This window comes from Marmota monax, unplaced genomic scaffold (genome assembly GCF_021218885.2).
Source record: "Marmota monax isolate L192 unplaced genomic scaffold, Marmota_monax_Labrador192_F-V1.1 WCK01_AAM20220418_F8-fsc00029, whole genome shotgun sequence".
In the NCBI taxonomy this organism is placed as follows: domain Eukaryota; kingdom Metazoa; phylum Chordata; class Mammalia; order Rodentia; family Sciuridae; genus Marmota; species Marmota monax.
In genome coordinates, this window is record NW_026693024.1 from 8235463 (window position 1) to 8379641 (window position 144179).

Below are 144179 nucleotides of genomic sequence, written 5' to 3' on the forward strand. Positions count from 1 at the left end.
TTCCTTTGCTCCCTAACACAGTAAAACCTCACTCTCCTACCTCTCAATTTTCTTCTCAGCCTACTCCAACTGAGCTTTTATTTTTAACCCTCCACTAAGACTTGCTACATCTAATGATCCTCATGTAAACCTTTCCTACCCCTGCCTCCTCTAACACCTGACTCTCTAGGCTCAACGACAGCTACCTTCAGTTGGTTTCCCTTCCATCTCAATGGGCCCACTCTGCCTGGCTGCTCAGGGTAGGCCTGCTAGAATGGATACACACGCAAAGCTGGAAAGCCCACCTGCATGTGTTCTGCTAAGTCCCTGAAGGACATTCCTTTACCAAAATGAGAAAGAATGCACTGGTGAGAGGGGCCAATGTGGTCCATGTGTTCCAGAGGCCAGACTAGATGCTGTTAGGAACTGGGCATGGAGGCCAGCTGAAAAGAAGTAGGTACAAGGGTCCCAGGAGGAGAAGAGGAAACATATTCCTAGGGAATGGTAGAGGTGTGTGTCACCCTCAAAAGGGGAGTGGTCTCCATTTCTTATAATTCCATGTCAAGTGTTCTTTTCCTATTCCATACTGTTTCCCACATACTATACTTTAGGGGAGAAAGTGCTAAGTGCCATTAGAAAGTTAAGACAAAAAATAAAAGAGAGATATTACTTTCAGACTTTTTTTTTAGTGCTACCTCCTTAGTACTTTTTAGTTTTAATTTTGAGACAGCGTCTAAGCTGCTGAGGGTCTTGCTAAATTGCCAAGATGGATTCAAACTTGTAATCCTCCTGCTTCAGTGTCCCAAATCCGTAGTATTAAAGGCAAATGCCATTATGTCCAGCTCAGATAATATTTAAACTAAGCCTTAAAGGATACAAATAGTTTTAAAATGAAGAACTAGGTGATGGAGGTGGAGAAGGACATTTAACAGGCAGGAAGGAAAAAAGAAAAAGGAAGCAAGTTGGGAAAAGGCACACAAGTCATTAGGAGCCAGAGCATGGAAGGCAATGAATGAATGATGGACTACAGAGCTCGGTGTGCATGATAATTTTTCCATGAATTATTATTCAGCCTTTAAGATAAAAGTTATAAAGACATCATGCTGAAATGGCAATGTTTTGGATATATTGCATTAAGTAAAACATATTATTAAAATTTTTTTAAAGGAAAAAAAAAGACAGATGTAACTCAGTTATAGGACAATGGTTATCATGAAGTACACTGAGCTTAGATAGCCTATTAAGACAATATGTCTGAGGGCTTTGTAAACTCTTTCAGTATAATGGGTAGCGAAAAGAGAAGATCCATGATCTCTGGAAGAATAGAAGTTTGCAAGAGGAATTTTTTTTAAAAAAGGTATTATGGTTTATTGTTAGAGTCTGTAAACAAGTCTGGATGGCGCCTAGCAAAATGCCAGAGGGAATGGTTTGTGAAGTAATGCCAGCGAGCCATTAAGTGTGAAAATTCCTTTTTGGTTGACTGATGTATCTAGTTTATGCTAATTAAGATAAGCTGTGTGGAATGTATAAATATCGCTCCGGTCCTACAATAAACGGCTTCCACTCCTGCTGTATCAATGCACACAAGTTGTTCGTCACCCCCCCCCCCCCCCGTTATTTTGCTGCAGCCGGACTGCGGCAGTTTATTATGTCCCCCCAAAGCTCATGTATTTAAAGCATGATCCCCAATGCAGGAAGGTTCAGAGGTGGGATGTTTGGGAAGTGATTGGATCACAAGGGCTCTGAGAAATGGGACCTAATTAGAGGAAGCAGGTCACAGGGGCCTAGTCTGGGGGTTTGTCTTCTTCTTGGCCCCTTTCTCCCTCTGTGCTTCCTGGCTGCATGAGCTAACAGCGTTCCTCCACCATGGCCTTCGGCGGGCATGATGTCTGTCTGTCCTCAGGCCCTGAGCAATGGAGTTGGCCAACCACAGACTAAATCTCTGGAACTGTAAGCCAAAATAAATCTTTCCTCAAGTTGTTTTTGTCAGGTATTTGGTCACAGTGATGGAAAGCTGACTAACGTATAAGATTTACAAAGTAAAGGTGCGAGAGGGTAAAACTGTTTCATGGAGCAAGTCATTATGGAGATGTGATGAGTCAGAATCAAGGGGACAAGAGACTAGACAGAAGGGCCAGAAAGCTGATAAGCACACTGGAACCTCAAGGGGAAAAGAAATCATGCCCTCCTGTAATCCACAGTGACAGCCAATGCTTTGCTCTGTGAAGGCAGAAACAGCATCCATTTCCAATCTCACCTCTCCTGTGAGCCTCCTTACTACAAAAGAAGGGAGTGAAGCTTTCAGCCATGGGCTCCTTCAACTTACCACAGCTCACAGTTACCCTGAACATGCCCATTCTGAGTCCTATCTTCCAACCTCAGAGATGTCCCTGTCCTTAGGCTTTGCTGTGGAACCTGGTCCCTGTTTCTTCTCTGAGACTTTAATTCATCCATCCCTGCTCTCTCCTTTACCTCAGTTTCATCCCCCACCATTGGAACCTTCTTAGAAAATATCTGCTTATTTAATACCTCCATATGAATGTTTGAAGCAACCTCGAACTCTTCAGACCTCTCCCTGCAAACCCGCTATCCCTTGTCTTTGCCCTTTAAAGTGGCTACCATCCACCCAGAACTCTGCTAGACTTCCTGGATCCTGATCGCCTTATTTCCATTGCTAACCAATCGCTAAATCCTTTTCATTTTACCTCTGAAATCACATTGTACCCGTATCTCCCTCTTTGTGTCCATGGCAGTGTTAATTCTTGGCTCAGTTTGTGCCTTGCCTGGATCACTATACCAGCAGCCTCACGGATGCTCCTGATCCCATATCTCCACCATCAACCTACCCCTTCATGTCATGTCACTGTGTTGGGGTGATCTTTTAAAAATGCATACCTGAGCACATCACTTCTCCACTTAAAATCTCTCAGTGCTTCTCATCAGGATCAAGTTTAGTTTCTTAGCTTGACATTTAATGATCTTCATGATCATCCTCATCTCTTGCCTATGAAGAACTTGGGTTTTAGACATGGTTCTAGAACTGTTCACTTATCTCCCCAATAGGTTAGATACTAAAGTATCTAAAGTAAAGTTCACATCATTTTTTGTCGTGTCCTTGGCAGCTGACATAGAGCCTGTGACATAGTTTTTGAAAGTCATTAAGCGTTTATTGAAAGACTGATGTAGACTTTGCATCCTTAAGCCATGCAAGGGAGGCTTGTTCATTTTGAAATAACCTGTAGGTAAGAGAACATAGATGTTTCATAATACCCATTAAATCAGTATTTGTTCACAGAGCCCTATTTGTAGACAATCTGGGTTACTGCTTTCTTTCCACCTATTTCATCCCATTTGTGTGCAGATTCCAGACTTAGCTATCCCCCTCCCCACCACAATACTGGGATATTCTACCACTGAGCAACATCCCGGCTGCTTAACTGTTTTATTTTATTTTATTTTTATGTGGGTACTGGGGATTTATCCCAGAAGCACTTTATCATTCAGCTACATCCCCAGCCCTTTTAACTGTTTAATTTGAGACAGAGTATTGCTAAGTTGCTTAGGGCCTCGCTAAATTGTGAAGGCTGCCTAGAACTTGCAATTCTCCTACCTCAGCCTCCCAAGTCGCTGAAATTAGACGAGTATGCCACTGTGCTCAACTAGACTTAGTTATCTTTATCTTAATAGTTGCCTTTCTCCTATCATATTTTAGTTTTCCCTACAGGATCCCATGAAACCCATGGATAATAAGAAATGTCTCTTTTTCACAGCTTGAATCACTTCAAAGTTTTCAATGCTTAATTTTCTGAAATTAAACAGTTACTGCTACAGATTGCTCAATTCATTGTATATTTCTCATGGTTTAATTTGTTACTAGTTATGTTCCAACTTTTTATGTGCTTTTTTTAAAAAAGTCAAATTTAATCAGTTTATGTTTTAACCATTAGGACACATATTTCATGGGCTGGGGATGTGGCTCAAGAGGTAGCACGCTCGCCTGGCATGCGCGGGGCGCTGGGTTCGATCCTCAGCACCACATAAAAATAAAATAAAGATGTTGTGTCCACCGAAAACTAAAAAATAAGACACATATTTCTTAAAGTAAATTAATTCAATTGCTGAATATGCCAATCCTAGTTGACCCAGCACTGCCTGGGCTTCCCCTCCTCTTTCACCTCAGAGCCCAGTGCCCTCCAAACCCTGGGTCAGTTCCACCCACCATGCAGGGCCATGTGACTGCAGGGGTCTGGGCTCCCATGTGAGGCCCTAGTAGGCCATCTCCCTACCCAAGTGTTCCAACTTTCTGAATTTGAGAAATTATCAAACGTTCTGTGTCCAAATTCATATAAGACCTATCTCATACAATTCCTTAACAAAAATAACAATAATAGCTTTTATTTATACAGCATTTCTATCAGAATTGGTTAAATACTCTACATATATTTTTCCTTTTGTACATAATGTAAGCATAACACTAACTTTTGTGAGATAAAATAATTTCTTCCTTTCCATTCAAGGTATATTTTGATTAATAGCCATACTTTCAGCCTGGTTCTGGGTTTTATCAAAAGGATAATACATGGTTTTTTTTTTTTTTTTTTTTTTTTAATTTCTGGTACATTTCACAAAATCAGTTGTCTCTGGCTCCTTTGTTGAAATTCAGAACCAATTCCTCAAAACTGTGTTAAGGTAGAAATTATAAAGGCTAGGCCTTAAGAACTAGTTTTCTTTTTATCTGAGACTTTATTCCAAATGATCTTAGAGTAGTGTCCTTTTAAATTGAGTTTGTGGTAGAAGAGCCTTCCAGCCTAGAGGGAGAGATGTCTTTAGCACAACAAACAGCTGACGTGAAATCTGTTAGTAAATCTTTGTGCATCACTAAGCCCCTGATAATATGGAAGGGTATTCTGTGAGAATATTTGGCAAAAGAGCCACTGCATTCATCTGTGTTGAAGTAGAATGTGTTTGATTGGTCACAAGAAGAAATTAGAAGAAAAGTAATCACATTTTTTTTGGAATGTAAAATTTCATTGTGTATACAGATTTTAGTACATCATATGTATGATTAGCTGGAGTAGTATACTTAGTAATAATTCTTCCTGGAGTAGCTGATGAAAATGACTAGTGCTTAATCTTCGGTCTTGTTTAAAATAAATCATTTCTATTTCCTTTAAAAATATTTGGCATCTAAAAGTGAAAAAGAAAAAATGTTTTATAAGCTTTGGGGAAAGGCATTTAGTGACAGGACTTCTGAACAGCAAATTCTTGGTTACCTAGGGGAGAGGGCTGTGAAGAAAGCCTACAGATGAACTCCACAAAAAGTACCCAAGCTATATTTTAATTAATACTTTTGGTTTTATTTCAATCCTTCTCCCACTGAGGAACACTATGAAAAACAAGGTGGGTGGAGTTTCATCTTTTTTGATTTGGTTGCCAGTGGCAGAGAATGTAGAAAAGGAACAGAAGCATTTGTCTGAATAACTGATGAAGTGACTTACAGCACAGTGCTGCAGAATTAATGGTATTTATTGGTGCCCTCATAATTCAACTATTAGAAAAGCTGTGTTGCAATGAGAGACGTGACCTATTGATCATTGCCCTCTTCCACAAAGCTATGTCACAAAGAGGCCACAGTATTCATGAAACATGCCCATGGCCTGGGGCAGGACAGGGGCAGCAGCGGAGTATTAGGCATGATTCTAGCAAGTGTAGCTTTGGTCTGGGTCCCAAATTTAATTCTCACTCACTCCTAGTTAGGTACCTACTAAGTGACAGGTGCTTGGGGAATACCGAAACAAATATGAGACAATTCCTGCACTAAAAAAGTTCTAGTCAAGTCAAGGGTCATGTAAGCAGAGAACAGTAATATTATGCTATAGGAGCTATTGTGCCAATAGGTATGGTGTGGGCACCTGGGAGGAAGCTAGCCAGTTCCATGTGGTAGGCAGAGAAGAAATGGCTTCTTAGAGAAGATGGAGTATGAGCTGGCAGATGCTCGTAAGGAGAGAACTGAAAAAAGCAGAAGAAAAGTAGCTGGAGAAGAACATACCAAGTGGGGGAAAGCAGCATGGTCAGTAACAGGAAGGCACAGAAATAACAGCATGTTTATAAAACTGCAGGTAGTTAGATATGCTGTATATAAATGATGAGGAGATATGCTGTATATAAATGATGAGGAGGAGAAAGCAATGCATGATAAAATTGGAGAGGAAGGTGAGAGCTAGGTTGCAGAGGACCTGAGATGTGCAATTGGAAACCATCCAAGGGCTTTAGGTAGGGGAGGGTCTTGATCATATTTTGGTTTTTTTTTTTTTTTTTTTTTTTTGTATGGGGGATGGAACTCAGGGACACTTGACCACTAAGCCACACCCTCATCTCTATTTTGTATTTTCTTTAGAGACAGGGTCTCACTGAGTTGCTTAGTTCCTCGCTTTTGCTGAGGCTGGCTTTGAACTCGGTATCCCCCAGCCTCAGCCTCCTGAGTTGCTAGGATTAGGTGTGCACCAACACACCTGGCCAAATGTAGTTTTTTTTATAATGACTATCAAGATGACCTACCAAGGTCATGGACTTCGGATGATTTTCTAATCTTGGTCTGTAGGAAAGAAAAGAAAAGAATGTAAAAAATGGGGAAGGACAAAAATAATGACATTTTTTCACTATGTTCACTATGTAGCATATTTTCTTACTCACTTGCAAGGAAAATATGCCATTTAGGACAGAACTATGAGACCCTAAAAGATTAAAATTTTTCAATATATATTGAATTGTCATAGATCATTCTTAATGAACTTGAATAGAAATATTAAATCAGAGTCTCAATTACATTTAACATTCCCATAGATTTATTTAGGAAAAGGTTTCTGGCCATGATTTGCAAACCTAATGAATTTCTTTGAAAGTGATGAACTAGAGGCAAAAATTAGACATTGAGACTATTAAAGTACCCCTTTTTTCATATCTTGATTTTCCACTATTCTCAGTACACTTAGCAAGAGTAGTATCATAATTTTGAGATGATGCAGAGAAAGTCTAAAGCTCGTTTGCATGCTGAGTGTACTGAGGTCAATCAGTCAATAAGAGCATATGGAAATGGTGATGGCTGAAGGCTGCCAAAATCTGAGGTTTTTTAAAACACATGGCCTGACCACTTAGAAAAGGCTAGAGAGCTCTTTTGCCCCATGTCACCCCCTTGATTCAAGGCCAGTTTATACCCATGCATATGGGCCTTCAATCCATTGTGAAAACAGACCATAAGTAAACAAATATATTTAAGAAATTTTTTTAAATAGATGAATGCAATACTTTTTTAAAAAAATTTATTTTTATGTGGTGCTGAGGATCAAATCCAGTGCCTCACATGCTAAGCAAGCGCTCTACCACTGAGCTACAACCCCAGCACATAAACAAATACCTTGACTGGTAAAAAATGTGAGTTTATATGCAAATTTTATTATTTTTAAAGTTTTAGAAAAAATTCCATAGTTTCTCTCTACAATTCATAGAAGACCCATATTCTGTTTAAATTAGCATTTACTAAGCATTTGTGATTTAGCATCAGATCACATTCTTTCATATTAGCCTGGGGGTGTAATTCAGTGGTAAGCACTTGTCTAGTATGCCCAAGGGCCAGGTTTGATTCCCAGCAATGCAGTGGGTAAAAAAAAAAAAATCATACTTAACTTAGCACTTTGCAAACAGCTAGTCTAAATCTGCTCAGAGGTTTTGATTTTTAGAACAGTTGTATTTACCCTTGGTATGCTGAGCAAACATGACTCAGGACATAATCAAAATACGACTTTAGTTATTATCCAAAAGACAAAAGACAACAAGTGCTGGTCAGAGAAAAGGGAACCCTTGCACACTGTTAGTGGAAAACAGTATGGAAGGTTCCTCAAAAAGTTAAAAGTGAACTACCATATGATCTAGCAATACCACCACTGGGTAAACATCCAGAGAAAATGCAAACAGTATGTCGAAGAGACATCTGCACACCCAAGTTCACTGCAGCGCTATTCACAACAATCAAGAAAAGAAGCTGGGAGCAGTAGCCCACTCCTATAATCCCAGGATTCGGGAGGCTGAGGCAGGAAGACTGAGAGTTCAAAGCCAGTCTCAGTAACTTAGCAAGGCAGTTAGCAACTCAGTTAGACCATATCTCTAATACAATACAAAAAAAAGGGGGGTAGGGATGTTTCTCAGTGGTTAAAGACCCCTGATTCAATCCCCAGTACCAAAAAAGAAAAAAGAAAGAAAACAATCTAAATGTCCCTCAACTGATGAATGGATAAAGAAAATGTGGTATACATACAACAGAATACCATTTGGCCAAATAAAAGAATAAAATCCTGTCATTTGTGACAACAGGGACGGAACTGGAGATCATTAGGTTACAAGTACTGCATGATCTCACTCACATGTGGAATCTAAAAAAGTTGATCTTATGGCAGTTGAGAGTAGAATGCGATTACCAGAGGCTAGGAGAAGTAAGTGGGAGAAGGCAATGGGAAAGGTTGATCAGTGGATACTAAATTATAGTTGGACAGGAGTAAGTAGCTGTGGTGTGCTAGTATTACATAGTAGGGTGACTACACACAACAACAAAGTACTATGTATTTCAGAAAGCTAGAATGAAGGATTTTGTTTAACACCAACTGTGATACTGCTAGATCATATAGGAGTTCACTATAAAGCAATGACAAATGTTTGAGGAGGTAGATAAGCTTACCCTGATTTAAAAATATTACATGACGTGCACATGTATCAATACATCTCATAGTACCCCATAAATATGTACAATTGTTAAGTTTGTATGAACCAGCTAAAAAATAAATTTAAATTTAAAAATTCTAATGCAACTTTAATTTTTGTCTCCTACTTCTACCTTAAGCTTTTTCACTCAGGGAAACGTCTCATTTATATGGAATGGATACACAGCAAGCCCAATGGGTTCTTCAAAATAATTTCCTTTGGAAACTCTGCACATGTGGAAAACCTACTCTGACTTTGGGAGTCTACAATTGTTTTATTAGCACCCAAGGAACTGGGCCAGGATTAGTCCATTTTTAACATCTCACTATGTTCTTAATAAACCCTGCATGGGTTTCTGCATATAACTTATAGCATCAGATTCTGAAACAAGTCTAAAATAACAGATTATAGCTGGGTGCAGTGTTGCATGCCTGTAATTCCAGCCATTCAGAAAGCTGAGGCAACAGGATTGCAAACTGGAGGCCAGTCTTGGCAATATTTAGTGAGATCCTATAGTGAAATAAAAAGGACTGGGGGATGTAGCTCAATGGTAAATCCCCTTGAAGTCCAAATAATAATAAAATAACAGATCATAAGATTTAATGTTAGTGTAAGAAAATATCTGGCCATAAAATATATAGCAAAATAAACAGGTTTTTTTTTTTTTTTTTTTTGGTACAAGGGATTGAACTCAGGGGCACTCCTCAACCACTGAGCCACATCCCCAGCCCTATCTTGTATGTTATTTAGAGACAGGATCTCACTGAGTTGCTTAGTACCTCGCTTTTGCTAAGGCTGGCTTTGAACTCAACATCCCCCTGCCTCAGCCTCTAGAGTTGCTGGGATTACAGGTGTATGCCACCACGCCTTGCTATAAGCAATTTTTTTTTTCAGGCAAAATCTTAGTACATTCATAAGAGGCAAACATATATTCCTGAGGGCAGGAAATCTCTTTCCAATTCAGGTTCTATAAAAAAATATTTATCATATAAAGAGCTCAAAAAGCTAAACACCAAAAAACAAATAACCCAATCAATAAGTTGTCCAAGGATCTGAATAGACACTTCTCAGAAGATGATATACAATCAATCAACAAATATATGAAAAAATGTTCATCATCGCTAGCAATTAGAGAAATGCAAATCAAAACTACTCTAAGATTTCATCTCAGTCCAGTCCGAATGGCAGCTATTATGAAGACAAACAACAATAAGTGTTGGCGAGAATATGGGGGAAAAGGTACATTCAAACACTGCAGATGGGACTGCAAATTGGTGTAGCCAATATGGAAAGCAGTATGAAGATTTCTTGGAAAATTGGGAATGGAACCACCATTTGACCCAGCTATCCCACTCCTTGGTCTATAGCTAAAGGACTTAAAAACAGAATACTACAGGGACACAGCCACATCAATGTTTATAGCAGCACAATTCACAATAGCTAAACTGTGGAATCAACCTAGATGCCCTTCAAAAAACTGTGGTATATATATATATATATATATATATATATATACACACAATGGAATATTACTCAGAAAAAAAAAAGAGAATAAAATCATGGCATTTGCAGGTAAATGGATGGAATTAGAGAAGATAATACTAAGAGAAGTTAGCCAATCCCAAAAAAACAAATGCTGAATGTTTCCTCTGATATAAGGAGGCTGATTCATAGTGGGGTAGGGGAGAGGGAGCATGGGAGGAATATACAAACTCTAGATAGAGCAGAGGGGTGTGAGGGGAAGGGAGGGGGCATGGGGTTAGAAGTGATGGTGGAATGTGATGGACATTATTATTCAAAGTACATGTATGAAGACATGAATTGGTGTGAATATACTTTGTATATAACCAGAGATATGAAAAATTGTGCTCTATATGTGTAATAAGAATTATAATGCATTCCACTGTCACATATAAATTAAAAAATGCTAAACAATTTATCAGGTGATTATTTTAAAATCATTGCAAAATATTAAGAATTTTCCTATAATTTATCTTAAATTGAGACATGGGAAAGTTTTTAGAAATGTATTATATACATGTGTATAAATACACACACACACACACACACACACTTTTTTAAAGCTAAAGACATTATTATTAGCTCGGTGTGGTAGTGCATGCCTGTAATCCCAGTGGCTCAAGGAGGATGAGGTGGGAGGATTGCAAGTTCAAAGTCAGTCTCAGCAAATTTTTTAGTGAGGCCCTAAGCAATTCAGTGAAACCCTGCCTCTAAATAAAATACAATAAAGGGCTGGGAATGAGGCTCAGTGGTTGAGTGCTCTAGAGTTCAATACCTGGTACCAAAGGGGGGGGGGGGCGCGGGAAACAAGACATTACTGTTGATTTTTAAAGAACGGAAAACTTACCTCAGTTTTCTGGCTCTCTCTCTGGGCCTTCTCATTAAATCTTCCAGATGTTTATTTCTCTCTTCTAAACTGAAAGAAGAAACAATTGAATTTTTTTTTTTAACTGAAGTGGACTCTTCTAGATAAATATTTTGTTAAGATTCACTGGAGGATTTGAGTAGATAAATTCAAATCGTAGTCTAGTTATCTACACATTATCTGTCCTTCTCACCATATAGGTACTTGGGGTTCTTTCCTAGCAACTTCAATTATGTAATCAATTTTTCCCTTTATAGGTTCTGGGGGTAAAGAAGAAAAGTAGATAGTAGCAAATATTTAAAGTGGCATTTAGGTATTCTGCTGTTTGTTTGCACAGTGGGTAGAGAACTGACCCCTCTGTATGTGTAAACCCACATGCTCCTAGGATTGCATGTTAAAAATAAAACCCCTGAGCTATGAACTGCTTTACCCTGGAAAAAAGTGTGATGATGTTCCAGGACAGTCGGCACTTGGCTGGGCTGCTAGAGAGTTATTTGTATTCTGTCTTTATGGTTTAGTGAGAGATGTAGCAATGGGCTCCCTTGTTGCTGGTAGGAGGGAAAATTCCGTTAAGACTGTCCCCTCCCTGAACCCACCTTAAGACATCTCCTCCCTGAACCCACCTTCCGGTCCAGAAGGATGTATAAGTTTCCTGACTGGTGCAACAGATAAACACAAACTGGGTGGCCGAAAGCAGCACTCAATTATTTTCTTATGGTTCTGGACGTCAGAGGTCCAAAATCAGTTTCACCCAGCTGAAATCCAGGTGTGGGCAGGGATATACTGCCTTGGAGGGGGTATGCTGCCTGTGGACAGGGATATGCTGCCTGTGCTTTGCCTTGCCTTGTGTAGCTAGGCAGGTGGTCCTCACTGCTCTTGGTTCCACTCATGTCACCTTTTCCCCTGCTTCCCTCATTACAAGGCCTCTTTTGTTATCAAATCTCTTTCAGCTTCCTCCTCTTAAGACATCTGTGATTACATTTAGGGCCCACCCAGATAATCTAAGACAAACTCCCCATCTCAAGATCCCAACATAATTACATCTACAAAGTCTCTTTTGCTATATAAGGTAACATTTGCTGGTTCTAGGGATTAGGATTTGGGTTTGTTTCAGGGCTATTCTTCAGCCTGCTGTAGAAGATGAACAGTCAACAGACTCTTGGAGGAGATGAAATTCTAATCTACAGGAGCACACTGTAAATTCAATAGCCTAAAGAAGGGTCAGGAAGAAAAAAAAAAGAAGGGTCAGGAAAGTATGTGAAATGAGTGTCTTTTCATCTCTTAACAGTGCCTTTTTGAAGAACAGTTTTGAATTGATAAAGTTGGATTTTCTTATGAATTATGCTTTTAGTGACATGTCTAAGCAGTTGTTATCACACCCAAGATTACGGAAAATTTCTATCTTTTTTATAGAAGTATTAAAGTTTTAGTGTTTATATTTAGGTCAATTATAAATTTTGAATTAATTTGTATGAGGTACAGGGTATAAATATAAAGTTGGGTTTTTTTGTGTGTGGGGGGAATAGTTAGTTATTTCCAGTTGCGAAAAGACTACCCTTTTTCCACTTCATTGCTTTTGTACCTTTTTCAAAAATCTCTTGTCCAGGGGCTGGGAATGTGGCTCAGTGGTAGAGCGCATGCACAGCATGAAAGACCCTGGGTTTGATCCCCAGCAACACAAACACCCACACTGCAAAAAACTAACAAAAACCATATCCCATGTTTATGTATGTGTGAGTTTATAACTTTATATCTGTTTTGTTGATCTTTTTCTATTATTTTTTTCTATTCTACGACACAACATTTTGATTATTGTACCTTTATAAAAAGTCTCAAAATCAAGTTTGCCTGCCCATTTTGTTCTGTTGTTGTTGTTGTTGTTGCAGTTGGACACAATACCTTTTTTTAATTATTATTAATTTATTTTTATGTGGTGCTGAGGATCGACCCCAGGGCCTCACACATGCCAGGCAAGTGCTGTACTGCTGAGCCACAACCCTAGCCCCTTGTTTTTCTTGATCAGAGTTCTTTTGCCTCTTCTATGTCTTTTGAATTAGCACATGAATTTAGAATCAGCTTGTCAACTTCTAAACAAGCAAACCAACCAACCTTCTGGTATTCTGATTAGGTCTGCACTGAATCTGTAGATTTACTTGGGGAGAATCTTAACAATATTGAGTCTTCAGATCCACAAAAAATCTATATGCCTCTCTATTTAAATCTTTATTTTCTCTCATCAGTGTTTTGTAACTCAAGTGTTTTTCACATATTTTTTCAAACTTATCCCCGTGCAGTTCATATTTTTGGTTTTAGAGAAATGTTTTTAAAGATTTGATTTGATTGTCCATTACTAGTATACAAAAATGCAATTGACTTTTGTCTCATACCTTGCAACCTTGCTAATCTCACCTAAACAATTTTAGTATTTTTTTTGTAGAATCAGATTTTCTAGATAGATTATTATGTTGCCTACAAATAAATTCATTTTTGCTTCTATTTTTTTTTATTTCGAATTTGGATGTGTTTTATTTCTTTTCCTTATTTGATTGCCCTGAGCAGAACTTCCAGGACAATATAGATAGAAATCTTTTTATTGACCTTGAGAAAATAGTCACTTGTTCTTTTTTTTAATATATTTTTACTTATAGATTTATTTTATTTGTTTATTATTTATGTGGTGCTAAAGATTGAACCCAGTGCCTCACACATGCTAGGCAATAGCTCCACCACTGAACCACAACCCCAGCCATTTTGTTCTCTTTTTTTTTTTTTTTTTTTTAATTTTTTTAGTTGTAGATGTTCATAATACCTTTGTTTTATTTATTTTTATGTGGTGCTGAGGATTGAACACAGTGCCTCACAAGTACAGTGCTAGGCAAGCACTGTACCACTGAGCTACACCCCAGCCCCCATTTGTTCTTTTTTTATATATATCTTTATTTATTTTTATGTGGTGCTGAGGATCGAACCCAGGGTCTCTCTCGTGCGAAGTGAGCACTCTACCACTGAGCCACAACCCCAACCCCCATTTGTTCTTTATTAAGTATGATGCAGTAGGCTGCTTTTTTTTTTCTTTCCCTCAGTGCTAGGGAAAGAAATTTAGTGCCTCAGACATGACAGACAGGTGCTCTACCACTGAGCTATACCCTCAGCCCAGAAAGAGGCTTTCAAGTAGGTGCTGTTTATCACTGCTGAAGAAGTTCCCTCCTGTGATTAATTTGTTTAGTTCCTCACCACCACCCAGCCCCGCTTTTTTTTTTTTTTTAATTAAGAATGGTGTTGAGTGGGCTGGGGTTGTGGCTCAGTGGTAAAGTACTTGCCTAGAATGCGTGAGGCCCTGGGTTCAATTCTCAGCATCACATATAAGCAAATAAATGAAATAAAGGTCCATTAACAACTAAACAAAATATTTTAATAAAGAAAAAAAAAGAATGATTTTGAAATCTGCCAAATGCTTTTTCTATGTCTATTTAGATTACCATAAGCTCTTTCCCTTTTAGTTTTCTAAATATATGGATACAGTTGTTATTAGAGATAAAGCTGAAGCTTTTCCCAAAAAAGTAGCATTCAGAGATTTCAGCGATTAGGATAGAAATCAGCCATTTACTTTTACCACCATTTTTTTTGCGGGGGGGTACCAGAGATTGAATCCAGGGTCACTTAACCTCTGAGACACATCCCCAGGCCTTTTAAAAATGTTTTATTTAGAGACAGGGTCTAAAGTTGCTTAGGACCTCATTAAGTTGCTGACCCTGGCTTTGAACTCGAAATCCTCCTGCCACAGCATCCTGAGCCTTTTTCTTATGTCAACACACTTTTTCATTAAAAATATAGAAAGAAGAAAAAAAAATCAAAGCAATAGAAGAGTATGGTGACTATAAATAGGGCAGTATTGGTGTTATTTTAATTTCCTATATAGTTAAATGTAGCTATTTTGTGGCATTTACAAGCTTTAGAATTAACAAATGTTCACCTTATTGTCTGTGACCAAGTTATACCATCACATGGCTTTTTAACAGCATGTTCAATCAATTAAAATATTTGATCACTTTAGACTATCAATAGAACATAGAAAGGTATAGATTTGTACTTTGAATTTTTCTATGATTTCTGATTTTATTTGTATGGAAAATAATTTATAGGCATTTCAGGCAGATAGAAGTCACAGTTGCTATGAAAAGGCAGGGAAGCCAGGTATAGGGGTGCACGCCTGTAATCCCAGCAACCTGGGAGACTGAGGCAGAAGGATCACAAATTTAAGGCCAGCCTCAACTATTTATGAGACCCTAAGCAATTTAACAAGACCGTGTCTCAAAATAAAACCTTAAAACGGATAGGGATGTAGCTCAGTGCTAAAGTGCCCCTGAGTTCAATCATCAATCCCCCCTTCCCCCGCCAACCACCCCCCCCCAAAAAAGGTGGGGAATTGTTATTGTGAATTTAGGTTATCTGTAGGAGATACAGCATTGGAGATATTCTTCTGGAACCTCGTTGGTATTCTTTGGATGGTGATTAGTAAATAAGAATTAGAGAAGTCTGATAAGAGTCTTCATAAACATAGACTGTAATCCCAGATCAAATGATAGATTGGCAATGAAATGTACGACCACCTTAAACAGTAAGGTAGTATGGCTGAATAAGGTGGGAGGCCAGGACAGGAAATGAGCTGGGACATTCTTTTTTTTTCTTTTTTAAGGATGTTTATTTTCAGAATAGTTTGATATAAAGATATAATGTGTGACCTTGAAAAATAATGAAGTTAATTGGTATTCACAATCATCAAAACCAGGGCACTGAAACCATGTTCTGCAGAGAAAATGGACCAAAGATTACTTAAATAGCGTTGTTAAATGTGTTGAGTTAGGTTTCAAGGCTGCTATATTTACATCACCAATTGTCTTTTTCTTCTTCTTTTTTTTTTTTTTTTTGAGAATGGGGATGGGGAGTCCTTGTAGGGGAATCAAAAGGTTCTGGGTCTTTTTCAAGGAGCAAAACCCATGGGTGTTTCCAGGATCCAGGAAATCGTCATACCAATCCTTCCACCCTCAAGCTACCAGGAATCAAGTCTGGAGATTTATTATAAAAAGGTCAACCTTGAGTTAGGGTTGAATCAAAGGCTGGATGTGATGATGTTGGCTATTATAAGGAACTATTCTTTCCACTTCTTCCTGTTTCCTGAATTAGGCTTATTAAAAAAAAATGTGTTCTATAGAACTATTACATCAATAGTTCTATAAACCTTTCCTATACAGAAGATTTTAAAAACAACTTCTAGCTGGGCGTGGTGGCACATGCCTGTAATCCCAGTGGTTTGGGAGGCTGAGGCAGGAGGATTTAGAGTTCAAAGCCAGCCTCAGCAAAAGCGAGTGGTTGAGTGCCCCTGAATTCAATCCCTGGTACCCCACCCCCTCCAAAAAAAAAAAAACCCAACTGCTAAACACAGGCATCAATAAAACAATTAATCCAAGGGGAGAATTGTTTTGGTGGTGACTATAAAGGCTACTGTGGGGGTAGGTAGAGAATACTACAGGAGAGGCACCCAGTCCAGTCCTGGAAGGTAAATGAAGGTGTCTGGTAGAAGTTATGTCTTTGCTGAAGCCTAAGAATAAATAGGAGTTAGGCTCAGAGGGGAGAGAGAGCACGTAGGAATGGAAAGTAGGAGTAAGGGAGGAAATAGGTAGGGGGTATCAGACAAAAGTGTGCTTGGCTGCAGGTGACAGTACACTGAGACAACATTGACATCTAACAATCCTGCACCCCACACCATCCCCTGCAGTAATAGATGGTTTCAGAATTAGTACAGTGTGGAAGACCCAGGTCTCTACCTTCCCGGGCTCCTCTGGCCTTGTGGAAGACAGTTGCCACAGCATTAATCATGTCTTCCTACAACCATCTTCAATGCAGTAAAACGATGTAGGCATCCTTTTTTTTTTTTTAAATCAAGGAGCATACTTTTCCCCAAAAGCTCCCCACAAAACTTATTCTTGAGTCTTGACCGACAGAAATGGGTCACATATCCATCCCAACACCAATGAGCAGCAAGTGGAATAGTGCTGCCACATGAGACATGGGCTAACTGTGGCTCACTCCCTGAGCTGGGGAGGGATCAGCTTCCCCAAGAGCCACCTACACAAAAGTAGGGAAGCCAAGAGGGAAAGATGGTGTGTGGATAGCCACAATGTCTGCCATACAGCAGATGTGATGAGAGACAAAGGTCATGAGAACTCTTGATTACCTGTGACCCAATGGGGACTTTATTCTGAAAGGGAAGAAAGTCTGGTAGTTTCCTCAAGAGTCTATTCAGGTTATGCAAGTTGGGTAGCAAGTTAATGTAAGCAATGTTTGTATCACCCACTGTACCACACCAGAGGACACTGGTGTCAATATGTACTCTCTTAAGCCAGGTGTAATGGCACACACCTGTAATCCCAGAAGCCCAGGAGGCTGAGGCAGGAGGATCACAAGTGCAAAGCCAACCTCAGCAACTTATTAAGGCCCTAAGCAACTTAGTGAGACCCTGTCTCTAAATAAAATATAAAAAGGGCTGGGAATACGACTCAGTGGTTAAGCACCTCTGGGTTTAATTCCTGGTACAAAAAAAAAGTGCTTTCTTTGTGGTATTAACTGATCAGTTACTTAAGGAACACACCTCACTTGAAGAACATTCTATAAAACAAATGACGTGAGATCTTTAAGACTGCCAATGCCAAGAAAAGAAACAAAAAGGCTAAGGAAATATTTCAGATCAGAGTTAGACATAACAACTAAATGCAACAAAGGATCTTGGATTTGCTCTAGGACTGAGAAAAAAACTGCTAGAAAGGAGATTATTGGAACAATGAGTGAAATTTGAATATAAACTTATAACCAACTTATAATTACATTTTATATAGTTGAGTTTTAACATATCAATTGTTATTCTTTTTTTTGAGAGAGAGAGAGAGAATTTTTTAATATTTATTTTTTAGTTTTCGGTGAACATAACAACTTTATTTTACTTTTATGTGGTACTAAGGATCCAACCCAGCGCCCCACGCATGCCAGGTGAGCACGCTACCACCTGAGCCACATCCCCAGCCCCTCAATTATTATTCTTATAGTAAATGATATCAAATGATTGTTAAATGATTTGCATTTAATCATTGCATTATGGTTGTGTGAGAAAAGGTCCTTGTTCTTCAGAGATACATTCTAAAGTACTGAGGAGTGAGGAATCATGCTGGAGCTGGGACATTTTTGTTAGAGGATCCACCTCTCACCAGGATGATAGTTGTAATGGGAAGTGAACAAGTCTCCAATTTCATAGGGAGAGTTTCTAGAAACATGAAGGTATGGAGCAGATTTCCACACGTGAAAGAGACCTGACCACAGGTGTTAACAGAGAAAGCATGGCCACTTGAACTTTAGTAGTATTGTGGAAAAACTACCTGACTCAGACTCACAACAGTGAATGCACCTCTAAGGAAATTATTTGAGCAGAGATCTGAAGGATAGCAGAGATAAAACTGAGGTGGTGAGCCTGACCACTTTAAGCAGAACAACACATGCTAACATCAGGAGGTACATTTAAGAAACTATAATATCTCCAGTGTGGTTAACAGTAAGCTAGGGGTTAGTGAGATGAGCCTGGAAAGGTAGGCAGGAGCCTGATAATGAAGGAACTTGTAGGCCATGTAAAGGATTTTTGTTTTCACCTAAAAATGATGGAAACTTACTGTCAACTCAAAGTGTTTTAAGATGTAAACTGGCAGGATCAGATTTAACATCAGAAAGATCAGTGTGGTTACATATACACTTTAGTGAACATCAGATCATCAGCTACTTACCAAGACCCTGTCTCAAAATAAAAACTGAAAAAATAAAAAGGACTAGGGATGTGATTCAGTAGTAAAGCACCCCTGGGTTCAATCCCTAATACAAAATAAATAAATAAACAAACAACTAAATAAATAAATAAACTTTACTCTGTGTGTGTGTGTGTGTGTGTGTATGTACATACACATACATAATATACATATATATTAGTCTTTTTTAAAAAATCAAATTTCAGGGTCTGGAGTTGTAGCTCAGTGGTAGAGCGCTTGCATGTGTGAGGCACTGGGTTTAATTCTCAGCACCACATATAAATAAATAAATAATAAAGGTCCATTGACAACTAAAAAAGAAAAATCAAATTTCAGTTGGGCACAGAGGTACACTCTTGTAATCCTAGCTGTTGGGTGTGTGGGAGACTTGCCTTTTGGTTTTATTTCCCCCATCGAAACTTAACTCCCCACTGAAATTAAGTTTCCATCTCTGGAGAAGAACATCATGTAATCCATTACCCCTCCCCCTCCTCTCCAAAGGGCGCCAAGCCGAAGGGCACCAAGCCAAAGGACACCAAAGTCAAAAGTTTTCTCGACCAATCCTCTCAGGACACAGTGTCCACTAGCCTGTTCCTGAGTCACCCTGCCAATCAGCACCCGCCACATCGCCAAAGCAACCATTCTTAAGCTGAAGCTTGCAGTCTCAAGCAAGCTTCTTCTCCTCTCCTTTCTTCCCCTTCAGGCAGCCCCCCAATAAAATCTCTTGGATGAATTTCTGTCTTGGGGGAGTCACTCGCCTTTCACCAGCTACTTGGGAGGTTGAGGTAGGAGGATCACAAGTTCAAGGCCAATCTGAGCAACTTAGCTACCTTGCTATTTAAAAAGGCCTGGGGATGATGGCTCAGTGGCAGAGTGCTCCTGGGTTCAATTCCTAGCACTGGAGGGAAAAAAATCAAATGCATTAGTGGATTTTGTAGGTAAACAGCCATATCTAAAATCCAAGGCATGTGAATTGAAAAATTACAGCATAGTCAATGAATGTATTTGGAGAATAATACCTCAAATACTGCTAAAGTTTAACAGAATTAACAAACTAAAGCCAAGTTAAAGAACACTGCTCTGATGATATATTTCATAATTTTTGAAGCAGAATATGCCTTTTAATGATACCAAAGCAAATTCACTATACTTAAACAAAATATATCATCATGGACATATTTGGTTTAAAAAATGTATTACAACAGTGATCATTTAAGCAAATTGACTCACATGATATCTGGCAGTAGTAATCAATCTGTCCAGACACTAGAATTATTTGGACAGCTTGTGAAATATACTAATGCCCAGGTTCCATCTAACATTTTAGTGCAATGGAGTTTTAGGATAGGGCCTAGTCACTGTTATTTTTTAAAATACATTCAAGAGGATCCTAATAAACAGTCATACTTGACCCTTCTTTTAATAAAGCTTGTAGAACTCAGATGCCACGTTTCTTCATCAACACAAACTGGGTTAATCACTCAACTGAAACATACATTTAATTTTTTTTATTTTAAAAATAACTAGGGTAGCTGGGCACAGTGGCACATGCTTGTAATCCCAGCACTTGGGAGGCTGAGGCAAGAGGATTACAAGTTCAAAGCCAGCCTTAGCAATTCAGTGAGACCTTAAGCAATTTAGCACGACCCTGTCTCAAAAAAAAAGCGGGGGCTGGGAATGTGTTTCTTAGAGGTTAAGAGCTCCTGAATTCAATCCCTGGTACCACCCCATAAAAAAACAAACAAACAAACAAACAAACAAACAAAAAACTGGGGAGTGGGTAAAGCAACATGGCCAAAATGATAGTTTGATACTGTTTGGTGGTTTGTTTTGTTTTGGTACCAGGTATTGAACCCAGGTACTGAGCCACATCCCTAGCCCTTTTTATTCTTTATTTTGAGACAAGGTCTCACTAAATTACTTAGGGCCTAGCTAAGTTGCTGAGGCTGATGTCTAATTTGCAATCCTCCTGCTGATTTAGCTTCTTGAATCACTGGGATTACGGGCATGCACTACCACGCCCAGTTTGATGCTGGTTTTTAAATCTTGTTTTTTATTTTGATATCTCATTATTGAACATTGGCTGAATTTTCTTGGTTATAAGCTGAGGAAGAGTTTAACTTTATTTCTTGAGTATAAAATATTCTTTCCATCCTTAAAACTTACCTGCATTAGTGTGGGAAAAAAAACGGGAAAATTGTTTACTATTCACTCTGCTAAGAAACAACAGTGAAAAACAAAAGCTAATTTTCCAAGTTACCAGTACCCACATTTTCTGTTATCTTATGGGGAAAACTCCAATAGGAAGCTCATAATTTGGAGGTAGGGAAAGTGCTTTCTATCTAAGAATAAACCTTTTGTTATGTCGAGATAAATGAAATTGGGGGAAGGACAGAGGGAGAAGCATATTAGAAGTAAGAATAATAAGTCAGTGGAAAGGGGCTGGGGATGTGGCTCAAGCGGTAGCGCGCTCAAAGATGTTGTGTCCGCCGATAACTAAAAAATAAATATTAAAATTTTCTCTCTCTCTCTCTCTCTCTTTAAAAAAAAATAAGTCAGTGGAAAGTTGCAAAATTTAAGAATATTAGTTTTGGAGACTTTTATGCTGAATTAATTCTGATGAGCTGATTTGGTACTTATATATATATAAGGTTTGCATTCAATATCTTTTTGTGAATAAATGCTAAGCATTGGAAGTTATTTTATTTGAATACTATGATAATATACTCTAAAATTGCTAGATGTTTCTCACTAATTCCCTTAAAACCAAAAGCAGTTCTAAGACAGGAAAATGAAAATCTGGCTATTCAACCTTGTTCAAATAGTCTGAATGTTAAAACCCATTTTGTCTCATTGTTTGATATACAGAGCATGTATAAAAACCTATAAAATTTTATGGGACACATATAAAATTGCTCAACTAAAATTTTATAGGTGTCCTATATATAGGATGATGGAACACAGGTTAAGCAGACTAGCTATATTAATGAAGAATGGTCTGATTTATAAAATTGCATGTTTCCTCTTTATAGTAGTCAAAGAAAATTAATTTAGAAGCTAGAGAGTAAAATAAAATATTAGTAAATATTCATAAAATTAAAAATTGAGTTTTATAAACTTACTGTGCTATTTGGAAGTGGGATATCTCAAGCCTTTGATCAGCACATTTGATAATTTCTTCATATGAAGTAACCTTGAAAAAATAAGGTAAGCAGTTATTCTTCGATAAATTCTGGTTTATTTAGTACCAGGGATTGAACAACTGAGATAGATGTCCACTCCTTTTATTTTTTTTAACAATTTTTTAAAAAACTTTATTAGTTTTTGGTGGATCTTTATTTATATGCGGTGCTGATAATCGAACCCAGTGTCTCACACGTGCTAGGCAAGCACTCTGCCACTGAGCCACAACTCTAGCCCTAGTTCTTTTATTTTTATAATTTTTTTTTTAATTTTGAGACAGGATCTCACTAAAAGTTGCTGACAATCTTGTTAGGTTGCCCAGGCTAGCCTCAAAAGTTGCCCCACCTTAGCCTCCCAAGTCACTGGGATTACAGGTATGCACCACTATGCCTAGTTTTAATTTTATTTACTCATTTTAAAATTTCTACCAGTTGAAGTTCAATTGTTGGATGAAAATTTTACAATAGACAAAACATCTCATATTTTGAGATCTATGAATAACAATGGAATTATAACACGCCTATTCATCATGCCAGAAAAGAGAAGTACCAAAATGTGGACAACTATAGTGAGCTGACTACGACCCACTTGTCTTCCACACAAGTTTCATACATGCCAGAATCACAGTCTATGTGGTTAAAGTTAATGCAGTTTTTAAAAAGTAAACTAGAACACTAAGTTGGCAAGATTCATAATTACTCTGAAAACAAAGTAGCAATACAAAAACTTTAACTTGCCAACAGCAGGATATACACATGCTAGATTCCTGCTGAAAGGCTAATGGCAGCATTTTATAATGCCATTATGAAGTAAACGGGATGAATATTATTGGGTTACCTCAAATATCAGGTCCTTTTTAGTTCCAAAATTCTATTATTTGAATATCTGTCATAATTGTTTGTTTATTTGTTTATTGTGGTCCTGGGGATCAAATTCAGGGCCTCATATAATTTTTTTTTAATAATAAAATTTTTATTTAAATGGAGTCAGGTTTGACAAACGCTGTTTTTTAAAAATTTTTATTATTGGTTGTTCAAAACGTTATATAGTTCTTTTTTTTTTAAAGAGAGAGAGAGAGAGAGAGAGAGAGAATTTTTTAATATTTATTTTCTAGTTTTCGGCGGACACAACATCTTTGTTTGTATGTGGTGCTGAGGATCGAACCCGGGCCGCACGCATGCCAGGCGAGCGCACTACCACTTGAGCCACATCTCCAGCCCCCATTACATAGTTCTTGACATATCATATTTCATACATTTGATTCAAGTGAGTTATGAACTCCCGCCTCATATAATTTTTAAAGGCAAATATTTCTGTAAGAAAATCTGTACCTTATTTATTAAGTTGCCTAAATATTTTTGATAATTATCATTCTCTTCAATGAGTCGGTTGCAGTGAACTTCTTTTGACTCCAGAAGACCTCCCAATTTTGTGATCTAAGAAAAAACATCAGTAAAAATACTAACTTGGAAACTACCATGAACGCTACATATGGGCGTAAGAACTAATGGGGACAGTGAGCTTTACTTTATTCCAATATTTTCTTAACTCAATAAATCCCATGGTCCTAGATGGGACATCTATAAAAACCTAAATTGTGCAACTAATGTACTACTTACCATAACTTTTAAAATAAATATTTTTAGAGTTTTATTTTTTGAGCAAAATAGCAGGGAAGTCATTAGAATGTTTAAAATATGTATATAAAGGATATATAAAGTCTAGATTACTATTTCTAACCTATTTTATGGCACCTGTGTCAATTTTGTTGAAATATTTGCAGAATTGAAAACTTGAGACTTAATGGGTTAAACCGAGTTATACCATGAAGTGAATCATGAATCAGATCCTGACTAGATTACACATAGAACAGATAAGCAGGAATTATAATGGGGTTTTATTTTTTCACTGATCTTACACCATGAAACAGCTTTGCAAGTAAAAACACCTTAGTACATACAAATATTTGTCAGCCCTAAGTCTTCCCTTCCTTTTCCATGTATAATCAATACACTGACATATTTGATTTCTGTATGAAGTAAGTTGTCCTTGATGATTCCATGTTCAGAAATATTCTCCCTTGTATAAATAACTGCAATTTTTAAAAAAGGTTTAGTTTAGCTAGGCACAGTGGTGCACACCTATAGTCCCAGCTACTTGGGAGGCAGAGGCAGGAGGATAGCAAGTTTGACGCCAGCCTGGACAACCTAGCAAGACCCTGTCTCAAAGTAAAATAGAAAAGACTGGGTTCAATCCCCATACTGAAAGAAAAAAAAAAGTTAATATATTTCATGTTCTGGCCTATGATTCTTTTTTTCTTTTCCCTAGCACTGAGGAGTGAATAAGAGCTTTGCACATGCAAGGCAAGTGCTCTACCACTCAGCTACACCTCCAGTGCCCAGTGCTTTCTGCAGTCCTCCTACCTCAGCCTCCAGAGTTGCTGGGATTACAGTTTTGTACCACCGTACCTGGTCCCAATAACACCTTAATCATCTAATACCCAGACTGAGTTCAATTTTATTTTCTGCTATTATCTTACAAATATCTTTATAGCTACTTTGTTGGGTTTCACACATTGCATTTGGGTGGATTTGTCCTTCAACTCTCTAGTCTCTTTTAGTTGGTAACTGTTATTCCCTTCCTCTTTTCTCATGCTAATTTTTATTTATTAAAATCCCTCACATTCTAGATTTGTCATCACAGTGTCATCTAATACCCAGTATAGTTCTAGATACCAAGGTCATATTTTCATTTTCTCCTAACATATTTCCCTGTTTTTTTTCCTTTTATTTTTTTCATGCAACCTGAAGTAAACTATGAAAATTGTTTCCTAATTATGATTAGTGTACACAGCTATTATGGTAGCATATATACCAACATAAATATGCCTCATCCATATATTTTTTGTTTTTTGCGTTTTATGTAAATCTGATAAGTCTAAACAGAAACCAAGTTGGACATTTAAAACTAGAACATAAAAATACATTAATTCTATGGGTGAATAATACTGTCACAGTGCCAGTACATGACCATTTTAACAAGCAAATTTTTGAAGGTTGATAATTTTTTAAACTTAGGAATAAAGCAGTGTTGGATATAAAAATGATAGCAAAGCAACAAAAGGTCTTTCTTACCAAGAAGTCAAGCTCCTCATTTAGACTGTGGTACTTATCCAGTTTGACTCCCAATAAGAGAGGTACATCTTGGATATTCTTGGCTTCATCAGAATCAAAATCTGTGACCTGGGATTTAATGAATTTGTGTTCATTTTCAAAACTTACACAATCCTTGGAACATTTAACAATATGTGCTTTAGTAATTTAAAATTCAAAAAAATGATTGATGAATGGCTGGAATCATAGAGCACAGAACTTAAAGCAAGAAGATTTCAATTCAACAAATTTACCAAGAGAACACAAATATCTGAAATTATACTTTTGTATGTTAAAGTAAATGCATAGTAAGTGTTAAACTCACCTCAATAAGGTGATCTTGAAATGCTTTTTCATTAGCAATTAACTCTCTAAAGGTTGTAATTCTGTCTTTATGTTTCAGTAGCTAAGAAAAAAAAAGCATTTTATATTTCAGAGGAGAGAAAACAAAACTGCATTCTATAGTATTTGTGATAAAATCATCAAACCTTGCACAGTTTAACTTTTGTTCTCGAAAAAATAAGCAGTTTTTACAGCTCTTCAGAGGAAAAGAGTTCACACTTAGGCCTAAAAACTGCTAGGCTTATGTAGGCCTGTCAGCACGGCATCTGGGATCTTGGAGTGTGGGAGATTCCACCATTTCCTGATGTGAATGGCTCACTGTGTCTAACCTATTTGTCCAAAGCATGTGGTTTAAACTGAATACTTGCTTTCTTGCTGGGAGCTGAAACTTTGGTATGTGCTAGGCAGAGGGTGCCCATGTGAACAGCTCCTACAAGAAAAAGAAAATAAACAACAACAATCCCAGGCCTGGCTCTTTATAATGAGCTTCTTTGGTAGATAACACTTTACATCTGTAGTCACAACTCATTGTTGGGACTTCCTGGTGACTCCTGAGGACTCTGGGAAGCTTTAGTCTATTCCCTACATTATGCTCCCCCATGGAGGGCTTTCTGTTAGCTGATTTTGCTTTGCAGCCTTCTGCCCTAATAAATCACAGCTGTGGGTATGACTGGACACTGTGTCCTAAGAGAACTTTGGCAAATCATTAAATCTAGGGGTGATCATGGAGGACTCATCCTAATATTCAATTGTTATTAACGTCTGGCCATTAAAAGACATTCATCCATTCATTCTTCTCTTTCCACATTTTTATTGGTGCATTATAGTTGTACAAAATGTTCCTGCACACAATATAACAATATAATTTAGCTATTATCAGTCCCCAACACATCCCCTCTCTCCCTCCCTCATTAAAATTTTTAAAGCAAAAAGAAGTGGGACTGAAGTGTAGCTTAGTGATACAACATCTGCTTAGCATGTGCAAGATTCTGGTTCAATCCCTGGTGCCTAAGAAAAAAATGAAAAGAAAAGAAAAGAAAAAAAAAACAGTTTTGTCTGGATTGTAATTGATGGTTATTAATTGTTCATTTGTTCCTTCAGTATAGCAATAATAAATCTTAATATTCAATATTCAAACTCTTCAAATATCAGTGAGGTAGAGCTGTCCAAAATTTCATTTTTTATTATTAAATATTTCCATTATTTACAACAAATAGAGAAAAAACTATAGTGAGCCCCTATGTAACTAACAATAGCCACTGGCTCTCTCCTCCAACCATTTAGGATGCCAAAAAAAGGTCAAGGGGAAGAAAATGGCCCCAACTCCTGATATCAGAAAAAAGCAGGGAACCAAGAAGGTGGTAAATCTTATTTGAGAAAAGTCCTAAAAACTTTGGCATTGGACAGACATCCAGCTCAAAAAGGATCTCACCCACTTTCCCACTTTGTCGAATGGCCCACTACATCCAGCTGTAACAGCAAAGGGTCCTCCTTTATGTGCAGCTCAAAGTGCCTCCTGCAATTAGCTAGCTCACCAGGCCTTGAACTGCCAACCTGCTGCACAGTTGCTTAGGCTGCCCACAAATGCAGACCAGACACAAAGCAAAAGAAGAAGCAGACTGTTGGCCTGGGCCGAGAAGAAAGCTCCTGGCAAAAGGGATGTTTCCACCAAAAAGACAACCTGTAGTCCTTCTAGCAGTGATTAATCCTTTCACCACAGCACTGGGGAAGAACAGGAAGGCTCAGCTGGTGGTGACTGCACATGGCCATGGATGCTGTCCAGCTGGTTTCTTCCTGTCTGCCCTGTGTTACAAATCAGGAGTTCCCTAACTGCATCAAGAGGAAGGCCAAGCTGGGACACGGAGCCCACAGGAAGATGGGCACCAACCACTGTTGCTTTCACACAGGTAAACAAAGAGCTCTGGCTAAGCTGGTGGAATTACAATAATATGTGATAAGATCTACCATCTCTGGAGAGGCAACATCCTGGATCCAAAATCTGCGGCTCACATTGCCAACTGGACAAGGCAGAAGCTAAAGAAACTATATTAAATGTAGACTGCTGAGTTTCTGTACCTAAAAATAATAAAAATTGTCCTTCAAAACCCAAAACAAACCAATCAATAGCTAATGGTCAATCATGCATCATTTTTATCCCCAGCCAGTCCTCTTTCTTTCTCCTTCCACCTTTGTCTGAATCAAACTATATAAATATAAGACATTATATCATGACACCTGTCAGTATTTCGGTAGTTACACAGAAATTCACCAAAAGAAAATAAATATCTGAGATTGTATTTTCATAACATCCTTAATTCAAAACTAAGGTTTTGAAGACCTGGTGTACAGAATTGGAGGCTAACATTTCCTCTGCAGGGCTGTGCTTATTCTTTGATCCTTTTTTTACAGATTAGCTAGAAGACAGAGATTCCACAGAATACCTATAGCATATTTTCTACCATATTAATTTAGAGAAGAAGTGCAAAACTTTGTTGCTAACCAAAATTCATATCTGAATGTTTTACTCCCTTAGCCAGATAAAATTGTCATTTCTTTATTCCTTTCAGATTAAAAATAGCACAATTTAACATCCTGTTATCATCTTCCCTATTTAACTCACTCTCTTATTCTTATCCCTCAATCATTGTACCATACCAAGAGAATTGAAGAAACTCCAAAACCTCTGCTCTTACTCTTTTTTTTTTTTTAAGATAGAGAGGAGAGAGCGATAGAGAGAGAATTTTAGTATTTATTTATTAGTTTTCGGCGGACACAACATCTTTGTTTGTATGTGGTGCTGAGGATCGAACCCGGGCCGCACGCATGCCAGGCGAGCGCGCTACCGCTTGAGCCACATCCCCAGCCCTCTGCTCTTACTCTTATTCCCATCTGAGAAATAAAATTATTTCTTTTTAATGTTTCCACTACTCCAAGTGATTAAGTTTAAAACCACAACCATATCAAAATAAACTATTTTTCAGTAATTAATAGTACCATGTAAAACTGAAAAAATAATCATACCAAATTTTTTGTAGATGAATATTTTCTAATAAAAACTAAATTTAAGAAACAAGTCAAATATTGAACATTTTATCTACTTAATTAATTTGTAAAGCTAATTTTATCTCCCCAAACAATTCTTAAATGAATTTTAGGAGTGACTTCTCTGTGACCCTCATTTTTTCCCATTAATTAATACAATATTAGAATGAAGAATAAATATAATACCTCTTTATCTAAATCTATCTTCCTAAGATGAAGGCTCTTCAATTTTTGCAGCATTATGTCATTAACTTTCTCACTTTCTTTGCAATGGTCTGCATCAGGATTGGTGATGTCCTAAGGGTAGTAGAGTTTGAGAAACAGATTAAAGTATTTTTTATCAACTTAAAAGGAGGAAAAAAATAAAGCAAATGAAACAACTCTCCCTTCCAAAATAAGTGGCCAAACCAAAGGAGATAAAATCATTTTGAACTCCATTCTTCAAATACTCTTCACAAGATCTCATACAGAGTTAATATGGAAGGATCTATATTGATTCAATATATATATTCAATAAATATAATTATCTCCAATGACATGTCAGGAAGTTAGTAAATACTTGTTGAGAGTCCATTAGGAGCTAAACATTTATTTTATTGACTCTCTTTGTATAGTCCAACCCCAATACTTTTTTCCAACTAAGAATCTGATTTTTAAAATTACCTGACATGTGAGAAGTCCTACCATCAAAGTCAGAAGACTATGAATTTTGGAGGTCAGCTGAGGAGTTTTCAGATCTGTAGTATTCAAGCCCTCTTCTTCATAAGGTGAGCAATTCAGTAACAAATTACAAGGTACCATCTCAGCATCCTACATGTACACAATTCAGATATGTCACAAGAAAGACAAAGAATCTGAATTACCTTTTAAGTAAAATTTAAAAAAATATATTTTTGTTTTTAGTTTTAGGTGAATACAGTATCTTTATTTTTATGTGATGCTTAGGATCAAACCTAGTGTCTCACACATGCTAGGCAAGCACTCTACTACTGAGCCACAACCCCAGCCCCAGTAAAATGCTAAATAAAATAGCACTCTTAAAAACTTTGAGAGATGTTCTTAAACTCTTTTTCCTTGGGGCTTTTGTGTACTCTTAAAAATTATTGAGGACCCCCAAAACCTTTTGATCATGTAGTTTCTAGCTATCAATATTTAGTGTAGGGGCTAGGGATGTGGCTCAAGCGGTAACGCGCTCGCCTGGCATGCGCGGGGCACTGGGTTCGATCCTCAGCACCACATAAAAATAAAATAAAGATGTTGTGTCTGCTGAAAACTGAAAAATAAATATTGAAAATTCTCTCTCTCTCTCTCTCTTTAAAAAAATATTTAGTGTATTAGAAATTATAACTAAGAATATTTTAGAATATTTGTTTGGTGATTTAACTAATAACACTTCATGTGTACCAACATAAATATTTAATTAAAATTATATTTTCAAAATTAAAAACAAATACTGAAAAGAATGGCATTATTTTACATTTTTGCCAATTTTCTCTGTGTGAGTGTGGTCCTTGGGATGGAACCCAGGGCTTTGAACATGCTAAGCAAGCTCTTTACCACTGAGCTACAACCTTAGCCCATTCTGCAAGTATATGTGTGTATATATATATATATATATATATATATATATATATATATATATATAAATGTTATATTAATAAGACAGCAGGATTCCCATATTTGCTTCACATACCCAATCAGCCCTGAGAACAAATACAATATCATGTCACATAGCTTCTGGAAAAACCTATACTGAAAAAGTGAATGAAAAAGGCAATAATGTCTTAATATTATTAACAAAATATTTTTGCTTTCACAGATGATCCTGAACTATACTTTGAAAAAATGAACCTAGTGTTAGTGAGAAGCAAAACTGAAAGCCCAGTATGAAATTTCGGATATTAAATAAATTCACTAGTGAAGATAACACAAGGAACTTGATTTTTTTTTTTAGAGGATGCTTAAGAAAAAATTGTATACAATGTTAAACCTCTATATAGTTAAACTAATTCAGAGTTTATCAATCCAAAAGGTATCATGATTTGGTTAGGAGCTAAAGTTAAGGTCATCTTCTTACGTCAGTGGTTCTCCAAATGGGATCCCTGGATAGCAGCATTAAGACTTGGGATCTTGCTGGAAGTGCACATTCTCAAGCCCCATCCCAGGCCTTCTGAATCAGAAACTCTTGTGGCAAGGACCAGCAGTCTGTTAATAAGTCTTCCAGGATATGTATTCAAGTTTGGAACCACTGATTTAGATAATCTTAGAATTTTTAAAACACAAGAATCCTTAAAAATAGAATTATTTGGGACTGGGTAGTAGCTCAGTAGTAAAGTACTTGCTTCATGAATGTGAGGCCCTTGGTTCAATCTCCACTACCATTAAAAAAAAAATTGTTTACTTGCAAACACTTAGACTGATTACAGATTCATAAGAGAAAGTGAGCTGAGGACATCTTCAAGGCAACATATCAGCTCAGCTCAGTTATATTTGTTATAACAAATTTTTAAAAATACATTTCCCTAGTTTAATTAGCTTTTTAAGAAGTCAGAATTACTAAGATTTTACTACACTTAGTAAAGATTCGTATACTTTAAGGTAGGCCTATGATTTGCTCCAGTTGGTGAAAATTATCTTTTCCTTGGATGTGCTTTCAGGTTCTTGGCTATTAAAAAAGTCTTTTGAACTGCAGATATTAAAAAAAACTACATCTCTACGCATATTAAAATGAGGTTCTGATGGTATTTTTAAATGCCTTATAATTTAAAAAAATAAATATGTGATGTTTTAATTAGAACATTTGTTTTACCTTGTACCAAATATGCAATTATTTCATTTTATAGCTGTTTAGGATGGAGAGCAATATTTAGAAAATCCTTTCTCAAAGGTAACTTCTGAGAGATGCTTCAGGTGATTGGTTACAAAATTCCCAGGATGTCACCTCTACCAAAATACTCAGAAGAAGACAAGAATGGCTACTCTTTAAGGTGAGTACCTATAAGCCAAAAAAACCTTCTTCAAACCTGTGGTGCATTTTCCTGTTTCTCTTTTTTGTTAATAACTGTTTCTGCAAACAAATACTACATATAAATAATACCATGTCTACATGTACATCAATCAATATACCACTAGAAACTTTTGGAATTCTATGTTAGGAGATTCTGAATCTGCATCAGTACCTTGGTAACAACTGGCTCCATTATTTCCTCTAATGACTCCATTAGCTGAGCTCTCTCAAATTTAGGGACACTCTTTGAAACCTGCAGCTGAAGTTTTGCATTTTCATTTTTTACTCCACTGATCTGCTGCTGGAGTTGTGAATTCTTGGCCTTTTCTTTTTCACATGTGAATAGCAAATTTTTAACTTGAGGAATCAATTTCTCAATTCTCAATTTCAATTTCTGTTTTTCTTTCAGGTTTTCCTTTTCATGTTTCTGGAATTCCTCCTGTAAAGACAAGAACTGTTGTTCTCGGGTCTCTTTTTCCCTTTTCAACAAGTCCAAAGCAGAAGTGGTAGCTTTCTCCATTTCTCCTTTAAGTTGCTGCAGCCTTCTTATTTCCTCTTCTTTCTTGCTTAACGTTTTGTCCATCTCTATACACTGATTTACAGATCTATTTTTCTGTTGCATTTCAGTAATGCACCTTTCCTGCAAACGAATATAACCGACCTTGACTTTTTTAACTTCTAGCTGTAAGATTTCCTTCTCTTTCCTGGATTCCTGAAGTCGTTTTTTGGTGTTAGCTAAAATCTCTTGCAAATTCTGTAATTTCTTCTTAATATCATTCCTTTCTAGGATTATGTTGTATTTGTCTTCAATTAATTCTTCGATGTTTTCCTTTAGCTTATTTATGATGTCAATGAACACCTGCTGTTTGGTAATCTTCATCTCTAGTTCTTTAACTTTCTTCTCTAAATGCAGGTTCTTACACTGGAAGTCCTGGATCTGCACCTGCTGTGTTTTGTTTGTGTATTTCAATTTCCGTAAGGCTTCGTTTAAAGCCATGTCCTCTTCTAAAGGCTGTAAGCCTTCCAAGCTTTGCTCTGTGTCAGGTGTCAGGCAGTTCTCCCAAGAATTTCCCCCACTCTTGGAGATGCCTGGAGACCAACTTAAGACAATCTCTGGGCTTTCCGCATTTCCTGCTATGGCTTCTTCCTGCTGACTGACTGACATCTCAGGAATCTCCTCAGGATTTTGTATTTCTTTTGAAGAAACTTCAGTCTGTAAATTACAGTAAATAAAATAAATATGAAAAAGTACAAGTATCCCAATAAATCACCTTTTAAGCATGAGTTTGACAAGAGAAGCTATGGCTATTTTATTTCATTTAGAAGTATGAGAGGGTTTTGTTGTTGTTGTTGATTTATTCGGAAGTAGATGGCATCATTTGAAAAAGAACTTTATTGGGTTAGGGATATAGTTCAGTGGTAGAGCATTTGCTTGAGGCCCTGGATTGATACCCAGGACTGGGAGAAGTGGGGGGAAATCTTATTTTCCCATGTTGATTTCTGGAAAACAGCATTTTAAAAATTTATTCAATTAGTGTTAGAGTTTCTCAAGATTGAGTGTTCCTCTTTCCATTGCATTCAGTCATTTTATCAGCCAGCCAAAGCAGGCCTTGAATTCTTTTTTTTTTTTTTTGAGAGAGAGAGGGGTGGGAATTTTTTTAATATTTATTTTTTAGTTTTCAGTGAACACAACATCTTTATTTTTATGTGGTGCTGAGATTGAACCCATCGTCCCACGCATGCCAGGTGAGCATGCTACTGCTTGAGCCACATCCCCAGCCCAGGCCTTGAATTCTTAATGACTAGTTTGGTTCCTCAACTATAAAATAACAATAATAATACCTACTTCCAATAATATCTACTTAACAAAGTTAACTCCTAAATATGAATTGCTGAATGTATGTATATCACCTAAAGCACAACAGAACACAAGCAGTAATTGTATGGTACAGGTATATATTGTGTTTATTTTGACAAAACAAAAAATTATACTTTTATACTTTCACCATTTTCCATCATGCAAACTTCTCTTAACACATATAATATGCTTTGACTTTAAATGAATAAAACAAAGAAATGTATCAATTTCCCTAAAGAACACAAGGTCCTTTTTGAATAGATTTTAAAATTCCTCATATAGACCATTACACCTCACTGTGCTACAACTCTGTGACCATGAGAATGGTAGGCAAACAAACCTCATGATTGACTTTATGGCCACAACCTAGGTTTTAGGGAAGAGGTTAATAGTCAGTAAATTGTGGTTAAAAAAAACACTAAAATGAATATGACATTAAAAACTCAGTAAGATACCTGTCAAGTGGTATTAGACCAACTCGACCCCTGACTTAATGAATTTTCATTACTTGGGATAAAGACAAGTAACTTTTTGAGACCTAAATGACCTGGACACCTGACCTGCCACTCCTCCGTCCGTATCCACCACACCCTTCCTGCCCTTGCAACCCTGGGTTTCCTGGACTGGGCTTCCTTCAAGTCCTAGCAAGTACCCGGCTCCCTGCAGCCACAGGGGTTCTGTAGATGTTGTTACCTGAACATGGACTGTTTCTCCACCCATGGTAGGCTAATGGATCCCTCCACTCACTCTTTAGAGCTTAATGACCACACCTTTTGGACTCCCTGACCACGTCAGTGTCCTACTGATCTACTTCAATACAGCTCTTTATCATTGATAAAAAAATACCTTTATTTGTGTGATTATTTGCTTAATGACCATCTCTTCTACTAAGATGTTTTTTCTTATACCTTTATTTTATTGATTTATAAGTAGTGCTGAGGATCGAACCCAGGGCCCCGCACATGCTAGGTAAGCACTCTACTGCTGAGCCACAATCCCAGCCCTTACTAAGACATTATTTTCATGAGGACAAGAACCAAATATATTTCTTGTTTGTTTGTAACCAGGACATAACTAGGATATAGGCCAGGGCCTGGTACAAAAAAGATGCCCGAGTATCTGTTGAATGGTTGAGAAATGACAATGCAACAGAAAGAGGAAGGAGCAATTTTGAAAAACCCTAATTAAGCAGACTTTTTAAATGTTATTTTCCAGAAATCAATATGGGAAAATTTTGGGAAGGCTGGGGATCAAGCTTGCTAGACAAGTACTCTACCACTGAGCTACAACCCCCAACCCAGGAAAGTCCTTTTTCAAATGTAGCCATCTACTTCCAAATAAATGAAAAACAAAACACTGTTCATACTTAATAAATGAAATAACAGTCACAGCTTTTCTTATCAAACTCATACCGAAAGGGGGGTTATTAATACTATGTATTAATATTATGCTTGGATTCTATTTACCCACACAAGTTCTTACAACTCATTTTTTTCTTCAGACAGTATGTAGAAATTATACTCTTGGTATCTTCAGTGCTTTGGGGATACTACATGTGTGACAAAGATAATGTTTTCACTCTGGTAAAAGTTAGTATTCTTTGCTTGTCCACAGAAGTTCAACATATAGAAAAATCTTAAGCTTTTCTTGTCAAATAATTTAGTCAATACTTCTGCATGCCTGCCTTTTCTCAACTTTTCCCTCATTGCAAACTATGAGTTTCAACTAGTTTGTTTCAAATGATATAAAAATATATTACATTCAATGTCCTATGAGATGCTATAGGCTGTATGTAATTCTTTGATTTAATATTTAATGCTACTTGGACAAGCCTAAATTATATGTTTTTAAAAACAGACCAAAACCTGAACATCCTTGAATGTTCCACAGTCTTTACTATCTTTAATAATCTTACCTCTTCTGTTTTATAATTAACTCTCTGATCAAGCAGCCTAAAGCTATTCTCCTTAAAAAATGGGTTTTCATAATTTCTGAGGACACCTTCTTTATACAAAAAGCTCTGAGGTTGACTAGGGTTGAAGGCAGATTCCATAGCTGTGCTTTTAGCCAGTGACTTTTCCACAAACTGCAGTGTCTCTCCATTGCATTGGAGTAGATGTGGACTTTGAGGAGACTGTCTGACACACTCTTGAGCAAGCTGGTCTTTATTTGCAGAAATGCTAGTTTCCATTGGATTTTCTTCCTTACATAAATCTTGCTTTATATTGGTATCTTTTGCATAATTATACACATGGCTTTGCAATTCTGGCTTCTCCATGTAAGAAAAGCCTTCTGTTAGATTTTGAAATGTTGTCATTTCATCATTAAATGCTTCTAGCTGATGAAATTTGCAAATGGGTTCAAATTGTCTCAACGAAGAAATGCAGGTGTTAATAGGCTCAATTTGAATCTTCTGTGAGTAACTTCCAATGTTGATATCTCATTAGAAAGAAAGAATGATTGACCATCAGTTCATGTGATAAATGTTATACTTAACAAATAAATTGTTGAAGCCTTTTAGAAATAACATATCTTTCAACCTTATTCATTGCATGGATTTCAAGCATGACTGTGCTAGCAAACTAAACACAGCAACTTTTTACATGGAGGAAAGAAGTCCTTAAATGCCACAGAAAAAGCATGATTTTTATTTTTTATCATTTTGGTCAAATACCATTACAAAAAATTCCAAGATATCTTCAAAATTCTGTTATAATTTTAAAATATTTTAATTACAGAATGATTCAAAAGGATGCAAAATCACATGGAGTAGCAATAACAGCAAACATTTAAAAAAACTTGTTTGATCTTATTTGTAACTCAATCTTTTTTAAAAATATTTATTCTTAAGTTTTAGGTGGACATAACATCTTTATTTTACATTTACGGGTTACTGAGGATCAAACCCAGTGCCTCATGCATGCTAGGCGAGCACTCTACCACTAAGCCACAACCCCAGCCCAGAAACTCAAATCTTATTTGTAAATAAGATCAAACAATAATAAGAAACGGAGATGCAAGAGACATTGTCACTTCCCTAAGGTCACAGAGCTCAGATTCTAGAGTACTACTTCTAAATGAAATGCTATACTGTTTTTCAGTGGGGCATACTGCCAATTTTTAATACATGTCTAAAAAAATTAGAAAGAAGCTGAGTGTGGTGGCACACACCTGTAATTCCAGCAAGGCAGGAGGCTTTAGAAGGAGGATTGCAAGTTCAAGGCTAGCCTCAGCAACTTAGGGAAATTTTTGACTCAAAATAAAATTTTAAAAAGGGCTGGGAGCCAGGCACAGTGGTGCATGCCTATAATTCCAGCAGCTCAGGAGGCTGAGGCAGGAGGATCTCAAGTTCAAGGCTACCTTCAGCAATTTAGCAAGGCCCTAAATAACCAGTGAGACCCTGTCTCTAAATAAAATACAAACAAGGGCTGGGGATGTGGCTCAGTGAAAAAGTGCCCCTGAATTCAATCCCCAGAACCAAAAAAAAAAAAAGGCTGGGAATATATAGTTTAGTGGTACAGTACCTAGCATGTGCAAAGCTGTGGGTTTGATCCCCAGTACCACAAAAACAATAGCAATAAATAAGAAAGAAATATTTTCCTTTCTTATTGTCATAATGGCATTTTCTAAATTTTTTTAAGATGTTAGAACTTTTTAGTTCACATGTAGGTCTTTATCTATGTGGAATTTATTTTTGTATTTGGTGTGAGTTAAGGTTCTAATCATTTCCTACATTCTTTAAAGTGTCAACTGTTTGAGGAGAACTGAATTATCTAATCCATTGATGATCTAATCCATTCTTTCTCTGATTTATAATAATACCTCTATCAGATACCAAGTGTCCATTTTTCATAAGCGGATCTATTTTTGGACTTTTTATTATTTCACTGTTGTGTTGCCTGTCTGCCTATAATTGTTAATTTACTAAAACTTCTATAATAAATCTTGTTATATGGCAGGACAAGTCTCCTACATCTTCTTTTCCAAAATTGCAATTATTTTTGGTTTTTAGGTTTTTAAAAACTTTTTTCACTCCTAAATGGGAGTTAGGACCAACTTAGAAAAAATGAAATGGCATTAATTCATATATTTGAGGAAAATGTAAAATTTTATCTTCATAATACTGAACATGAAACATTTATATTTTGTCTTCCAGGAAAGTTTTATAACTTCTAGAGAAATCTTTATACATTTTTTTAGATTTATTCTTAGGTACCTCAGTTTGAGCTGCTACTAGAAAGTTTTTTAAAAAATATTTTTTAAATAAGTTGATGCTGGTACATTGTATTGCTTATTGTTTTACATTTATTCTTTTACATCAATTTTTCTAAACTTTTGTATTGATTCCAATATTCATAGATTCTTATTAATTTTCTCTGTAGAAAAATCACGTTTACAAAAAATTTCTTTTCCTTCCTAATTCTTATTCTTACAACTGCACATACTGAATTCTATAATTTCAATAATGCAAAATTATTAAAAATAAAGAGACAAATCAAATCTTTTTAGTATTAGTCATAATTATTAAAAATAAAAAGACCTTTCTATACAGCATTTGGATTTGCTTTACTAAATATGATCTATGTTTCTCATTATATGATTAACTCTGTAGCTTTCATCTATCAACTTAAGGCTAGAATAGGAGATTTTTAGTTATATCAACATATATCTTTTAAGATACTTGTACAGTCTATAATTCTAGTGTCAGAATAGACTTGAATCATAGCTTAATTGAAGATACATGACCGTAGGCAAGTTACTGAATCTTACTCTCTTTCTCTGTAAAATGGAGATAAAACAGCCCTTGTTTGAATTTTTTAAAATTCCTATTTCATAGGTTTGTAAATTAAATGTAATAAATGTATATAAAGTGAATAAATGTATATAGACTGCTTAGCATAGTACATATTATTATTATCATCACAGGTACAAAAATTGTTTTTGTTTTGTATGTTGCCAACAAAGAGATACTTACCACCTGAACTGTCTCGAGTGCTATAAATATCTTCAGAAAGTATGGGTTTAGACTCATTTTCCCTCTTTGCATTTTTTGTTTCATTCTGCATTAATAAAGTAAAGGGCATTAATATTAACACTTCAAACATTGTAAACTTCTAAAGATATACATTCATTGCTACATAATTTTCTTATTATATGAGCTTTTTTTTTGCACAGGTGAATTTTTTTTGCACTAGTATCTTTCCTGAGTCACAACACTGACAAATAGCCTACGATTTCAATATTTTGGTGTTTTTGTAAGTCAGATCATGTAACTATAAACATAAGAATACTTGAGAGTACATATATATGCATATTACTGATAATTCTTTGATGTTAAATCTTGTCTAAATAGCATTAGAGTAGTTGTTAGTCTAGTTTTTTAACATTAAAGATATATAAATCAGAGCTCTAGTAATGAGCTGACATCTGATTCCATTAAATGGTAATTTTTGAAATTCATAGGATTATTCAGTTATTTCAATATTATCTAAGAAAGGGTTTAGTAATTAATATAAATAAAATAAAAAGAAACTATTTTAAATTTTTGAGGAAAATATTGGTTTAATCATAGTGTATCAAATGGTAGGCATGATGGCTTATAATTCCAGTGACATGACAGGCTGAGGCAAGATGATCCCAAGTTCAAGGCCAGATTCAGCAACCTAGCAAGATCCTATCTCAAAATAAAACAAAAACAAAAACAAAAAAAAACTGGGGATGTAGCTTAGTGGTAGAGCACCTCTGTTCAGTCTCCAAGACCAAAATAAATAAATAGTATATCAAGTGTGTGGATATAAACTGTACCCTAAAAAACATCCACTTATCTTTTACTAAAGTGTTAGCTAGCTGGGTGTGGTGGTGCGTGCCTATTAACCCAGTGACTCAGGAGGCCAAGGCAGCAGGGTCCCAAGTTAGAAACCAGCCTCAAATTGCAAGGCTCTAAGCAACTTAGCAAGACCCTGTCTCAAAAAGAACTGGAGATGTAACTTAGTGGTAGAGTACCAAGCACTACCAAAAACAAGTCAGTTGACTATAAACTTCTATTCAGTAATACTTTTTTCTTATATTTATTATTAAGTTTTAGGTGGACACAATATCTTTATTTTACATTTATGTGATGCTGAGGATCGAACCCAGTGCCTTGTGTGTGCTAGGTGAGCACTCTACCACTGAGTCACCCCCCCAGCCCCTTCAGTAATACTTTTTAAGAATTGTCCCATGTGTTGAATGTACTTGGAAGTACAATAAAAACAGATACAGCTTATTAAAATCTGTTTTTTAGACTTGTTACTAATTTAGACCATTCCTCCTAATTACATTTTAAAAGTATTAAGAATATATTTAAAAAATAAGCATGATTCACTTGCGTTTATATTTCACAAATCTTCTTATGATTCTACTTCTCATAGAATTTCAGACAACTTTCAACCCCAGTCATCTCTGATAGTACTATTTTTAACTAAAATGTGCCTTTTTTAATACATATAAGAGGATGTGAGGGGAAGGGGAAAAAAAGAGAGAGAGAGAAATGAGTTACGGTTGATGGAGTAGAGAGAGGTGAGGGGAGGGGAGGTGAGGGGAGCGGGGATAGGAAGAGGATAGGAAGGGCAGCAGAATACAACAGACACTAGTATGGCAGTATGTATAAACGTGGCTGTATAACCAATGTGATCCTGCAGTCTGTACACGTGGGAATAAGAATTTATACCCCATTTGAATCAAATGTATGATATATGATATGTCAAGATCAATGTAATATTTTGAGCAACTAATAAATTTCTGATAAAAAAAGAAATACAGGGAGAGGTGGGGAGGGGGGAGGGTGGAGGATGGGAAAGGCAGCGGAGCACAACAGACACTAGTATGGCAATATGTAAATCAAGGGATGTGTAACTGATGTGATTCTGCAATCTGTGTATGGGGTGAAGGTGGGAGTTCATAACCCACTTGAATCAAAGTGTGGAATATGATATGTCAAGAAATTTGTAATGTTTTGAACAACCCACAATAAAAAATTTAAAAAAAAAATAAATAAATAAAAAAAGAAATACAATTGACAAACATATGAAAAAAATGTTTTAATCTCTCTGGAAATTAGAGAAATGCAAACTAAGATTTCATCTCATTCTAGTCAGAATGGCAATTATCAAGAATATAAGCAATAACAGGTTTTGGCGAGAATGTGGGGGAAAAGGTAGAATCATACTTTGCTGATGGGACTGTAAATTGGTGCAACCACTCTGGAAAGCAGTATGGAGATTCTTCAGAAAACATGGAATGGAACCACTATTTGATCCAGGTATAAACATTAAAATGTCCAGTTAACTGAAAAAAAATGTGCCTTTTGTGTATAAATTTATTATAAGGAATAAAACGTCCAGTGAAATCCAAGGAGGATCTCCTTATGTAATTTAAGATATCTGTTTTTCCAAATGTAGAATATAGTATCTTAGACCTTGATCAACACTAAAATACTATGATCTATTTTTTCAAAATGAGAAAGTTTTTAATAATTATTTTAAAAATGCTGGTCACTGAAGACACAAAGTATTCAAAAGCTCACCATAATACATAAAGCTACGGGTCAACTTTACATCTGTCCTGATAATTTAACTAGCCCCCATTGATGAAAATTTAGTTTCCAATGTTTAACTACTACAGATAATTATATAAACATCTGAATATTTTCTAGAGAGAATTTTAATTTTTGTAGCAGGATCGAACCCAGAGGAGCTTAAACAGAGCCACATCCCCAGACATTTTTATATTTACAGACAGGGTCCCAGTAAGCTAATTAGGGCCTTGCTAAATTGCTGAGACTGGCTTTGAACATTTGATCGTACTGCCTCAGTCTCCTGAGCTGCTGGGATTACAGGTGTGAGCCATGGTGCCTGGAATTGTAGACAGAATTTTAAAATGCGGTTGAACTCTTAACTTCATATCTCTAAATATCCCTTTAGAAAGGCTTTGCCAATTTATAAACTGAATCACATGAAATTTTCAATATTTGTTCATTTTTGAACTACAAAAGGCAATTTTATATGGCCTAACTTAATACATTCCTATTATTTCCCTATACTCATGTTAGCAACTATCAAACCCTTAGAACAACACTTCTGAAGATCTTGGGATATTTTATGAGAAAGGGCGCTAGGAATTTTCATGAAGATAAAGGATGGGAGCCATGTACATGGAGGGTACTGTCAATGTCATTACGAATGACAACTAAATCTGCATACTGACACAGTGGGAGACACATGCCCTGCCTCTGTGACTGAATTGTGGCTTTGTCCCCTAACTGCACTTTTGGGCCTTCATGAGCAGGATAGAAAGTATCAGTTCTGACACTTTTATCTGTAAAATTTTCTCTTCAAACACTAAAGGGAGTAAGAAAACCAGGCTGCATTCCCCTCCTTTGTGCGTCCACCAGAAATTCTCCTATTCTTCTTCATATTTTTGAAGATATTTCATCTGGATGACAGTGCGAATGCTGAACAAAGCTGAACCTCCAGAACCTATAAGCAATGCACACCTGAGGCAAGTCTGAAGCACTGAGGCTTGTTTCCATACAGCAGGGAAAATCTGAGTGAGTTAAATCTTCAGAAAGACCACTGAAATTCAAGGCATCCGATTCTGACATGCTTTCTAATTTTTCATGAGGTGTCTCCACTCCAAAATGTACAGGATCTGGTGGTAATGACCAAAACTTGTTTTTTTGTAATGCCAGGGATGATGTCCAAAAATTTTCAGAGTCCTTGTTCCTTTGTGCTGAATGATGGAAAGCCTCCTCAAAAAACAAAAGCAAACAAATAAAAAACATGAACACATATAATTTTAGTATCTATTAATATATGCAAATAAAAATGGGTTTCCCCTACCCTTCCTCATACTTGCAGCAAAGTTCACTGCCCTAAATGTTATAAAAGTGCCATTTAAGTTATTAGAAAATTTAAAAATTTAGTCTTAAGTATACCATGATAACTTGGTATGCTACTATCCCATAATTCCCTAAAGGCTATGACCTAGAAAGTGAAGGGATCTCTGTTACTTAATTAAAGGACCAACACTAAGCCCTCCTCACTTCCTTATGTCACATGGATTCTCTCAGGCACCGGTGATTGAAGATTTGGAGGCATCTTGGCATCCACCTCATTATCCACAGCTGAACCATTACCAAGTCCTGTCTGATTTTGCTTTAAAACTGTTTTTCCATCACCCATGTTTTCATTCCATCCCCTATGCTATCACTCTGATCCATATCCTGACATACTCATCTGCCAGAAGATGGGAGGAGGAAAGATATTCAGTCACTGAGTCCAAATTCTTCTACTTGACTTTCATGTACCGACATCACCTACCCAATATTCCCTCCAACTTTAGTCAGATCAGGCTCATTTTCCTGCAAATAGATAATGCTTTCTACTACTTTGGCAACTGGACCTGGCCTTCACTTCTCTTAAAACCTTCATCTGTTTTTAAAAATCTTTGCTATGTTTTAAGTCTGTAACTCTCTCACAATTCATCCTACTGCCTTAGTCTTCACCATTGTTCCAAGGGTGTTAGTGTTTTTTATTTATAGATTACAATTGCCTTTTGGGAAGTCAACTTATGCCTTTATGTACAACCTACTATAGGCAGACCACTGTTTTCTGCACAGTAAATATTGATTGAATAAACCCTGCATTCCAGTGCCTTATTTCTACTAAATCCTCTCAATGTGCAGTCACTACTTATTTGCCTGGATGAATTGGTGAATTAATGATCAACTTAATGAAGATTCTGTTCAAACTTATGCTATCACTTAGTAAAATATAAAAACAGTAAGCCAGGAAGGTCACATAGGACTTGTGAAAGGTCCAACTTTATCCTCACTTCTTCTAAGGTCTTCCAAACAAATAGATTCCGCCTGCGATATGGTGAGGGGGATCTGAAAAAACTATCTTGCTGTTTTCCAAATTCCAAAACCCATAAAGGCCTCTCTTCTTTTCTTGGTGAGTCGGTAACTTTCAAATACATAACTTTGTTCATGCCCGCTAGGTCGCTGCACAATCTGCCAGTTTCTTTTTTTTTTTTTTAAGTCAGGCCTACTTTTTTCATCTTCCACATCTGTCTTTAGCATATTTTTATTAGATTTTTAAAATACTTACTCAACTGTTTGGAGAGCTATTTCGCAGACACGCTAAAGCAGTTTAAAAGTAGATGATATGTCAAGAAACTCTTATTATAAAACTCTTTTTAATATTTTTCAGTCGTGTGACAAACCTAAACTTTTTAAAAGCACGTATTTCATTTTCACCTCAAAACAATGCACCAAACTTTGTGAGACACGTAAGTGTGCTCAACTCCATGATCCAGAGAATTTCTGGAACCCACGCTAAGAACTGCGATCTTCCTACCCCCACACTGGCCCTGAGGGAGGAAGAACCCCTGTCCACCTTTTCCCACCGAGGGCTTCTGCAAACAGGCAGCGGGCTCCAGGCGCGCTGGAACGTCCCTGTGTGACGTCCGCCCGCGCCAGCCACTCTCGGAGCGGAAGGGCACCGGCGCGCTGGACGCCTTCGGCGCGGGGTAGACCCCACTCAGTTCCAGAATGAGCGTGGACTACCACGGAAACAGCCTGTGAGCTAACTGGAGCGTCCTTCTACGAAAATAACCACAAAGTATCGGGAAGAAACGAAAAGCCCCAGGCTGAAAGCCGCAAAGCGGAATCAACCCCCTCCCCCGACAATGCAGTTTGTCCCTCTAGCGCACCGTCCCTAGCGAGCTCCCGGATCTCCGTACGGCACAGGGGCGGGACTTCCTGTGAGATCGGACTTCCGCCGGGGGCGGGGTTTCCCGGTCGGCTTCTGGCCCAGGGTGCCAGAGCTCTGGGTCCTCGTGGTCGGAGCCGAGTGTGTGCGAGGGCTTCTGAACCGTTTGCGAGACGGGGTTCGCGGAGAGGCCGTTGGATTCGCCGCAGGTAAAACCGTCTCTGTGCCGTTCCCTCCCCGGCGCAGAGCGGAAGGCCTCCGGGGGTGTCGAGGGCTCGGTGCCTCCATCATGGACTACCGGCGGCTCCTGATGAGCCGGGTGGTCCCCGGGCAGTTCGACGACGCCGATTCCTCCGACAGGTGAGCGGCGGTAGAATACTCCCACTCTGTTCAGATTCTGCTCTCTCCTTGCTTGTAGTTCATAGGGTGTTTCAGCCGGCTTCTTCTGCATCCCGCTGAGTCTTCCTTATTTTAGGGCAGAGTTCAGTGAGTCATTTGTCAAAGACTGCGTCCCCTGGACGGTCAGCATAGCCGAAAAACAGAATGGGGGATAGCAACTGGCAGACGTAGGTGTTTGTACTGTAACTACATCCTCAGGTATTTATTGAGCACTTCCTGTGGGCCAGGTTTTTATCCTTGGCTGGAAATTGTCATGAACAAGACAAACCCAGGTCCACTGTGATGGAACTTGACGTGGAGAGGAGAACAGACCATTTGTAAACAATAAGATGATGATATGTATCATACAAGTTATAGGTTAATACACTAATTAATGGTCAGGGAACGGTTACAGTCCACATTTAAATGACAAGGGGATATCATTCCAGGCAGAGAGAACAAGTGCATAGGTCTCACGGGTGGAATCCCTCTTGGTTGTGAAAGGCAGTGGAAGTGGTTGAGATAGAGAAACGGGAAGGGACCAGATCATGTAGAGCCTTACAAGTGATGGCAAGGAGTTAAGATATCTTTGAAACTCTTCTAAAAAGGCCAGAGGAGGGATTTTTGCAGGGGAATGATGTAATTTGATTTATGATTTGAAGGAAGTCATTTTGCGTGTAGAATATGGTCATGGGGAATAAGAATGGAACAGAGACCAGTTTGAAAAATCAGGTTCAAATAAGATGGGCACCAGAGCTAGAGTTTTAGAGATATGATTTGGAGATAGAAATGACAGGTTTATTGATAAATTGGATGTGGGTTCTAGGGAAGGAGCAGTGAAGAATCACTCCTACTCAGAAGGAAAATGAAACTGTTATTTTGAAATTCAAGAAAAGGATTCCTTTTTTTATGATAAGGATTTGTTACAATGTAGGTTTTAATTATTAGTTGGGACATTAAAAAATTTTTTTTTAGTTGTAGATGGACACAATATCTTTATTTATTTTCATGTGGTGCTAGGATTGAATTTTCGAGGCAAGCGCTCTGCTACTGAGCCACGATCCCACCCCAATTGAGGCATTTTTCAATAAATAAACTTATACTATTTTCTGTGTGTCACATCTAGTGTTATGTTAGGTGATAGGGGTGTGTTGGTAAACACTATTCTAATTGATGTAGACCTTGTATTCTGGCAAGGAAAACTGGTATTAAATAATTAGACAAATTATTTATATTAGAATTGATTTACTAGTATGGAGGAAAAATGGATGAACGATAAGGAAGACTTCTTTGAGCAAGTGATAGATAGCAAGCTGATATGGGAAGGATGAATAAAAAAAATGAGAAGGGCTTTTCAGTCTTATGATTACAGATCAACATACAGAAGACTTTTTGGAAGAATTTAAGTGGGAAGAAGAAGCAAAGCAGCTTGCTGGTGAATAGATGATAGTAATGAGAATGCACTAGTTTATCGACCAAACCAGCTTATAATCCCAGCTACTCAGGAAGCTGAGGCAGGAGGATCACAAGTTCAAGGCCATCCTCAGCAACTCAGCAAGATTCTGTCTCAGAAAATAAAAAGGACAGCTGTATGCTTCTGTATGCGCCTGTAATTTTAGCAATTTGGGAGATGGAGGCAGGATAATGGCAAGTTCAAGGCCAGACTCAGCAGATTAGTGAGTCCCTCAGCAATTTAGTGAGACTTTGCCTCAAAAAAATAAAAACAAACACAAAAACCCTGGGGATGTAGGTCAAGTGGTAAAGTGTCTGTGGCTTCAGTCCCCTTTATCAGAATTAATAAATAAGGCTGAGAATGTAGCTCAGTGGTTGAGCAGCTTTGGGTTCAATCCCCAGTACCATTTAAAAAAAATAAAAATTACCACCCACATGGGGTATTGTGAGGATAAAACCAGGAGTTCTTTTACTGGGGATGATTTTGCTACTCCCAGGGGACTTTTGGCAATCTCTAGAGAAATTTTTGTCTGTCAAGGATGGGTGGGGGTGGGGGTATGCATTAATAGCAAGTGGTACATAGAGGACATTGATGCTGCTAAATATCCTGCCATGTACAAGACAGTCTGTCATGGCAAAGAATTACTTGACTGAGGTTGAGAGGCCCTGGAGCAAAGTTTAACTTTGACATGCTTCTTTAGGTTATTGATAACTGAAGGATTAATTTATAGATTAGTAGATTATATTTATGAAGTTCTACTAAATTATAGGTGTTGAAGGATTCTGTTCCTACCCAAGCCCATGGGTATTTGGATCTGTCAGAGCCATAGCTACTTAATAAATTGGGATTGGTATCTGCATTTACTTAAATTCATGTGTCACTATTTTAAAGTAGTGCATATTACTAGTTTGTCCATATGATTTCTGTCCGTATTCTCTACATGAAAGGTCAAAACTGGCAATACCTGTATTGAATTTCAGGCCTATAGACATGTTTTGTTTGGTATGCATTTTATTTTATAAAAATTGAATGTGACATGAAAGATTTTACAGAAACATCTATATTTCTGGCTTCTCTTGAAAAACCAAAACAATCTAATAACACAGGTTCTGAATTCTCACATGGCTAAAGATGACCCTATTAGTTGTGCTGCTTTTACCCCTAGACTCTCTCTTTTGGCAGTCCCTACTTCTATTGTCTTATATTCAGCCAACTTGACTCACATGTAGTCCCCATTCTTTCCCTTCATAAACAAGAGTGATTTGAAGTTCTTTGTGTCTCACTAGTCTTAATATAATATAGCTCCTTGTGTTGCAAAGTGGTATTGAGTTCAAAGTAAGACTGCTTTAGACTTATTCCCAAATTTTGCTAGAAAGATTTTTTTTCTAATCTTGGAGCAGCTCCATGAATGATTTTATAGTCAGGTCTGGTGCACTGATCAGAGTAAGTTAATTTAAAAGAGAAGGTAATGTAAATTCTAATCTCACTAAGGCAGGAGCAAGTTTATCACATGCTATACTCCTTCCCTAGTGGGACTTGGGTGTGGAGAATAAGCAATTGCAAAGAACTGAGACACAGGAGAAGTCAGTTTTGGGAAGATGGAACTTATTGGAGATATGTTGTGAGGAATGTTTCAGATTTATCAGCATTATTTAGTCTGTTATTTATTTATTTTTTTTTAAAGAAAGAGAGAGATATTTTTTTTAATATTTATTTTTTAGTTTTCGGCGGACACAACATCTTTGTTTGTATGTGGTGCTGAGGATCGAACCCGGGCCGCACGCATGCCAGGCGAGTGCGCTACGGCTTGAGCCACATCCCCAGCCCCATTTAGTCTGTTATAAATAAATACATACGTGAATCCAGGTAGAGGATTTGTAAACATGCTAAAACATTGTTATTTCTAGTGAAAATGTAAATTTGAAGATAATCAAAGCGGAAGATGGCATTCTGTTTGAAGACTTTCAAAACAATGTGACTAAGAAGAGTGAAAGTGAGATAAAAGTTGAAGAGGAAGAAGAGGAGGACTATGATGATGACAGTGATTGGGATTGGGATGATGGAGTTGGAAAACTCACCAAGGGTTATGTCTGGAATGGAGGGAGTAACCCACAGGTATTTAAATGATTCTGTATAACTTTGTTTTTTTTTTTTTTTTTTTTTTAAATTGGGGCAGATAACTAGGAAGTGAACCCAGAGATGCTTAAAAACTGAGACATATTCCCAGCCCTTCTTATTTTTATTTTGAGACAGAGTCTCACTAAGTTGCTTAGGGCCTCACTACCTTATTGAGGCTGGCTTTGAATTTAAGATCCTCCTGCTGCAGTCTTCCAAGTCACTGGGATTACAGGCATGGGATACCATGCCTGGCTTCTGTTTGTCGTGTGTGTGTGTGTGTGTGTTTTGCTTGGGATTGAATTCAGGGCCTTATGCATACGAGGCAAGCACTTTACCAACTGAGCTATATCCCCAGCCTGTTTGTATTTTTTTAAAAGACTTTTTGTGGTTCTGGAATTGAATAACTGAAGGAGTTTTTTCAAGTTATATTGTCCTGTAGCCCCAGCCTTGATTGATTCTCATTCTGTATCTTTTCATATTTCTCATAGTTTCCTGAGTTTGGATTATTTCCATAATCAGAAAATGTTAAATTATTAAAGTGTCATAAGAGCTGGGTGATTTTTAAGTTCCAGATCAGGGCAACTTGCCCCAAAATAAAAAATAAAAAGTGTTGGGATATAGCTCAATGTAAAGCATTTGCAGCATGTGTGAGTCCCTGGGCTCTATCTCCAGTACTTAAATAAGTAAATAAATAAATATGTAGTATCATAAGATTGTAAACTTAAAAATGTGCATAAAAAAGCACATGAATAGGCAGTAATTATTAAGCAATAATGTTCAAACTTCTTAGTAAATTAAGAAATGTGGATTAAATATGTAGAGATACCAACTTCTCACCTATGAAACTGACAAAGACACAAAATACATAATCGATGGTCAGTTAATAGGTATAATTAACTAGTATATGATAAAAACTTTAAAAGTGTACAAATGTTTTGAGCAGCAGTTCTTCTAGGGGTGTGCCCAAACTTATTTAGAAGTCAGAGTCTCCAAGGTTACTTGTGGGACAGGAACATTAGAAACAACCTCGATTAAGTTTACTCTGGGATACTATGCAGCCATAACATATATTGCAATGGAAGATTATATTAATGAGGTTGAAATATATTCATGATCTACATGTGCAAAAAACAAGTTACTAAGGCATGTAGAGCTGACTTCTCAACTTTAAAGTACTAAATGAATATGTTAGGAGTTTTCAGATCCATAGATTAAAATGGTGTATTAAGGTTACTGAAAGAGATGAAGGGGAAAAGACTCAACATTATTCCTTTGGCTGTTAAAATAGTTCATATATCAGATTGCATTCATTTTTAAAATAACTGAAGAAATTTTGTACTTACTGTGTTCTTGGCTTGGTAATCTTCTATTGATTCATTGATGAGTCTTTAAGCAGTTTGAACATTGACTGTGATGCCTTTTTTTTTTTTTTTTATAACGAACGATCTTTTTCAAGAAAGCTAAAAAAGCAGTCTATACCCAAAGGACTTAAAAACAGCATACTACAGGGACACAGCCACATCAATGTTTATAGCAGCACAATTCACAATAGCTAAACTGTGGTACCAACCTAGATGCCCTTCAGTAGATGAATGGATAAAAAAAAAATGTGGTATATATACACAATGGAATACTACTCAGCAATAAAAGAGAATAAAATCATGGCAGTTGCAGGTAAACGGATGGAGTTAGAGAAGATAATGCTAAATGAAGTTAGCCAATCCCAGAAAACCAAATGTCGAATGTTTTCTTTGATATAAGGAGGCTGGTTCATAGTGGGATAGGGAGTGGGAGCATGGGAGGAATAGACAACTCTAGATAGGGCAGGGGGGTGGGAGGGGAAGGGGGGGGCATGGGTTAATTAATGATGGTGGAATGTGATGATCATTACAATGTATACAACCAGATATGAAAAATTGTGCTCTATATGTAATCTAATAAGAATTGTAATACATTCTGCTGTCATATATAAATTAAAAATTACATTAATAAATAAGTTAAAAAAAGAAAGCTAAAAAAAAGATTTGAAGTGTAAATGCTTAAATGTAAACGGTTGTCTTTATTTGCTGGGATTATAGCAATTAGAATTGTATCTATTTTTCCTAGGGGTGTCACTCAGTGTAGTGCCTAATATGCATGAGGCCCCTCAGTTCAATCCCTAGCACTGCAAAAATAAATAGTTTTACTTATGTTTTCTGCCATGTATTACGGTGTTATCATGTATCTACATGTATTATTTTAATTAAAATTTATTTTTAGCTGGGTGTGGTGGGGCACACCTGTAATCTCAGTGAGGAGATTGGAGGCTGATTCAAGAGAATCGCAAGTTCAAGGCTAGCCTTAGCAATTTAGCAAGGCCCTAAGCATCTTAGTCTCAAAAACAGATAGATGGATAGATTAAAAAAATAAAAGGATTGGGGGTGCAAGTCAATGATAAATTGTCCTTGGACTGAATATCCAGTATCAAAAAATATATTTTTAAAGTTTAATAGAAAATTGTTTTTTTAAGTTTTAATCAAGCTAGAAACGACCCAGTCTCCCATTTCGTCTAACATTATTGAATCAGTAATTATTAGGCCCTTTTTATCTTTGCTACATTCTCTTATTTATGAGTTTTAGGTGTTGTCTCTACCTCTCTCTTTGTCATTAGTGAAGTTTATGTGCAGCACCAGTCAAGCCAAGCCTTGTTATTGGTTTTTCCCCTCTCTTAATATATTGGGCCTAGGGCTGCGTGTGGCGGCACACTCCTATAATCCCAGGGACTCCGGAGGCTTAAGCAGGAGGATCACAAGTTTGAGGCCAGCCTCAGCAATTTAGCAAGATCCTGTTTAAAATAAAACATAATTAAAAAAAATAAAAAGAGATATCAGGCCCAAAATGAAATTCTTAGAAACAGTTTGTGGATAAATGTACATTCTCAAGTTTTAAACCTGCAAACCAACCGGTCAAGTTAGAAACATTCATTTTAATTAACTATTTATAATCATGAAGAATACATTATAGTGATATAAATAACAAGATTATGTGGACTTTGTTCTAGGCAGTAACTTGACCTATTTCAAATGTCTTTTTTTTTTTTTTTTTAAATAGTTTTAAACTGATCTTAGGGGCACTTGCTCATAATCCCAGTGGTTCAGGAGGCTGAAGCAGGATTACAGATTCAAGGCCAGCCTGGACAACTTAGTGAGATCGTGTCTCACAATTAAATTCAGATTTTGTGTGTGTGTGTGTGCGCGCTGGGGATTAAACCCAGGGCCTTGTGAATGTGAGGCAGGCCCTCTACCAATTGAGCTATATTCCCAGCCCCACGATTAAATTCAAAAAGAGTTGGGGATGTACTCAGTGGTAGAGCTATTCTGGATTCAATCTCCAGTATTGAAAAAAAGTCTTGAGCAGATTTGATTGATATTTTTTTAAATTTTTAATTCTTTTTAAAATTATTTCCTCCCTATAATTATGTACTTTATTTTTTATTAGTGCATTATAATTAAATATAGTAGTAGGATGTGTTGTTACATATTTGGACAAGCACACAATATAACAGTCTAATTTGGTCAGTTTCTTCACAGTACTTCCTTTTTCCCTCCCCTCTCCCTCTTTTTCTAGTCTACTGGTCTCCCTTTATTTTCGGGAGAAACTCCCACCTTCCCCTCATTCACTTTTTTCTGTCTTCACATATAAGCCAAAGTGTATGGTCCTTGGCTTTATGTGTTTGGCTTATTTCAGTTAGCATGATATTCTCCATTTTCTTTGGCTTTCTGTGGGGAGTGTTGCTAGGAGATGCTTCTGTAGCAGGTAAATTAGTCCTGAGATTTCCCCAAGCCAAGACATAATATTGTTGTAAACCCTGTTGCATCACTAAGTTTTATGGAGCACTCATGGGGCCATTGGGTCCTGCTCCACATTAATCTGTGGTGGCCCCAAGGGTTATATTTTCTTTTCCTAAATGTATTTCCTTATTAATGGTCTAATAGCCAACTATGAACAAAGGAAAAAAGCATGTGTTGATGAATCTTAGGTTTGTATTTTCAACTTGTGTCCTAGACTCTACATTTCTTTATTATAGGCAAATCGACAGATTTCCAACTACAGTTCAGCCAGAATGTCTACTCCAGCTGACAAAGTCTTACGGAAATTTGAAAATAAAATTAATCTAGGTGAGTTAATAAAATACCTTACCTTACTGGACTGTGAGGAAATTCATAAAGTATTATGCAGTCTTATTGAAATGAACATATTCAAGTGTTGCTAATTCAATAACACTACTTAAAATCAAAACATGTTAGTGATTTGAAGTCATGACTTTCTACTTTTTTAGTTTCGTTGTGGGAATATGAAGTTCTTGTGTGTTCTGTGTTAGACTTTGTAGTACGATCATCTCATAGTAGCATATTGAAAATACCATTTTGTTTTACTACAGTTTTTATGAAAGAGTTAATTATTAAGTTGGTGAATGCAAGGAACCAATGCTGATTTGAACTACCACTTCTTTGTGTGCTCAGGGGATTGGTTGCTGGGGATTAAACCCAGGGTTGCCCTACCTCTGAGCTACATCCCCGGCTATTTTTTATTTTATTTTTGAGACAGAGTCTCAGTAAGTTGTTTAGTCTGGCCTCAAACTTTCGAACCTCTTGTCTTACCTGCTGAATGGCTGGGATTACGGACATGCGCCACCAAACCCAGCATCTTTCTCCTCTTGTAGATCCTTGACTCTTTAAAAACATATAACATGGTATCTCTCCTATAAATTCAATAAATGCTGAATCAATGAATATGAATATTAAAGGATCCTCATCACCATCAAGAACCTATAACTTTCTGGGGCGTAGTTTTGCATGCCTGTAATCCCAGAGGCTCGGGAGGCTGAGGCAGGAGAAAAAGTTTTTTAGAATTAAACTTGGAATTGTGGCAGTTATATTATCTATAATGTGCAAAAATATTAATAAATGTCTGGAATTTAATATGCAAATACAGTATTTTTGAAGTATTTCTATATTTAGAATTTTATAGAATTCTGTCTCAAAAACTAGCTATTGTGATAAAAGTGACAATGCTTATTATACAAGAAATAGTTTACTTTTGAAGACATTATATATTCTCGAAGTCTTTAAAATTTTAACATTAAATGTAATGTTGTTTAAAGACATTACATTTTTTTTTCATTGTGTAGATCTAAGATCCTAACTATAATAAAATATTTAGAAAACAGAAGAGAAGGAAAAGAAATCTCTTATTCAGAGATTCTCTGATTAATGTCTTTTCCTCTTACATATTGTTTACATTATGGCTTTTTTGTATTTTTAGATAAGCTAAATGTTACTGATTCTGTCATAAATAAAGTCACCGAAAAATCTAGACAAAAGGAAGCAGATATGTAAGTAGTATTTTAATTATAAAATACGGGTGATAGGGAGAGATTCCAGATTAAGTAAAATAATTATTTTGCAAAGGATATTAAATTATATCCTTTTTTATCTCTGGCATAAATAAGGGTAGCCTATACCTTTGTAAATTGAAAATATCAAATGAGTCTTAAGAAATACATGGTAAATCTGTAATCTTGTGAAATTCACAAATGTACTCTCTTGAGGATAACAGTTTGAGAATAAATGTGTAAAAATGTTCCCTTTTTAGAATTTATTGAAAATTGTTTCCTTCCATGAAGTAATTTTAAAAATCCAAGGGAAGATTAAAAACAAAATCATGATATAATTGAGAACTATTATGGTTTGCACTTTTGTTCTCAAAGTCAATTAATTGTTTAAGCTCTATCTCTAATACAATCACTGATATGGGAAATAACTGATCTGTTACAACTAGCAATGTTAGAACTGAACTTAAAACCCCATTTTCCTGTGATATATTGCTTTAACCAAAAGGTGTCAGCTTTTTTGAGAGCCACTGTAGTTTTAACCTATTATTTCACCATCATGACTCTATTTGAATCTTTATTAGTGTGGATTAGTGTTCTTGGCTGAGTTATTTAATATATGAGTTGAAACAAAATCAGGCTGCATTTGAAGACTATCTTGAAATGGAAAGATCTTGTGGCTTTGTAAAAAGATGTCTCTAAAGAGAAAACCTTATAAATAAAAGACTTAATTCTGTACTGTTCTAATTCAGAATTTGAAAGATAGTGTACTCTGTGTTTTGTCACTTTATATCTTAATCCAACTGCTCTTTTATTTCATGCTTCTGTATCACGGGGATTCTTTTTCATACTGCATATGTACTGCCCTTGCGTATTGAATCCCACATTTAGGAAAATAAAGGAAGTTTCTCTGAGTGAAGAATCTGCAATGAAATTTACCTAAAATCTCTTATGAGAAAAACTTAAGAATTTTCACAAAATGATGCACATACATTTAAAATCTTTATTTTGGCTTCTTTCACAGAATTTTGAGTGTATCAACTGTTCTTTTTTTGTTTTCCATAGGTATCGCATCAAAGATAAAGCAGACAGAGCAACTGTAGAACAGGTATAATTTAAATGTGTTGCAAGCTCTTTTTTAAAAAACCTTTCTTTCCTCTTTGAATTATAGTTTGCTTTCATCCTTCTTGCTTAATACTAATGTTACCTAAAATTACTCTCTTTATAGTTTTGAGATTGACATTTCGCTTTACAATAGGACCATTAGAGTCATCCTGCTGTGGCCTTGTGAAGCCACCATGTGATATTTTCCCCTTCTTAGAAATGAATTATCAGACTCTAGTTATCTATGTATAGGAATTTTATGAACTTTTCCTAGCAAATAGGTTGATTATCTGCCACAGAGCTAGGGGCATATGTGTGTGTGTGAGTGCAACTGTGCTTGTGTGGAGAAAGAAAGAGAGGTAATGCTTTCAAATTCTCATTAAAAATCTTTTTCTTTGATTAGAAATTATGTGTGTGTTATTCTTTCTTTGCAAGAAGGGAGGAAAATTAACCTCTAGCTTTCCCATATGCAGAGGGATATGATTGCATGTTAGTATTGGCCTATGCTTTCAATAAGAAATAAGTGATAAAAAGGACCAAAACGGGCTGGGGATGTGGCTCAAGCGGTAGTGCGCTCACCTGGCATGTGTGCGGCTCGGGTTCAATCCTCAGCACCACATACAAACAAAGATGTTGTGTCCGCCGAGAACTAAAAAATAAATATTAAAATTCTCTCTCTCTCTCTTTAAAAAAAAAACAAAACAAAAAGGACCAAAACATTGCTATTATTACCACCTTCCCGCCCCTCTCCATCCATACACAAATAGATTTTAGAATGGAAGTCTCTTTGCCCTCCAGGCTTGGTTTAAGACATATGCACCCCCTCCCATCATGCACATCAACCCCCAGGAGAGTAGCACCTCTCCTGTTGATTCTGAGATCCAGAACCATTTGTGCAATCAAATAATTCCACCATTGGGAGGGAACAGGGTCTGGGTCTCTGTCTTCATTGACCTCTGGTTTATTATGTGTGATTTGTATTTGTATTTAAAAACAAAGTATGGTCCAGCTCAGAGAGGTAAGGCAGGCTTAATTTTCAAAGACTGTAAAATAACTTAGAAAATCTTTTGCTTTTTTTCTTTCAAAATTAATTTTGAATGGTGGAGTATATAGCTTGAGTCTTAATTTGTCTTTTTTCTTATTTATTTATTTTTTTTGTTTCATGAGCCATTTGGTGTGTTGCTCCTTCCTTCCTGTGTCCCTTGTCTACCTACTAATTTTGCAGGTCTCATTTAGATTCCTATATACAGCCAGTTTTTCCCTTTTCGTCTTTACCTGTGCAATAGAGAAAGAATGGAAATTAGTGCTCTTCACTTCTTCCCTGTCACTCTTCTGTCGGTTATAATGGTTGCATTTAGTCCTATGGTCTTCCAAGGTTGTGTTTTTTATATTAACCTTAAGTTTCTGGTGTGACCCCAGTCGCCTCATTAAAGTTTTGACCCTTAGACGTAGTTAGTGACGTTTGGCCAGTTTATACTCTCTCTCTGGCACTGAAAGGTCTGTTTGAGCCATAAGGACCCCTTGCTGGTGTCCCTTGACACTGTATAAACATATTGGGCTGCATCAGTGTCATAGATGGACAAAAACAGGCTGTAAATTCCTTACCGTCTGTTTGTTTAAGAGGACTTTAAAATTCGTTTTCAACAAGACTGACTGTTCTGAGTCTGAAGGAGACCTTTACCCTGATTTACACAGTCTGCAGGGGTCTTCAGACTCTTAAAGGGCCAGTAAATACTGTAGGTAGCGCAGGTCACTTATAGTATATATTGAATTGCCTTTAAAAGCAGCGCTTAAAAATGTAAAGACCATTTTTAGCTTTCAGGCTGTAGAAAAACAAGCTTTAGACAAGATTTGGCCCATAGGGCCTAGGATGCTGACCCCTGGTTTAGTATATGTGCTATGAAGTGAGCACTCCCCCTGGTTTAAAGTTGTCTTCCAATGTATACTGGATTTTGAAGTCTTATTGTAAGAAAAAGAATATTAAATATCTTAATGACTTTTTATATTGATTACATATTTAAATGGTAGTGTTTTAGATAATATTGGGTTAAATAAGATGTATTAAAATAATTTCACCTTTTTACTTTTAGTGTGTAGTGACTAGAAAATTTTAAATTAGGTGATTTGCATTGCATTTCTCTTAGCTAATGTTGGTCTAGAGTCCATATTTTTTCCTCTCAGACTTGTTGGCTTTGGTTTCCATGACTTGATGGACTTCTTGGTTAGCTGCCTCTGGTTTGTTTTGCTGTCACCTCACTTTTCATATATAAATGACTAAAAATCAAAGTGAATTAAAATCCCATGATAGTGATTCTCCTTCACTTAGTCAGTCAGGATAACCTGGCTCTTCTGTTTATTCTCACATGTGTTAATGAGGAAGATTTGGAACCATCTTTCTAGATTTTGTGTTTTTTTGCATTTCTTTTTAGGTTTTGGATCCCAGAACAAGAATGATTTTATTCAAGATGTTGACTAGAGGAATCATATCAGAGATAAATGGCTGCATTAGCACAGGAAAAGAAGTGAGCTTTTCTTTGGATCACTGAATATTTTCATGTTAGTTTTCTTATTTCAAATAACAATGAAACTTTGGCACTTAATATGTGAATTGTGCCTTTAAAAAGAAAGGAAAAGGGGGCTGGAGGTGTAACTCAGTGGTAGAGTGCATGCCTAGCTTGTAGAAGGCCCTGGATTTGAACACAAAACACTGGTGGGGAAAAAGAAAGAAAAAAGGGTTAGGATAGTTTAATATAAATGTTTCTGAAACTGGCTTTATTAGTAGTTATGGCTAAAAAGGAAATTGTATATGAAACTCTTTTCTCACTATAATTGCTATATTTTATCTTTCAATCTAGTTGTGCCCAGCAGTTTAGATGATCATATTATTGTGATATCCTGAGTATTAATTTAAAAATTGCTAATAGGAACTGGGTGTGGTGGTACATGCCTGTAATCCTAGGTGCTTGAGAAGGGGAGGCTGGAGGATTACAAGTTCAAAGCCAGCCTCAGCCACTTGGCTAGGCACTAAGCAACTTAGTAAGAACCTACCTCAAAATAAAAAATAAAAAAGGCTGGGGATGTGGTTTAGTGATTAAATGCCTCTGGGTTCAATCCTGGTTACCTACCCAGCCCCAATAAATTGCTAATAGAGATAGGGGCTTATAGTCTCATTTCAATGAGTTACTCGTTCTCATTATTTTCTTTATATATGTACATCAAAAAAGATAAACATGGTGTTTTTCAATTAGCAACTCATTGTGTGGGAATTACTAGTTGCAAGAATATCTCTTAATATTTTTCACATACTTGAGACTTAAAATTGTGAAATAATTTCTCACATATATTTAAATTGGATTTTACTGTGTACATAGTTATTAGCCACTTAACAGTGGGATATATTCTGAGAAATGTGGTGGTGCGAGAACTTTGTAGAGTGTACGGTATAAAACTAAGACAGCCATGACATCAGTAGGTAACAATCCATTTTGGGACCACTGAGGCATATGCAGCCTGGTGTTGACTAAATTTTTAATGTGGTATGTCACTGTATCTAGGAGATTTATGATGTTTCATGTTTTAATTCACATCTTTCTTGTGCATGTTATTTCACTTGACTTTTGAGGTTAGAGTCAAATAGATTGGAAAAGTAAAACACAGTAGTTATTTAACACTTTTTTGTTTTTGTTTTTGACTTTAAATAGGCCAATGTATACCATGCTAGCACAATAAATGGGGAAAGCAGAGCAATCAAGATTTATAAAACTTCTATCTTGGTGTTTAAAGATCGGGATAAGTATGTAAGCGGGGAATTCAGGTGAGCTTAAATTTATTTTCCCCAGTTTCTTTAATTTCTGGTTTTTAAAATATTGAAACAGAATAATGGAATGATTGAAATAACCAATAGTTTTTTTCCTCAAGATTTCGTCGTGGCTATTGTAAAGGAAACCCTAGGAAAATGGTGAAAACATGGGCAGAAAAAGAAATGAGGAACTTAATCAGGTAACTGGGATGTGTGTGTCAGCCTTTCTGCCAGCAGGTCTCAGTGTGGTTCTCCCCAAAGCAAAAGAAACAGATTTCTGGACAAATAGCAATTACCTGTTGTGTATTCTAAGAATGGGTTGAAGAAGCATTCTGCCACAGTTCATATTCATTTATCAAAGCTAATCATTTGAAGAGCCTTGAGATCCTTCTGCCTCAGCCTCCTGAGCCACTGGGATTACAGGCATGCGCCACCACACCCTGCTTGAAGAGCCTTGTAAGCTATATGAAAGCAATTAGAATTTGTACAAAGGAAGACAAAAGAGTTGTTACAGGATTTTAAACAGGGAAGTGACATAGTTGGTGATGATAATGTGTTCTCCTTAATAAGTTATTGATGTTTTAACAAATCTTGTGAAGTTCTCAACTATGTATCTGTTTCCTTTTTTGATTTTGTTCCAATTTTGGACACATTAACATAGTCTTTATTTTTTTGGTTTGTTTTTGAGACAAGTTCTCACTATTTAGCCCAAGGTGATCTGTCTCCTAGTTAAAGTAGTCCTATTCCTCAGTTTCCAGGTAGCTGGGATATAGGTATGTGCTATCTTGCCCAGCTTTTATATTCTTTGTTTGCATTAATGAAGATAAAGAAATAGCACATAACTGAAATCACTAGGTAACAATCCATTTTGGGACCACTGAGGCAAATTTTGAAAAATTTCCCCCCTCTTTCTTTTCCAATGTCTTTTAACTTTTTATATGCTATATAAAGGTATTATACATTGGAAAATTTAAACATGTACTATTTGTTTTTGAAAGTCCTGTAATCTTCTTGTGTTCAACTAGCTCTTAGGTGAGAATCTAATGATTTATATTAAAGATTTTTAAACATTTTTTAAATATTTAATTTTTAGTTGTAGGTGGACACAATGTCTTTATTTCATTTTTTTTTTTTAAATGTGCTGAGATTTGAACCCAGTGTCTCACCTGTGCTAGGCTAGTACTCTCTCACTGAGCCACAACCCCAGCCCTGTATTAAACATTTTTAGGCTGATCAGTTAAAAAGACAAATATAGATTTCTCTAATATATTTCATCAATTCTAAGTCTATAGGATATAACCGTTTAGTTGTCAGAGTTTTGTTGTTCTTGGTGGTACATAATGGTGCTACTTAAAATCATTGCTGTCTTAGAGTTTATGAAATACAGTTCTGAGGTCTGGATGTTATTTCCCAGCAGCAGTATTGATATTGTAGACTATAGCTGTTGTAGTTTGTTTAGATGCCTTTTCAGTTTTTCAGTTTACATTTTTCTTGTTACAATGTCACAGGTTAAACACAGCAGAGATACCATGTCCAGAACCAATAATGCTAAGAAGTCATGTTCTTGTTATGGGTTTCATTGGTAAAGACGATATGTAAGTATACAGAAGGCCTTAGAATTTTATACCCAGAACTGTATTTTTTAAAATGCTTTAAATCATACAGAATATGAATATTTTCCATTTGAATAGTTCTTTCCTGAATCCTTTTCACTGTGTTAGGCATATGTGTTACCAGCTTACCTTTTGAAGTCTGAAGATGCTTCAGAAGAACAACGTTAACTTGTTTTTGAGGGATGTTTTATTCAGTGCATGGGAAAAATATCTTTGGAGTGGAATATTTGTAGTGAGACTAACTGTCCCATGTACAATTCACATGATGAGTTGTAGAGAAGTATCAGTGTAATGTGAAGCAGGATATCTTAGTCTTGGTCATTTATCTTTGTTCATTTTATTTTTATCTGAGGCCTGCACCACTCTTGAAAAATGTCCAGTTATCAGAATCTAAGGCTCGGGAGTTGTATCTGCAGGTTATTCAATACATGAGAAGAATGTATCAGGATGCCAGACTTGTCCATGCAGATCTCAGTGAATTTAACATGCTGTGAGTATGTTTTGTCTCTTAGGACAACCCCCCACCCCCACCCCCGCCAAAGTCATTTCATGTTCTTTGAAACAATAGACAAAGCCCAATCCCAGAAGTCATACTGAATTATAAAGTTGTAAAGTTGGCTTTCACGTGGTAACAGTTACCATGTTGTCCTGCCTTCAGTGGCCTTAGTCACAGAACCAGATCATTTTAGAGTTAATGGGCTTTGGAAATTTTCTGTTTTTCTCTCTCGTTACTCAAGCCCCTTCTTATCTATCTTGATTATTTTATGAATGATTTCCCTTACTCTTAAGAACAGAATTTTTTAAAAAATATTTTTTAGTTGCTGATAGATCTTTATTTTTTAATACGTGGTGCTGAGAATTGAACCCAGTGCCTCACACATATCAGGCACGTGCTCTACCACTGAGCCCCAGCCCCAGCCCCAAGAACAGAATTATTAAAACAGAAAATAGTTAAGTAGTAGTACCCCAGAGCTGCTGTATCTCTGGCCCACAAGGTACCATGGTGGAGATGTGTACATCATTGATGTTTCTCAGTCTGTGGAGCATGACCACCCACATGCCTTGGAGTTCTTGAGGAAAGACTGTGCCAATGTCAATGGTGAGTAGAAAGGGTAATTTGTGTGTGTGTGTGTATGTTTTGTACTTGAACTGGTGGCATAAAATCTTGTTCATTGCAGTGATATGTAAACCATTTGCTGAGAGACAGTAGATTTTTTTTATCCTTGTTTCTCTATACAGTAGTTGGGTTTGATAACTTCCCTTATATGTCTATCATTAACATTTTTCCTTCCAACAGATTTCTTTTTGAAGCATGCCGTTGCTATCATGACTGTGCGGGAGCTCTTTGAATTTATCACAGACCCTTCCATTACACCTGAGAATATGGATGATTATCTCTCAAAGGTAAACTGGGGTGAGAAGGGGGAAAAGTTGAAAATAGCAGTAGTAATTTACATTTGTATGACACTTCTGAGGAACTTGGATTACTAAGTATAATTTATTCATTTTGACGGCCTCCTGACTTCCCAGATTGGGAATTAAAAACATAGCAAAACACCCAATGGTAAATTCAAGTTTCTTGACTCTAATTGTTTGACAGGATTACATAGATTATCAGCCTTCTTGAGTAGTTAGTAAGAAACCTGTTAGGTTTTTTGTCATTGATACTTTTCCATTATTTCTGAAAGACCTTTCTGAATCTTAGAATTATTTAAAATTATAATAAGGTACACATAAAGTTTACTATTTTAGCCACTTTTAAGTGTAGATTTCAGTGGCATTAACTGCATACATATATATCATTGTGCAGATGTTGCCATCCATCTTCAGAACTTTTTTATCCACAAACAATTCTCCTGCTTCTAGCAGCCACCATTCTGCTTCTTGTCTTGTGACTTTTGGCTGCTTTTGTAAAATCATAAGATGCTTGTCTTCCTGTGACTAGTTTATTTAACTTAGCATAGTGTCCTTCAGATTCATCCATGTTGTAGCATATGACAGGATTTCTTTCCCTGTGAAGGTACATCAAATTTTTTATATCTATTCATCTGTCTTGAGTTGCTTCCACCTTTTGGCTATTTGTGAATATTGCTGCTGTGAACATGAGTATACAAATATGTCTTCAAGACCCTGCTTTTTCCCAGGTCTGGTGACTCATGCCTGTAATGCCAGGGGCTGAGAAGGCTGAAGCAGGAGGATTGTGAGTTCAAAGCTAGCCTCAGCAAAAGCAAGGCACTAAGCAACTCAGTGAGACCCTGTTTCTAAATAAAATACAAAGTAGGGCTGGGGATGTGGCTCAGTGGTCAAGTGCCCCTGAGTTCAGTCCCTGGAAGACACACACACAAAAGACTGTGCTTTTCATTCTTGTGTACGCATAGCCACAAGTAGAATTTCTAGATTTTATGATAATTTTATTTTTAAGTTTTCAGGGAACAGCCATACTTTTTTACTGTAGCAACGGTACTTGTTTTGCCTTTCCACCAAGAGTGTACAGGTCCCAGTTTCTCTACATCCTCACCAACACTTATTATTTTTTTACTCTTTTGGTAGTAGCTATCCAAATGGATGTGAAATGGCATCTCAGGATTGTTTTGGATTACATTTCCCTAATGATTAGTGATGTTGCACATCTTTTCATATGTTTGTTGCCCATTTGTTTATCTTCTTTGGAAAAATGTCTATTCAAGTTCTTTGCCCACTTTTTGCTGGTGAGTTGTAAAGGTGGTGTTTTACATTCTGGTTTTTGCAGATATTTTTCCCATTCCATGGGTTGCCTTTTCACTTAATTGCATCCTTCGATACACAGGAGTTTTTAATTTTGATGTGATCCAGTTGGTTTTTATTTTTGTTACGTTAAATCACAGGATTTTGAATACATGGCACATATATCCCTACACAGGTTTTCAGGTTTGATCCTACTTTCTCACATCCTCCTCTTCCCCAGGGTGCCTTCTCATTGTTCCCTTTGCTCACCTTGTTCTGCCTAGTTCAGGATGCTTTCTGGTGCAGAAATTCAGTAGAAATCATTGTTTTCATAGGTATATTTTCATATTATGTGACTGTAATAGAAGTAGTCACTGCTTTACTTCTTCCTATACTATTTTTTTTCTTTTTAATTCTTTCACCCTCTACGAGATTATAAACTCTTAAGGTACAGGAGTTTTATTTGTATATTTCCAGCACCAGATGGGTACATGACACACAGTAGGTGACCACATATGTTAATTGAATAAATAACTTATCACATTTTTATTCTTAAATTCTTTAATTCAATACTGATTTTAGTGTCTGTACTTTAAAAAAAAAAAAAAAAGAAAGAAAAGAAAATCATACTGCCATGGTGAGAATCTGAGAATAGATCTTTAGTTTTATAAGCCAAGAACCTTATAGCATCTTTATCACCTTAGTTTCAGCAGTTGTTTGCTCAAAGAGCTTTCTTTGGTGGCTATACTACAGCATCATGTTTAGCCATATTGCAGCTTTCTTGTATGACAGACTTCTCCAGAACTAAGGAATGATTCCTTTTTTTTTTCTTTTCTTTTTTTTTTGGGGGGGGGGTGGCTGTGTTACCCATTCTGGCCTTGCTACTGGACTCAAGATACTCTCCTGCCTTGCCTCCTGAGTAGCCTGCCACCGTACCCAGCTGGTTCTTTCATTCTTTAGGTTTCAGTTTTCCTGTAGTAAATATTTTTGCTACTCAAAAATTATTACAAGTAGTAGTCCTTTTGCTTTTGTTTTTTTGCAGTGCTGGGGATGTAGCCTGAGGCTTCATGCATGCTAAACTAGTACACTACACCCAAGCTACAACCCCACCCCCCATTAGTATTACTTTTGAAGAAGAGGATTTAGGGATTCTCTAAAGCTAGGAGAGTATATTCTGTTTCTTTGAGGGTTGATGACAACTTTTTTAGTGTCTGTGGTAGAGAGAGAGCCTGCACCATTAGGTCACTAAGCACTTTGATAACTGTGGACAGGTAACACCTATAAAGATCAGAACAAGTTTTTACTAAATCAGAAATAGCCAAACTTGGTAGTGCACAGCTGTAATGCCAGTGACTTGAGAGGCTAAAGCAGAAGGATGACAAGTTTGAAGGCAGCCTTGGTAATTTATTGAGACCCTAGCTCTAAAAACTTTTTAAGAAGAGCTGGGAATGTGGCTCCCAACTCTGAGCACCCCTGAGTTTAATCTTCAACACCACCAAACACAAAAACAAATCCCCCATAGAAATGGATGCATTGTCTCTAGGTTGAACGTAAAGAAAAATTATTTTTGTTTTCTTTCAAAGGCCATGGAAGTAGCGTCTCAAAGGACCAAGGAAGAAAGGTCTAACCAAGATCATGTGGATGAAGAGGTAGGACTTATTATATGTTAATAGCATTAGGAAATTCTTGTATTTTGAGGGTTTTTTGTTTGTTTGTTTGTTTTTGTAGGAGGCATGTATTTTGTTTTGTTTTTTAATCAACTTGATTTTTTCTTTTTCTTTTCTTTTTGTGGCAATAGGAAATTAAACACAGGGGTGCTCTACCATTGAGCTATATCCCCAGTCTTTTTGATTTTTTTATTCATTTTGAGACAGATTCTCACTAAATTGAGGACTTGTGATCACAACTTGGACTTGTGATCCTCCTGCCTCATCCTCTCAACTCTCTGAGATTAAAGCCTGGCCAATCATGAACTTGATTTTAGTGTCCACTCTTTTGTTGTTGTTCTGGGTATTGAACCCAGGAATGAACATGGTTTTAATAGATACATGGCACATAATTCAGCTGAACTGAGTCTTATAATTTATATTGCATTATATTGTTCCACTTGACAACCTATGTTATTAGCTCGTTGTCTTAGGTGGAGAAAACTTTTTGAAGTAAAAGTCTGTTTTTAGTTTGCAAATATAAATTTTTAAGTGACTTAAATATTAATTTCATAAATACTATAAATTTTAAATATTTATGATAAAAATTATTTTAGTCTAGGAAGTCAGGATATTTTTTCTTTTGTTATACTTCTCTATTTGTTAATGAAAATCACTTCACCAACACCCATTAAAAATAGGCTCCCCCCCCCCAAAAAAAAAAGCAAATGTTTTTTCAAGGAGGATACATAGGTGGCAAACAAAACAATACATGCCCAATATAATGAGATATCAGAAACATGCAATTAAAACTACAGTACAGTATTTCTGATTTCTAAACCAATTATGGTTCACTGCTGGCTCCAGTCATGATTGGTGTCAGGGCACATGGCTTTTTGTAAAGCCCTGTGAACATTTTCTACTCTGCATGCTGGGTATTATAAAGTGACATCCTCTGGGAACAATAGAGCAGATTTTAATTCCATTCACCCAATCATAGAAACTTGTCCTAACAGCTGGCCTCTCCTCAGGATGACTTAAAGTCTCATAGAAAAGTGTGAGTATCCAAGCCACAAATCAAGGCAGAATCCCTGCATTGTTTTTCGTGTTGTCTTGGACAGCAATAAAAATCAGATCAGAATTGAAATGAGAACTCATTTTACTGTCCTTGAAGAGGCACACAAAGTTGGTACACCCATGAAAGCTATCCATCCTTTCAGATAAATAGTGTTTTCTGGCCTCCCCACATAGTAAGCTAAACCTGAAGATTAAAGGTAGCTTTAACAATAAGGTATGTATTAGCACACAATCAAGAACAATTCGAGGCAGGCAGTTACCAGTTGGTGTTCAGAAGGCTGGAAAAATTAACCCAACTGTCATGTGAGACTGATGAGACAACTTCTCCATGAAGAAAGTAAGTCATTCCTGGAAGCCTCCAGCAGACTGCAGAGTAGGTTATATGAATGCTTTAATTAGTCAGAAAAGGAAAAGAATTCTCTTTGAAAGGCCAGATTATTTGACTTCCTCCAGGGAGTAAGCATTGTGCATGGTGGTAGAGGAAGATCTCTTCTACCAGAGAAACCAGACCCCAGTCAGTCTTGAGTGTGCATGGCAGCTCCTGTAAAGCCTCACCCATGTCTGAACACATGGCATCTCACCATCTCGCCAGTGGGTGTTAGGAAGTATGATGTTTAACTGTAGGCAGATGGTTCCTTCACAAAGCCTCTCTGAAAAAGAGGGCATTCCGTACAGGTCGAAGGCCTTTATCAAGTGTGGACTTTCAGGAGTTGTTGAACCTTGAGCTGAAGACTTCTCTATATTTATTGCTTTCATGAGGCCCCTTCATGACATTTTTGGTGGTGAATGAGGCTGGAGCATTGGCTAAAGGAATTCCCACTTGTGTCACATCCTGAGGCCTAATTCTTGCGGGTCTTAATGTGATAGTTGAATATGAGGTACCCTCTCTTCAGCAGTTCTAAACCTGTTTTCACTGTAGAAGCTGGGTAGGTGATCTTCCATGTAAGAACATGTTCCTTTGTAAGGCACAGCCAGGTAGTGCTTCTAACTGTAGTTCATCCCTTTCCTTCCTACTCAGAAGAGCTGTTTGGGATGCAACAAGAGAAATGTTATTTGAAGGATAACCTTGAATCAGCTATAATTCTTCCTTAAGATAAATCATGCAAACAGTAGTGTTTTTTCATTAGTAACAAATTTTGGCACATCACATGGCAGATGCAACACCAGTGTTTTTTTTAAAGAGAGAGAGAGAATTTTAATATTTATTTTTTTATTTTTTGACGGACACAACATCTTTGTATGTGGTGCTGAAGATCGAACCCAGGCCGCACGCATGCCAGGCGAGTGCTCTACCGCTTGAGCCACATCCCCAGCCCAACACCAGTGTTTTTAGACAGCATGTCTGAGAATAGATTCCTCCATGACTTGATGGTGATAAGGATGCTGAGTGAATGTGAAAAGTATATGAATAATAGTTTCTATTTTGCTTATCTCCTCTCTTAGGTGTTCAAGCGAGCATATATTCCTAGAACCTTGAATGAAGTAAAAAATTATGAGAGGGATATGGATATAATGATGAAGCTGAAGGAAGAGGACATGGCCATGAACGCTCAACAGGACAATGTGAGCAGTGTGGTTTGTGTATAGCAAGTAGGTCTAAAGCAGGTCTAAAGAAGAAGGGGACTATCCCAAATAGATTGAGTTCCTCTAATCTTGAATGTTTTTGAACATGTCTTCTCTACATATTGGATATAAAGGGAATTTGATTGATATTTGAGAGGGAGTGACACTTTTGAATGAGTCCAACAGATTATAATTAGAAAAAAAAGAATCATATAGAAGTCTAGGCTATGAAAGGTTATTAGATCATTAACATATATATTTCCTTAACATATTTTAGAAAAATTTTTTTACTGAAGAATCAAAATAGTAAATATTTTAAGTTTTGCCAGCTAAGAAGCAAAATATATGTAGGTCTTTTTATAACAAGGGAAAATAAATGGTCCCCGGATTTTTATTTGTGATATTAAAAACACTTTAATAAGAATTAAATCCAGCTTTTTTTAACTATAGATCTACTAATGAAAGAAGAATGGAATTGAGGGGAAAAGATAACATTTCACTTAATGGGGTTCAAATCAAAGTTAGTATTTGCTGTTGTCAGGTTGATTGCAAATATTTATCTCTCACAACTACCAGATAACTGGTTGGATTTGACCTCTGGGCTTGAGATACCTGGTGGATAAGAATATTACCCATGTTACTCATGTAATAAACTTTCTGTGTTGCTATGAGGTAAATTTTAAGTACTTTTTTATTATCACAAAAGATACCATTTAGTCCATGGTGTTTAGTAGGGCAATATGTGTGTGTGTGTGTATATATATATATATATATATATATCACTGTCTAGTTTTATGTTGATTCCTTTTTTTTATTCCTTTTGGTTGTAAGATTCTATATCAAACTGTCACTGGATTGAAGAAAGATTTGTCAGGAGTTCAGAAGGTATGGAGAACATATGTTACTGTTTGTTTTTGTGAAAAATCTTTTAAAGGATATAAAACTTAAAGTAATATAAAAACTTTTAAAATGGCCTATTTAATGAAATAATTTTCGTCTGTAGACATTTTCAGAAATGATTTTTTTTTGTGATATTTATAACCGTAATACTAAAATTTGGATATTTTAAATATTTTCATTCTCTCCTTAAATTGTTTTGTTGTTCTAGGAGAAGCATTTATCTTTTTTTTGTATCCTGTTCTTCATTTGTGAGGTTATTAATGATAGCCAAATGCTTCTGGATATTTTTTACAGTAACTTAAAAAACTGTGGAAAGTGTTTATAAGTATGTAATTTGCTGAAGAGCAGTCTCATGAGTTCAGCAGGCTTATTGTGCTGGATTCCTGTAGTGCTCTTTTTATTTTGCATTTTCGAAGGGTAGGGATTAAGTAATACTAATTTAGAGAGTAATAAAGGCAGGGATTTGTTTGTTTTCTAATATTGGGGATTGAGCCCATGGGTGCTTAAGCACTGAGCTGCATTCTGAGGCCTTTTGGTGTTTTTATTTTTAGACAGGGTCTCATTGAGTTGCTCAGACTGGTCTTGACTCTGTCCCCTCCGCCCCCCCATTTCCTTACATAAAGACTTCAGTGGAAGGATCATAGTGCACTTTTTGAAAATTGATTGTCCTGTGAGAAGAATCGAATTGGAGGAATTCCAGTATTTTCTGTTTCCGAGATAAATGTACCAGATGCTATGGGAAAGTTGTATTTTAAATTCCAAAGCATGAAGATTTTGCTTGATAAAACTTGCTAAAAAATCTTTTTGTATGATTACCTTTTGATAAAGGAAACCTTGCTCTTTTGGGAGCGGGTGGTAATGGGATTAAGCCCAGGATACTCTACCACTGAGCTACATCCCCAGCCCTTATTATTTGTTTTAATTTTTGAGATAGGGTCTCACTAAGTTGCTTAGGACCTCGCTAAATTGCTGAAGCTGGCCTTGAATTTTGAATTCTCCTGCCCCAGCCTCCAAATTGCTGGGATTGTGTCAGGATACTTGGCAAAAAACCTCACTCTTAAAAATTGCTCCCTATTAGAGAAAGAGAAAAAAAAACAAAATAATAAAACTAGAGTTGATAAAGGAGAAATAACCACAGACATCACAGAAATCCAGCAGATCATTAGGTACTATTTTTGAAAACTCATACTCTAATTAATTGGAAAACGATACATTTCCAGATAAATACAGTCTGCCAAAACTGAATCGAGAGGACATAGAAAACCTGAATAACCCAGTAACTTGTAATGAGATAGGAGCAGTAATTAAAAACCTTCCAACAAAGAAAATCCCAGAACCAGATGGATTCTCAGCTGAATTCTACCAAACCTTTAAAGAAGAATTAATGCCAGTATGCCTCAGATTATTCCGTGAAACATTAGGGAATGGAACACTTTCAAATTCATTTTATGAAGGCACTATCACACTCATACCAAAACCATATAAAGATACATCAAGGAAAAAAAAAATCTATAGACCGATAACTTAATCAGATATTACCAAATCTCATTCAACAGCATATTAAAAAGATTGTACACCATGACCAAGTTGGTTTTACTCTAGAGATAGAAGGATGGTTTAATATACACAAATCAATAAACGTAATTCATCACATAACTAATTCTTAGTTATCTCAATAGATGCAGAGGCCTTTGACAAAATTCAGCATCCATTCATGATAAAAACATTGAAAAAATCAGGGATAGAACCTACCTAAACATCATAAAGGCTATATATGGAAAAACTCAAAGGCCAGCCTCATAGTAAGTAGGAAAAAACTGAAAACATTTTCTTTAAAATCTGCGACAATACAAGGATGTCTACTCTTACCAGTTCTATTTAATATGGTGCTGGAAATTCTAGCCAGAGCAATTAGGCAAAAGAAGAACATAAAAGTAATAAAGATAGGAAAGGATGAAGTCAAATTATCACTGTTGGCAGATAATATGTTATTCTATACCTAGAAGATTCAGAAAATTTTGATGTAGTTAATAAACAAATTTGGCAAAGTAGGAGGTTAGAAAATCAACATATAAAAATCAATAGATTTCTTATTAAAACAAATCTGTTGAGAAAGAAGTCAGGAAAAAAATCCATTCACAATAGCCTCAAAAAGAAAAGGGGGGGGGGATAAATTTAGGCAAGGGGGTGAAAGTCCTCTACAATGAAAACTATAGAACATTGAAGGAGGAAATTCAGGACCTCAGAAGATGGAAGGACCTCCCATGTTCATGAGTAGGCAGAGTTAATACTGTTAAAAAAACAAAAGCAGTATACAGATTCAATGCAAGCCCCATCAAAATACCAATATCATTCTTCATAGAAGTAGGGAAAAACAGTCTTAAAATTTATTTGGAAGAATAAAAGACCCAGAATAGCCAAAGCAATTCTTTTTTTTTTAAATATTATTTTTAGTTGTAAATGGACACAATACCCTTATTTTATTTATTTATTTTTATGTGGTGCCGGGGATCCAACCCAGTGCCTCACACATGGTAGGCAAGCACTCTCCCACTGAGCCACAACCCCCGCCCTAGCCAAAGCAGTTCTAAGCCAAAAAAGCAGTGCTGGAGGGGTCACAATGTCTGGCTTCTAGTTACACTACAGAGCTAGAGTAACAAAAACTGAATGGTATTGGCAAAAAAACTGACACATAGAACAGTGGTTATAGAAGACACAGACAAACATTGGAATAAAGACAGCCTTTTTAACAAGTGGTGGTGGGACAACTGGTTATCCATATGTAGAAGAATGAAATTTCACTCTGTGCAAAAACCACTTAAAATGGATCAAAGACCTTAGAATTAAACCAGAAACTATTCAACTCCTAGAAAAAAAATGTAGGGTCAACACTCCAACATATAGGCACAGACAGTTACTTAATAGGACCCCTAAAGCTCAGGAAATAATGCCACAATAGTTAATATATGAGATGGCATCAGAGTAAAAAGCTTGTGTACAGCAAAGAAAACAATTAGGAATGTAAAGAGAAAAGCTGTAGAATGGGAGAAAATCTTTGCCAGCTACTGTTCTGACTAGATTAGTATCTAGAATATATAAAGAACTCAAAAACTTCACACCAAAAGAACAAATAACCCAATTAATAAATGGCCAAATGAATTAAACACATGCTTCTCAAAAGAAGAAATACAGATGGCTAACAAATATATGAAAAAATTTTCAATATTATTGGCAATTAGGAAATGCGAATCAAAACTAGACCAAGACTTCATCTCATCAGACTGAATGACAGTCATCAAGAATACAAATAACAATAAATGTTGAAGAGGATGTGGAGGAAAAGGAACACTTTTACACAGTTGGTGGAATTGTAAATTAGTACATCCACTATGGAAATCAGTCAGAGGTTTCTCAAAAGACTTGGCTTATGACCCAGCTATACCACTTAGTATTTATCCTAAAGAATTAAAGTCATCCTACTACAGTGATACCATCCTACTACAGTGATACATGCATACCCAAGTTTATAAGAGCACAATTCACAATAGCCAGAAGAAAATGTGGTATATGTACACAATGGAGTTTTATTCATCCATAAAGAAAAATGAAATTATGTCATTTGCAGGAAAATGGATGGAACTAGATATCATATTAAATACAATAAGTCAAACTCAGAAGGTCAAGGGTTGAGGAGGCTAGAAAGGAAAAAGGAAAAGAAAAATGGGAGTGGATCTCCTGAAAATCAAGGGGAGATCAGGAGAGGAAAAGGGACCACGGAGTGGGAGATGGTGAGGGAATAGGGAAGTGCTGAGGAGGTATGTTGGTCAAATTATATTGTTACATTGTATGTATGAATGAATATGTAACAGCAGATCCCATCTTTATGTGCAACTATAATGCACCAATAAAAAATTGTGGGGGGAAACTCCCCTGCTCCCTGCTGCTTTAAAAATCTGCTAAGCTTGACATGGTGTCACATACCTTATTTCCTAGCTACTTGGGAGGCTGAGGCAGTCACTTGAACCCAGGAGTTGGGGGACCAGTCTAGACAAAGAAGATTGTCTCAAAATCTCAAAAAAAAAATGAAAACTGAAAATAAATAAGTGTGCTAAATTTCAAGGAAAATGAAATTTTCTCTCAGTTTAAAATGTCATTCATATTTTTTAATTTATTGTTAGAAATGTGTTTCATAGAAAAGAAACTGAAGTTATCCAAATAAATCTTTATTTTTGACCCCTGTTCCACATCCTTCCAGATCTCAGCTCAGTGCTGGGGAGGTATGTTGGTCAAATTACATTGTTACGTTGATTTGCTGGAAGCAGCACAGTTCTGCTGTTGATCTAGGTCATCCAGTAAAGCCGTACTGCTTTCACTTGGGTCTTTTCTTGAGCCCAACTGGAATGTCTTCTTCTCTTCTTTCTCCTTCATGTTGATTCTGTGATTTTGATGTTTTAGTACAAGATATTATTTTTTATAATCTATTTGCAAAGCTGAAATCCAAATTCTAACATTAGCAAATTTAATAATAATAATAATAATAAATAAATAAATAAATAAATAATTCTGGTATTAGCATGTTAATTGGCTTTGAATTACATCAATCTGTATTAATTTCAAGGTTCCAGCACTCCTAGAAAATAAAGTTAAAGAGAAGACTTGTTCTGATTCAGAAGATACTGGAAGCTCTGAATGCTCTGATGCAGACTCTGAAGAGGAGGGAGACCGTGCTCACTGCAAAAAGCACCCCACTGACCCCGACATTGATAAGAAGGTTGGCCAAGAACTTTAATTCCCCTTTTCTTCAGTGTGTTAGCACAGCTGCTCTTATTTCTCTTTGTTAAGGATATAGCTAGATTATGATGACTGAAAATATTGATAGTAACTCTAATGATACTTTTCAATAGCTAAGTGTGAACTTTGCTTTTGAGGGTTAGAGAGACCAGGATGCTATGACTGCCTTGCATAGAAAGAAGACATATCTCTTTCCAGCGTTTATTTCCATTAAAATATGGAGCTTGAAAAGAAAAGTCCTTGTAAACTTTTAGTAACAGCCACAGAGATATTTGTTAGGTTGTCTTAAATTTCTATTAAAGCTCAAAGACAATTTTTACCCAAAGTTCCACCACCAACCTATAATCATTTTCATTTTTTAAGCTATACTCACTTTTATCCTTTCACATGAGTTTTCATTTAGTTGTAATAATAATATGCATACTCCAAATGAATGAAGTTTATTTTTGTTTGTTTGTTACAGGAAAGAAAAAAGATGGTAAAGGAAGCCCAGAGAGAGAAAAGGAAAAACAAAATCCCTAAACATGTGAAAAAAAGAAAGGAGAAGACAGCCAAAACCAAAAAAGGCAAATAGAGTGAGAGCTCTATCATGTAGTCATTTTCCTTCAGCTGCTTTCTCACCTGAACTCGGAGCTGCAGCTGGAAGATGGCTTCTTGATTTTAACCGAGCAGTTATTATGGCACCATTTGTGAAGACTGATTCGAATGTTTTTCCTGTAATTATGTAAAAAGCCCTAAGTTCTCATGTCCAGATCCAGTCACTGACACTGTCTGGTATTGACAGAGGATTTGTCTAAGCTACTATTTTAATGAAGAACTTGGTACATTTTTATTTTTATATTTTTTTCTCTTGCAAATCTGTTTTTAGAAGTATCATAAAATATTTAAATATTCCATGACCTTTATGTCAGTATAAAGGCACTTTAGACAAACTTGGGAAAATCATTTTTGCTTTCTTTATACTTGCCAAAAACATCTGAAATCATTTGGTTATAAGGCCATAGTTTATATAAAAGGGAGCTTTGCTCATAAGAAAATTCAGTTGACCGCTGATGTAATCATTCACTGCAACTCTGTTCTTGGAGAGGAGAGAGAAAGCCTGTGGAGGTGTGAGGGTTTGCAATTCAAAATAGGTTTCTTGGGTCATGCGTGGTGGTGCATACCTGTAATCCCAGAAGTTTGGGAGACTGAGGAAGGAGGATCACAAATTCAAAGCCAGCCTTGACAACATAGTAACCCTGTTTCAAAATAAAAAGGGCTGGGGATATAGCCCAATGGTAAAGTGCCCCTGGATTCATTGTCTAGTACCACATGGAAAGGGAGGGGGGTGACTTTGGGGCTGGGGTGTGTAGCTCAGAGGTAGAGCTCGTCTAGTATGTGTGAGTCCTTGAGTTTTATTCCTAGCACTAACAGAAGTGGGGACGGGTGATTTCTTAGGCCATATTATTGAGAGGTGATATTTGAACAAGTACTTAAAAGAATCTGAATCAGGTGCATGTCAGGAGAGAAAAGCATTCCAGACAAAGTGAAGATACAGGGAGAAAGTAGTAGATGAGTTCAGGTAGTGTAAGGCTATAGGAGAGTTTTGAGCAGAGGAATGGTATGATCTGACTTCTGTCTTAAAAGGATCACTCTGGCCTCTTGAAGCCAGATCAGGAAGCAAGGGTGGGAGGTGGTTGGGTATGTTTGTTGTGGTAACCCAGGTAAGAGATGCTGATGGCTTGGTCTAGGATGGTAGCAGTGGATATGGAGAGAAGGAGTTGGATATGCTAAGGGAATAGTTGAGGAGTAGGAGAGAAAGAGTGAAGGGTGACTTTGGGGTTTATGACCTAAGAAGCCACTGAGCTAATTGTAGTTGCTACTTAATTGATGGGAAGAAATGTAGGTGGAGCAAGCTTGGGATAGGAGAGAGAAAGAAAAAATCTTATATCTCAACACTGTGCAAATATTGAAATTATCAGGTTCAAAAAATTTATTTTTCCATACTTCATGTTTAAATTAAAAAGGGCTATTTTAAACATTGCTTTCAGAAACTTTCTATATAAAAGTTAGTTTCCCTTAAATCTGTACCTGTTTGTTTGATGGTGGATTATTGAGGGGAATCAATGGAGCTCTGAAAATTGAAGTCCAATTTTATTATATTCAAAATAATCCTCCCTCCCTGACCTTAAAGTTCAAAATATGAAACACAATTTCAGTGAAACAAAAAAGTAGTCCCTTTAAAATAGTCCACAGTGAACATAACAAGAAAATCCAAGAACAGTGTGAGCAACCCTGTATACATTTGGGAAGTTCATCTACATGATCTTACAGTTCTTATGATTCCAACATGGTTGTTCACATCAAGTGGGTGATTTCTTAGGCTGCCTTTTGCTCAATCTAATGTGCTTTCTCAGTGGAATTAATTCCACTTGACCAAAAGTTAATAGGATTGAGGGAGCAATTCATTGTCTTACATTGCTTTTGGGAGGAAATGGCTTATAAAACATCAAGATTTGGAAGCGCAGGGACGTTCCAACCTGAGAGCCATTTTTCTGATAACCTGTCACTGCGATGGCTGTTTCCGTTTGTGTTCTGAGCCAGAAGACTATGACTGAGTGATAAGCAGTGATACTAGTGTTGCCAAACTTGTCTGAAGATAAATTTCCCTTGTTTGTGCTCATCAGAAGGCTTGGGTATAGGAACCTAATTTGTAGGCAGACAAAACTACTGATACAGCCTACTTGTTGACTTTGATTACTATTGAATTTTGATTGCTTGGCCATTGGGTTTTGGTGTTAATGGATTGTTGGCTATACAGTAACTGTCCATTTGGAAGGATGAGGTTTGGGTCTTTGGGTGCAATGTTAAGGACATAATTTTGCCAATTGCAGATGTATCTGATTTTTTCTATCATATTTTACTAATTTCTCATTCCTCCAAATAATGCAGATGTTTTTAAAAGTTCCTACGAGAAATCTGGTTAATTTCTTTGAAGCATGAAGTCACACCACTTTCCTATGCTGCTGTCATTCTCAGTCTTCCACCAACAAAGCAGTTTGGGGACAGAACTTTGCTCAGTCTGGAGGTTCCGTCCTCTGAGTATGATCTTTGAGTGAAGGGGGATGGGGAGGAAATAGAGCAGCTTTTTGCTGAAGTCTGGTCAAGTATGATTCTGTGGTTCTTGGCTCACATCAAATTTTCTTCAGCTTTATGACTTAATGAAGATGGACTCAAGATGTTGAAAACTTTATAGTGTGGTACAAAGAGTTCTTTGAGAACTTCTCTCCTTCCATGAGTACTCTGTTTAATTCTGTACTAGGGAGATTGTTCCTTGGCCTATCCTATTTTATGGTTGTGATCTCATTAAACTTTTGGCTCAGAAAATGAAGAGATGAAATAAGAGATGCAAAACCTTGACAGGTTTTCTAATTTTCAGTTGTCTATGCACATTAATAAAGATCTTGAACAGAAGAACTTGCTTTGATTTCTGAGGTTGACGATGGAAGAGTTGTAAGGATCAGCAACAAGAGCAGGTTCTACTTGAGTGTAGCTACCTGTGAAGACTTTTTGTGGCCACATAGAAGGGATAAGTTTTCACCTATGGGGCTCATAAGCCAGAGCACTTAACTTATTCTATCCCTCAAATTGATTGGGTTATTATATTCCTGACATTTCGGCTGGAGTTTTTAATTTTTGTACTTTTTGAGTTTGTATTTCCTTGAATATGAAGGCTTCTAGAAGTGATCCAGGGGAAACTACAATGTTGGATATGAGACATTTAAGCTGGTTTCCTAAGGAAGAGATTGTTGTTAAATCTGTGCCTACAGAGATTTTAATCCCAGTTGGTGGGATTGTGGAAGGCCCTGGATTAGAATTTGGAAACCCGGGACTGCATTTGTGGATTTATTGACTTTGGTTTCCAGCTTGCTTTAATTTTCTGTGCCACTCCAAATCTTTGTGCTTTGGTTGCTGATTGGTCATGGTCATGAGACAGCCCTGTGCAAGTGAGACTAGCCACACTGCCACATAGTCCTTTTTTTTCCCTTTTTTTTTTCAGGAGGGCAAGGGGGTCTTCTGACATGAGCAGAGCTATTTCCAATTCTCTGAGATAGAGTTTCCATGTCTTTAGTGCTGCTTAAACACTGATCAGCTTTTATCTTCAGATGAACCTTTAGCCCGTGCACATTCTGCAGAGTCATCTTGGAGCCCTATAATTCAGCAGTGAAAAGTGATGGCAGGTCCTCTGGGGCCAAAACATTGTTGGAGTCTGATTGCTACAGTGCTAAGCTGGAGAAGCAAGATTGCCAGTGTTAAGCCAGAGAAGCAGGAGGTCAGAATAGGGGTTTAAGGTTGCTGTACAAAGAGAGGGTCGCCCTTGCTGGGAGTGGTCAGGAACAAGTGACTGAGGTGGAATAACAGATAAGCGCATTGAAGGCAAGAGAATCAGACACCTGGCCTGGGGTTGGAAAGGGCATCTGTGTTCTCATAGGCATGATGTGAGAGTCACTGAAAGACCCTGGGAGTCAGAGGAAGTAGGCGGGGGAGGGGCAGCATGGAAGCCTGCATTGCAGAAGGGGAGTGGCCCCTGAGGACATGACACAGGGTACTTGCTAGAGAGCCAGGGGAAAGGGAACTATCAGAAAATGCAGGGATAAAAAGCTTTTTGTTAGTGTCTGACCATGAGTTGGAAGAGGACTGTGGGGTAGTTTCAGGGATTAGAAGAATAGGAAAGGAAGTCTGTTTTTTACTTAACTTGAATTGCAGATCCTCTTAGGAGGGGTTGGGTGTATCAATTTCTCAGATCCTAATGCCATTCAGGATGCTGTAACCACTGTGGAGATAGGGGTACCTCTGTACTTAGATGTAATCAGTGGTTTGTAGGACACAGGAACAGGGTACATGTTACTAGGAGGATACAGTCAACCAAATTCAGAATAAGGGAAAGACCATAAGAAAGGTCGGTGTGTGGGCTCATGCCTGTGATTCCCAGCAACTCCGAAAACTGAGGCATGAGGATCTCAAGTTCAAGGCCAGCCTTAGCAACTTAGTGAGATCCTAAGCAACTTAGTAAAACCTTGTCTCAAAATTTTAAAAATGAGACTGATGATGTAGCTTGGTAGTATAAAGAACCCCTGGGTACAATGTCCAGTACCAAAAGAAAAAGAGGAACTATTATTTTAAAAGCTGCAGAAGGCTAAGGCACATGTATCCAAATACTATAAACTTTATTTTGATCCTGGCCAAATTATGAAAAATTGGGATGGTTTTTTAATACAAGAAGGAAAATTGAAAATGAAATAGGTATTATGACAGTAGGGAATTGTTTGTTTTGTATAATACATGATACTGTAGTTAGATTTTTTTCAATTGTCTTATTTTTTTAAATTGTGAATATCTGGAATTACTTTAAAATACTTCATCCCTCTTTCTAAAACAAAGTGGTGATAGATAACAAAATTGGTAGATCATTAACTGCTAAAGCTAAGTATGGAAGTCATTATACTATTTTCATGATTTTTGTGTATAAGAGTTCCTGTAAGAAAAAATTAATTTTAAAGAGATAAAGCATATTGAGCACTTAACAGGGATTTTGTAAGTAGTACTACATTACACAGTGTCTGTGTATTTGTTATTTCACTTTTTAACTAAACTTCTTTTGCTCTGGTATCAAGATTTAACCCCATGGGCTAGCAAGGTAGGTCAGCAGAATGGTAATGCCTTCTGGTGCTGGCCTAGCTCAATGTTAACGGTTTGTATCTTAAATGTCTCCCAAAGGCCATGTGTTGAAGGTTTGGTCCCCAGCTGATGGAGCTGTGGGGGCTGGCGCAATGCATAATGGGAGGAAGCAGGTCATTGAGGGCATGCCCTTGAAGGGGATATTGGGACCCTGGCTCCTTCCTCTGTTTCTTTGCTTCCTGGCAACCATAAGGTGAATGACTTGGCCTTGCCATGTGCTCCCCACAGACCCCAAAATAACAGAGCCAATCGACCCTGGACTGAACCTCTGAAACTGAACCAAAGTAAACATTTCCTTGCCTCCAGTACTAAGGATTAACCCAAGCAGGTAGGCAGGCGCTCAACCAGTGAGCTACACCCCAGCCCTAACATTGCCTCTTTTTAAGTTTTTTTATCTCAAGCGTCTTGTCACAGGGACAAGAAGCTTACTAATAATGCCCTTTGGGTTCAAAAATTCAAATCACACAGTGGATGAAGTTGAACAAATGCTGATAGATGCCAAATCTGATCTTCATTTTAAAATACAATGTTACCTTCTTGGTGAGACTTATTCTACCCATTCCATTTGAAATTGCAGTCTGCTCACTTCCAGAGGGCCCCCATTTACTTATTTATTTTTTGGTAGCAGGAATTGAACTCAGGCGTGCTTTACCATTAAGCCACATCCCCAACCCTTTTTTTATACTTTGAGACAGAGTCTTACTGAGTTGCCAAAGCTGGCTTTGAATTCTCCATCCTCCTGCCTCAGCCTCCAGGCTACTGGGAATACAGGCGTGCTTCACTGCACCTGTCCCCACTTGGCTTATTATACTTTCACTACATTACTTTTCTGTAGCTCTAACAGAAATTTAACATTGAATTTACTTATGTATATTGTATATCTTCCGTCCGCTTCTAACCTCTGACCAGAATGTAAGCTCCGTAGGGCAGGGATTGTTGTCTTTGGCCTGATTTGTATCCCAGCACCAAGATTGGTGCCTGAAACATAATAAACTCTCAGAGATATTTAAGTGAATAATACGTGTGTGTTTCCTGAGTAAACACGAGTCTTGAGTCAATTGAATGCACCACTGTTGTTCATCAAAATGAAAACTAGGTGATATGGGTTGGTTTGCACCCTTTAGCCTACCCCATGACCAGTGGTGCATGTTTTCAGATGCCCAGCTTGAGTTGGTGGGGTCACCGAGCCTGCCGCGCATTAGAACCCTTGGCATGGATGGAATCAAAGCCAATGAAACTGATGTATCTTCAACAGTTGGAAGTAACAATCATTTCCATTTTGACTTTGTAAAACCATTTGAATATCATCCAAACAATCAGAAAAATGAGCTTACTAATGAATTATTCAATCCCGAAGTACCACAATGAAGAGAAAATGAGAAAGTTTTAAAAAAATATTTGCACATTTTGCTCTTACCAATGTTAGACTTTGGTTGTTTGGGACAGGGTCTTGAACTCCTGGGCTCAAGTGATCTCTTGGATTTAGCCTCTCAAATAGCTGGGACTTTGGGCTTGTGCCACTGCAACTGGCTAGAGTAACAATTTTAAAAATGTGTGATTTCGAGAGATGTTCCTGAGTTTAAGCAAGACCTCTGCTTACCTTAAAAGCTGACAAACTCTTACAGTGACACCTGTGATGCTCCTTTTCTTCAACAGGGTATAGAACAGTAGCCCATGCCCAGGGGGTTGGTGTGGCAGGTATTTAGAGCAGCCCAACCCAGCTTTTCCTTAAGTGATAACAGTACTTGGCAGTAATGTTGGCTGGCTGTCTCAGGCCACTTCAGCATGTAAACATTGTCCAGGCTTACTGAGGGCAACTTGTCCAAGTCCTTCTCAGCTGTTGCTGGTAAACTGCTGGGAGCCTGGGTAAGCCATTTTATTCCTCTGTAAATTGAAGGAATTGGTCCAATGTCTTCTTTAATATTCTCTTATTTAGAACTGGGGAATACAACTCAGTAGTAGAGCACTTGCCTAGCATGCACAGGCCTTGGGGTCAATCCACTACCACAATCAATTAATCAGTAGATATAAGATTCATACTTAAAAAAAAGACCTTTATTATTACCTTTTTTTTTTTTTTTTTTTTTTGAGTGTCTCACTAAGTCTCCTAGAAAAGTCTGGAACTCATAATCTATCTTTCCTCAGCCTCCTGAATTACAGGAGGCTCCTCTTGGATTACAGGCATGTGCCACTCTGCCTGGCTGGGGATTGAACCCAGGAGCTAGGCAAGCAGTCTGCCACTGATCTACAACCTCATCCTCCCCTACTTTAAGTGAACCCAGGGGCTCTTTATGTCCTCAACCCTTTTTATTTTTCATTTTGAGACAGGGTCTCTCTAAATTGCCCGGGCTGGCAAACCTCCTGCCCCAGCCTTCCTCTCAAGTAGCTGGGATTTATGGTATGCACCACCATGCCCAGCCAGATTATATCTTTTAAAAGAGATTGTTTATTAAAAGTAAAATAAAGGGCTGGAGATGTAGCTCAGTTGGTAGAGTGTTTGCCTTGTATGCACAAGGCCCTGGGTTCAATCCCTAGCATCACAATCAATCAATCAATCAATAAATAAAATGGCTGGGTGTGGTGTTACATGTCTATAATCCCAGCTACTTGGGAGACTGAGGCAGGAGGATCACAAGTTCAAGACCAGCCTCAGCAATTTAGCAAGGCACTAAAATAAAAATTTTAAAAGGGCTAGGGTGTAGTTCAGTGGTAAAGCACTTGCTCAGCATGTGCAAGTCCCTGGCATCAGTATCTAGTACCAAAATGAATAAATTAAGTAGGTTTAAGGTGCCAGTTATCACAGAAGTCAGGTTTGCTTTTTATATGAATCATAATCTCATCAGGCAAAATTTACTGTGTCCTGTTTTAATTTGGGGCTAGGAATACCTGTCACTGTCCAATAACTTTTGCTCCTCTAGAGGGAGATATGCCACTGAGTTCTGATTATTGACAAGCCTTCCAGGAGCCTGCCTGGCAGGACTCCTCTGGTTAGAAAGGGGACCCTGATGACAGTGGGCACTTGTTTGATTGTTGGTTTTTAGATTAATCCTCACCAGAGAGCTCTTTAAGGAAGCAACTTCTCAACATACATTTTCCAGAAGTTGTACCTCATTTAAGCAAGAGGTGTTTAAAATAATACATACACTTTTACTAAAGTAAAACACTACACTAAAAGTAAGCTTTGCAAGGGACATAGACTAAGTGTCTGGCATGCTCTAAACTTGCAGAGATTCACTTCATCTTTCTGAGTCTCGGTTTCTTCATCTATAAGTGAAGATGTTGAACTAATGTATAAAGTCTCTGATAGTCCAGAGCAGCACTCTTCAGGGTAGTGGCTACTAGCCACGTCACTTTATTTTAGCTTACAAAAAAAAAAAAAAAAAGAAGAAAAAGGAAAAATTTCACTTCATTTTAAATAAGTTCCTGTTTTTTTGTTTGTTTGTTTTTTTGTTTTGAGCTCTGGGGTTTGATCAGAGGTGTGATTTACCACTGAGCTACATTCCTAAGCCCTTTTTATTTTGAGATAGGGTCTCACTGAGTTGTCCAGGCTGGCCTCAAACTTTTGATCCTCCTGCCTCAGTCTCTCAAGTAGATGGGATTACCAGTGTACACCATGGCTAGATTTGAGTTAGGAAAACCTGAATTCTTGTCTAGGATCTGCTATTCCTGTTTATTTTTTTATAATGTATAACCTGCCTTTTTAGAATTTTTAAATGGTTTTCATTAAGCAACATATTCAAAGCTACCAATAAAAAGATCAAAGCTGTTTAGAGGACGGGAGGAATTACTATATAGCAAAACCCTTGGAGGCTGGTACATTAGTTGCCTGGCTTGGTTTCCTGAGCTGGTAGGCAGAGGGCCGGTGAGCTGGGGAAGTCGTTTGACACTGCCTACCTAGCCTTTGCTCACCTTCATAATGAGGAGGTTTGGCCAGGTGATTGGTAAGGCCTCCTCCAGTATTGACTAGTTGGATGAGCATTGGCCAACTGAACCCACTGAACTTACTCTTTTATCTGGAATGAGGAGCAAATGTCAAATGTGATGTCAGAGAAAGTTCAAAGCTCAGCACATATAAAGTACTTAATTTGGACAGCACAGGGGCACACGTCTGGAATTCCAGGGACTCCAGAGGCCAAGGCAGAAGTATCACAAGTTCGAGGCCAGCCTCAGCAATTTAGTGAGACCCTAAACAACTTAGCAAGACCCTGCCTCAAAAATGAAAAATAATAACAATAACGAAAATTTTTAAAAAGTGCTGGAGATGTAGCTTAGTGAGTGATAAAGTGTCACTAGGTTCAGTACCAAAAAAAATTATGTTAGCTTTTCCAAATAATTCTAGGACTCTAATACAATTTCATTTGCTATGTCACTTTATTGCTGTTACCCTCTTCCAAAATGAGTGTTCCTTAATTAACGAGATTTGGAATTTGAAAACAGCACCCCTGATCAACTTGGTTTTGTTTGTTTTTTGGCAAGTGCTGGGGTTTGAACTCGGGGTGTTGTACATGCAAGGTAAGCACTCTACCAACTGATCTATATCCCCAGCACCCCCAACATGCTATTAAGTGTGGGAGACCAACCTCGCACGCACTAAGTTAACTCCCCTGCTGGGCCATGTGGCATCAGGCACCCATGCTGCTAGCCTGCCCCGCTCTTCTAGCACCCAGGCTTCTCTTCCTTACAGCCCATGGGTGGAGTTATGCTCACCTGTTCCTTTGTAGTATAACCCCTTGCCCTGTTTAGGATAGAATCTTCCATGGAAGTGCCTTGTGTCTGTCCCCTTCTCTTACTGTGCCCTTGGGTGTGGCCTACCCAGATGTCAGTCAACCTGCTGACAGTGGACATCATGAAGACAGACTCAGCCCCCTGAAACCTGACCCCTTGCCTCATTTGAATAGCTTCTCCTCAATAAAAGCTCGTGCTCTCTCTGTCTTCCTGCGGACCCTTAAGATCAGAGGAGCCGTCACAGCGACCCCAAAGAAAAAGGTACTTGTGTCTCTTGTGTGGTTATTTTGCGCAGCCCAGTCAGCCCAGTTCAACTGGAGTGACCCCTGAGCCCTTTAGTCTGGAGAACAGAGATCCTGCAATTAAGTCTCCAAGCACGGTGCTTGGAGAAAGAAGAGACAGAAATGACCTTTACTTCAACACTCTGCTGATGGGAAGAGTTGTCAAGAACAAGTGAAGGCCTTCATTTCAATTGGAGATAAATTCACACTAAATTGTCAATGGCTCATTTCTGTTGATCAGATCTTGACCTGGGCCGGGCAGCTGGGAGCCCGGAAGGGTGCGGTGGGAAGTGAGGAGAGAAGCTTGGAGAGGGGAGGGTGGGGAGGTCCACAGCCAAACTTACTGACTGCTCGGTTTTCTTTGGGACCAGCCCAGCCCTGGGCTGGCCCATGACAGCAGGAGGAGCTGGCTGGTGTTCAGAGCCATCTTCTTAGGAAGCCACTCCCTGTTTTGGGCACAGGTCTACCACATTGCTGCTTGCAGGCTCTGGTGGATCTGGAACGGGGAGCTCGAGGCCCAGTTTACCAATTAGGTGATGGGTGCACGCTCATCCAGAGGGCGTGACCACGGGGCAGAACCTGTGACGTCAGTCAAGCGTTTGACTCCTCCCCACCTTGAGACCCCAGTGTTCCTCTGCTATGGAAGCCAAGTCGTAGGATTCTAAAGGAGAGCCAGAGATTTGTGTTGTTGTTGTTATTACTTTTCTTGAATATTTATATTTGGTTCTGTTTGGTTTGGGTTTGTGGCAGCCTTTTGGAGCATCTAGTTACCTGCCTTTGTGTAAAGTAAAATAGGAGCTCCTCCTTCTGTTGGAAAACCCAGGGTGTAGCAGCCCACATCCACAATCTCAGACACTCAGGAGGCTGAGGCATGAGGATCGTGACTTTGAGGCCAACCTGGGCAACTTAGTGAGACATTGTCCACCCCTGCCCCCGCCCCCCCCCCAAAAAAAGACCAGGATATCAGTGGTAGAGCACCCCCATGTTCAATCCCCAGTACTGGAAACGCAAAAGCCCAGCTCTGGTTAGGGGTCCCCCTTTCCTACTGCAGTAGCTTTATTGCTGTGTTTTCACTTCATGAACCATAGTCTACCTTTGGTATCCAAAGAGGATTGTTCCAGAAACCCCCACAGATGCCAAAATCCACAGATGCTCAAGTCCTTTCTCTGAGGGTATTTGCACATAAATTACACACATTCTCCTGCATGCTTTAAATTATCTCTAGATTACTTATGTAAATTGTTGTTTCACTCTTGTATTTAGGGAATAATGACAAAAGAAAAAGTGTACCTGTGTTCAGCACAGCTCAGTGCAGACCCAGCCACCCCATTGTAGGGTAACCATGTAGTACAGGACAGTCACACCTAAGTGCTGAAGAGACGGCATGGATTCAGCATCGTGCTCAGTCCAGCAAATTAAAGTTTTGCCTTCTGGAACTTTCTGGAACTTTCTTTCTGAATATTTTCAATCTGAACCCATTGGTAGTTGCAGAATCTGTGACTATGGAGGGCCAATTGTATGGCTTATCTTGCTGCTTTTAACCTTTGTCCTCCAGGGAAGAAAGTGTTCTTCACCAAAGAACCCATGAGTCCACCAGGGACATTGACCTCCCATCATTTCTCCAAAAATGCCTTCGAGCCCAATGTAGTGGCACACACCTGTAATCCTGGCAATTTGGGAGGCTGAGGCAGAAGGATTGCAAGTTCTAGACAAGCCCCAGCAAGGCCTTAGGAAATTAGCAAGACCCTGTCTCAAAATAAAAAATAAAAGACTGGGGATGTGACTCAGTGGTAAAGTGCCCCTGGGTTCAATCCCCAATACCAAAACCACAACACAACACAAAACAAAAATCCCTTTGACTTTGAGGATCAGTTCTGAGTTCCTGGTTGGAGGAGGCTGAAATGCTCCGGCCTCTGGAAGCTGGGGGTGGGGAACCAACAGTAGAATCTCTGGGGACAGCTGTCTGGACTGAGAGGTGAAGTTTCTAAAGGTGTCACAAAGACAAACTCCAGTTCTCTGACTGCATAGGTTTGGTGCAGACAAGATGGTCCTGGGCGGGGGTGGGTGGGGTGGGGGGAATCCTTCAAAAATCTTAATGATGGGAAAACATTTGTAATAAAGAACAAGCCCTTTTGAGAAGGCAAGTCCAGGAAAGATGGCTGCAGGATTGTGTGGTGGGGGAGGTGTTCAGCTCAGTTGTTTTCATCTTGTCTATCCTCAGCAGGCTCTCTCTGGTCCTATTATCTCCTTGGGCCTTCACCCTTTAGGTGGGCTTTGGATCAGCCACTATCAACATCCTGGTGAGCACAGGAGTTTGTTTTCCAGAACCACGTGTTTTGCGGGGAGAAAAAATCAGCACACTAGGAGGGGCTTTGGGTACTGCAGGTGGAGACCAGTCGTGGGTGGGGCTGGCTGGGCTGCCAGAGGCCCGGTGCTGCTGGCTAGAGCTGTGCTCACCTGGAAACCGTGCATGGAAAACTACCTGCCTGCGAAGGTTGAGGCATGAAGAAGGCCACCCAGCTCGGGAATGGGGAGGTGCAGGATCCTCTGAACCACCTCCTAGGAGGCATTCTTTGTCCTCTTTTTAATAGGTGTTGGGGTTCAACTCAGGGCCTCGTGCATGCTAGGAAGGAGCTCGACCACTGAGTCACACGCCCAGCTCTCCACGAGGAATCTTAAGAAGACTTTCACCTCGTGGAACCTGGGGGAACAGAGGTTGGGGCCAATTGCAAACCTTAGATTCCATCCCTCCACCAAAAATAAAGACAAGCTCCCCCCCCAACACCTGCAAGTGAAAAGTGGTGAAAATCCGCAGAAGCCAGACAGTTCATTAACTCTCTCTTTCTTAATTGAATATCATTCTAAGCCCATCAATGATGTGCTACTGGGAGATATACAAGGTTAGATGTTGGCTCTTGTCCTTGATGTTGTTGGTGCTTTCTGATGAAGTTTGGATCTTGAATGTCCCTAAAGGCTCATATGTTAAAGTCCTCGTCACCAGCCTAGGGCACTATTTGAAGGAGTGGAACATTTAGGAGGTGGGGCCTAGTAAAATAAAATTAGAACATGCGGGTGGGGGTGAACTTGAAGGGGATAGTTGACCACAGCCCCTTCCTCTTTATCTTCTCTTCCTAGGCTCCCCAACCAAGAAGTCCCACCATGATGTACTGTGCTGCCATACGCCCAAAGGAACAGGACCAAGCCACCATGGACTGAAACTTTGAAATTATAAGCCAAGATAAACCTTTTCTCTTGTTAATGTGATTATATCAGGTATTTTGTTACAGTGATAGAAAATAAACCCCCATTTATTTACTTGTTTCACTAGAAGTTTTGCCTCACCCACTGCTGCCAGTCATTTGGAGCTCGAAGAGGGGACTTGGTTAGAATCCTTTCTGATAAATGTGTTTGACCTAGAGTCGGTGTGAGTTTCCAACTTCATTGATGGTGGGTAATCAATGCTAAACATAACCGTCACTGCTTCTATCTGAAACTGTGCTGTCCGCACTGCACATATTTATGTGGGGATGGATGTGCAGCTTTGCCCTCTGAAGATGCTCCTGTTCCAAGCCAGGCAGTACCTGGAGATGTGGGATCTGGCCCTGAGGATCTACCCAGTGCATGTGAGGGAGATATAGAGGGGCTTAGGCAGTCGGGGCAAGATGGCCAGTGAGGAGGTTGGGGCAGAGCCAGAACAAAAGAGCAGGAAGAGGGTCTTCTGATGAGGTCAACTTCCTGCTTGACGAAAGTGTTTGTGAGCACAAGAGGGGAACTCAATCAGACAGACACTTCTGTACTCGTGCTCCTAAGCAGGGGATCTAATAGAAAAAAAAAAAAAACAGATACATGGACAGAATAGTGAGGAGCTCATGGACAGAAGAGAAGATAAGGGAAGGAGGAAATTCCATAGACCATAAAAAGAACAGGCCAAACTCCCCCACTGGATTCCAAGCTCTGGGGCCTCTTCTCTTCACAGAAGTCTATCTCTGTATCTCTGTCTGTCTGTCTGTCTCTCTCTCTTTTTTTTTTTTGGTACTAGGGATTGAAATCAGGGGCCCTTGACCACTGAGCCACATCCCCAGCCCTATTTCGTATTTTATTTAGAGACAGAGTCTCACTGAGTCTCACTGAGTTGCTTAGTGCCTCACTTTTGCTGAAGCTGGCTTTGAACTCAAATCCTCCTGCCTCAGCCTCCCGAGCTGCTGGGATTACAGGTGTGGGCTACTGTACCTACCCGGCTGTCTGTCTCTTCAGTAAACCTACTTCTTGCTTAGTACCTTTGTGTCCCGTTCTTCAATTCTTTGCTGAACAGCGACAACCACCTATCATCCCGAGATGGTAACAATTGGGGGGCTCGTCCGGGACTGAAACTATCGACTCAAAGGTTCATAACCGTCATGTTAAACAGCTGATGAGACCTGGGAAGAGACTATTGATCGACTGGCACTTCCTTGGCTCTCTGAGGCCAGGAAGCTCCCAACCAGGACTAGCACAGCTGAATTCCCAGACTGAATGTTTTCTTCTCTTTTTCTCCTCTCGGCAACAACACGAGTCATAGGACCCATAGTCTGTGACAGAATCAGCAACGTTTCTTTTCCTTCTTCTGGGAACACAGTGTGTTGGTTAAGACTAGGTCGCTCCTTATTCATCTTTACCTTATGCAGAAACCTTGTCTTTTTGGTCAGGATAGTTGTCCCTGATCAAAAGACCCCATGATAGAGGGACTCCTTGTCCTTTGTGAGACATTTTAGAAATACCCCCCCCTTCCTTGTGGCTCTAAGGACCCTCCAAAAGGAAGAGAAAGAAAAAGGGGGATATTATTATGACCACCACAGGATGTCTCCTAGGGTTGATTTATAGCAGCACAGAAGAAAAAAAAAAAGACCCATAAATGTGGGCTGAGAGGCCATGTTACTGGGTCAGGGGATTCTCCTTATCTCAGAGACTTCAGCCTAGATCTTTTTACAGGCAGATGCCTCCTCTCCAGATTCTTGTTGTCCTGAGAATTCTGAATCCCTCTTCGGCAGGAATAAGGTGGGAATGACATGCTTTCTGGGAAAGAAAGCCTCAGAGACATCTGGGTCACAAAATGAAATACCAGGGACGTGGACCAGAGGCCATGGGTAAGCTTGGCTAGTCCCTACCTGGACACGGTCCCCCTCCGATAGATTCTGGGCTAACACAGTCTACCCAATTGACAGGCCAGAGCAGCCCCTCCGGATTTGTAAAAGAGTGAGATGGGGATTGGGCGACCCCCATCAAGACCTCTCTCCTTTCTTTTTGTTCCCATTAGGAATCCAATTCTTCCAAGATCCCAAGAGGCTCACCCCTCTCCTATCTGCTCAAAAACTGGGATAACCTGGATCCCCAATTAAAGAAAAAACCTTTGATCTTGTTTTGCACTGAGGCCTGGCCTCAGTACCCGTTAGGAGATGGAGAAAAGTGGCCAACCCGAGGCCACTTTTATAGTACTATTCAGCAATTAATTAGACCTTTTCTGCCAATGGGAGAGCAAATGGAGTGAAGTTCCTTATGTAGAATTGTTCTTTTATTGAAGGGATCATCCTGAACCAGCAAAGGATTGCAAGCTTGACACTCGGACCCTAGCAGCAGTCTGCTGCTCTAAGCCAGACACCAAGTCCCCGGAACAGAAAAACTTATTGTCAGAGGAAAAAGAGACCTTTACCAGTTAAACAGGAAATTCCCTCAGCCCCAAATGAAGGAAAAATAGGTCCTAAGATTGCTTCCCCTTTATGTTCAGGTTTAAAAGGATTGCAGCCCAGTTCTCCTGATCCAGGGACGAATTTTACCTATGATCCCAGAGTTGCTAGGAAACCTGCTACGAAGGGCATATTTCCTCTCAGAGCAATGAGGGTGTGTGTGTGTGGGGGGTTTGCACCTGAGATGGTACATGTCCCTTTTACACTGACTGCATTAAAGGACATAAAGATAGACCTAGGGAACTACACTGAAAACCGAGATCAACACCTTCAAACCTTCCAGCAGTTATCAAATCTTTATGACTTAGCAGGAAAGGATGTTATGTTGCTTTTGAGTCAAACTTTAACTTCCTTGGGAAAACAAAGGGTATTAGAGAGGCTATTGAAACAGGAGCAGTGGGAGGGAAAGTAACCCCTGGCTGGCAAGAGTGGGGATGTCCCCAGGGGAGTCAGTCACTGAGCCAAACTGGGATGCGGACAAGATAAAGATGAAGGGACAGACATCACTTTATGTATTGGGTGTTAGAAGGACTGAGGACCACCCAAGTTAAGCCTTTCAATTATGCCCAACTGGCCACTGTAATTCAAGGGGGAAAGGAGCCCTCAGTAACCTTTCTACAGAGGCTCCCGGAGGCCCTTACCAAACACAGGGATATTGAGCCCGGGTCACAGATGGAGGAGACCATTCTTAAAGATAAATTCTTGACCCAATCTGCTCCAAAATACGGAGGAAGCTTCAAAAACTAGCTGCAGAACAAAACTTTGGACCAATTAGTCCAGAGTGCTACAATAGCCTTTTATAACAGACACCCCGAAAAGCAGAAAAAGGACAAAGGACATGGAGAATTGATGGCAGCCATAGAAGCAGGTGCCCAGGGGTCCTCCTCCACCTCCTGTTTCTCTCATGGGAAAGAAGGCCACTTCAAAAAGGATTGTCCCCAGAGGTGTTGACCACCTGTTAGACTGCCTCCCACACCTTGTCCTCTGGGTCAGGGGAAGCCCTGGAAGGCTGGATGTCCTGGGAACCTGAGGGAATCAAGGCCATTGCCTACCAGTTCCCAATGACGGCTCCTGGGCCTTCCTTCCTCTGTGGCTCCCGTGACTGAGGTCCAACTTGAGGAGCCCCAGGTAACCTTCCTGCTGGACAAACACCAGAAGAACTTCCTCTGGACACGGGAGCACAATTCTCAGTCCTGTCCTTCTCTTCTGGACCTGGGTCCCACGATCCAGTAACCACTCAGGGCATATGGGGCCGGCCCCGTGAGTGATACTTCACTGCACTTCTTGCTTGCTCCTGGGGGGATGTCCACCTGAGTCACTCCTTTCTCATTGTTCCAGAGACCCCAGCCCCTATCTTAGGAAGAGACCTATAACTCAACTAAGGGTCACATTGTTGTTGCCACGTGGGGAATGTAGCTGTCTGCCCTTAATAGAGACAGAGGTGGACCCCGCAGTCGGTCAGACGACAATACAGTGGGAAGGGCCTGAACTACAACCCTGTTGAAATTCACCTTAAAGATCCTTCCGACTTCCCTCACCAAAAGTAGTATCCCTAAAAACCTGAAGCTAGGAAGGGTCTAATACCTATTATACTGAGTTCGAAACAGGGACTTTTGGTAGAGTGCGCTAGCCCTTATAGTCCTCCTATATTGGGGGTTCCAAAGAGCCCCAGTAAATGGAGATTAGTTCAAGACCTCTATGTACAATGAAGCAGTGGTCCCTTTACATCCAGTTGTTCCAAACCCATATACTCTCCTTACCCAAATCCCCAAGGGAACTACTTACTATACTGTCCTAGATTTAAAGGATGCCTTTTTCTGCATCCTTTAGATCCCCAAACCTCTATTTGCCTTTGAGGATCCTACCCATAAGGATGGACAAGTTAATTGGACATTCCTTCCCCAGGGGTTTAGAGACCATCCCCATCTGTTTGGGGAGGCACTGGAACAAGACCTCATGGATGGTCAGACCCTGATACAGTGTTCCTTCAGTATATACATGACCTTCTTCTGGGTGGACCTTCAGAAAACACAATGCCTGATTGCACTGTCTCTCGTCTCATTTTCCTGGCCACTGGGGGATATAAAGTTCTCCCAAGAGAAGGCTCAGTTGTGCCTACCCCAGGTTACTTACTTGAGCATGAGACTGGAAGAAGAAACTCAAAAACTTGGCCCAGAAAGAATCCAATCCACACTCTGATATCCCCTTCCTCAGAGAGTAAAACAACTGAGGGCCTTTCTGGGAACAACTGGATGTTGTAGAATGTGGGTCCCTGGATATGCTGAGAAGGCAAGACCCTGCTATGAGGACCTTAAGGAAGCACAGGGGCTTCATGGGCAATTATTAATCGGACTGCAGAGGCGAGGAAAGCCTTCAATATGTTTAAAACACCTCTTAGGCTGCCCACTCAGTCAACTTTTCAATTATAGGTTACAGAAAGGAATGGAATGGCACTAGGCATGAATATTCAATCATTAGAGGCCACCCCACAGCTGGTGGGATACCTAAGTAAGGAGTTAGACAAAGTGGCCAGTGGGTGACCTGGAAGTCCCAGAGCTGTGGCTGCAGTGGGACTATTGGTCCCTGAGGCAAATAAACTTACTCTGGGAAGGTCCCTAACTGTACTTACCTCCCATGTCATGGGAGGAACCCTAAATTCTAAGCATAGTCTCTGGTTAACACCCAGCCATATATTCAAATATCAGGCCTCCTTTTTGGAAGGACCTGAAATTACCTTAAAGGCTTGTCACGACCCCAATCCAACCACTTACCTGAGAGAGAGGAAAAACCTCTCCAGTCCCGTGAGAAAGTTTTAATGGAAACTTACCCTGCAGGACCAGATTTATCTGATCATCCTATAGATAATCCCAGTCTCACTCTATACACTGGTGGGAATTCATTGGTAATTGATGGAACTTGGAGATCTGGATATGCAGTAGTGACAGATTTTGAGGTTCTTGAATCGGGGCCATTTCCTACTAATACCAGTGCTCAGCTAGCAGAATTAGGTGCCCTCATCCAGGCATTAGAGCTTTCTAAAGATTCAGAGAGTCAAAGGGCTGGGGATGTGGCTCAAGCGGTAGTGCGCTCGCCTGGCATGCGTGCGGCCCGGGTTCGATCCTCAGCACCACATACAAACAAAGATGTTGTGTCCGCCGAAAACTAAAAAATAAATATTAAAATAATTCTCTCTCTCTCTCTCTCTCCTTTAAAAAAAAAGATTCGGAGAGTCAATAAATACACTGATTCTAAATATGCGTTTGTCATACCTCATGCTCATGCAACTATCTGGAAAGAGAGAGGATTGCTTACTACTACAGCACTTCTGTTAAACATACCAACAAGATTCTTCACTTCCTAGAGGTGATATTCCTGCTACCTCTCAGGTAGCAGTTATTCATTTTCCTGGACATTAGAAGGGAAAGGACACAGTAGCCTGCAGATGTAGCAGCCAAGGCAGCTGCTTTACAGGGTCCCCACTCCTATGGGGACCTCTGAATGTCTGTCCTCTGAACATCCCCAGTACTCAATGGAAGAGGCTCAACAGACTGTAACCTCAAGGGCACCATCGTGATCATAGAGGATAAAGATGGCGGGTTTCTCCTGAGGACATCCTACTACTTCCCCAAGCATCCCAATGGAAGGTTTTAAAGTCTTTCCACCAACTCTTCCCTTTGGGAAGAGATCATTCTCTAATACAGAAAACATTGTCAGGAAAAGGCCTGAAGGACACAGTCCAACAGTTTATCCAAAGTTGTGAAATCTGCCTTATGGTTTTAACCTCTCCTTGGGCCTCTGGCAGACTTGGTGCTTATTCTTATTTTTGGTCCTTGCATTATTGATTTGCTTTTTTGCTTTGTTTCCTCTTATATAGAGACCACAAAACTTCAGATGGTGTTACAAATGGAGCCCCCAATGGACAGCCCTCCAGACTTCTACCATGGACCCCTTGACAGACCCCCTGATGTATGTCATCAGTGTTGGCCTCTAGACCAACCTACTGCTTCCCGCCTGCCATAGACCTTCCTCGGAAGGGTATCCCAGTTAGTCCAATGATGCCCCTTGTCAGCCTGAAGTAGCTAGAGTGGTCGTTGCCCCCACTCCCAACAGTAGTTGGGGTATCCTCTGAGAAGACGTATTGAGGGAGAAATAGAAGGGCTTAGGCACTCAGGGCAAGATGGCGGGTGAGGAGGTTGGGGGAAGGGCCAGAACAAAGGACCAAAGAGAGGGTCTTCTGATGAGGTCAGCTTCCTGCTTGACAAAAGTGTTCGGGTACATAAGCAGGGGACCCAATTAGACAGACACTTCTGTATTCAGGTTCTTAAGTGGGGGATCCAACAGAGACACTAAAACAGACTTAAGGACAGAGGGAGCACCAGTCAATAATAGTGAGGAACATGTGGTCTGGCGAGGAGATGAGGAGAGGAGGAAATTCCAGAGCCCATAAAAAGAACCAACTGGAACTCTCCACTCAATTCTCAGCTCTGGGGCCCCTTCTCTTTGAAGAAGACCAACTCTCTCTATCTCTGTCTCTTTTTAGTGACCCAACTTCTTTTTTTATTTTTCATTTTTAAAATTTTAATTTGTTACATATGACAGCAGAATGCATTACAATTCACATTACACATATAGAGCACAATTTTTCATGTCTCTGATTGTACACAAAGTAGAGTCACATCATTCATGTCTTCATACATGTACTTAGGGCAATGATGTCCATCTCATTCCACCATCTTTCCTACCCCCACTCCCCCTCCCTTCTCCTCCCTCCCCCTTTCCCCTTTGCCCTATTGTCGAATCCTTCCATACTCTCCCCATTACATTATGAATCAGCATCCTTAAATCAGAGAAAACATTCGGTATTTCGTTTTTTGGGACTGGTTAACTTCACTTAGCATTATATTCTCCAACTCCATCCTGCAAATGCCATGATTTTATTGTCTTTTATTGTTGAGTAGTATTCCATTGTGTATATATACCACATTTTTTTTATCCATTCATCTACTGAAGGGCATCAAGGTTGGTTCCACAGTTTAGCTATTGTGAATTGTGCTGCTATAAGCATTGCTGTGTCCCTGCCTTATGCTGTTTTTAAGTCCTTTGGATATAGACGGAGGAGTGGGATAGTTGGTCAAAGGTGGTTCCATTCCCAGTTTTCCAAGGAATCTCCATTCCGATTTCCATATTGGCTGCACAAATTTGCAGTCCCACCAGCAATGGATGAGTGTGCCGTTATCCCCATATCCTTGCCAACACTTATTGTTGTTTGTCTTCATAATAGCTGCCATTCTGACTGGAGTGAGATGAAATCTTAGAGTAGTTCTGATTTGCTACTTGCTAGAGATGTTGAACAGTTTTTCATATATTTGTTGATTAATTGTGTATCTTCTTCTGAGAAGTGTCTGTTCAGTTCCTTGGCCCATCTATTGATTGGGTTATTTATTTATTTATTTTTAAATATTTTATTAGTTGTTGATGGATAGTTATTTATTTATTTTTATGTGGTGCTGAGAATTGAACCCAGTTCCTTACACATGCCAGGCAAGTGCTCTACCACTGAGCCACAATCCCAGCCCTGGGTTATTTGTTTTTTTTGGTGTTAAGATTTTTGAGTTCTTTATATATCCTAGAGATTTGTGCTCTATCTGATGTGCATGTGGTAAAAATTTGTTCCCAAATTATAGGCTCTCTGTTCACCTCACTGATTGCTTCTTTTGCTGAGAAGAAGCTTTTTTAGTTTGAATCCGTATCATTTATTGATTCTTGACATTAATCCTTGCGCTACAGGAGTCTTAGTAAGGAAGTTGGGGTGTAGCCCAACAAGATGGAGATTTGGGCCTACTTTTTCTTCTAACAGACGCGGTGTCTCTGAATAACCCCACTTCTTGCCTGCTGTCTCTCTGTCCTGTTCTTCAATCCTTTGCTGAATGGAGACAACAAACCCAGCACCCCTAGACAGTAACACCTAGATGGGGCTCCGGGATGCATGCAACCTTCATGGGGTGCCTCTGAGTTTGCACTGTTCATCTCAGTGGGATTCTCAGATGGAAAGTTTTGTTGTTTTCGTTATTACTTCAGTTTTGGGATAAAATTGTTTTTGTCAAACACACTTTGCTTGGAACTCTTTTTTGGGGTAATGATGTCCATCATTACAGAAACAGTGATTCGGTCACTTGGGGGAACCTTGGGTAGCACTATGGTTTGAATATGTCCCCCATGGACCACGTGTCAGAAATGACCCCTAAGGCGACAGTGCAGGGAGGTGGGCCCCTCAAGAGGTGGTGTTAAACACTTCTCCCCTTTTTGCCATGTTCCAATGCAGCTAAAAGGCCCTTCTAGATGCAGAAACCTTGACCTAGGGCTTCCCAGCCTCTAGAACCATCAGGCTGTAAATTTTTCTTCTTCATGAATTTCTCAGTCTTCCCAGATATTCTGTTGCAGACCAGGACAGGCAGCCTTTAAATACACTTGGCTGGGCATTGCTGAGAACCCCCACACCGAAGCAAGTTAGTTCTGCCAAGCCAGGGATCCCACATCTTCCCTCCTCCACTTCTAGGAGGTGCTTCGTTTTGGCTGAGTCAGTGATTAACCCGAGCCAAACACTGCAGAAGCCAGCAGGCTCAGGGGCCTGACTCGGCCTTGCCCCTTGCCTACCCCATCTCTGCCAGTGCTGAAGTGGTGCATTTCCAAGGCCCAAGGGTGTTTCCACCTGCTTTTAACAGTCTCCTGTGCCTTCTACCTTATCTCAGTCGGCTTCCAAATGCAAATTTCCCCTTTTCCTAATTAAACAGTACACTTGGTCACTTTTCCTGCACTGTGTCCTTCATTTCCTCAATCTTTTCAACAGTAAAGAAGTGCAGTTCTTTGGTGGCTCTCTTCTGCCTCTTGTGTGTATTCCCTTTTTAAAATGTTTTTATTTTTATTGTGGGTACTGCTCATTGAACCCAGGGGTGATTTACTACTGAGCTATATCTCCAGCCCATTTTATTTTTATTCTGAGACAGGGTCTCACTGTTGCTTAGGGCCTCACTAAGTTGCGGAGGCTGGCCTCCAACTTTCGATCTTCCTGCCTCAGCCTCCTTAGCTGCTGGGATTACAGAGGTGCGTCACCATGTCCAGTTCTCAGGGGCATTCTTTTTTGGGGGGGAGGGGAACTGGGGGATTGAACCCAGGGGGGCTTAACCACTAAGCCACGTCCCTGGACCTTTTTATGTTTTATAAAGACAGCGTCTCACTAAGTTGCTTAGGCCTTCATTAAGTTGATAAGGCTGGTTTTGAACTTGTGATCCTCCTTCTTCAGCCTCCCAAGCTGCTGGGATTACAGGGGTGTGCCACCGTGCCCGCCTCATGGGCATTCTTTTACCCTTACGTAGGCATATAGGGAAAGCAGATCTTATCATCCAATGATGAAATTTCCAGAAACAACAAGCCCTACTTAGCCCTTGGACTCCCGTACTGAATGCGAACATTTCAGAGATTCCAGTTGCCTTGTGAATTTGTGCAGGGGGCATTAAGTTGGAAGAGATTGGAGAATTATCAGATTTGGATGTGGGGAACCAGGTGGGCCCCAGAACAGGTGTTGTGTTCTTATAGTTCCAGAGGCAGCTTTGGGTTTCTGGGAGAAGGAGGAGAATAGTCCCCCATAGTTTCTGGGTCCTGTGCCAGGAGCTGCATGTCTGAGAGGCAGCCTGAAGTCCCGGGTAAGCATCTGTGGGCTGTGGAAGTGAGAGCAGCCTGCAGGGAAATGAGGGAGGCCGTGCAGATGGAGGTGACGCATGTAAGAAACAGCAGAAGAACGTGGCAGAGGGAGGGGAGATCCAGTCGCTAAGCTAAGAGGAGTGATGGGGAGCAAGAAGCCCCAAAGCTCAGCTTAACACGTGAGAAGAGAAAAATTCTGAGATGTTCAATATTAAATTATGAGTGCCAGAGGAGGGAGGGAGGAGGTACTAAGTCAACAGCCAGAGGTCAAACTCAACAAGACTCTCAACAGTCCTGAGTGCATGTTAAAACCTTAACTCGGAGGGCATCCTGCTGCCTAGGAGCCACCACCACCAGCTTACAATCCCAACCGATCCAGAAGCATGATTTCTTCTCCTTAGGGGCGAGCTTTCTATTGCAGAGCTTTCTGTTGCCCCTGTTATCTGCAGCCCATGTAGGTTCCACAGAAATAACTTATGCTTTCCTTCCCCATATTTTGGCAAGAAAAATACTCATGGCTCCAGGTCTAGTGGACCTATTTCCAAATTGAGAACTTGTCTCTGGACCTCATCCTTTTTCTGGCTAGTATCTATAATGGTTCAATAAATCCTTTGATTTCAGAGATCCTAAGTGTTTTTTTGCCTTAGGTGGGCGTGGTGGCGCACACCTGTAATCTCAGCTTCTCAGGAGGCTGAGGCAGGAGGATTGAAAGTTTGAGGCCAGGCTTAGCAATTGAGCGAGACCCTGTCTCAAAATAAAAAGTAAAAAGGGCTAGAAATACAGCTCAATTGATAGAGCACCCCTGTGGATTCAATTTTCCATACCCCAAACCCCAAATCAATCAATCAAACAAACAAACAAACAAACAAAAAACCCCAACAAAACAAAAACAAACAAACAAACAAAACCCCAAGGCTCTGATTTCCTATGTGGTATAGCATGGCTGGAAAATTTGCTGTGAGTTTCTGCAAGTCCAGAACTTGGCTGGGAGACTTTGATGAGTCAGGAAGTCTGGCTCTTCTGTGAGAAACAGAAAGTCTGGAGGTCTGTTTTCAGAATACAGGATCTAGCTTTAAATGACAAACTGGGGTGAAAGAAAGGCAACTGGATAGAGGGCAGAGAAAGTCACCAGCAGTTGACAGCAGAGTGTCAAGACTCACAGCCCCTGGACAAACAGGAGGTGAGGGTGAAGGGCTTGACCAACAGAGTGACCTGGGAGGGATCACTCAATCCCAGAAAGGCTTTCCCACCATAGGAGAACAAAGGGAGGTGGGAACAACCAGAGGTATATTTCTTTAAATAACCCATAGGAGGAAAGTAAAGCCTACAGTACTCAGCTAGTGAGGAACCAGAGGGTTAAACCAGAACCTGTGCTCTCGGGGATAAAATGCTGTTGTATTTTACCCCTGGGTGCACAGGTGCCTGCTCATCCCGGACATCTGATCTGCAAGACAGTACGTAAAGCCTCACTTTTTGCTAAACCTGTGTCTCTAGTCCATTTGGGGGGTTGAAAAGGAGAGTGTGCTTCTCACCCTTCTAATGCTCTGATCCTGAAAATTCATTTTTAACTTGATTAGGACAAGATTTGAGGGGAAGTTTTCTTACAAAGTCAAAAATCTTCTGAGGACCACTTTAATTGTATATGCATACTGGGAAACTAGGCCTTTATTTCTTTATATGTGGTGCTGAGAATCGAACCCAGTGCCTCATACATTCAAGGCAAGCGCTCTACCACTGAGCCACAGCCCGAGCTCTTAGAAGCTGGCCTTTAGAAAGATGTTTTTCAGCTCTGCAACAAGCATTGTAAGTATGCTTCCTTTCTATATGACTTACATTGTGCATATTTCATGTAAGTATTATTTTTTTCAAAATGTGTCATGAGCTGGGTGCAGTGGTATATATACCTCAAATCCCAGCTACTCAGGAGGCTGAGGCAGGAGGAGCAAAAGTTCAAGACCAGGGCTGGAGTTGTAGCTCAGTGGTATAGTGCGATCCTTAGCACCACGTAAAAATAAATAAGTAAAATAAAGGTATGTCCATCTACAACTAAAAAAAAAAAAAGTTCAAGACCAGCCCAGATAACTTAGCCAGATTCTGTCTGAAAAGAAAATAAAAAGTGCTGGGATATAGCTCAGTGGTAAAGCCCTGGCCTACATATGGGAGGCTGCAATAGAGTAAAGGAGTCTGAACTTTATGTTAATACATTTCTTTAGTTTAGAATAACCATTTTTTTCTCTTGCAAATGAACCCCATATTTCTTTGCTTTACTCTTTTGTCAAATGTATGTGTGTACGCATTTACCTCTAAAACTCAATTAAATCATCAAGTTACAAAAAAATCCCTAGTAGTCTCAGTGATTTGGGAGGTTGAGGCAAGAGCCTCATAAATTTGAGGCCAAACTTAGCAACTTAGTAATGAGGCAGGAGAAAGAGTTAAAATAGGCAGAAAGGAAACGTGGGCCCCTTGAAGGTCAGTTTTCTGTGCCGCTGGGCTGTTTACAGACACAAGAAGCCGGGACTCATCAAAGTCAGGATGATTCCTGTGTAAGCAGAAAAACTAACTGACCGTGAGCCCTCTGCTGTCTAGTGCCCAGACCCCTTATTGGACCAAAGGGCACATGGGGAGCTGTGTGGTTGCAGAGTGCCTTACCCAGGACTGGGCCAGGGGGCTAACTTCCTTAACCCTGAAGACTCATATAAACCCCTAGACAATAGACACCCATTGGCAACCTGCTCTTGAGACCCCTCTCTTTTGGGAACTCTGCTTTCTTTCTGTTTGTTACTCTATTAAATCCTGTAACTTTGCCCTCACCTTGTGTCTGTGGATTTCATTCTTCAAATTTGTGAGTAAAAGAACCCACCCAGCTCCACTCAGTGCTACAGTAAGATCCTTAGCAATTTAGAGAGATCCTGTCTCAAAAAAAAAAAAAAGAGGAAAAAGTACAGGAGTGTAGATTAGTGATAAAGCACCCCTGAGTTCAATTCCCCAGCACCCCAAAAATAAGTACCCTAGAAACTGGGCTCTGTGGCTCACACTCTTAATCCCAGCTACTGGAGAGGCCGAAGCTGGAGAATGGCAAGTTTGAGGCCATAGACCAGCCTGGACAGTTTAGCAAGACTCTGTTTCAGATGAAAATATAAAGAGCTGCACATGAGGCTCCGTGGTGGAGTGCTTGCTTGGCCCATGCTAGGACCTTGGGTTCAATCACTGGGACTAAAGGGGGAAAAAAGCCCTAGGCCACTTTGCTGCACCCATTCCCCCAGTTTCTCCTTTGCTAGTGTCATTTGTGTTCTTTTGGCTGATTCTCTGGGCATTTACCTTGATAGCTGTTTTTCTGTGTGTGTGATGTGGGGTATCGAGCACAGGGCCTTACTCATCCAGGGCAAGGACTCTACCTCCGAGCTATACCCCCAGCCACATTTTAAACTCTAATATACAGGCTTGTATTGCTGTTGCTTTATTTTTCAGTTTAAGGCATTAGTTATTTTCTTTCTTCTATGAAAGTTGAGAATTTAGCTCTCGTTCACATATTTGAGCTTCCATCTTCTCCTCCATCCTCTGTAAAGTTACAGTTTATATCTCTTTTACAGCCATTAGTTTTAGCTTAAATTAAAATGAACTGTGTGTGTGTGTGTGTGTGTGTGCGCGCGCACGTGCGCACACACACTCTCTGCTTGTATTTGTGTGTGTGTTACTGGGGGTGGAGCCATAGGCCTGCCGGGTAAGCACTCCACTACTGATCTGCACCCCCAGGCCCCTAACTCACTTACTTTTCAGTGTGGCTGTGACTGCCGCAGTCCGGCTGCAGCAGAATAACCGGGGGGTGATGAAAAACTTGTGTACGTTGATACAGCAGGAGTGGGAGCCGTTTATTGCAGGACAGGAGCAGTATTTATACATTCCACACAGCTTATCTAATTAGCATAAACTAGATACAGCAGTCAACCAATAAGGAATCTCCACACTTAATGGCTCGCTGGAGTTACTTCTCAAACCACTCCCTCTGGCATTTTGCCAGGCACCATCCAGACTTGTTTACGAACTCTAACATTCCCCTGGCTAAATGCCAGGTGTTATTTTGACTTGTTTACAGACTCTAACATATGACAAATTCAATTCCAAACTCTCTGTTCCCTTCCCAACCTGCTCATTTTCATCAAATATCCTACCTCTTTCATCTTCATGCAAACTCTCTGGACTGGTTGTTCCAACGCAGGGGCAGGGCCGTCATCTGGGGTCTCCCTTCACCTCTCTCTGAGGTTGGTCCTGACTTGTTTTCCATCTTTTAAAATCTTTTTTTACTTATTCTTTTTAGGTGTATATGACAGTAGAGTGTATTTTGACGTGTTATACATGCATGGAATAGAACTCATTCATATTAGGACCCCATTCTTGTGGTTATATATGATGTGGAGTTTCACTGTTGGTGGATTCAGGTATGAGCATAGGAAAGTCACATCTGGTTCTTTCTACAATCCCCCATCCCTTCGCTTCATTCCCCTTTTGCCTAATTCATCAAACTTCTGTTCTTCTCTCCCTCCTCTTGTTGTATGTTAGCATTTGCATATCAGAGAGAACATTTGGCCTTTGGGTTTGGGGAATTGGCTTATTTAACTTAGCATGATAATCTCCAGTTACATCCATTTACTGGCAGTAGACAAAATCATTCTTTTTTATGACTTAGGAATATTCCATACATATAATATTCCATATGTATATATATATAATATTCCATATGTATATATATAAAATATTCCATATGTGTATATATATATATATAATATTCCATATATATATATATATACACACACACATATATATCTCATTTTCTTTAATTTCCAGTAACTCTTTTTCTGTTCTCTGAATGCTACTTTTCATTTTGTATCATTCCATTCTTCTTTTATGAATACATTTTCTTTTCTCTATATCACTATAACATAGTTTTTAAAATGTTTTTAAAATATACAACACATTATTATCATCAATAGTGACCCTGAAGTAGAAGAGGATAAATAAGGATACACAAAAAGGAGATGAATGGAAGGACAAGGAAAATATAACTTTAATCCAAAAGCTTTGTGCTACATTTCCACATATTTTTCCTTCTCATTCCGGCTTTCTCTCCCAGACCTGTCACTTCCCAAGGCATTTCTTTTTCCAGAACTATTACTCCCAAATGTCTGGGAAATCTATAAATCTGAGAATTACCATAAATCTGCCCACTTACAAAAATTATCTTGTGCACTGTTAATGAATATAATAAGCAAAGAGAGCCCACATAATGAATATATTTAGCAAGGAGAGCTACGGTATTTAAGAAACCTGTATTCTAGGGTACTTTCCAACATTGTCTACTGATCCCATAGTGGAGACCATGTCAGCCTGAGGATCCTGAGGACTGCCAGACCAAAATAAACCACCTGTGATCACCAGTTTGATGGCATCCCATGTACCTTCCCATGTCCACCTCATACTAAGTTTCCTTTAAAAGAGCCTGAGAACCCCCAAAGCATCTCCCACTCTCAAGATGCCCCGCATTCTCTCTTGAATGTGTTTTCCTTGATTTACCCCAAAGCAAGTAGAGATAGCCCACATCCTCCCTTCAGCATGTCTCTGCATTCCTAAATAAACCTGTGTCTCTGATATATCCTAAAATCCACTTCGGCAGTGTTTGTCAAGACTTCCACCTTACTGTGCAGGTAAATAGGTTTACTCTAATTTGAACATTACACAATGTACCCATGTAATGAAGCATCACACGGTGCAGTTGGGGACAGCCACTTAACTGCTCCCCAGCTGCTTTTCTGTCTTCCCTTCACTCCTGGTTTCAGCTGTGCCTGATGCTGCCATTCCCCCCACCCCCCCACCCCCCCCACCGTGGTGCTGGGGATTGAACCCAGGGCCTGGCACATGTGAGGCAAGCACTCTACCAACTGAGCTGTAGTCCCCACCCCGCCATTTCCTTTTAAGAATTCTGGAATGGAAATCCCATCATTCCCGACTTTCCTTTGTTTAATGTTCAACTTCTTTCCAAGTCAGCTAAATCCCCCAAATTAGTGCTCATTGGTTTCCAGCTTCTGAGGTTTTGTTTATCTTCTCTGTCAGTTTCCCTGTCCCTGTGGGGTTTTGATTTTAGCATTTCTGGAGAGAAAATGAGATGTGTGTGCTATCTATCTTTACCCTGAAATACTTCCTAACGATTGTTTATTGTAGTTTAGGATGTACAAGCACCACAGAAATGGCCTAGTAATCTTTAAAAAAAATTTTTTTTTGTAGTTGCAGATGGACAGAATGCCTTTATTTATTTTTATGTGGTGCTAGGGTCAAACCCAGTGCCTCACACATTCTAGGCAAGTGCTCTGTCACTGAGCTACAGCCTCAGCCCTTTAGCAATCTTTTTATTTCATTGGTGGGTGCTCCTAGAAGAAAACAAACGAAGTTTAAAAATATTATAATCAGATAAATGCCAAATTCTTTTATCTCTTTATTCTCTTAAGAATTTTATCAAGCAAGCGAAGGAAAGCAGTATTCAATCTTCTGTAGTTTTTTCAGGTCAATTTCCACTTCTGTCTCTCATTGATAAACCTTTAAAAATCAAATGAATCTTCACTTACAATTAAAAAAAAAAAGAATCACAAGATGACCAAGTTACTTTGTTGGCAGAAGAACCAGAAGGCCGATCACTGACATTGCTCAGAATTCCCAGCTCATGAAGACAGGGGACCTAGCCTTGTGGTAGAGCAGCGTCTTTAACATGGGCAAAGCCCAGGGTTCAATCAAATCTCTGGGTTCAATTGCTAGCACCCAAAATAAACACATAAATAGAAGTGCCAGCACAGCTGATAATAGAAGTAGAGGCGTTTTAATTGGTCTATTATTGTCTTTCAGATCTTTAGAAACAAAGCCATCCTCCCTGTCCAGCCACTCCCCCTCCCCTTAGCTCTCCACTGGATTGAGGATCCCAGGGAAAAGAGACTCCTAGTGGTAATGGGGGAAGAGTTTTGATTTCAGGCAGAGAATGCAAAGTTTCTGGGGTTTCAGAAATTTCAAAAACTTCAGAAACTGTAACAATTGTTTCTAGCTCTTTATAGTATTCCATTGATCTAAAATTTCATATTTGAAAATATTTTCATATATTCATCTCTGTCTAATCATTCATTTTTCTTTTCTTTCTTTTCATGCTCTTTTTCTTTCTGGTACTGGGTATTGAACACAGGGGCACCCTACCACTGAACTGCATCCCCCGCCCTTTTTCTTTTTTATTTTGAGATGACAGGGTCATTGTGGAGGCTAGCTTTGAACTTGGAATCCTCCTTTGAACTTGGAAACCTCCCAAATCACTGGAATAACAGGCATGTGCCAGCATGCCTGGCTCTAATCATGCATTTAATATTTATTTATTGAGAACCAATTGTGTGTCAGACCTGGGAGAAGAGTTGGAGGATGCAAAACTATCTAAGACAGCCCTTAGGAAGTCAGTCTGTCATCCAGGTGGAGAGACATCTTTTTAAAAACTGCATGTAGCTCAGCAGTAGAGCACTTGCCTAGCATGTGGGGAGCCCTGAGTTTGTATCCAGCACCACCAAAAAAAAAGAAAGAAAGAGCTACACAGGTACAGGTACAATGTGAAAAGTGTGTAGTACAGAAGAGGTTGCCTTGGCGACAAGCCCAAAGGAGGATGGAACGGAAGCTTTGTGTTGGAGAGGGTACCCCAGACAGCAGAATCACTTCTATGAAGAACAGAAGTACCTGTGAGGAAGCAAAACCACTCAGTTTGGCTAAAGGAGGGTGTATGCTAGGGATGAGGTCCTTCAAAGGAACCTGGACATTATTCTTCAGGAAAGTGATTTTCATAACCAGCTCCCCAGAGGGATCTCCCTGGAGATGGTCACAGCCCTGGATCTCTCTAGATCTATTTTTGAAAAGCTCCTGAGTATGTTGACCAGGTTTAGAAACCACTGCTTCAGACAGTGTGGTTCCAGTAACATAATCTAGGGAAAGAACATGATCAGATTTTCATTTAAAAAAAATATCCTTTTAACCCAAATGTGGAAGTCATGCTGGGAAACAGATTGGAGGGGGGGGGAGAGAGAGAGAGAGAGAGAGCGCGCACGAGAGCGAGCGAGCGAGCGCGCACGAGAGCGAGCGAGCGCAGGGACCAAGGCAGGGGGTCCTCAGGTTGATGCAAAGGATGAGACTGACAGCTCCTGTCACTGTAGAGAAGGAACTAGGTGGGTGACACTCTTATTGATGTTCTTGTTTCTGGGAGAAAATGTTGCTGAACATTGGCAAAATCTTCAAGGTGATTAAAAATAACTGAGGGAGACCCACAGTTTCTAGCAGGGACACAAAGCAGACAGTGGCACCATCTATCAAAACGGAGAGTCAAAAAGGATCAGGTTTGGAGAGAGAGACTGTGATCCTTTGTCTGATCTGTGAGCCGGCAAGTGTGTTAAGTAGATGTGAAGATCAGAGGGTCCTGGCTTCAGGAGGGGTGTTTAATGCGAAAGGAGGAGTGAGTTGCCCAGAGAGAGGGCGGGGGAGCAGTTGAGAAGAGAAGAGCACCTCCCCATCCACCCACCAGGCAGGTAGCAGAAGCTCCTGAGCAGACACAGCAGAAGGTGGAGGAGTCAGAAAACTGGCAAGAGGGAGAGGTGAGGAAAAGAGAAAGCTTGGTGTCCTCCCCAGCAGCCTTGAAGAAGAAAGGTGGGGTCCAGCAGGTCCAAAGGCCACCTTCCACCCAGCAGCAGGCATCCTGGGAGCAGCGGGTGCAGTCCGGGAAGGGAAAGAGGAGGAGAGCAGAACCGTGGGTCTCCCTCAATTATTTTTAAGCTCCTTGCAGATTTTTGTCAACCTCAGCAGCATTTTCTCCCAGAAACAAGAGTGGGAGAGTGCTTGGGGCCTGGGTGTGGCTCCTGAAGTCCTAATTGTTGAGTGAGAAGGTTCTGGGAGCTTTGGTGTCCTGGAAAGCCAGTTGGAGAAGCCAGCAGCCCCACCCTCCAGACAGATGCCAGCTCAGCTCTGCGTAACTTGTACATTACTTCTAATTTTTCTTCTGATTTTTTTTGCAGCAATCACCCAGTGCTCAGAGATCATTCTAGATACACAAAAAGACAAAAGACGTTTTAAGAGGAAAATTAAGTCCTTCTCCCTCATTCTAGGCTCTCCACTGTTTGTGTTTTCATTTGAGTTTCAAGGAGACGTGAGACCTACATTAAAAAGAGGTTCACAGAAACCCCATCCCTAGGTATATATTCCATAAGCCTTTTTTCCCCCCACAAGCCAGATTTAGTATTTGTCATCTGTAGAGTTCAAATCTCATTATGGATACAAATGAATTCATATATCCAGCACCCCTGGGAAGTGGGGAAGAGTAATTACCCCTGTGTTGTAGGGCTGGTTTTTGGATTAGATAACATGGTGCTGTGAGTAGTTTCATTCATTTATTCACTCGGCAGATATTTTTATTGACTGCCTACTCGGTACAAAATAGTGCCTATGAAACTCTGCCCTGCCCACAGGAACGTAGTATCGAGCTGGGGGGCAAGACATAACATGCACGCTCAGTTTAAAAACACTGCAAAGAATCAGGCTATATGTCATTGCTTGCAAAATGAAATGCAGAACATAAGAGCTCTTGTTTCCCAGGGGTGATCACTTGGGACCTGGAAAGGCTCTGCTGAGGAGGGGACCTTGGAGTGAGATTTAGCAAAGTGGCTGGGGGCACTTGCTGGCTCCGGATTGCTGGCTCAGCAAGTGTCCCTGACGTTGGTCTTTCCTGCCTGTCTCCAGAACACTGGCTCCCTGCTCCCTCACTCCACAACTCTGCTCCCCAGCCCCACACCACTCCTATATTGGGTTAGAACTTTCCTGTCCATGTCCCTCCCTAATGTGTCACTGTGAAGCCCTGCCTCTTTGCACATAGTGGGGACTTTGTAAAAATCTGTGGGATGAGGAAATGAAGTGCTCTCTAGATATAGAGTAGGGAGTGAGACCAAATGCGCTTGGGGTGTTTGGAGAGAGTGATTCAGCCTTGCGGGGTTGGAGTCAAGCAGTGTGTGGGAGAACCATGAGAGGACAGATGAGGACCCAATCACGGCGATTCCTGTATGTCCCACAAACCAGGCTCAGAACGGACTTTGAGCCTGGTGTGGTGGCACATGCCCGTAATCACAGTGACTTGGGAGGCTGAGACAGGAGGATTGTAAGTTTGAGGTCAGCCTTGGCAATTTAGCGAGATCTCATCTCAAAATAAAAAGGGCTGGGGATGTAGCTCAGTGGTAGAGCAACCCCAGGTTCAATCCCCAGTACCAAAAAAAAAAAGAAAAAAAAATCAGTCTTTGTCCTGTTGCTGCAAAGGAATGGAGCAGGGGCTACCAGGCAGGGAGGGAAGAAGGTCAAGCTGTGCCACCGTGGAGTATGGGTTGGACCAGGACAAGATCAGAGAGGGAAATAGGTAAAGTGAGGGCTGATGCTGCCATCCCAGTTGGAAAGTCTCTATCCAATTAAAGAACATTCTGCCAAATGATAGAGCAATGCAAAAATGCAAATATGTTTCTTATTTTATTGAGATATAATCCATATGCCATAAATGTACCCTTGAAGTCTACATTTCAGTGACTTTTAGTGTACACACAAAGTTGTACCACCATCACCCCAGTTCAAATTTTGATATGCAAAATTTAAAAATCCAAACAAGTTTCATTCCGGTTAGCGCAGAATGACCTGGGCTTCTACACAAGAATTGCTCTGTAGTTTGGACCTTTCACATCTCGGGATGCTGCTCTCAGGCCTGCTGTGCAGCGTGGGTGGAATTCTCTCTGGAGATGGACTGCAGAGGCTGAGCTCTAATCTGTCATGTTAATGATCGGCTCTAGTTTACTTTCTGGGAGACTCCCTACAAAGAGACGTTTCTGGGGACACAGAAAGGAATGTGCATGGTATGCATACGTGTGTGTGTGTGCTTGTGTGTGCTTCTGTGTGTGTGCGCCAGCAACTTCTCCGGACCCCTTGTCTCCCCAGACCTTATCTGGAGCTAAACATTGTCCAGTAGCTGCCTGATGGATCATAATCTCTGTTAAGACAGTCTCTTGGGGGCCTCAGTAAGCCTGGATTTGAAAAATACCCCAGACGGAGGGGCAGGCAGGGCTGGTTTTAACAAACCTCTTGCCTTGCAGGCAAGGAGCTAATGGTAAAAATGACTGTTCGAGTAAAGCTTGGGTGTGCCCGCTTTATAATTTTTTCCAGGGTGAGTTAATTCGGTGATGATGATTATATAGCTTGGCAAATAGGGGAAACTGAAAAAAAAAATACATGGTAAAGGAAGGAAGGAAGAGAGGTGTGCTGGAGGGAGAGGAGAAAAAACGCGTAGCAGCAGAGAAAGAAGAAAGGAGAGGGCCCTGGGTGCGGCTCCCAGGCAGGGCAAGCACTTAGAGTTCACTGAGATCCAGGGTTCCATCCCCAGTACCCTCCCCACTCCCCCAAGAAAAGGGACACAGGAGAAAGGAAAAGATCATGAAGACACAATGAAGATGGGTGAGAAGTGCGTGGAATGGGAAGGAAAAGGTGACTTTAATGAGATTTTTGACTCTTTTCACATTTGGAGAAGACATGTTAAACGTGTTTGCGCCTGTGTGCCGAAGAGGCTCAGCATGAGGCAGTGTGGGATGATTCTTGCTTTGAGTATTAGGTTATCTTGGAATCAGTGGGGATCCAAAATCTGCATTTCTGTAGCATTATTTCCCAATAGCCAAAAAGTTGAAACAACCCTGAATGCCCATCAACTGGCAAGTAGATAAGTAAAATGTGGTATGTCCACTCAACAGAATATTACACAGTCCTAAACATGCATGAAGTCCTTTTGCAACATGCAATATCATAGATGAATCTCGAGGACACTTCATTACGTGAAAGAAGCCAGTCACAAACTATCACATATTGTGTGGTTTCATTTTTAGGAAATGTCCAGAATGGGCAATTTCATAGGTAGAGAAAAGCAGATAGGTGGTTGCCAGGGACTAAAGGAAGATGGGGAGTGACGGCTAATAGGTTCCCCTTTGGGGTCATAAAAGTGTTCTGGAACTGGGGTGATGGTGGTACAACTTTGTGTGTATACTAAAAGTAACTGAATCGTAGACTTCAAGGGTACATTTATGGCATGTGAATTATATTATGGCATGTGAATTACACATTTGCATTTCTATGACTCTGCTTCTTGCCCTTGGGCCTCATTTTATTTTATTAAATAGTATTAAATATTGTATTTTTTAATATTTATTTTTTAGTTATAGGTGGACACACAACATCTTTATTTCATTTTTACTTGGTGCTGAGGATCGAACCCAGTACCTCACACGTGCTAGGCGAGCGCTCTACCGCTGAGCCACAACCCCAACCCTTAAATAGTATTACAGAAATAAAATTACAAAGTCAAAATATGTAAGAGGATATAAAGTGAAAATTCTTTCTCTCCCTCTCCTCTATCCTCCAGCTCCTCAGTTTCTCACTCCGAAAGTCAGAAACACTGCCAGTGTCTTGTGTGATGTTCACAAATTTTTTGTATACAAGCAAATAAATAGACGTAAACACCCGCCCATCCATAGGACAAATAGTGACACTCACATGGTTCTGAACTTACTTCACAACACAATGCACATTTATGTACAGTGCGACCACATTTCATTCAACAATAGGCCTAACTAGGATGGTCCTCCCATAAGAGTGCATTACCTGACGATGCTGTAGCTGTCTTAGTTTGTCTAAGTTTGATGCTCACACAATGACCAAATCACTTAGCAACCCAGTATCCCCATCAACCTATATTTGTTAAAATCTTGTCTAAAATATTGTAGGGACAAATGAGGCCAGGCACCGAAGATAGCAGGAAACAGTTTTATTTGGCTGCAGCCAGGTTCAGAGGGCACAGCTTTTGCTGTAATCAATCAATCCCCTGAACCCCGAGTTCAGGGAGTTTCAGAGTTTTATACCCAGCATGTAAGGGGAGGGGTTCAGAAGTTCACAGTCTGCAGAAGTTCACATAAAAGCAGCTTTTTCTTTCACTGTTCTGGATAAGTTAACTCTTCAAGGACAACACCTGAGAAGGGGAGAACTTCTTCTCCCCTTTCTCTCCTCCCGCTGCCAGCTGTTACCATGGAGTCCTGTTGGTAACTTATCTTAAAAATGTAGACATCTCTGTGAAGCCCAGCTCCAGGCCAGAGGCCTTGTTTGCACATTTCTTCAAAGTACTCTATTGGATACATGTTTGTGAAAAACTAGTAAGGGGTGTCCAGCACCTGGAGTGCTGGTATCTTCTCGGCCAGTGGCCAAGTAAACAGGGTGACATGAAAATAGGAAGTTTATCTACATTGAACTCTTTTGCAGAGACTCTTTTGCTGACATTCCTAAAATCAGCCATGGCGAAGATTTCTGGAGAGGTCCAGTTAAGATTTTTTAGGGGAGAAAGGAGTTACCACCTCAGTATTAGTGCATTTAAATCTTTGCCATTCTTCTAGACGTATGAATATTACTTAGCCTGTGGAGAGCCAGCTCTGTCCTGCTGAGTTACTCTGTGATGTAGAGAACAGCAGTTTTCAGACTGCGCCTAGCTATGAGTGAGTTGCTTCATTTTCTAAAGCAGTCGTTAGCCATGAGTTATTCCGTTTGAAGTCCAAGGGCCAAGGTAGGATAACTCTACACCTTGTTTCTACAAGTAGATATCCACTATCTGCCCATCACAACCATAAGGCACAGACTCATAAATAATTTGTTTGAGCCAACTTATCAAATTAAATCAGGGTACCTGAATACACGGGCATCTTAAATCATATCAGAAACACCCGACACTGGAGTTTATCAGCTTCAGCAGAGGTAAACCCTTCATCTAAAACTCATAAAAGGGGGGCTGGGGATGTGGCTCAAGCGGTAGCGCGCTTGCCTGGCATGCGTGCGGCCTGGGTTCAATCCTCAGCACCACATACAAACAAAGATGTTGTCCGCCGAAAACTAAAAAATAAATATTAAAAAAATTCTCTCTCAATCTCTAAAAAAATAAATAAATAAATAAAACTCATAAAATGAAGAGCACCCCACGACTGAACACAGCTGTACAATGACCCGGTCACCTGGTCACTGATTATGAGCCTTGCCCAGTCTGCCAGGGTGACAAACTTCTGACACTGTCTCTGGGGTTCAGCCCGGCTCAGTTCCTCCCTGCCCACAACAAGGAACACTGCCCACTTGAAGCTGGCCCCTCAGGCTGACACTTTGAAACTGCCGGTCCCTGGACCCTCGCCTCCACTCTGCAGAACCAGTTCCTTAGTGGCCACCTATAGTGGGTCTGTGCATTTGTGTCCACTCTCAACCATCACTCAGCCTCTGGGAACCCTTTGGCCCCTTAACCCTTTCTTAGCCTTTTTGTAACATATATGTATATATATCATTGCGCAAAGTGTGATGTGTGATTCTTGAGTGTCGTAGATATTAATAATTAAGCCTGGAATGGAATAAAAGATCATGCAATTGCCTCAATCAGGACACCAAGTGAACTGTGAGTATTTTCAATGAATCAGAGCTGATGAAGCTGGGCACAGTGGCAGTGATCCCAGTGCCTCCGGAGACTGAGGTCAGAGGATCATAAGTTCAAAGCCAGCCTCACCAACGTAGTGAGACTCTAAGCAACTTAGCAAGGCCCTGTATCTAAATAAAATATAAAAAGGGCTGGGAATGGGGCTCAGTGGTTAAGCGTTCCTGGGTTCAACCCCTGTTACAAAAAAAAAAAAAAAAAAAAACTGATGAAAGTGATGTGGTGTGTGAATCTATTGTTACTCAATAAATTCTGACATTGGGGGATCTGCTCTATGCTTACGGCCTGACTTGCTTATGACAAGTCCCCGCTTTGGTCCTTTATGATCCTTTGTAACTTCAGTGAATAATTTCCTTTATATGTGATCCACAGGGAGGATATCTGTAGATTAATTTCTTAGAAATAGAGAGGTACATACCTTTGCAGTTTGGGTAGATATTTGCCAGCATCCAGAATCTCTACATCTACAAGGATACAAGTTTATTCCTTCACTAGTAATGTGTGAAAGTGCCTGTCCCCAGGTACTGCCAACACACTGTTAAACGTTCTGTTCTGATTAAACTATATGGTGAATAAAGGTTTCAAAGTGTGAATTTTTCCTTTTTTCTTTTACAGTACTCGGAATTGAATCCAGGGCCTCATGCATGCTAGGCAAGTGCTCTACCACTGAGCTACATACCAGCTCTTTTCCCCATGTTTAAATTTTCTTTTTCTTTCTTTCTTTCTTTCTTTCTTTCTTTCTTTCTTTCTTTCTTTCTTTCTTTCTTTCTTTCTTTCTTTCTTTCTTTCTTCCTCTCTCTCTCTCTCTCTCTCTCTCTCTCTCTCTCTCTCTCTCTCTCTCTCTCTCTCTCTCTCCCCCCCTCACTCCCTTCTTTCTTTTTTCCCCCCAGCACCCCAGCACTAGGGATTGAACCCAGGGGACACTCTATTACTGAGTTATATCCTCTGACCATTTTATGTAATTTTTTTTTTTTTTACTAAGTTGCTGAAGCTGGCTTGGAATTTGCTATCCTCCTGACTCAGCCTCCCATATTGATGCAATTACAGACTTGCACCACCATGCTCTGCTCTCACTGTAGGTTTAGCTTGTTTCTTTTTACTTATAATTAGAGAGGCTGGCAGTTTTTCTAATAGGAAGAGCCTTTCCTATGAATTGCCTTTACTCATTTCGTGGTGGGCGGTGGGTGGGGGAATCTCAGGGATTGAACTCAGGGTCACTTGACCACTGTGTCACATCCCCAGCCCTATTTTTGTATTTTATTTAGAGACAAGAGTCTCTCTGAGTTGCTTAGGGCCTCGCTTTTGCTGAGGCTGGCTTTGAACTTGCGATCCTCCTGTCTCAGCCTCGTATGATTTCAGTCGTATGCCATTGAGCCCAGCTACCCTTTTTTAAACTGAGTTTGTTTTGTTTATTTATTTTTCTTTCTTTCTTTTTCTTTGGTAGAATTAGGGATTGAATGCCAGGGTGCTCTACCACTGAGCCACATGCCCAGCCCTTTTTATTTTTTATCTTGAGACGGGTGCTCCCTAAGTTTTCCAGGCTGCTTTTGAATCTGTGATTTTCCTGCTTAGTCTTCCAAACTGCTGAGATTACAGATGTGTGCCACCATGCTTGGCCTTGTTTCTTAATAATCTTCAGGAGCACTCATTTATATCTTTGTCTGCCATATGAGTTGAATTTTTTTTACCCAGTTTGTACTTTAATAGTACTTCACTAGCAGGGCATGGTGGTGCATGCCTGTAATCCTAGTTATTCAGGAGGCTGAGGCAGGAGAAACACAAGTTCAAGGCCAGCCTCAGCAACTTCACCAAGACCCTGTCTCAAAATAAAACGTAAAAAAGGCCAGGGTTGTAGCTCGGTGTAAAATGCTCCTGGGTTCAATCCGTAGGGTCAGGAAAAAAGAAAAAAATATTCTATTTTAATATTTTAAATATATGTCAATTTAAAATTTATTAAATTAACTTTTGGATCCATTTATAATAAGCATATTAATAGCTATTAATATTAAATAATAGATATTAAATTTTAATACACTTATTAAAACTTAAGTGCACTTTGTTACAATAGGTATTTCCACAAGGACATACTATTATGATTTTTTAATGAGGTTGAATTGATTGATCTTTTCTTCTACAGTTTCTGGGAATCGTGCTGTAACTGAGGGAAAACCTAAATAAACCCTTTAGCTTCACTCATTTTATTTATTCATATATTTTTGAGCTGGGGTCTTGCAGAGTTGTTGAGAGTCTTGCTAAGCTGCCAAGGCTGGCCTCAAATCTGCCATTCTCCTGCCTCGACCTCCCTAGTCGATGGGATTACAGGCATGTGATACTCTTCCTGGCTCCCTTGCTTTTAGTTGACTTCATAAATCACTAATTTTGGAAATCATGCAGCTGGAAAAATGCATTATTGGTCTCCCACTAGCTTTGATGTAGATAACACCTCTTTTTGGGTTATGGTGATCACCAAGTTGCCTTGGTTACCTTTCAGGGACTTGAAGGCCACTTTTGCTGAAAATGCTGAATCTTTGATTGGGCCTGCAGATGTCCTATGGGTGACTGGAAGAGATATGAAGGCTCGGCGTCTGTGCCTTTACTGTCTGTCTCCTTTGTTACCTTGCCCTTCAGGTCACATTTCTGCTCAGGCCTGCATGGATGATTTGTTTGGAGCTGCAGGGGTGATTTGAAGTAAACTTGCTTCGACTCTCTCTTCCCCCATTACGACCGAAGACACCAAGATGGGAGTGGCTGGGATGGCTTCTCATGCCAGGCCACTGGAGTGTCTCCAGTCATGGGCCCCTCCTGTCTCTTGACTCTGGGCTCTCCTTTCCCTCCCTGTAAAGCCTTTTCATGTTGTGAGTCCCCAGAGGGTCATTAAGGGTCTTCAACTCACATCTTCCAAGTTGGTCTATTATTAATAGCGCTCTTTCTCTTCTCCCCATTCCTTGGCTTTACCCAGCAGCAGGAGAATTGGACCTTTTCTCAGTTACAGTGTTTAAATAAACGGAGCCAGGCATGGTGGCACATATCTGTAATGCCAGTAGCTCAAGAGGCTGAGGCAGGAGGATCCTGAGTTCAAAGCCAGCTTCAGGGACTTAGTGAGTGAGATCCTGTCTCTAAATAAAGTATAAAAAGGACTGGGGATGTGGCTCGGTGATTAAGTGCCCTTGGGTTCAATTCCTAGTAAAAACTGTTAGATAATAAAATGTTTTTTCTTATATTTTTGTTCTAATTGTTAGACAGCACTTTTATGGTTTTATTGTACTTTTTAAATTTAAAACTTTGATTCATGAGATATCTATTTTTGGTATCAGGCAGAAATCCCACTTTATTTTCTTCCAGATGGTTCTCTTGTTTCCCTAATACCATCTGTTGAATGTTCCATTTTTCCTGCACAGATCTGAAATGCCACCATTAGCATATATCAAAATTCCTGAAACTGGATCTTTTCGTGGATTTTTGTATTCTGTTCCATTATCTGTATAATCATACACCAGCACCACACTTTTAAAATGTACTTTAACTTTACAATATATTTTAATTCTTGTTGAGCTAGTTTGCCTTATTGTTTTCCTCCAATTTTTTTTTTTTTTTAAAGATGGGGGTCTCACTAAGTTGCCCAGGCTGACCTCAAACTTTGGGTTTAAAATTTCTACCTCAGCCTCACGTATAGCTGGCATTACAAGCACACCCACAATATCCAGCCTCAAATTTCTTTCTTGCCTTTTTATTTTCCCATTTGAACCAGAATTCAATCTGTGTGTGTTCGGGATTCTGTAACATTGGCTCTCTGGGAACCTCCCTGGAACATTTCACTACGTCCTTGTTCAACAGGCCTGTCCCACAATGCCTTATGCTGTGCTCCCAGGATTTCCTGTGAGGACAGCCACCTCCTCTTAATTTATTTCTGATCCCCTCTTGAACTTGGGATCAAGGCTCTAGGTACCTGACCATATGTGGCCTAAGCCATCATTCCGCCATGTGCCTGCTGGTCTGGAGGGAGAGCTCTACTCGCGGCTGTTTGTCTTTCTACTCTCAGCACTGTCAGCATCCACCCCACCACCCCCCAAGTCCCCTGTGCCCCTCTCAGGAGTAAAGTACCATAGACAACCTATCCTTGGGGGATCAGTCCCAAGCCTCCTATTGGGTGCCTGAAACCATGGATATACCGATCCCTGTGTATAATATGTTTTTCCTACTCATACAAACCTAGGATAAAGTTTAATTTATAAATGAGGAACAGTAAAAGATTAACAACTAATATTAAAATGGAATAATTGTATCAATATATGATTAAAAGTTATTTAAAATTTATAAATTGTAGCCAGGCATGGTGGCACATGCCTGTAATCCTAGTTACTCTGGAGGCTAAGGCAGGTTGATGGCAAGTTTGAAGCCAGCCTGGGAAATTTAGAGTTTCTCTGAAAAGTAGATAGATAGATAGATAAATAGATCAATCTATCAATTGATCAAAAAGGGCTGGGAATATAGATCAACACTAGAGCACTTGCCTAGAATGTGTGAGGCTGTGGGTTCAATCCCCAGTAGTAAAAACCAAACAAACAAATACACACACAAAAAGAGAAAGAAAGAAAGAAAGAGAGAAAGAAAGAAAGAAAGTTTTATAAATTGTTTATTTCTGGATTTTTCCATGTAATATTTTCTGATCAGAGTTGATGGTAGGTAATGTCACTTGCGCAGACTCCAGAGATCAACTGTGTTCTGAAAATATTAAATGGAAAATTCCAGAAATAAATAATTCATAAATTTTAAATTATGAACCAATTTAAAATTGATGAACTCTCACACATCCAGCTCATCTCACCCAGGAATGGAATCACCCCTTTGTCCAGCATATCCACACTATGTATATTCTACCCACCTGTTAGCCACTTAGTGACCATCTTGGTTGTCTGATTAGCTGTCCCTGTATCAAAGTGCTTATATGAAGAGTTTGGTACTACCCAAGTTTCAGGCACCCACTGGGGATCATAGATTACCTAAGTACAGGAGACGATGACTATGTGCAGAAGTGAGAACATGTGGCTGCCCAGACTGGGTCACAAAAGTCACTGCAGTTTCTTCCTTGCTCTCTCAAACCACCTTCTGTGGAGTAAGTCAGCTGCCATGTTGTGAGGACACCCAAGCAGCCTGAGGAAGTCCACATGGTGAGGAACTAATGTTACCTGTCTAAAACCATGTGAGTGTGCCATTTTGGTGCAGTTCCTTCAGCCCCATCAAGGCATTAGATGACTATAATTCTGATTGACTTCTTGACTCCCATCTCATGAGACCTGATTCAGATCAGCCAAGTTAAACCTTTCCAAACTTCCTGACCTATAGAAACTGTGCAAGATAATAAATGATTATTGCTGCTTCGAGCTGTTCAGTTTTGGGACTATTTGTTATGCAGCAATAGAACAATACTTCACCTACCGATAGAAATTACAACTGGGATTAATCTGAAAACTCTGCAGCCCTTGTGCCTCTAGTGCAAATGTACCGGACACACGGCTGCATCCCCAGTTTTAAAGCTCTGAAATGCCTCTTAATGGAGTAGCAGGGAACATGGAGATTTTCCTTAAACCTTCCCCAGTTCTCTCTCTTTATCTGTAGTCTAATAATAGGTCCATTAGGGGTTAAGTGACAAAAGTCTCAAAAGAAAGATATTTTCTTTTTCTTTTTTTAATTTTAATTTTAATTTTTTATTTATTTATTTTTAGTCATACATGACAGTAGAATGCATTTTGACATATAATACATACATGGAATGTACATACATCAATCATATTGTCTATTCTATTCTGCTGCCCTTCCTATCCTCCCTACTCCTCCCCTCCTCTCCCATCCAAGAAAGATATTTTCAACCATGGCAGAATCCCTAGTCCATACCAAGAACTGGAATTGACATTTATTTTCTTTAATACTTACTGTCTTGGGAAGTGGCCTTGACGTTGTCATTTACCAATTGAGGAATCTTAGAGGGATGAAATAATTTCCCAAATGTTGCTCTGCTAGGAAGTTTCGAGCTTGGATTCAAACTTAGGTTGGTCTCACTTTGGAACTCTTCCTGTCCTTTTCTGACTGTGACCTGCTCAAGTGATCTTAAACTTAGAGGCATTTGCAGGACCAAGGCTTGCAGGTGACTTCTGGACCGAGCAGGTGGGTTTCCTGTCATTTCCCTCTTTCTCCCACTGCCTCCTCAGCATCTCAGCTGTGTCTCAGCCCTGTTACTCAAGCCTCTTGATCTTCAGGAGCTTTTTGGAAATGCGCAACTCCCCCCCACCCCCATCCACATCTCCACAGTCAGAACATGCCTTTTAGCAGCATGCCTAGGAGATTCAAAGCTACGTCAAAGTTTGAGGAAGGCTGGTCTAGTTACAACTGCACACCTTCCTGCCCAGTGACTAACTATGCAGTTCCTCCAAGTATAGTTTTGGGGTAGTTTCCATTATTACTATTCCTTTGGTCTCACTCCATCTAGGGTCTGAGTGAAATTTTCAAAGGAGTTGGTCTTCGTAGAGGGGGTTAGCAGGGCTGGGTGTTTTAATCATGTACTCAATAAATTCTATCACAGATATCCCCCTTCCAGCTCAGGAATTAAAGTAGTCAAAATTTATTTGATAGATAAGTACTGGATTTATATTATATATGGACAGATCTTCCATTGGTTTTTCCTGACCCAACAGTTCAAATCTGAACTTCTCAGCCCCCCCTCCTAGGTATATTTCTTTCTTGTATTTCCTCTTCCAGTTTGAACTGTTGCTGCTCTTCCCCTCCAGGCCCACTTTGCCTGCTGCTCTGAGATGCCAATCACAGAGCCAATATCCAGCTGTGGATCAGGTTCAGGGATGCATATAGGGACAAAGAAGCAGGGTGGTCCCAGGCCTGGGGAAAGGTGCTTGGGGGTCAGGAAAGGTGAAGTAATAGTTTGTCTGCACACGTGGAATCAGACGTCATGGATCTTCACAGGATGCATTGTTCAGAAAATGGTGGCATTAGGGTGCTCTGAAGGCAGAGGTCGGGCCCTCTGTCATCAAAAGATTACCCACTCGACATTTGTGCAGGTCCAAGTGAAGGATCAGTGGTTTCAGTGGCTTTGAGATACATGCAAGCCACCTCTAAGTCCCTGAGAAACATCGTAGGCAACCATAACCCTCCCGTCAGAGGTGTCGTCTATAGCAAAGCCAATGAGATTAATGTGGTGCTCAGCTCTTGGCCTCTGAGGATTGGGGTGGGGGAGGATTGGGGATGTTGCTCAGTGGTAACTTGCCCCTGGGTTTAATCCCCTCAACCTTAAATGGTATTTTAACGAAGTGCAATAAATCTTAGAGTGACAAGGCAAAGGAACAAGCAGCTTCAGGAGTCCCAGCAGGAAGGTAATAAAGTCTGCTCCAGTTGCTGGCCAGCAACATCCCTGGGCTGATAGGCTGCTGTCTCCACCAAGGGAAGAATGGAACCCCTGGCTTCAGGTGGGGCAGGAGGTAGCTCAGAAAGATGGTCCTGCCATGCAAGGCAAACAGAAAGGCAGAGGATCCTCCTCTATATTTTAGGCAGAAATATTTTGGTTTCTCACCTTTGAGCTTTGGTTGGGTCCTTTTGCCTGGGGAGTCTCTATGAAAGTTCTCCCCAATTCCTGTCCTCATTTTCCTCCTTTCACCCTTTTTTTGTGCTGGGGATGAAACAAACCCAGGGCCTCATACATGCTAGACAAGTGCTTTACCACTGAGCTATGTCCCCAGCGCCCTGGGGCCATTTTCTGTACTTCAAATACGATACTTTTCACCATCTTCCTTAGTTTCTTTTTCCAGAAGGCAAAACTCTTTGAATGAAATTCCAGGTCCAGATTTATTTATTTATTTTGGAGCTGGGGATAGAACCCAGGGCTTTGTGCATGCTAGGCTACATCCTTAGCCCTTCTGCTTTTATTTTTTTTTAAATAAAATTTTCTCCAATATGCCTTTTAAATTTTATTTATTTATTTTTTAGTATTTATTTTTTTTTTAGTTGTATATGGACACAATATCTTTATTTTTTTAAATTTATTTTTATGTGGTTCTGAGGATCGAACCCAGGGCCTCGAATATACTAGGCAAGTACTCTACCGCTGAGCCACAACCCCAGCCCCTAAATTTTATTTTATTAACTGTGATAAAGGCCAATAAAAGATTGCCATCCTAATGTAGTTTTGTTTATTTATTTATTTTTTGTTGTTGTTTTGTTTTTGTTTTGTGTCTCTCTGTGTGTATGCTAGGGATTGAACAGAGGGGCGCTTTACCACTGATCTGCATCCCCAGCCCTTTTATTTTATTTTGAGACGGGTCTTTCTAAATTGCTGAGAGTAACCTTTGAACTTGTGATCCTCTGGCCTTAGTTAACCTTCAAGTTGCTGGGATTACAGGCGTGCACTGCCATGCGTGGTATCTCTGACCATTTTTAAGTGTATAATTATCAAAGATAAGCAAAGCTGTCATTAGTTAAAGCAGAAAATCACGTTTTATTTCTCCTGCTGAAGCAGGAGAAAAAGCTAAGTTCCGTTTGATTTTCCAGAAGTGACTGGGCTGTTCAGAGGGAGCATGGTGGAGTGGAAGAGGAGCCAGCAGGGGCTGGAACAGAGTTAGAGAGTGAGGCACTACAGGAAGCCCGCAGGAGGGCCGGTCAGCTAACTATTAGGCCAGCTGTGGTGCTGAAGGCATTTAGAGTTAGGTTTCTTCCCTCCCACAGAGACCAGGCCCTGACCTTCCTGATGATAACATTGAAAAGAAATGACTTTCAGGTCGGGGTGGGGGGGTGGGGAAAGGCGTCCCTGGGTTGCAACAGATTTTATAGGTGTCCTCAAAGGGGCAGGGGAAAGATTTATAATTGTCAGCTTTTTTTTTTTTTTTTTTTAAGTAAATGCACCAGGAAGGGGAGGTCACTGCCTATCTGTAGGTGTTGTCTGGAATAAACAGTAAATTCTTTTGGCAGCCTTGAGTGTTTGCAGAAGGGAATTCAAGAGGGTCTGTGTTTTCCCAGACACTGAAACTGTAGGCTGCTGGAAGCCAGGCTAGAGATGCTAGAGTTTGGCCCAGGCTCTAGGACAGGGTTTGGAGAGATTTTCAGATCTCCCAGGGTGGGTTACCAGGGACAAGTCCTGCTCCCTCACATGTTGAAGTATAATATTAGAGAAGCACGCCGGGGCAAGCATATAAAGGTTTTTTTTTTTAAAGGGGTGACATAGACTTCTCCCTGGAGGGAGAAGGGGGCCATAGCTGGTGTCCTGGTATCCCCAGAAGTGAGGGTGTTCTGCCTTCTTATGTCTTAGGCTTCCTTTGTTCTCCTGTTCTCTTCCCCTTATCTCTCTCCTTCCTGCTTACATTTGTGACTAGGCCCAGGAGATGTTCATGAGGGATGTCCAAAGGGTGGGGGGGGGGGGGGAGTAAATGGAGCAGCCTAGGACACATTGATTAACAACTCTTATAACTTCCTGTAGGGAAGGAAAATACCTGGACAGGTGACCTTAGCAACAGGTTGGAGCAGGGCAGATTATCTTGATAAGGGTGGAGGAAGGGCTCTGAATGCTTTAGCACTTCAATTCCTCAGGGGATTTAAAGCTGGAAGGACCCAAATTGGCCTCCAGGATCCAACCTGACTTGATTTACATATCTGTACTGACTGCCTGTCTAAGTCTGGCTTCCGTGACATTAAGTACAGACACCTCAGACATCTCATTAGGCAACCAGCACCAACATGCAGCTCCAGAACTTTCCCATCTTCCCAAACTGAAATTCTGTACCCATTAAATGCCAACTCCCTATTTCCTTCTCCAGTCCCTGGTAACCACTATTCTATTGTCTTTGTCTATGGATTTGATGACTCCAGGCACCTCACAGAAGTAGGCTCATATAGGACTGGCTTATTTCATTTACCATCATGCCCTCAAGGTTCATCATGTTGCAGCGTGTGTCAGAATTTCTTTCCTTTTCATGACTGAGTAATTCTTCACTGTGTCGATCCACCAGATTTTCTTTATCTGTTCATCTACCAGTGAACACTCGGTGGCATTAAGTACATATACCTCATTAGGTTGCTAGAACTTGATTTGTTCTCGCCTCTCGGCTGCTGTGAACATGAGGGTGTAAATATCTCTTTGAGCCCCTGCTTTCTGTTCCTTAGCATTTTCCAGGGGAGGCACACATTAGCTCCTCAGCAAAACTTGTTTCATTGTTGAACGAGCTTCTCAGAAACATGAATGGCTGCAGCAGCTCAGCTGAGGCCCACCAGGGAGACAGATTCTGGAGGCCCAGGAGAGATATTGAGGTCCTGGGTGAGGCACAGGGGCAGAGCCATGGGTGTATGTGGTGGCAGGACTGGCTGCTGAGATGAGGGGCCAAGATGGAAGCTGAGATTCAGTCCTAGGCCGTGCTGACTCGGCCTTGGCCCAGCCAGCTCTGCCCTAGCTCTTCACCTCCCCATGTCAGGTCTCATTCCTCCTCCTCAGGGAGGCCCTTTCCTGACCACTTCAGAGCCTGCTGCCCCTTGGCCCCATTCCTGTCCTGAGTAAGGCCTGTTTCTACTCCTCAGAGCCGACTGCAACAGATTCACGTGTACATGTTTGCTTACTTATTGTCCAATCTCCAAGGTTAAAAGGTAAACTGAGGCATGTTGAAATATTAAAGAGACCATTTGAGCAAACAGTGCTCTACCTCCCAATGGCCAGGGCCAGATCTCAAGTAGTTGGGGGATTCAGGGAAGGGGCAGGCATGGGGCCTTTCAGAGGGCGAAAGTAGAAGCAAGGCAAAGAAATTACTCTTCGGAAAATCCCTCCTGGAGGTTAGTTGGAGTTTCCGATTGGCCCAGAATATGACCATTTACACTGATTTACTTTTCCCAGGATGCTGGAGGCTCCTCCATTTAATGGCCTCCTAAGGAATTATTTTAGCACTGTGTTATAAGCAGCATGAGGGTCTCATCTCCCTGCACGCAAGCCATACATGCATATCACGTAGTGGGTGGTATGTAAAATGGGAGAATGACTGTGATTATGTTGTCTGACAATTATAGAAGGGGAAAAACAAACAAACAAACAAATAAGCTCAATCAGTTTCTCCACTCTCAGTTGATAACATACTCCTGACATCAGGTATCTCTGGGTTTTCACGTGGAGTGGTGGGCAGCTAGTTTAAACTGTGCTTCTGACAAGTGTAAATCAACCTTTTTTTTTTTTTTAATAAAGGACATTACAAAAGATCCAAATGAAGAAATGTGTGTCGTGGGAGGTGTGGGAAGGGGCGTGGCGTTTCCAAGCCCTGTCTGAGGCACGGCCCTGCATGAACTTCCACATGTTCAGCTATTTGGAAGCTTCTCGAACCCAGTCCTTTAGGTTTTTATGGAGGCTTCATTATATATGCATAATTGATGAAGTCATTGGTCATGGGTGATCAACTCAACCTTCAGCCAACTTCCCCTTCCTCAGAGGTTGGGGACGGGATGGGGCTGCAGTCCCCAACCCTGTAACTCCACCTTGGTCCTTAGGATCAGCAGGCCCATTCTAAAGCTACCCAGGGACGCCAGCCTTTGGTCAACTCCATGACATAAAAAACGACACTTATCACTGTGAAGATTCCAGGGAATTCAAAGTCACGTGCTGGGAAATGGTGAGAAGACCAAATATATATTTCACAATATTGCACTTGGTGTACTTGAGGAACGAGGATACTCTAGCTATAGTCTACACAGTGCTGGGAAGGGGCTGGGACCCTCAGGACTCTGGTCATCTAAGCCTCGCCTGTGCAAGGAGGAAGGTTAGGAGAGATCCTGGAGCAAGCACATGGAGAAAGTCCTGGCAGGGATGCACAGCACAGGCCAGCAGGTAACCAAGCCCCGACCCTGGTCAGAGTTCCCTGCAAGACCCCCTGCTAAAGACTGATGGAGGCAGACATGGCACCCGGCATCCCTAGTCTGGGGCTGGCCCCAAGGGATGCTGATGGGGGAGCCTGATGAGTGGACCTGTGGCATAGGTTTGAGTGTGAAGGAATTAAAGCAAAATATGCCAAATTGGTGCAGAGATTATTTCAAGTTGAAGTCATTTAAGGAACTGTAACTTCAGGGAGGGCCATTTGCCCTGTATTTCCCCCCACGCAGTAAGTCATAAAGATTCTTTAGGTCAGATGTCCTTCAGTGACCGAGGCTGGAAAACAGGCTGGTCATTAGGGTGGCAATGAACCTGAATGAACGGAATCTCCCGGGAGCTTCTGGACTACCTCCCATACCTCTTAGTGACATCCCCAGAACCTGCTGCCCTAGTCCAGATATCTATTTGTCCTGTCATTCCTTTGCCAATTTATTGTTCTTTGTTTAATTTTTTTCTTTCGTATGTGGGAACCAAAAAAGAAAAAAGAAAAAAAAAATGATAGAGAGACTATAAAGGAACAGAAAGGAGACTATGGGAGGCAGAGAGTAGAAGAATAGATGATGGATGGACGCCATCAATACATAATACATGTGCATGTGTAAAGATATCAGCGATATGCCTGACAGGGTGTGTGGAAAATGGGACTTTACCTTTGTGTTCATCCCCCACACCTGTAACCCAAGTGCAATCCAGATAAAAGTCTCAGACAAATACAGAGTGTGGGGCATTTCACAACATGTCTGTTCAATAGTTTTTGAAGGCTGTCAAGATCATCGAAAACAAGGGACACCCGAGAAACTGTCACAGATAAAGACTATATATAAAATATATATATGTCACAGATAAAGACTATATTAAAGAAGAAAGTACATTCAGTAAAAACGAAGAAGATACCAATAAAATATGGGCTTTACATAATAAAAATATCAAAATGAATTCCATCGATTTGTACGATTAATATGTATTAAAATTATAATTGAAAAGTTCTAAATATATATATTTAAGGAAAAAATAGTTGCTGCTTACAAAAAGGTGTATAAGCATCGTGCTCTGTTCATTTCCTCAGACTTCATTCACTTGTAAAGATCCCTACATATATGTAAAATTAAAAAAAAAAACAAAAACCCAAAACGTGTACTTTCCTTGCATTAATTTGGTTCCTAGATCCAACCCAAGAACCCCACATAAGGACTAAGGTGGGTAGAGGAGATGTCTGTCCCCTAAAGTGGCATCAGCCATTGAGTTCTGTGCTTGCCCACTCAGGCAGTGTGGGTCTGGAGCCTCAGTCAGAGCAGCATCGAAACCTTAAGAACCAGAAACCGGAAGCGTGGAGGGCCACAGAGCAAGCATACTACATTTCAAAAACAATGTTATATAGGATATTAAAAGAAAACACTGACCATAAAGGAAAAGGGGGATAAAAGTGAATGTGCTGAAATTTAAAGGAAAAAAAATATATATTTTCTGCTCTCTGCTTCCTGGTGGCTTTGTTCTAAGATGATTTCCTCTTCCAGGCCCTTCTGCCATGATGCTCAGCTCCACCCCGGGGCCAGAGCTATGGAGTTGGCCCACCACGAACTGAACCTCTGAAACTTCTGGCCAGATGACCCTGTGGAGACCGCCACGTTCCTGAAGGATTCTGGGAGGAATTGAAACTACCTGACAGAAAAATCTGTATCCTAGAAATGCCATTATAAAGGGAGCTGCATGTTTGAGAAATCGACATCGGACTTGGAAGAGCAAAACACACATCAGCTGTGTCAATCCACAGGGATCTTCGACCTAGCAGCTTACTAGGTAATAATTCTAGAGCTAAAGTACAAATAAGCGAGGTTAGGAATACAAATAGAGACTATGGCAACAAAAATGGGCATGAATTAAGTATTTAAGGAAAAAGAAAGCATGACAAAATAAAAAATGTTTGAATTTTTTTTTTTCCTGTCAAATGATAGCATAAATAAAGCAGGGACTCACTGATATCTATATATCATATTCATAGCAACATTTTTCACAATAGCTAAAAGGAGGAAGCCAGGCAAGTGTCTATCAAAGATGAATGGATCCATTGTACATACATGAAATGTGCTGTGTACATACAGTGGATTTAATATTATTCAGCCTTAGGAAGGAATGAGCTGGGGGAGGGCAGAATGGGGAATTATGGTTCAGTGGGCACAGAGTTTTCAATTTTGCAAATGAAAAGAGTTCTGTCCCATGGGAGGAGTGATGGCTGCACAGCCACGTGTGCACTCGATGTCCATGAACTGTATGCTTAAAAACGGTCATAGGGCAAATTTCACATTATGCATATTTCAGCACAATTTTTTTAAAAAGAAAAGAAATTCTGATCCAGATTACAACATAGCTGGACCTTGAGGACATTTTGCTAAGTGAAATAAATCAGTTGCAAATAAACTAAGACTAGAAAAAGATACCTTGACGTTTTGGGGTCTCTATGCGTTTATTCATCCTGCCTAGAAACACCAGGCATATGGACCAGGGAACAGAGCCCTTTTCTCAGATAGCAGTCTTATTACCAATTCCCCACTGTCAGTTTCCCGTGGGGCAGAACAATAAGACTCAGATGGTGAGGCAGGTAGATGCTCTTTCACAGGGAAGAGCTCCAGAACTGTGGAGCGCAGACGGATGCTTCCGGCACATCTTCTCCTCCCTTCTGCTCTGGAGATGGAAGGTAAACATTCGTAAACACAAATCCACCAGGAAAGGCAGAAGCTCTCTTCTTTGGGTTTTTACAAGCCTTTGGAATGTAGGCAAATGGCTCTGGATTTACCACTCTCTGGGGAGAGGAGGCTTTCTTTATCTTTGTAGCCTGTCAGTATTTCTTGCTTGGAAAGGTCCAGAAAAGCTTCAGGGAAGATAGATCTCCAACAAAGTGTGAAATGTTATACCAAAAGAGAGAGAGAGAGAGAGAGAGAGAGAGAGAGAGAGAGAGAGAGAGAGAGAAAGAGATTAATATGTGATTTTCTAGCGAACTCTTATGAACAAACAAGATGAAGATAAATAATCTTATATAAAATAAGAGAATGTAAACTGGCAATTCATAAATGAGGTACTCTGAAAGACCAATAAGCATTTGGACAATTGCCAGACTCACTATTAATCAGGGAAATGCAGATTAAAATAGGTATCAACCATGTATTGAAGTATTTGCCAACATTAAAGAAAAAAAAATAGCTGGGTGTGGTGGCTCTCATCCATCACTCCGGCTTCTTGGGAGACTGAGGCAGGAGGATCCTAAGTTCAAGGCCAATTTGGGCTACTTAGCAATAGCCTATCTAAAATTTAAGAATTACAAAAACATAGGGCTGGGAGGCTGGGGATGTAGCTTAGTGTTGGAGGGCTTGCCTAGTATGCTTGAGGCCCTGAGTTCCATCCCGACCACCGCAAACTAAAAAACTAATAAAATCTTTCATGGTCAGGTTGTAGGAATTTATAATGGAATTGCAGGTTTGATCTACTTATATGATTTTTGGGGGGGAGGGGCTTGTGCATGCAAAGCAACACTCTACCTACTGAGCTGTATCCCCAGCCTGATCTACTTATATGAAATGTCAAGAAGAGACAAATCTAAAAAGACAGACAGTGGGTCAGTGTTTGCCCAGGGCTAAGGAGATGGTGGGGAGATGGGCAAGAAGGGCAAAGTGACAGCTGAGTAGGATTTCTTTTGAGGGCAATGAAAACATTCTCTGATGGACTATGGTGATGGGTGCACAGCTGTGGATATACAAAGAAACACTGGGCTATACATCGTTTGTCTTTTTGGTCCTGGGGATTGAACACAGGAGTGCTTTACCACTGAGCCCCAGCCCCAGCCCTTTTTATTTTTTGAGACAGGGTCTTGCTAAGTTTCTTAGGATGTTGCCAAATTGTTGAGGCTGGCTTTGAACTTGTGGTTGTCCTGCCTCAGACTCCCAAGTCACTGGGATTACAGGAGTGTGCTACGCCTGGCAGACTATACACTTTAAATGGATGAACTGGAAGGTATATGCATTATATCTCAGTAAAGCTGTGTGTGTGTGTGTGTGTGTGTGTGTATTTTGTGGTGCTGAGGATGGAACCCAGGGCCTCACACTCTACCACTAAGCCATTATCCCCAGCCCTTGATAAAACTGTTTTTAAAAAGGGGAGGAATAGAGATTATATGTACGGCTTGATTACAATGGTTCATAATACTGTGCTGTATTTGTTAAGAGAGTGCAGTATTCTCTCCACATACAAGAAAATTGCAACTATGTGAGACAATGGATATGTTAAATAGCTTGATGGTGAGACTCATTTTACAATATAGTATATATATATACATATATACTATATACTATATATTAGTAGTGTCGTTCAACTTGAATGTGTATTCAATTCTTGCTTGTCAAGTAAACTTTGACAAGATAGAAAGCTGAGCAAAAATTTTTTTTTTTTGCAACAGAGAGCTTAACCACTGAGCCACATCCACAGCACCCCCATCTTAATTTTTTAAAAAATATTTTGAGACAGGGTCCCATTAAATTGTTCAGGGCTTTGCTATGTTGCCAAGGCTAGCTTTGAATGTGCAATCTTCCTACCTCAGCCTCCTGAGCCACTGGGATTACAGGCATGTGCCAATGCACCAGGGTAAAACTGGAAAATTTTAGAAAAAAGGAAGAAAGGTGCAGGGGTGGGGAGAGAGAAAATTATTTTCTTCCCACTAGATGACCAGAAATTAGTCATTGATGAAAATGTGTAGAGATAGGAACTCTTTCCAATGCTGGTAGAGATGTAAGTTAGTTCACTTGGGGAAAAAAAAATAGGCAGAATCTAATAAAGTTAGAGATATGCCTACTCTGTGTCCCAGCAGTTCCACTCCTGGGTAAACATCGTGGGGCATGTGCCCAAAGACATTGACAACTACGTTCATGAAAACTTTATTTGCAAGACTGAAAGTGTTAAGTGTCCCAAGTGCCTCTGAACAAATCATAGATAAATAAACTGTTTGAAGTCCCACATTGGAATAAAGCAAAGCAAAAGGAATAACTCGAGTTGCATGTCTCACTAAGGATACGTCTTCCAAACATAATGTTGAGTGTAAAAGAAATCTCACCTAGCATGCGTGAGGCACTGGGATGGATCCTCAGCACCACGTAAAATAAAATAAAGCAATTGTGTCCACCTATAACTAAAGAATAAATAAAAATATTTTAAAAAAGAAATCAAGTTTGCAAGTGAATGCCATTTATGTAAACACATATAAACAATTATATTTTAATTTTATGTAAATGTATAAGGTGCATAAAATATGCATAGGAATGACAGACAGCGAAGTCAAGACAGTAGGTAGAGGAAGAGAAAGGATAGGAGGAGTAACCCAGAATATCAACTATATTCTGTTCACGTTTGTTTCTTTTAAACAAAATTAGTGTTGAAGTTTGATAAAGCTGGTATAGGCATTTTTACAATATTAGCTGCACTTTTCTGTGCAGTTGAAATATTTCCCAATACTAAAGGGAAAAATGAAGTGTAGTTTTCTGTTGGGAATTTATGCAGAGATTGAAAATCTGCTGTTCAGTGGAAGCCTGAGACAGGAGTTGCTGCTCACTCACCTTCCAGCCGGTCTCCCTCTCCACTCATGCAGGGGTGGATATGGTGGATGATTGACAGAGCTGTTTCCACTGTCCTTACCACATAGATGCATCGGGGCAGGTGCTGGTGGGCAGTAATGCTACCAGATGCAAACTTTGTTCCCATAGCGGGGGCACATAATTGACATCTGGCCACCTGCAAATTTCCTCCTATGTGTGGTGATGGCCTCTGGCTCTGGATCTGGCTTGGGTTGAGTTCTGCAGTCTGGGAAGGACCCAGATCTTGTAAAGCACCTGACTATTCAGAAATTGTGCCTCAGACTCACCACCTCTTAGTTTAGGAGGGAGGGAGATTTAAATGAGATGGTCTTTATGAGTCTGGCATTCCAAAGAAAAGCCCTGGAGTTGGCTATCAGTGTTACCATGACAACCGTGGGGCACAGGAATAACATGGCAAGTTGAAAGTTCACGTCTGACACTGATAACTGTAGATTGCAAAACTTCTTAGGTGTCTGGACTATGTACTTGAAGCACACTGAATGATCGGATTGAAAGGTAATTTTTCTCACCCCCAAATGACCTCCTATTAATTTTATTATTTTTTTCTGTTGATTGGAATGTTGCTTAGCAAACAATTATGCCTGGTCCTGCTCTTTAAAGAAGCATGTCTATTAACTTCGAGTACAATCAGAGATAATACCTGCTCCCTAGCTTGCATAGGCTTTTAAACAATCACGACTTTCCTACCTCCCTACAGTGCTGTGATGTGCTAACATTAGCGTGGTTTGCAAATTAGACTCCAAAGAGTCAGAATAATTAAATGCAGAATAATTAAAGGTTCAGAATAATTAAGCTTGCAGAAAGCTGGAGGTGAGGGCAGGAATGGGTAGGCTTCAGCCATCATTTTTCAAGGTGGGGTCTTGTTTTTCTCAGCCTGATTACTCACTATTCAAAGTGTGGTCTGTGGATCAGAGGCAATTCCTGAATGTGTATTACAAATCCAGAATCTCGGGTCCCACTCAGTATTGGATCAGATTCTGCAGCTCCAAAAGACCCCCAGGCGATTTTCATGTACATTTGAGTTTGAGAAACACTGAGTCTTATAACCTTAGCCAGTCACTGCCTTGGAAAAGGATGCTGGCTTGGTAAGAAATAAAGAAAGATCAGTCACTTCTGGGAGAGTTTGGGAAGGAAAGTTTTTAAAAACTCACGCACATGTGGATTCTCTGGGCTATCTCTATTTGTGGATTACATTTTGTACAAAATTATTATTCTCTCTTCCCCATTCATTGAAAATATGAGCCAGATTCTAGGAAGAAGAAGGATGGGAATGGAAATGGAAGGTTAAAAATTATTAGGGGTTGACCGCGGGTGTAGCTCAGTGGTAGAATGGGTGTGTGGCATGTAGGCTCTGGGTTCCAAACCCAGCTCCAAAGCCCCAAACCAACTAACCAACCAACCAAACAAAAAACCCCACAGAAATAATGGAAGTCCTCAGTTCTTTCTGGAGCATCTCTTTGTATGATATGCAGCACGTTCAAGGCCCTCATTGTGCCTGAGTGTTCTTGGCTTGGACATAGATAACTTCCTGAGCCTGTATGAGGATTCACAAGCAATGCTTACAAAGGGGTCTGGGATCTTGGGACAAAAGTCATGGTCCAGGCTTGAAGTGTTCTTAGGGCCGTGTTCTGCCGGCCAGTGGGCTCCTGATTGGGCAGCCAGCTTGCCCATTTTTATCTGAGTTCCTGGTTTCTATAGGAGGGTGCAAGGGCAGAGGAGAAGGAGATAAAGCCTCTTCAGGCTGGGGGTGAGTCAGAGGAAGCCTCATTTATGACTGGCACATCCATGGCTCACCAGGGCCCCGCCCTCCCACCAAAGGCTGTAAAGACCTTGAGTTTCTCATGCTGTAGTTGTGATGAGTGTGGTGGGGGGAGGCATGTATCCAAGTCCCCCAGCCTCCCTGGGAAGGGCAATTACAGCATGACATCATGAAACAGCAGATTAGCTGCCACGGGACAACACACAGCGATGGAGCCGAGGACATGGCTATGACTCTCAAAGTGATTTTTAGACACAAGCGTGAGATAAACGTAAATGAATAACTTTTTTTTTTTTTAATGAATGATGCTTTCAGAATCTCCTTGAGAAGGTGATTGCAAACACGCAGCTCCCAGAGCACAGCGTACCACTGGCTTAAGGAAACTCAATACCTGTAAACCTCAACTTCCAGAATGGATTCATTAGGGGCAAGAGGTGGGAATCTTCACACTCTTCAAGAGACTTTTGCTTTACAAGGGGAACCATCTCTGGATCTTTCTTCTACTTTTTGTTTTTAATTGTGGAATACATACATTACAAAATTTACCATCGGAACCATGTAAAATATTTCTTTTTCAATTTGTTCTTTTTAGGTTTACATGATAGTAGAGTCTATTTTGATGTATTATAAAAACATGGAATATCACTTTCCATTCTTGTGGAAGTACATGATGTGGAGTTACACTGGTTGTGTATTCATATATGAACATAAGAAAGTTCTGTCCGATTCATTCCATTGTCTTTCCTATTCCCTGCCCCCTTCCCTTCATTCCCCTTTGTCTAATCCAATGAACTTCTACTCTTTCCTCCTCACCTTATTGTGTGTTAGCGTCCACATATCAGGAGAACATTTGGCCTTTGGTTTTTTTGGGATTAGCTTATTTCACTTAGCATGATAGTCTCCAGTTCCATCCATTTACTGGCAAATGCCATAATTTCATTCTTCTTTATGGCTAAGTAATATTCCATTGTGTATATGTACCACAGTTTCTTTATCCATTCATCTGTTGAAGGGATCTAGTTTGGTTCCATAGCTTAGCTAATGTGAATGGAGCTGCTATAAACAGTGACCATCCAAACTATTTTTAAGTATGCAGTTCGTTGGTCACATCCACATAGTTGTACAACCATCACCTCATTTGCCTCCAGAGCTTCTTTATCTTCTCAAACCAAAAACTCAGCACCCATTAAACAACTCCCCCTTCCCCTCCCACCAGACCCTGATGACCACTGTTCTATTTTCTGCCTCTGTGGACATGGTTTTCTAGATGCATCATGTAAGTAAAATCCTATAGTACTTGCATAAAAAACATGTTTAACCTTATTTTTTTCCATGAAGGCCACTAACTTTATGGATCCAAAAAATTTTACCAGGACAGTGACCATTATGTTACAAAAGGTGCCAGATGGCAGCAATCAGACTAGAGGTGAAGGTAGGGGGGAGGGAAGGGGCCAGGAGTCCAGTCAGAAAAGCTGGTTCACTCTTTCCATGGAACTGGCGGGGGAGGGGGAAGAAGGGAGAAGCATGCACAAGCCATAATTCCCTAAAGTCTGAAATGGAGAAGGAGAGAAGACATGTTTCTTTTTTGCTCCTGTTGAGTTGAGGTAGTTTAAGAGGTGTTATTCTGTAGATGGTTGAATACATATTCCACTCACAGATACAGCAGCCATTGGCGTGTAGAAGCTACATGGTGTAGAAAAACCAGAAGACTGACTGAGATCAGACAAGTGAATGGTTTAGTCCATGTTGTGCTGCTATAACAGAATGCTTGAGACTAGGTCATTTATAAAGAAAAGAGGTTTACTGTTGCAAGGTTTATTGTGACAAGGGAAGTGCTATGTGCAGAAGGGACACCAGATGAAGCAAGAAAGGAACCAAGCTTGCTCTCTTATAACAAACGGCTCTTTGGGGACTAACCCACCCTGCAAGAGCTATATTAATCCCTTCTGAGGATGGTGCTGAGTGACCTAATTGTTGACCTTAAAGCCCCTACCCACTCAACACAGTTTCCTTGGTTGTGCCACTCTGGGGTGGGCTGCAGGCCTGGGGCCCTTGGCTGTGGGGAGGGGACGGCTGCTGTAGGCAGTGAGGCACCTGCAAGGTGGGAGCTGGGGGCTTCCTGCCAGTCAGCTGAGCTCTTAGAGGGACCCACTCCCTTCAGAAGTTTGTTTGGCTTATGGCTCTGGAAGTCCAACTTCGGCCAGCACAGGGAAGGAAGGAAACTAGCAAAATATTTGTGGGCTACATCTGAATCAGGAACCCAGATGAACTGAGCAAAATCAGTAGGGGATTCTTAGTGTCTCAAGATCCACTGGCACCAAACCCTTCATCGCCACCAACTCGTGTCCAGGCATCCTCTGGTGTTGTGAAGACGGAGCCAAACCGATGGTGGAAAGGCTCAGAACTTAACGGCTTCCTCCGCTATCATCTGAAGTCCACCCAAAAGGGAGGAGCCATTGAAAGACACTCTAGTTGATGTCACAGATGAACACCCAGGGCGTCAGCTTTTTGTCACTGCAACCAAAATATCTGAGAAAATCAACTCGGAGGAGAAACGATTGACTCTGGCTCATGGTTTTAGAGTTTTCAGTCATGGTCCTCTGGTTCCATTGCTCCGGGACAGAGGGGAGGCAGAACGTTTTGGTGGAAGGGGCATGGGAAGCCAAGCTGGTCATCGTGGGAGTTGGAAAGGAGAGAGTCAGCGAGGAAGGGGCTGGGGACAAGATGCACTCTCCAAGGGCACATCCTGAAGGACCCCCTCCCTTCAACAAGATCCCACTTCCTGTAGCTTCCACCACCTCCCAGTGGTCCATTCAATCATGAATCCGTTAATGGATTAATTCATTGATGAGGTCAGAGCCCCATGATCCAATCATTTCCTAAAAGTCCACCTCTGAACAGTGCTGCTTTGGGGACCCAGCCTTCAACCCGTGAGCCAATCTGCACAATCTGAAAGCAAGAGGCTCGAGGACTCATTGGTCATCTTGCTGGTATTTTATCTGTAGATCAGGGGGACCCTGGATGGTGAATTTCTGCATTACATTTTCCCCTGGCAGTTCCTGGATTCGCCCAAGTTGAATTCACAGATACTCCAGGAGGAAGACATTTTTTTTTTGCAGCAAAAACTGATTGTCCACGTGTCTCAGAGGAGAATGAAATTATACTTGCTCTTTGCTTGGCCTTGTGACACCTCCTGCCTGTTTTCTGTTTTAGTGGACAGTGACATTGCAGATAAACTCTATGCCTTGAATGACAGGGTATAGAAGAAAAAAAGAGATCTCTATGGTATTCCGTTACCCAACTTCTATCACATGTCAAATCCAGAAGGGCCCCGATCCACCCTGACAGAACAGTTGCAGCCTTCCAGATGATATTGTGAAAAACGATATCGCAGTCTGAGGTTTTATAACCATTAACAAAAGACTCTTCATCATTTCCAAAATGAAATAGCAAAAAAAAAAAAAGATTGAGTCACTGATATTTTTATCAATTTAATTCAGAGACAGGATGTCATTGCCTGTTGTTTTATTCATCTCGTTGCCTGTGATATGAATAAATTTTACAATAAAAATACCATCCCAATGGGGTATGAAGCCTTAACATGAGTTTTGGTGGGTGGGAAAAAAACCACACTTAAACCACAGCAGTGAGTCTTCAGGGTCAGAAGGGAGCTGAGGAGGAATCCTGGGGAATTCCAGCATTCAAGGTTCAGGCAGAGGAGAGATGTGTAAGGGGTCAAAGGTGAGCAACTCTGGCTAGTAAAGGGTTCTGGGCCACTAACCACATTAATTACTGTTGCTCTTATTAATTTTGAGCTTTGTACTATGGGACCTGTGCTAAATATATAAATATAAATAGGCATCTGCGCTTCACGATCTCTCTCTCTCTCTCTCTCTTTTTTTAATATCCATGTTTTGAAAAGGCAGCCTAACTGGGCATGTTGGTACACACCTGTAATGCCAGCTGACGCACAAGGATCTCAAATTCAAGGCAGCCTTGGCAACTTAGTGAGGCCCTGTCTTAAAAGATAAAAGTGTAGGGTGGAGTGGGGGGTGTAGCTTGGTGGTAAAGCACCCCTGGATTGAATCCCTAGTACTGCAATGGATAAATAAATAATCAACAGGCAGTGTAAAATTCTAGCTTAGTTTATAAACATCAAAAATAACAAAGAATTTAGATTTTAATAGTCTTACTTGCTTTTAGTTATATTGGGTGCCGTGAAAAATTAGTTGCATGAAGTTATCACTATATTTTATATTCCTAAGGACGCATGGGGTAGTGCATTTTCTGTTGCTATAACAGAATAGCACACACGGGAACTATGTTATGTAGGTTCTGAACAGAGAAGTTTGTTTGACTTATGGTTCTGGAAGTCCAAGATAGGCGGTATCTGTCTAGGGCCTTTGTAAGCACCTCATAGCAAGAGAGTGGAGAAGCAGAAAACCAGGTGGGACCTTTTTATCAGGAACCCACTCCTACGATCATGACATTAATCCACGCAGCAAGCAAAGCCCTTAAGACCCAATCACCCCTTGGAGGTCGCACCTCTTGACACTGGTACAGCGGCAGTTACATTTCAACCTGCATTTTGTAGGAGAGTATACACCGCAACAGGGTTTATCAGAAGTGAAGGCGGATCGTGAAGACCCAAACCTGCAGTTCCATGTGACTGGAACTTGGGGTCAGGGTGAGAAGAAACAGACAGCAAGCCTGTTGGGACTCTTGGGACAACTCAAGACCCAATTAACACAGCTTATTCCAAATGCATAACAGTTAAGAACAGGAAAATTGTGGGGCTGGAGGTGAACCTCAGTGGTGGAGCCCATGTTCGGCATGCTTGAGGCCCTGGGATCCATCCAGAGCACAAACAACAACAATAAAACCCTCCCCCCTCAAATTAGAATGTGAAATTACTCTTTTTTTTTTTTTTTTTAGTACTGGGAATTGAACTCAGGGGCACTTGACCACTGAGCCACATCCCCAGCCCTATTTTGTATTTTATTTAGAGACAGGTCTCACTGAGTTGCTTAGCGCCTCGCTTTTGCTGAGGCTGGCTTTGAACTCACCATCTCCAGCATCAGCCTCCCAAGCTACTGGGATTACAGGCATGCAGCACTGTACCCGGCTCTACGTGAAATTATTTCTGATTCATTTGCTCTATAATATTTTTTTTTTGGGAAACAGTGATCTTATACATGAAAATGCAGAAGAAAAAATAGACCATATATACTACCTGTGATTATCTCTCTGTGGGAGGGATTTGATTTTTGTCTCTATAACTTTTCATATTTTATATATCTGTAATGAATAATACTAATTTTCTTTTTGCAACAAATGATACTAATTTTAAAATCTGAAAAAATATTTTTTAAACATGTAGAAAAATATAAAAAGGGAGCAGGGTGCTGATATAACATTTCTTCATCCAATAAACCAACAGTAGAAGTTGGAGTCGTGGCGGGAGAAGTACTCAGAAATCACCGGGTGATTGAGGAATCACGTGCCAGGCTAATCTTGTCACAAACTGAGGATACTACTGTCATTTCCTTTAACCTATTTATTGTAAAACTGAGGAATGACAGATCTGAGATGTCTGCTAACCCCTCACGTTCTCTCTAGAAGATGAAATACTTTGTTTATTATTACCTCCTTTATTCCCTGTTATGTAATCTGGCTGGAAAATCTTGAAATTCTCAGGTAAAATGTGGAGTGTTGATACCGGAAGCTTGGTCCTTGTCTCCATTCTCTATCCAATGACAAGGACAAGATTTCTGGGTTTTTTGTTTGTTGTTGTTTTGGGCATGAGGGATTGAATCCAGGGGTGTTTTCTTTTTTTACCACTGGACCGCATCCCTAGTTCTTTTTATTTTTTATTTTGAGACAGGATCTGACTAAGTTGCTTAGGGTGTCACTAAATTGCTGAGGCTGGCCTTGAACTTGAGATCCTCCTGCCCAGGTCTCCTGAGTCACTGAGTTTACAGGTATACACCACCACGGTTTTGATAAAAAGGAAAGAAGTCATATTGCTTTGCTAGCAAAGAGTACACACAGTGGACTCATGTCCCCGAGGCTGAGATTCTAACTGCTAGGGGAGAACTGTGGCTTTTTAAAGAGGAATTGAAAGGTATGGAGTCATAATTCACATTTAAGCGGTGACCTTGATGGATACACATTTCTTAGATCTGCTGGTACCAGCTCCCAAGTCTGGGTTCCTTCATTCCTGTGGTTCCTGAGAGGAAGGACAGTTAACCTGGCCCAGGATCAGAAGAAGGACCATCTTGCTTTCCCTGAGGTTAAGGAAGCTAAGGAGAACGTGAAGGGGGAAAATGTCAGTTTTATTTCTTTCTTTACTTACTTATTTATTTACTTACTATAATATACTGGGGCTTGAACCCACGGGTTCTCTACCATTGAGCTGCATCCCAGTCCTTTTTATTTATTTATTTATTTATTTTAATTTTGAGACAGGGTTTTGCTAGATTGCCCAGGTTGGCCTGAAACTTGTGATTCTCCTGCCTCAGCCTCCTGACGAGCTGGGATTACAGGTGTGTCTCACCTCACCCAGCTTACAATATATCCATTTTAAAAATAAGCCATGTCGAGTAGTAAGGTTTACATTCAAAGCATGTAAGCGGACCCCAATACAGTAGGAGAGCAAATAAATATCAAGTTTTAATTCCTTCATTGTGAGCAAATAAATATCAAGTTTTAATTCCTTCATTGTGACATTTTTTATTGATGCAAAGAATATATTTTGATACCTCTGATAAAAGCATGCACAGACTCTGAAATAAAGGTTCACAACTAACCAAAATAGAGATTTTCAAGTTTATTTCATTTGGCAGGAGGGAACTTAATGTCATTGAAAAAAAAAATAAAAAGACAGGTCTGGCTTTTTCTAAAATTCAGTTTTAATGAGTGTTTATGGGTCAGGAGATGGATGGAGACGCATGTTTGGGTATATATCCTTGTTTGAAGGACACTTCCCTTTTATGCGCTCCTGGGAGAGGGCCTATTTTGCTTCATGCCAAATCTCTAAACAAAAGAAGTGCAGTCTGGGTCCTGCAAGTTGCTACTCGGGCAGGCACCTGACCTAATATGCCGCCGCTGGTGGGCAGGGGAGCTGATTGGGTCCACACCCACTCCTGAATTGCCAGAGAGAAAACCTACCTCCAAGCTGGACCGAGTCCAAAATACATGAGCAAACCCACAGCTCGTCTCTGAGAGACAGAGGCGTGTCCGCTCACTTCTGAGGTCTGCCAAAGACTTGAGGAGAGGAGCTGTGGGCTGGGATTACAGGTGTGTATTAGAAGAGAAGGGGGGGGCAGGGGCAGGTCGCTGGGGCAGGCTGGGTCCTGATCTGTGACAGCAGCTGCTGCTGCGAGAGAGACCCACTTAGGCACCGGGTTTGTGAAATCCCCAACCGCAGCTGCTGACCATGGGTTTATAGACCCCCCCAGTCCTTTAGGGCCACAGAGAGCTGGCAGTGAAAAACCCTGGGAAGGTCTTGTCACCGCTTCCAAACAAAACAGGATGAACGACCACAGCCACGTTTGAGAGATTACTGGCACAGCTCTCAATGGAATTCTCCAAAATGGAAAACAAACTTTTTCTTCTATAAAAAGTTCAGGACTCTCCTAATATTTTTCAGTTCCCTTGAGGGTCCACTTAAAAATTGCACCCCCATTTTTCCCAATAAAATGTCTATCAGGGTAATATGATGGGCTTTTCCCAAGGGACTGACAAACCTGAGAGAGAAAAATATTGGTCAAGGTGAACAAAATAGTAGATAAGGTTATTCCAGGTGTTTGACCTAAATTTAGCTATTTAGTCATGATTTTTTTTTTTTTTTTTGCTTCATCTTTGTTGAATATCACTTGTCAGAAAGTAAAGGCTTATCTTTGGACATTCTCTTCTATTGCACTGATCCTTCGCCTGTGTTTATGTGGATGCAAGATGGCCTTGATTCCTGTCGCTTTAAAGTGAGTTTTGAAATCAGATTATATAAATCTTCTAACTTGGTTCTTTTTCAAAAATGTCTGGCTCAACCAGCTTTTTTTTTTTTTAATTTCCATATGACATGTGGGATCCCCTGATCCAATTCTACAAGAAAGTCTGCTAAGCTTTGATAGTGATGTGTGGAATCTGTAGACGTAGGGGGCTGTGTTCTCTTCTCGAGGGTTCTAAAAGATCAGCGCACCTGGGGTGCTTCTTGGTTTATTTAGACCTTCAGGTTAATATCTCAGTCCTGTTTGGTAGTTTTAGTGGACAATGCACTTTTTTTTGATAAATTTATTCTCAAATATTTCATGCTTTTTGACACTAGTATAAGTGGAGCGGAATTGGAATTTTTTTTAAGAACTTTTTTTTTCTTCCTTCTTTCGTTCCTTCGTGTGTGTGTGTGTGTGTGTGTGTGTGTGGTGGAATGGCAGGAAAGAGACAGACATAGGATTAAACCCGGGACTCATAAATGCTAAGCACATGCTGCTATTGAGCTATCCCAGCACTATATGTTAGTATATCAAAGTACTGTTAATTTTCATGTATTGGTCTGATGTCCTGTGACCTTGCTGATCTGGTTTATTATTCTGGTAATAGACAATCATGAGGATCATGTATATACAGGATTATGTTGTCTCTTAATAAGGCAGCAGTTTTCCTTCTTGTTTCCCAATCTATATTCTTTTAATTTGTTTTTCTTGCAGTATCAAAGGTTAGGGTCTCTAATACAATGCCAAATAGAAGCAGTAAGAGCAGATATTTTTGCTCCCCCGCCCCTTTGTGGGGAAAAGCTATTTTATTTATTTATTTATTTTAATTTTCAAAATTGTGGCAAAGTATGTATAATATAAACTTGAGCATCCTAACCATTTCTAAGCTCACAGTTCAGTGGTGTTAAGTCCATTCACGTTGCTGTGCAGCCGTCACCGCCACCCAACTCTAGAATTCTTCATCTTCCCAAACTCAAACTCTACCCATTAAAACCCTAACGTCCCATTGACCCAACTCTTAGCCCCTAGAAACCACTCTTCTTTCTGCCTCTCTGCGTTAGACCATTCTAGGCACCTCATATAAGTGGAATGACAATTTTTGTCATTGTGTTTATTTCACTTAGCATAGTGGCTTCAAGTTTCATCCACATTGTAGCATGTGTCAGAATTTCCTTTTCAAGGCTCATCAATATTCCATTATATGCTCAACCTTTCACTGAACATATTAAGTATAATGTTAGCTATCAGGTGTTCATAGACATCCTCTATCAAAATGAGATTCTTTTTATTCCTAGGTTATTGAGCAATTGTGTCATAAATATAAATTGAATTTGAGACATAAGTTTTCTGCAGCTATTGAGATGACCAAATACATAATGAATATTGGGTATTAAAACCATCTTACATTCCTGGGATAAATCCCACGTGGTCATGGTGTACCTCTGAATTTTTTCAGAGTTACTATATATAGTTTTCGTTCTTATATGGCCTATAATCCATTTTGAATTACTTTCTACATACAGGTAAGGAAGGGGCCACAATCATTCCTTTCTATGTTGATATTGGGTTGTCTCAGAACCATTTATTGGAAAGACTATTCATTCCCCATTGAGTGATATTGGTGCTCTTGTTGAAAATCAATTGACTATAAATTGAAGGGTTTATTTCTGGGCTCTCAATTCTCTTCCACAGATGCACATGTCTTCCTTAGACCATACTATACTGTCTTTTTAAAATATATATGTTTTTAAATTTTTAATTGACGTGGTAATTGGACATATCTATTGGGTGCAGTATGGTACTTCAATACTTGAATATTATGTGTAATGATCAAATCTATGTAATTTGGCATATATATCCCTTTTCTCAAACACTTATTATTTCTTTGTGTTGGGAACATTCAAACCCCTCTCTACAAGCTATTTTGAAATATATAATTAATTGTTGTCAACTATAATTATCCTATTATGCTATAGAATATTAATTAGAAGCTACTTTTTTTATTCAACAACACCCCAAACACTGTATAGATTACTGTAACAAATTTGTAATAAATGTTGAAATCAGGGAGTATAAATCATCTGTCTTTGATCTTCTTTTTGAAGATTGCTTTGGTGAATCTGGATCTCATATTTCTTAAAGTCCCTTTCAATTTACCTCACCTGGGAAGAATTGTCTTCGCTGAGTTGTGTTTTAGGGTTCTGTATATACCAATGGTTCTTATATTTGAGAGGACATAAAAATCACCTGGGGAGCTTTTGAACTACTGCCAATAAACTGGCTCCTTTCAGATCAGTTAAATCAGAACCCCCCGGAGTGTGAGGTCTGACATTGGTAAAGGACAGACTGGCTAAGCTCACCCTAATTTGCTGGCCCTCTGGATCGTGAACAAATAAAATAACGTTTAAGTATTGGGTGACTTGTTACACAGCAAGTGATAACTGATATGAAATGTATATCCCAGAGTGAGAACAATTCTATCAACATTTTTTTTTCTTTTTTGGTCCTGAGGATCAGACCTGGGGAACCTTCTGCATGCTAATCACATTGCTCCACCTCTGAGCTGTACCCCCAGCCCTCCGTTAACCTTTACTAGAAGGTTTGACCTTGCGTCTACATCTTGCTATAGGAATGTGGGATAGGGATAGTGTCGATTTTACCATGAGGGCAGAGGGTGGAAACTTGTATGAAATTGTGCACGTTTTATATGTGTTAAAAGTAAATTCTTAGAAAAGCTCAGCCTCTCTGGAGGAGAATTTTCTTCTCCTTTCTAACAACCGAAGATACGTATAGCATGTTTTCCTTTACAGATTGGTTGCTAGTAAGCAAAAAGTAAAAATTCAGTCTTACTTAATTAAGTAGCTATGTAAGTTCTATAGCTTGTATGCTCATATTTTTCCCCTCTCTTCTATTATAAGCTTTATTTTAATCACTTATATAATCGTTACCCATAATTCTATTGTTTTATTCTCATTTATACTTAGTCATGTTATTATATGTGATTCTGTGATAAATCACTTAAAATCCCTTGTGGGGAAAGAGTGGGATTTAAATAAAAGCATACAAGGCTTTGACTTTCCTTTTAACAGTGTCTAAGAGTGTGCAGAGCTTCCTGTTCTTTACAATATATTTTGAGTGTTGAAACAAGGGTTGGTAACCGACTAGGAGTGAGAGGTCAGGAAAAACTAGGTGAACCTTGGTCAACTCGGTCGGAGGCACGAATCCAGCTGAGCCCACACGTCATTCATCAAATACCAGCTGTGCTGGATGCTTAGTTGGGATGCTGGACTTCCTTCCTATTAACATGGGGACTTTGGGGTGATAGTCCCATCTGGAACATGGGATGCTATGGTTTAGATCTGGAATGTTCCCCAAGGCTCCTGTGGTTAAAGGCTTGCTTCTCAGCTTGGAGCTATTGGGACGTGGGGGTGAAAACTTTGAGAGGTGGGACCTACCAGGAGGTTTTCCAAGTCATGGATGTGTGCCCTTGAGGGACTCGTGAGACCCCGAGTCTGCAGCTATTGAGATGACCAAATACATGATGAATATTGGGTATTATCTTTTACTTTCCTCCTTTCTCTTTCTGTCCAGGAAGTGAGCAGTTTTGCAAAGCATGCATTGAAAGCTCTAAATGTGAGACAAAATAAACCTCTTGACTTTCTAAGTCGATAATCTCAGGTGTTCATGACAGTCTCGGAAAGCTGTCAAACCTTGGGGTTTGACACCCACCTGGAAGGGATGCTGGGAGGATTCAATACGCTCAGGTATTTAGAGCTCCCGCCCCAGGGTCGGCTCTTGGGTTTGTAAACACGATCTTCCATCCTCATCCTCTTCCCCAATTAGATGCTGTGATCATTTACTAAATGATATTGACTTTACAAAAATAATATAATTTGTTGAATATGCAGATGCACTCTGTCACGCCTTGATTTAAGGGAGTGTCTGAGATTATGGGGGTGTGAGAGGACACAGGGAATGAGCCGCAGGGCTCCCCACGTGGCTCGTCATATACACGAGGTGGTTTTATGTGAAGTCATCACTTCAGGGCTCGAGCGGCAGACACGTGGTAGAAGGTATCAGAAGAGAAATAGATCCACAGGCAGTGAAAGTGGCCAGGTACGGAATGAGAATTGCCAGCAGCGTCCATTCATAAGGAATGGGGACCATGCCAGGCGAGGTGCCGCATGCCTGTTATCCCAGCGGCTCGGGAGGCTGAGGCAGGAGGATCACAAGTTCAAAGCCAGCCTCAGCAAGTTCAAAGCCAGTCTCACTAAGCAACTTGGTGAGACCCTGTATCTAAGTAAAGCACAAAATGGGGCTGGGGATGTGGCTCAGTGATTGAGGGCCTCTGAGTTCAATCCCTGGTACCAAAAAGAAAAAGAAAAAGGATCTGTGGTTCAGAGGCTCCTATGACTGCTCATTCTCTCTCAGTCCTACATTCCCAGTCCCACTTCCCACTAATTTGCCCCCACCCCACTGTCAGCAATGGAGATCAAGAAGGAATCACCTAGCCTACCGTCTTCCTTATGCCTTCACGGGTTCAGGGACAATCTCTCTGACTGCCACGTGACTTGAAGACTCCCATTCTTTTCTTTTTCTTTCTTTCTTTCTTCTTCTTCTTCTTCTTTTTTTTTTGGTACCAGGAATTGAACCCCAGAGTGCTTAACCACTGAGCTACATCCCCAGCCCTTTTTATCTTTTAGAAGTTCTAAGTTGCTTAGGGCCTTGCTCAGTTGCTGAGGCTGGCCTTGAACTTGTGATGCTCCTGTCAGTCACTAGGATCCAGCCACACCCCACGACATGCCTGACAAGACTCCTACGCATTCTTCTTCGATGATCATTTGAGACCTTCACTCCCTCCCAGGGGCCTTCCTCTCCCCATCGCCTCTCCAATGTCTACTCACCTCTTTTTGTGCCATTTTCACATTTTATTTTCATTCTTTACTCACTGATCAGTCTCCCTTGCTCTCCTGGGAGTCCCTTACAGGCAAAAATCCTAAACTGTTGACATTTGTGTTTCCAACACGAGGACTATCCTTTGTACAAATGGTTATAATGAATGCTTCTGTGGTTTTACATGAAAAGGGAAAAAATTAAGGACAGGAATTTCCAAACAGATGAACAATCGGCTTGTAGGATTATGCCCATTTTAGGGATTGGCTAGAATGAAAATTATACGCCCAGGAAAATGAGACCCTCCCATTTTGAGGGACACTCCCAGAAAAGCTAGTAAAATTTCTCAAAGTTTTTGTTTATCTATAAGATGGCATGATGCCATAAAATAAATGATTATACAGGTGAAATATATAATTTGCTAGGTAATTAAAGATGGGATGCTAATTGAATCTGTTTCCCCTCGGGAGCTGTCT

The 144179-nt window shown here is 39.8% G+C and overlaps 2 protein-coding genes and 1 non-coding gene across 5 annotated transcripts; 2 read left to right on the forward strand and 1 right to left on the reverse strand.

Annotated features, from left to right (window-relative positions):
• Positions 1–3100: 3100 nt before the first annotated feature.
• On the reverse strand, positions 3101–44408 carry Cage1 (cancer antigen 1). 3 transcript variants are annotated; one of them, XM_046453427.2, is made up of 14 exons: positions 43693–44342; positions 42078–42332; positions 38520–38604; positions 35460–35983; positions 31859–32899; positions 29343–29489; positions 28866–28976; positions 25621–25701; positions 25278–25385; positions 23475–23579; positions 22083–22153; positions 11099–11167; positions 6538–6574; positions 3101–3215 (listed from the first exon to the last, which is right to left on the reverse strand). In XM_046453427.2, the coding sequence occupies exons 2-14, from the start codon at positions 42183–42185 to the stop codon at positions 3201–3203; spliced, it is 2502 nt and encodes an 833-aa protein (XP_046309383.1). In that variant the 5' UTR covers positions 42186–42332; positions 43693–44342; the 3' UTR covers positions 3101–3200. The 3 variants fall into 3 exon arrangements, with proteins under 3 accessions (XP_046309383.1, XP_058438370.1, XP_058438369.1); XM_058582387.1 differs by lacking the exon at positions 3101–3215 and adding an exon at positions 3235–5166 and having other exon boundaries at positions 42078–42329; positions 43693–44408; XM_058582386.1 differs by lacking the exon at positions 3101–3215 and adding an exon at positions 3235–5166.
• On the forward strand, positions 44358–79547 carry Riok1 (RIO kinase 1). Its single transcript, XM_046453428.2, has 17 exons — positions 44358–44655; positions 48034–48241; positions 52311–52401; positions 53549–53618; positions 54681–54723; positions 57149–57241; positions 58421–58533; positions 58638–58718; positions 60027–60113; positions 60484–60621; positions 61127–61230; positions 61429–61535; positions 64418–64483; positions 67001–67120; positions 67952–68005; positions 72639–72791; positions 73275–79547. Exons 1-17 carry the CDS (start codon positions 44585–44587, stop codon positions 73383–73385), a joined length of 1710 nt encoding a protein of 569 aa, XP_046309384.1. The 5' UTR covers positions 44358–44584; the 3' UTR covers positions 73386–79547.
• A 1451-nt stretch (positions 79548–80998) lies between these two features.
• Positions 80999–81072, forward strand: Trnat-ugu (transfer RNA threonine (anticodon UGU)). The gene has a single exon. It is a non-coding gene; the product is annotated as a tRNA-Thr (tRNA).
• The last annotated feature ends 63107 nt before the right edge of the window (positions 81073–144179 follow it).

Bases quoted from the DNA above. Each gene is read 5' to 3' on its own strand.
- Cage1 (XM_058582387.1), bottom strand. From the start codon at position 42,185: ATGTCAGAATCGGATGCCTTGAATTTCAGTGGTCTTTCTGAAGATTTA. The intron at 25,702-28,865 runs GTATTATATTTA...TTTTTTTCTTAG, and splicing joins AGATAGATTTAGATAAAGAG to CTACTGAAACATAAAGACAG. The intron at 11,168-22,082 runs GTAAGTTTATAA...TTCTTCTTTCAG, and splicing joins TCCCACTTCCAAATAGCACA to TTTAGAAGAGAGAAATAAAC.
- Riok1 (XM_046453428.2), top strand. From the start codon at position 44,585: ATGGACTACCGGCGGCTCCTGATGAGCCGGGTGGTCCCCGGGCAGTTC. The intron at 61,536-64,417 runs GTAAACTGGGGT...TTTCTTTCAAAG, and splicing joins TGGATGATTATCTCTCAAAG to GCCATGGAAGTAGCGTCTCA. The intron at 72,792-73,274 runs GTTGGCCAAGAA...TGTTTGTTACAG, and splicing joins ACCCCGACATTGATAAGAAG to GAAAGAAAAAAGATGGTAAA.